The following is a 127,569-nucleotide window of genomic DNA, read 5'->3' as shown; positions in this document are numbered from 1 at the left end:
ATCACCCTTTAATAGTCATAGACCCATCTTTTAGAATACCGATCGACTTAGAATTAAATTCTGAGTCGATTTAGCGATGTCCGTCTGTCCGTCCGTCTGCACGCAGAGAAGAAACATGATTGCCACAATCATATTCGAAGAGCAAAATAATATGATAGCAGCTATTTTTGCGGCGACCATGTAACATTTTAACCTGCAACCATGTTGGCTCAGTGAACATGGTTCTAAGAAAAATACAATTGTCCTCATCTAAAATGTTATTATATTGATAAAAAGAATTTTGTTTCCATTAAAAGACAATGGTCACGATCTAAAATGTTATGTTATTCGTCAAAAATGTTTTCGGTTCAGATTTAGATATAGCTGCCATATATATTTATCACCGATTTGATCATAATTCACGTATTTATGAACCGATCTTCTTCAAATTATGTACATCTGAATGTTTTGTCGGTCACGTAAAACTTGCAAAACATCAGCTAAACCGGTTCAGATTTAGATATAGCTCCCATATATATCTTTCGTCCGATTTGGACTTATATGTCCTCAAAAGCCAGAATTTTACCCTGATTTGCTTCAAATTTAGCACAATGAGTACGTTTAATAATATTGTTAAGTGTACCAAATTTGGTGAAAATCGGTTCAGATTTAGATATAGCTCCCATATATATATTTCGTCCGATTTGCTCTTATATGGCTTCAAAAGCCAGAATTTTGCCCTGATTTGATTCAAAATTTGCACAAAGTGTACGTTTAATAATATGGTTAACTGTGCCAAATTTGGTTGAAATCGGTTCAGATTTAGATATAGCTCCCATATATACCTTTGGTCCGATTTGCACTTATATGCCCTCTAAAGCCAGAATGTTACCCTGATTTGCTTCAAATTTTCCAAAAGGAGTGCGTTTAATAGTATGGTTAACTGTGCCAAATTTGTTTGAACTCGGTTCAGATTTAGATATATTTCGTCCGATTTGCACAAAAGCCAGAGTGAAGCCTGATTTGATTCAAATTTTGTATATATACACGCAGAGAAGAAACATGATTGTCACAATCATATTCGAAGAGCAAAATAATATGATAGCAGCTATTTTTGCGGCGACCATGTAACATTTTAACCTGCAACCATGTTGGCTCAGTGAACATGGTTCTAAGAAAAATACAATTGTCCTCATCTAAAATGTTATTATATTGATAAAAAAAAATTTTGTATCCATTAAAAGACAATGGTCACGATCTAAAATGTTATGTTATTCGTCAAAAATGTTTTTCTTCTAGTTAAAAGAACATGGTCACAACCTAAAATGTTTTGATTTTTATGAAAAAACTTTTTTCGTCGTCGAAAAAATGACGCCACTTGAGAAAAGAAAACACAAAATCAACTTTATTTATTTGTTTTTATTTATTTATAAACTATTTCATTGTTTATTTGTATTTATAATGTCGTGCAAGCAAAAATCACATATTTTTACACACTCTAGTTTGGTTCAATTTCAACAATAAGTAATCATTCCATATTTACTTCGTGACCATCAAATGTACAAACGCAGACATCATGTAACTGCAAATAAAAATAAATTATACCATATATCAAAATGCAGAACAAAAACCAGGTACATTTTTTCAATTACACTTTCCTTTTTTGTATTCACATAAAACCACGTGCCATTTCTGAATAAATAAATTAACACAAAACACAATAATTCCGTATTCTCCGTCCATTCCATGAAACAATCAACACACGACTGACGCGCAAAATGAAAATCGTGTGTACATGCTCAATGTTTTTATAAAATTCTTGTCACTGCAAAAAAATTAAAAAATTAAATGGTCACGAAAACAATGTAAATGGTCTTTATGGCCATGTAATGGTTGTAGACATGTCTATACGTAAACTATAAAAATACTTTTTTCTCTGCAAAAAAGTAAAAAATATTGAATGGTCAGGTACATGATTTTCCTGACCATATAATGGTCTCAAATTCTATCATTTAAATAATAAAACATGTTTGCGGCATTTGAGAACCATTTAAATGCTTATTGCCAACATATATTTTTCTCCGCTCGAAAATTATTTTTACAATGACAAAATACATGGTTTTCGCGACAATTACATACTCCAAATAAGCATTAAATGGATGCGGCAACCATGTCCAAACATGTTTTTTCTGTGCGTGTACGCCAGAGTTGAGTAGAATATTTCATATTTTAGACCCATTTTCAATGGGAGTTTCCTTCAGTTGACTCGATAGTTTCCACAGAGAATATATTTAATATGCTTTTTGATCGAATTGGTTCAGATTTCGTAGTCATATTTTACACTGTAATACCACAATTTCCACAAAACGGTCGAGTTTTAAATAAACTAGGCCGAATAATATATCACAACCCACAATTGACCACATATAATGCCGAGATTTAACCAATATCCTTGGGAAAGCGCCACTGTAGCAAAAATTTTAAATATTACTTAATTTTTCCTTTATCTCGAATACGTATTTCTCGCTCGATATATCGTAAATATTATTTCGTACAATTGCAATAAAATTGCTCTAGCTTTATATTTCCCATATTTTGTAACTAACATTGTGTTTCATCCCAGGGTGTCAGCCGATTTAAATTTTAATTCTAGAGATTTTATAGAAGCACAAAAAATTGTCTCCATATTGTATATAAATAATATAAATATTTCTAATAAAAGCCTTCATAATAAGTCCCAACAAATTTGAACGATTTGAAATGGTTACACACATTTTTGGTCTACATAGTGGTGAAGGGTATAATATAGTCGGACCCGCCCGACTTTGGACTTTACTTACTTGTTTTTTATATATATATCGACTGCCAAAAGCACCGTTGCACGACTGCGAGCTCTATATAGAGTTATTCTGTCCTAAATGTGAACGTTTCTCACACATCAACTCAATTCTAATAGTTATAATAGCGGACATTGAAGAAATAAACATATTCCAAAATGAGGATATTTTAGTTTTTATTACTGGATCTCAATATTTTGGAGAGGAATAGGGTCTATACCACATTCGTCCGCAAATGTGAAATGTGAAACGTGAAATGTGATTTTTTTTCTGCCACACTGAGGAACAGAGTATTATAAGATATATCTGTGTATATGTTTGAAAGCCCAGAAGGAGATTTTGCAATAATTCTTAAAGCTGGCCCCTGAGCCGGTTGCCACAGTTGGTAGAATTCTGCAAAAAATTGTATTTTTTTTTACTATTTTGTATATTGGTTGAATTCTTGATTTCGGACAAAATTTTCTATAGAAATAAAATTTTGACAAAATTTTCTGTAGATATAAATTGTTGACAATTATTTCTATAAAAATAAAATTTTCAAAAATTTTTCTATAGAAATAAGTTGTTGACAAACTTTTCTATGGAAATAACATTTTGACAAAATATTCTATGGAAATAAAATTTTGACAAAATTTCCTATAGAATAACATTTTCAAAAAAAATTCTATAGAAATAAATTGTTGACAACATTTTCTATAGAAATACAATTTTGACAAAATTTCCTATAGAAATACAATTTTGAAAACATTTTCTATAGAAATAAATTTTTGACAAAATTTTCTATAGAAATAAAATTTTACAAAATAAGATTTTTTTACAAAATCTGAAAAAATTGTCCAAATCACTAGAGATTGAAATATACGTATACTTTTACAATAGTCTCTAAAGTTGATATTATGTAGTATTAGCACCTTTTGGCTTCGAAAATTACATTTTTAGTACTTTTTTGTCAACACCATTTATCATCCCTGTGTTGGATACCACATGGATACTATGTTCGGGTTTCTCATCACAAGTTTAAATTAAAAGTAAGTGTCGAAATGCGTCACATTTTGCATTTTCAAATTATTTTATTCAACAAAGTAACCGCACGTATTTTCGGTTGGAAACCGAACATAGCACCCTCCTTTAGATTTTATATCGATAGTGTTTTTTTTAAGAAATTTCATCTTTTTCCAATGCTAGTACGAAATTTCATGTATAAAGTAATCATTATGCAAAATTTTACATTTCAATTTAAAATAATGTTTACAATTTCGAATTACTCATACTCCAAATTTTATTCATACCACCTTTTTTGCAAGAAAAACTATTATACTCCAATAAAATAATGTTTGCACGGAATAACTACGAAATCAAGACATATTAAGGAAGGTAGTTTAAGTATTACAGAAACTCCAATGTCCGCCGCCATATTGCCACTTTCATTGTTAGTGTGGGGTTGAATGAAAGGTCAACGTTCTTCAACACCTGAAGAAGCGGTTGATGCGTTCAGAATCCATGTTTTGGAGAAACCTCAATCAGAGTTGGTGTTGGTTCAAACACTTGCAAAAGTTTATAGATCTTAATGGGGAATATTTTGAAACCTAACAAAACGATTTATGAAGGTTAACCCATTTCCTGCCATTGTTGTTATTTTTTTATACCCTCCATCATAGGATGGGGGCAGGGATCCGGAGCGGAGCGTGGAGCGGAGCGGAGCAAGCCCTTTTTTTGCCGGAGCGGGAGCGGCATTTCTAAAATCCGGAGCGGAGCGGGAGCGGAGCGGTTTCCAAATGAAAAACCGCTCCGCTCCGAATAAAATATTACTTGAATGAAATGTGTAACTTTGAAATTACACTGTGTAGGCAATTTCAAATTTAGCTAGTACTTAGCGTAGTGTGAGTAAACGTTTAAAATGTACGATATGTATTTTTGTACGTACGTACATTGGGGAAAACACAACGTGTTTTTTAGTAATTGTTTTCAAAAACGGCAAATGTCAAAATATATATCTAGTATGTGTTGTAAAAGTAACAACAGTACTTTCGATCAATTTCATCCCGTATTACTACAAAGATGTTTGTAATGAACGTCAAATAAATGCAATTAAACGATCTTATTTATATTTAATTTTTTAGTTTTCTACACTGAAAAAAATATTGTCGTGAAGTCAAAGATTCCATGTCCTTAGAATAAGAATGCAAATTTTGCTTAACATGGAAGACGCATTTCTCTAAAATAAAGTTTTTTATACCCATCACCATAGAATGGTGACGGGGGTATAATAAGTTTGTCATTCCGTTTGTAACACATCGAAATATCGATTTCCGACTATATAAAGTATATATATTCTTGATCAGGGAGAAATTCTAAGACGATATAACGATGTCCGTCTGTCTGTCTGTTGTAATCACGCTACAGTCTTCAATAATGAAGCAATCGTGCTGAAATTTTGCACAACCTCGTCTTTTGTCTGCAGGCAGGTCAAGTTCGAAGATGGGTTATATCGGTCCAGGTTTTGATATAGTCCCCATATAAACCGACCTCCCGATTTGGGGTCTTGGGCTTATAGAAATCGTATTTTTTATCCAATTTGTCTGAAATTTGAAATCTGGAGGTATTTTATGACCATGAAGAGGTGTGCCAAAAATGGTGAGTATCGGTCCATGTTTTGGTATAGCCCCCATATAGACCGATCTCCCGATTTTACTTCTTGGGCTTATAGAAACCGCAGTTTTTATTCAATTTACCTGAAATTGGAAATCTAGAGGTGTTGTAGGACCACAAATACGTGTGCCAAAAATTGTAAGTATCGGTCCATATTTTGGTATAGCCCCCATATAGACCGATCTCCCGATTTTACTTCTTGGGCTTATAGAAACCGCAGTTTTTATTCAATTTACCTGAAATTGGAAATCTAGAGGTATTGTAGGACCACAAATACGTGTGCCAAAAATGGTGAGTATCGGTCTATGTTTTGGTATGGTCCCCATATAAAACGACCTCCCGATTTGGGGTCTTGGGCTTATAGAAAGCGTATTTTTTATCCAATTTGTCTGAAATTGGAAATCTAGGGGTATTTTCGGGTCATAAAGAGGTGTGCCGAAAACGGTGAGTAGCGGTCCATGTTTTAGTATAGCCCCCATTAGAACGATCTCCCGATTTAACTCCTTGGGTTTCTAGAAACCGTAATTTTTATCTGATTTGCCTGAAATTGTAAATATTCTGGTATTTTAGGCTCGGTCCATTTGGTAATGCCTCCATATAGACCGACTTCAATTGAATTGCTTGAAACTCAATGTAAAATTTCCAGATTTTACTTCTACATATTCAAGATTTCAAATCAAGACGTTATTTTATAATTTTCTTGCACACTTACAAGAGATGTTAATGATTCCTCTAAAACTCAAACAAAAATGGTTCTTATAAATCCAGAATTTGATATAGTCCTCATAGGTGAAATCTTTAAATTTATCTTCGGGAAGTGTCCTCAAGTCCTCAAGCCCTCCTAAAATTTCAAAGGAAACCCTAATATTTGGTCCATGGTGGTGGGTATTTAAGGTTCGGCCCGGCCGAACTTACTGCTGTATATACTTGTTTTCTTGTCCAAAAGGCAATAAACTTTTGAATGAAGTTGTAATGTCCTTATAATTAAGTGATTTTACTTAAAAATGTGTATCATAACATGAAAGATAAAATTTTTGACTTTAATAATTAAGAAAAATTCTTTAAAATTAATAAAATTTTCTTTAAATTTGTTTCCTTTTTGCATCTTGCCTACAAAGCAAAAAATCGTTAAAAAATAAGACATGTTTTTCAACACTTTATTTTAAAGACGCTTTTTACTTGAAACAGCATAATTTCTACTGGAAGTCGAGTCTTAATATGGAAAAAAATAACTCGTTAACTCGTTTTTAAAGGATTTTGATAACAACTGACGAAAAAAATCTAAAAAAATGAAAAATTAACATATGCTTCCTAGAATGCTTCCTTTAATGAAGTCAAAATGGATGTAATATTTCTGAAAAAATCTTCAAAATTAATAAAATATTTCAACACATTGTTTTAAAGTCATTATACCCTAAAGAGCGTTGCCAGAATTGATTCACCAAAAACCGCTAAATTTGTCCAAAAAACTAGCCAAAAAAAAATAGCTAGAAAAAAAGCTAAATTTGTTTGTATCAAAAGTCACATTTTTGATTGAAATTTAACTTTTTTATTGCATTTCTTTGATGTAAAAAAAAAATACCACATTCAAAACTTTATTTCCTTAATTATTTCTATGTTCGGTTCCAAAGATTTTGGTATTGATTCAGAGTCAAATTTGAATTTATTCGTTTTTTCAGATTTTTTTGAGCTATCACAGTGCTTTAAAAACGTGCTAACGACAACTTAAATTTCCAAATTCAGACTCGACTTTAAGTAGAAATTATTCTGTGTATACGTTGTTAAAATAAAATGTTGAAAAACCTCTTCTATTTTTGAACGTTATTTTGGTTTGTGGTCAAGATACAAAAACTCCACAAATTTAAAGACTATTTAATTAATTTTAAGAATTTTTTAGAATTGACCATAGCCTTCTTTCATGAAAAGATACGCATTTTTAAGTTGAATCACTTAACTATAAGGACAAAACGATTTTATCGGCTTTTGGACAAGGAAAACAGTTTATAACGTATAAGAGAAATTCACAAATGCTATTATAACCAAAATTCGCGTTCGTATTTTAAAGACATGAAATCTTTGGCCTCATGACAATATTTTTTCAGTGTACAAAGCAATTCACATCTACTATTTTAATTTAGTAATATCATAATAACTTTAGAATACGTATTATGATAACATAAAAAGGATAAATGCTATTATTATTCCTAATAATTTACTAACAGTTTATATAAGGAATTTGTATGGTAATAGTAGATTTAAAGTTTACGATAACTTTTAAGAATACGAGGAAAAAACTTTACAACAAGGTGTATTTGCTGCAAAAATGTCCGCATAATGTCTGGAATCATTATTAAGGCTTCAATTGAGCTTTGAAATATGCGGAACACCTTATTCTGGCAGCAAGACTTCGATAAAAACGAAGTTTTATCCATATTTCAATAGATACATGTCGAAAATAAAAAAGCTAAAAATAGCTAAAAGGGCCATGAAAAAAAGCCAGAAAAAAAGCTAAAAGCTAAATGCATTTTTTCCCGCTAAACGTCTTCAAAAAAAGCCAAATCTAGCGGGAAAAAAGTTAATTGGCAACGTTGACCCTAAACCACATAGTGGTTAGGGTATAACAAGTTTGATCTGCCAAAAAATGTGCCTACAAGAAATATTGATTTAGACCCCATAAAATATATACCGATCGACTCAGAATCACCTCCTGAGTCGATCTAGCGCTTGGCGTCCGTCCAGGATTTCGGTCGCAATTATTAACCGATTTTGATGAAATTTGGTACAGGGAGTTTTTTTGGGCACAAGGACGAACGTTACTGAATTTGGAAGAAATCGGATCAAATTTAGATATAGCTCCCATATATATGTATTGCCCGATTTCGACAAATGGGGTCACGTTGCACTTTTTTTACTAACCGATCGTCGTCAAATTTAGCACAAAATAATCTTCTGTATCACCCTTTAGGTCTGAAAAGTTCATCGAAATCGGTTCAGATTTAGATATAGGTCCCATATATATGTATCGCCCGATTTTGTCAAATTAGGTCATAAAACCCTTATTTATCAACCGATCTTACTCAAAGTTGGCGAAATGTAATCTTCTATAGCACTAACTATATGTGCAAAAAATCATCGAAATCGGTTCAGATGTAGCTATAGCTCCCATATATGTACCGCCCGATTTTTCTAAATAAAATAAAACTCAATTGAACAAATAATACAATGTTTGTACTATAATTTTCTCGAAGAGGAGCGGAGCGGAGCGTGGAGCGGAGCGGAGCGATTTTTTTTTTCTCGGAGCGGAGCGAGGAGCGGAGCGGTTTTTTTTTCTCCGGAGCGGGAGCGGAGCGGAGCGAAAAAAATGGACCGCTCCGGATCCCTGGATGGGGGTATATTAACTTTGTCATTCCGTTTGTAACACATCGAAATATTGCTCTAAGACCCCATAAACTATATATATTCTGGGTCGTGGTGAAATTCTGAGTCGATCTAAGCATGTCCGTCCGTCCGTCCGTCCGTCTGTTGAAATCACGCTAACTTCCGAACGAAACAAGCTATCGACTTGAAACTTGGCACAAGTAGTTGTTATCGATGTAGGTCGGATGGTATTGAAAATGGGCCATATCGGTCCAATTTTACGTATAGCCCCCATATAAAGGGACCCTCAGGTTTGGCTTGTGGAGCCTCTAACAGAAGCATATTTCATCCAATCCGGCTGAAATTTGGTATATAGTGTTGGTATATGGTCTCTAACAACCATGCAAAAATTGGTCCACATCGGTCCATAATTATATATAGCCCCCATATAAACCGATCCCCAGATTTGGCTTGCGGAGCCTAAAAGAGAAGCAAATTTCATCCGATCCGGCTGAAATTTGGTACATGGTGTTGGTATATGGTCTCTAACAACCATGCAAAAATTGGTTCACATCGGTCCATAATTATATATAGCCCCCATATAAACCGATCCCCAGATTTGGCTTGCGGAGCCTCAAAGAGAAGCAAATTTCATCCGATTCGGCTGAAATTTGGTACATGATATTGGTATATGGTATCTAACAACCATGCAAAAATTGGTCCACATCGGTCCATAATTATATATATACCCCATATAAACCGATCTCCAGATTTGACTTGCGAAGCCTCAAAGAGGAGCAAATTGCATCCGATCCGGCTGAAATTTGGTACATGGTATTGGTACATGGTCTCTAACAACCGTGCAAAAATTGGTCCACATCGGTCCATAATTATATATAGCCCTCATAAAGGGTGATTCTTTTGAGGTTAGGATTTTCATGCATTAGTATTTGACAGATCACGTGGGATTTCAGACATGGTGTCAAAGAGAAAGATGCTCAGTATGCTTTGACATTTCATCATGAATAGACTTACGATCTGCCACAACGTCGAATTTTCAGTGAATGGGCCCTAGAAAAGTTGGCAGAAAATCCGCTTTTTTATCGACAAATTTTGTTCAGCGATGAGGGTCATTTCTGGTTGAATGGCTACGTAAATAAGCAAAATTGCCGCATTTGGAGTGAAGAGCAACCAGAAGCCGTTCAAGAACTGCCCATGCATCCCGAAAAATGCACTGTTTGGTGTGGTTTGTACGCTGGTGGAATCATTGGACCGTATTTTTTCAAAGATGCTGTTGGACGCAACGTTACGGTGAATGGCGATCGCTATCGTTCGATGCTAACAAACTTTTTGTTGCCAAAAATGGAAGAACTGAACTTGGTTGACATGTGGTTTCAACAAGATGGCGCTACATGCCACACAGCTCGCGATTCTATGGCCATTTTGAGGGAAAACTTCGGAGAACAATTCATCTCAAGAAATGGACCGGTAAGTTGGCCACCAAGATCATGCGATTTGACGCCTTTAGACTATTTTTTGTGGGGCTACGTCAAGTCTAAAGTCTACAGAAATAAGCCATCAACTATTCCAGCTTTGGAAGACAACATTTCCGAAGAAATTCGGGCTATTCCGGCCGAAATGCTCGAAAAAGTTGCCCAAAATTGGACTTTCCGAATGGACCACCTAAGACGCAGCCGCGGTCAACATTTAAATGAAATTATCTTCAAAAAGTAAATGTCATGGACCAATCTAACGTTTCAAATAAAGAACCGATGAGATTTTGCAAATTTTATGCGTTTTTTTCTTAAAAAAAGTTATCAAGCTCTTAACAAATCACCCTTTATAAACCGATCCCCAGATTTGGCTTGCGAAGTCTCCAAGAGAAGCAAATTTCATCCAATCCGGTTGTAATTTGGAACATGGTGTTAGTATATGATCTTTTACAACCGTGCCAGAATTGGTCCATATCGGTCCATAATTATATATAGCCCCCATATAAAACATTCTCCAGATTTGACCTCCGAAGCCTCTTGGAGGAGCAAAATTCATCCGATCCGGTTCAAATTAGGAACGTGGTGTTAGTATATGGTCGCTAACAACCATACCAAAATTGGTCCATTCACACAAAAATTGGTCCATATCGGTTCATAATCATGGTTGCCACTAGAGCCAAAAATAATCTACCAAAATTTTATTTCTATAGAAAATTTTGTCAAAATTTTATTTCTATAGAACATTTTGTCAAAATTTTATTTCTAGAGAAAATTTTGTTAAAATTTTATTCGGTTCATAATAAAATGTTCATCCTTGTCAAAATTTTATTTCTATAAAAAATTTTTTCAAATTTTTATTTCTATAGAAAATTTTGTTCAAATTTTATTCGGTTCATAATCATGGTTGCCACTCGAGCCAAAAATAATCTACCAAGATTTTATTTCTATAGAAAATTTTGTCAAAAGTTTATTTCTATAGAAAATTTTGTTAAAATTTTATTTCTGTAGAAAATTTTGTCAAAATTTTCTTTCTATAGAAAATTTTGTCAAAATTTTTATTTCTATAGAAAATTTTGTGAAAATTTTATTTCTATAGAAAATTTTGTTAAAATTTTATTTCTGTAGAAAATTTTGTCAAAATTATGTCTACTTTGGCAAACTGAATTATATACGTATTGGATCGATCTTTTTTGATTTAATATATACCACGTATGGACTTACATACAATTTAGAAGATGGTGTTAGGAGGTTTTAAGATACCTTGCCATCGGCAAGCGTTACCGCAGCTTAAGTAATTCGATTGTGGATGGCAGTGTTTAGATAAAGTTTCTACGCAATCCATGATGGAGGGTACATAAGCTTCGGCCTGGCCGAACTTACGGCCGTATATACTTGTTTTTAACTGAAGTTAAGTGTAAATATACAAATGATTTTTTTTTATTTTAAATGGTCTTGGCGTGTAATGGGTTAATATCTGTGTTTGTTCCCAATCCCGAAATTTTAAATTTAAGGCACGTGACGAAGAGAAGAGATTTAGAAGAACTGGTGAATATGGAAACTTCTTTTTAACCTTTCCTACATGAACACATAACAGGGTTCAAAAATTCGATTTTCTTTATAGGTGAGTATTAAGTTCGAGTTTAGCCGCTAAAATCGGCTAAGTGAAAACTAAATCAGTAAGAAAAATGAATCATACATATTTGTTGCAAATTTTATTATAACTTGATGGGGAAAAGCCCAAAGGAAATTTTCACAAAGTTTGTATTCCTTAAAATGGATTAGAGAATTCTAATGGCTTACGTATATTTGGATGACAATCATGGTAAATATACGGCTTGTGTCAAAGAGAAGGGACTTTGGAAGTAGTGGATAAGATCTCACACCTCTTTTTAAACTCACCTTTACTACGTAATCGCATCACATGGTCCGAGATTAAACCACATACATCTGCCAAGTACTGTTGCATGTGACTTATCATTTGTTTGTTTTATCAAAAATTTCTATTGAATCATTAATGAGCAAAAGCGAAATATCGATTATATATATTTTTTTTCGGGAACACAAACATGCATTCATTTCCAATATAATTATTAGCCCAAAGTTCTGTTGCATTTGGCCTACATAGAACAATATATGACAATGTAGCAAAATTGTCGCAATCGGTCAGAAATTAACTTGAATTTTTTTTTACAATACTCTGCCAGTATATATCCAGAATGCTTCTTTGGTAAAATGTTTAAAGAAAAATAGTCATCTAGCCAATCATAAATACGAGATAATAAAGTAATTGTCCCCAGTCCAAAACGATAAAATCTGCGATAATATCGCTGCCATAAATGATAATAAACACTGCGTGGAGACTTCTTTTGTTAAAGGTGGGATGGCAATGCGACCGAGTAAAGAAATCAAGTTCAGGTGCTAAGTCAGATTGCTAGTGATTGCCAGTCAACGATTTTCCATCCAATAGGCAGCATTGCAAGAAGTAAATGCCGCCGTTAAAGGATTAATTTTGAAAAAAAAACCTACCAATAATTCTTTCAATTTTATAACATGTTATGTAAGTTTAAATATTACAAAATTGTTTTCATAAAGCCCTTACAACACCATTTTCGGTTTCTTCGTTATAGTGTTAACAGCCAAAAATGTGGCAATATTTTTTGCCTTGGCTACGACAGCTTTTTGCGTATCCACCATCGTATTGGCTGTAGAGAAAGCTGATTTAGAAGAAGAATTGCAGGATGCTCTGGATAAATTGGATACAATATCGACTGCTGTGACGTCTACAGCTACAACCCCAACTACTCAATCAACATCATCTTCAAGTCCAGGACCTTCAGAGACAACACCAGGTGGTGAAATTACTCCCACGGGAGAGACAACTTCGTCAAGCTCATCATCGTCCTCATCGTCTTCATCCTCTTCAACCTCATCGCCAACGTTACCTTCATGGCCTACAGCGCCTGGAAATGATCCAACATTCCCTACTTTACCAACAGGATTACCAAATCCGGAAGAGGTATGTTTCCTTAGTTTATGATATATTCACAGAAGACTGTGCATGTGTGTTGTTTTACAATTTAAAATTTCGTTGATTTAGTTCATATGTCGGTAAAGTGTTGGTGGTGTTATTGACGTTATTATTCAATGAGATGTAATAAAAAGTTGGGTTAAGCCCAGACAATTTTGTCCTGCAGGGACTCCCGGTTTCTCCATATCGAATCGAAAACTTTTATGCAAACCAGTTGAATTCTCGTTATCTATTCACTCGAACGAAAACGTTCTAGGGACATTGACCATGAATTTCGACAAGTTTTAAAATGGTAATAAATAATACAAAAAGTGCAGGGAGAGTTGATTTTAAATATGTGGACTCATCTCGACTCATAATTAGCCGCCAAATCAGAAAAATGTATCAATGATTATGGTATCTTTTGCCAACATTTTGAACATTCCATTCACAAACAATCAGTATCAAGTTTCTATAATAATTAAAAACAAATTAGCTCAGAAAGTTTGAATGAAATGTAAATTTGATTGTAGGATTCGGTGTACAACTAGTAATTGACAACTAGTTTCATTACCATTCGGATAACATCAAATTGATTTTATTGCGCCGTCCAGACTATAAGTTTATTCGGACGACAGTGCTCGTGCCGAACATATCCCAGATAATCCCTTTTTAATGGACACATTTATCAATATTTTACTTACCTCCGACAATTCTGAACGTTCGGCCATACTGTAAGATCCTTTACAAACACAGATATTCCGACCGGATAACCTTGTAGTCTGGACAGCGCATATAATGGATAACTGTCCACCACCGAAAGGACAAAGTTATTTTGGTTTAGCCATCAAGCCGCCTCTGCCAGAGGCAAACATTTTGCGTCAGCCGCCGCCGACAAAAATGGATGGATGAATGGATGGAATTCAACTTTTTCACGGAGATCATGTTATTATCTAGGAAATTGTGCATCTGAATTCGGAAAGTTTGCGATAAAAATGTCTCATGTTCTCCGTGAAAAGTAACATTATGCTCTTGTTTTGGTTTATAATATTCCTTCTCTGGGTGTTGTGAAACCACAGTAGGGCTGTTTTCTTTTAACACGGGATACCCTAAGCCATGAAGGACTAAAAGAAAACAGAGTTCTCGCTTATCCAGGACATCTCCAAAAATATGCAACACTGTCATCAGCTGTTTAAAAATAATTACAGAAAAGAAGTGACATTTTGCATTTTTTATGTATGAAATGCTCCGTTTAGTAATAAGTATTTACTGTTGCGATTATTTATGACACTGTACCACTTTGAATTTCTTGTTTTTCGATAAATTAGTTACAATAAAGTGCTATTGTGAATCGAAGAAGCGTCACTGCAAATCTGGCAACATTGGCGCGACTTGCACTAATGAGATGTTCTGATTTAGTTCGCAGTTTCCTAAAGAATTCTCGACACATTAGCAGACAATGTGGAAAGCTACATGTCTCCATCTCTCGCCTTTGCTCTGGATAAATGAGGAATGAAGTTTTCATTCCTCATACTGAATGATCACCTTAGATACAATAGGTGGGTCATGGATTGTAGTTTCCTTTTTCGGACGGAGACAAAAATATAAATTTAACAGGTTGGCTGATAAGTCCCCGGTCTGACACATAGATGGCGTCGCTAGTATTAAATGAATATTATTTTTATATAATACCAACCTTCAAATGATTCGTGTCAAAATTTGACGTCTGTAAGTCAATTAGTTTGTGAGATAGAGCGTCTTTTGTGAAGCAACTTTTGTTATTGTGAAAAAAAATTGAAAAAAAAAAGAATTTCGTGTTTTGATAAAATACTGTTTTCTGAAGGGAAAAAATACGGTGGAAGCAAAAACTTGGCTTGATAATGAGTTTCAGGACTCTGCCCCATAGAAATCAACAATAATTGATTGGTATGCAAAATTCAAGCGTGGTAAAATTGAGCACGGAGGACGGTGAACGCAGTGGACGCCCGAAAGAGGTGGTTACCGACGAAAACATCAAAAAAATACACAAAATGATTTTGAATGACCATAAAACGAAGTTGATCGAGATAGCAGAGGCCTTAAAGATATCAAAGGAACGTGTTGGTCATATCATTCATCAATATTTGCATATGCGGAAGCTCTGTGCAAAATGGGTGCCGCGCGAGCTCACAATTGACCAAACAACGGTGTTTGCAGCTGTTAACTCGTAATACCCGAGTTTTTCCGTCTATATGTGACAATGGATGAAACATGGCTCCATCACTACACTCCTGGGTCCAATCGACTGAGTGAACAGCGACCGGTGAACCGTCTCCGAAGCGTGGAAAGACTCAAAAGTCCGCTGGCAAAGTAATGGCCTCTGTTGTTTGGGATGCGCATGGAATAATTTTTATCGATTATCTTGAGAAGGGAAAAACCATCAACAGTGACTTTTATATGGCGTTATTGGAGCGTTTGAAGGTCGAAATCGCGGCAAAACGGCCCCATATGAAGAAGAAAAAAGTGTTGTTCCACCAAGACAACGCACCGTACCACAAGTCATTGATGGCAAAAATGCGTGAATTTGGCTGCAATGAATTAAACTTATTTTTATTACAAAATAATTATTTGTTTGTAGTTAAATTTTATTATATTTTGCGAAATTTTCCACAGCCCAATGAAAATTTCGTTGTCTCAAACATTTTAAGAACTAAACGCGAGTATTAAGTTCAATGACCGTACACATAAGTTCAATATGAACTAAAGCAAATGAAAATTTTCGTACGATTCCCAAAAATAGTAAGAATGAACTACTGTATTGTTAAAATGGTCATGATTTGGCGCCAATGATTTTCTTCTTATATGGCGTTATTGGAGCGTTTTAGTTAATTTCTTCTTCTATGAGAGGGTGTAATTTCGAAAACTGCAGTTAAAAAGTACAACGGGGCATTAAATTTTCCTGGTTTTAACAACGCTTTGTGGAAATCTTAAAATGTGGAGTAAAATGTAGTTCAATTTTCGTACGAGTTAATTTATTCTTCCTATAAAACAGTTCACTTTTTTTCAGTTTATACAGTATATATATTCTTACCTGCACACAGATCAAGTTCGAAGGAGTCTTGAGCATATAGACACTTTTCATCCGAATTGCCTGAAATTGAGTATAAATGCCGCGATTTTTATCAAATTTACCTGAAATTGGCAATCTAGTTTAGTATTTTAGGTATATAAACCAGTGTGCCGAACGTGGTGTTCATCGATCTAGATTTCGTGCCGAATATTGTGTGAATCGGTCGATGTTTTGGTATAGCCCTATCTCCCGATTTGATATCTTTGGCTTCTAAACACCGCGATTTTTATCAAATTTACTTGAAATTGAAAATCTAGAGGTATTTTAGGCATATAAACCAGTGTGCCGAAGGTTGTGCGCATCGGTCTAGGTTTCACTATAGCCCCTATATGGCCCGATCTCCCAATTTGATTTTGGAGACCGCAATTTTTACCCGATTTGCTTGAAATTGGTGCCGAAGATGAGGGTCTATATATCCCAATTTTTATCTGATTTGCCAGAAATTCAAAATCTAGTGGTTTTTGTGTCTGTAAATATGTGTGGCGACTATGGCATAAATCCGACCATGTTTTCGTATAGCCCCTATACTGATCTGAAAAAGTTTACCAGCATTTTTCTGTGGTGGATTATCCCGTATCCATCGCTGAAAAAATTTTTGTTGTTTGTTCGACATTGAGATTGAACCCACGACCCTTTGTGTGCAAGGCTGGCATGTAAACCATTGCACCACGATGGTATCCCTGTATTCATAATGTGACCGTATATGCTGTTCAATCCCATACCAGCCTGGGTTTTGTGTGACCCGTCAGTTTTGACTGCTTTGGTAGCGTTCATTTATGTGATATGTTCTTGATGTTTATTGACAATGTAGTAGAGATTGACAAATTTCATAGAAGGTTACGGTGAAAGGCTAATCGAACTTTTTTTAACTCAAAACAATATTAAAAATTCTCCAATCATTTAATGATACAATTGGACAAAAATACATTAATTTATCACAAAAAAACAACCTCGATATTATATTTATAATTATGCAATAATTAAACATTTACAAACATTTCGATATCGATCCTATCATAAATTCCTCCAAAAAAACAGCATTCAGATTGACCATAAAAATATCCAAATAACAGATTGCATGCCAAAACAATCTGAACACTTAGGAAAAAAATCTAAATCAACACTCAAGTCTCTAATAATTGGACGATAACAAAATTTCAAATTCTCATATAAATTGAGGGGAAATATTAGTTTACGATATGGCCAATAAACTAAACACACTTTGCTCTCAAAACCACCAAAGCTAATTTCATTTGGGAAAATAGAAGAACACTAAAAAGTGGAATGTAGAACCTGAAGCGGCAACAAAGTTTTATTATAGAGGTCTCCCTCCGCTTCTAGCCCAACTTCATAGGCTTATCTCAAGAAAAGTAGGAAATATCGAATATTGGCATTATTATTATTATTTTTTTTTTTTGGCTAAATGAAAAAGTTATCTCGAGATATCAGCGTTGATATCGATTAAGTTAAATGTTCGTTAAGTTTTATTGAGAAGCCATTAAATCGGTTTGATAAACGGACCCATTAATGGCCAGCAACTATAGCGTATGGTGACCATGGCGAATCATAACATTCGAGTTTAGTCGCAATTAGAAGGTGGCCGAATATAAAAATCCACAAAATGTTTGGCTGTACTATAAGTAAACTTAAGGGTAAGTGCAAACGATTAACGTTTGCCAAAAAGGATTTTAAATTAACTTTTAATTTGTTTCTCAACCCCCCTCACCCACTTAGAAAAATGTACCGCCCATCGTATGGCTGTTTTCTTTGGGATTTTGTGTACCATCTTAATTGTGGTAGTGGTTGTTTTGGCTGTCGATAATGCTGATAAGGCCTATGATCTTAAGGAGTCGAGATCAAAGTTGGAGATTTTGGAACTCTACATTCAATCAATGGCATCAAATGAGACCACGTCAACTAAATTTACAATTCCACAGCTGGCAGACAATCATCATCTACTGCAGAAACACCTCCAATAAGTACCGTCCGGCCATAACCTTCAATTTGTTCATACTAATATTTACTCATAGCGACTTCTTTTATTTATCGTTGCAATAAAATTTACAACACAATTGAGTGATAAATATAATGATATAAAAATGGTGGCTGATTTGATAGACATTATTATTATCCAAACTTGCGACGACCTATTTTACAGTCTAAGTGAATTGGCATAATTACAATTGTAAAATGTTCCAAGTCTTCCAGAAATTTGTAATTTTTGAAAAGAAGTGTACTCCCATTTTCATCATAGACTTTGGAGTCGACATAGATGTTAAACGGTGATTAAAATGATTAAAAATAAACAAGGAAACAAAATAATAAATTTTGTTCATAATTTGAATATAATGCATCAGATAATTTATAAATAAATCTACACGAAATATCAGAAAACTAATCTTTTGTAAGTGACACTTTTTTTTGGTGAGAGATACGGATCAACAATTTATTGTGATTAATTTATCGAATAATGTAAAATTAAAAGTGTTTCATAAGTTTCATAAATAATCGCATCACTAAATATTTATCACTTGTTTTCTGTGATTGTTTTTAAACAGCTGATGCCAGTGTTGCACAGTTTTTTGACATGTCCTGGTTAAACGAGTAGTCAGTTTTCTTTTAGTCCGTCACGGCTTGGGTACACGGTTGCCACAGTTGGTAGAATTCTACCAAACATGGTAAATTTTTTTGCTGTTTCGTAGATTGGTAGAATTCTTGATCTTTTGGTACAGGTCGAAAACCTATGTTGTTAGCACCTAGGTTAGGTTAGGTTAGGTTAGGTTAGGTATAGTGGCTGCCCGATATTTCAGGCTCACTTAGACTATTCAGTCTAATGTGATACCACAGTGATGAACTTCTCTCTGTGGTTAGCACCTATCTTATTTGGTTTATGTTCAAAATTTATTATGATTGTAAATTTATAAATAAATAAAATTTATGTTTTGGTGCTAAATATTTCTCTCCAACTAAGGGTACTTACATTTTCTATACAAATGAAGTTATAATAACACTTTGAAGTTTATAATAACATGTTCTATAGAAGTAAAATTTTGATAAAATTTTCTATAGAAATAAAATTTTGGATAATATTTTCTATAGAAGTAAAATTTTGATAAAATTTTCTATAGAAATCAAATTATGTGAAAAACTCTTCTATATCAAATTTTCTTTGGAGATTTTTCATGGAGAAACATTTTTAGGTTGGGGATTTTTTGGGGATATGCTTTAGAAAAGATTGTACGTCTTCTTATATAGATGATGTGGGTAGACATTTGGCGTGCTTATCCGTTAGGAAAAACTATTTGCAACATCGACATTCTTAGTCCAATAATCAGAGCAAATGGTCCATACAAAAATAACCAGCGGACATGGCTGATGTTGGATCACAAATGAACCAATATTAGATATTGGGTTTTAACAGGTCGGCTGATTAGTCCCCGGTCTAACAAAGAAAAACAATTTTTTTGTCAAAATTCGTTTTTATTATTCAACACAGTTCCCTTCAAGAGCGATACAACGATTATAACGACCTTCCAATTTTTTGATACCATTTTGGTATACTCCTCAAAATAGGCCCCGGTTTCGGCGATCACCTCTTCATTGCAGCCAATTTTTTCCCTGCGAGCATCCTTTTGAGGTCTGAGAACAAGAAAAAGTCGCTGGGTGCCAGATCTGGAGAATACGGTGGATGCAGAAGCAATTCAAAGCCCAATTCATGAATTTTTGCCATCGTTCTTAATGACTTGTGGTACGGTGCGTTGTCTTGGTGGAACAACACTTTTTTCTTCTTCATATGGGGCCGTTTTGCCGCGATTTCGACCTTCAAACGTTCCAATGACGCCATATAAAAGTCACTGTTGATGGTTTTTCCCTTCTCAAGATAATCGATAAAAATTATTCCATGCGCATCCCAAAAAAAAACAGAGGCCATTACGTTGCTAGCGGACTTTTGAGTCTTTCCACGCTTCGGAGACGGTTCACCGGTCGCTGTCCACTTAGCCGACTATCGATTGGACTCAGCAGTGTAGTGATGGAGCCATGTTTCATCCATTGTCACATATCGATGGAAAAACTCGGGTGTATTACGAGCTAACAGCTGCAAACACCGCTCAGAATCATCAACACGTTGTTGTTTTTGGTCAATTGTGAGCTCGCGCGGCACCCATTTTGCACAGAGTTTCCGCATATACAAATATTGATGAATGATATGACCAACACATTCCTTTGATATCTTTAAGGCCTCTGCTATCTCGATCAAATTCATTTTACGGTCATTCAAAATCATTTTGTGGATTTTTTTTTATGTTTTCGTCGGTAACCACCTCTTTCGGGCGTCCACTGCGTTCACCGTCCTCCTAGCTCATTTCACCACTCTTGAATTTTGCATTCCAATCAATTATTGTTGATTTCTCTGGGACAGAGTCCGGAAACTTATTATCAAGCCAAGTTTTTGCTTCCACCGTATTTTTTTCCCTTCAGAAAAAAAATATTTTATCAAAACACGAAATTCCTTTTTTTTCCATTTTTTCACAATAACAAAAATTGCTTCACAAAAGACGCTCTATCTCACAAACTAATTGACTTACAGACGTCAAATTTTGACACGATTCATTTGAGGGTTAGTACTATATAAAAATAATATGCATTTAATACAAGCGATGCCATCTATGTGTCAGACCGGGGACTTATCAACCAACCGGTTATAATTCGGGTATATTATTACAAAAATCTTTAAAAATTTAGTTCATTATAAGTTTAACTAATCGATGATTTTTTAAAAATATTTTTATGTAATTTTTAAAATATTTTTATGTATATACTTTTTAAATATTTTTATGAAATTTTTGTAAAAAAAAAAGTATATACAGCAGTAAGTTAGGCCGGGCCGAATCTTAAATACCCACCACCATGAATCAAATATTATAGTTTCCTTTGCAATTTCAGGATGGTTTGATGATAGATATGACAGTTCAACCAGTAGACTTCCCGAAGATAAATTTAAAGATTTTACCTATGAGTTTTACAGGTATCATTAACATCTCTTGTAAGTGTGCAAGAAAATTATGAAATAACGCCTTGATTTGAAATCTAAAATCTGTAGATTTTCAGCCCCATTATTTAAATGATTACGAGAAATAAAATCTGGAGATTTTGGATTCAGTTTCAAGCAATTTTCATAATCAGTGCGCCTTCTATACCCTCAAGAAGTGAAATCAGTTTTTATAGGGGCCTACTAAATGGACCGATAAAAACTACATCCGATACACATTTTTTGAGTCTAGTATATTTACAATTTCATGCAAATCGAAGAAAAACTACCGTTTCTAAAAACCCAAGGAGTTAAATCAGAAGATCGGTCTTATGGGAGCTATACTAAAACATGGGCCAACACTTACCGACAAATTTGATAAAAATTACGGATTCTAGAAGCCCAATAAGTAAAATCGGAGATATTTTTGGCACAACTCTTTATGTTCCTAAATGCCTCTGGATTTCAAATGTCAGGCAAATTGGATAAAAACTACGGTTTCTATAAGCCCAAGACCTCAAATTGGGAGATCGGTTTATATGGGGACTATATCAAAACCTGGACCGATATAGGCCATCTTCCAACTTGACCTGCCTCCAGACAAAAGACGAGTCTGTGCAAAATTTCAGCACGGTTACTTCATTATTGAAGAATGTGGTTTGATTACAACAGACAGACAGGCGGACGGACATGGCTATATCGTCTTAGAATTTCTCCCTGATCAAGAATATACATACTTTATATAGTCGGAAATTGATATTTCGATGTGTTACAAACGGAATGACAAAATTATTATACCCCCGTTACCATTCTATGGTGGTGGGTATAAAAACAGCTCCCTTTTTTCTATACAAATCGTTTTTAACATGCGACTGCTTTATTATTTTCTTTGAATGCAGGTTATTTATCGTCTACCCGAACACATACGTCCCATCAAGTACAAACTCTACATTCATCCCGATCTGAAGGGTACTACCTGTGAGGGTACAGTCTCCATACAAATTGAAGTCGATATACCAACCAATTTGATTGTAATGCATGCCCGTGATTTGAAAATTGATTCCATCACCATCCTAAATATGATGGCCCGTATGCGTATTCGTGTTAAGACCTTCTATTTGGCTCCAGAACGTGAAATGCTTTTCATTGAATTGGAAGAAATGTTGTTCACTGCGACACCCTATGTTGTTACGATTTCCTATGAATGTCAATTGGATGGTTTGGTTGGTCTCTATTCTAGTACTTATTTGGGTGCTAATGGTGAAACAAGGTAAGTCCGATATAAACTACGTAACAATAACTGGGATACATGCATGGCAAAAACTGTTCTAATTAAGTATATAAGTAAAGTTAAATCGTACGGATTTTAGAGATTGATAGAGATAGAATTTAATGGGCAATATTTAGTCACATTGGAAGAACTTGAATTATCAAATAAATCAATGTGCGAATACTTAACATTGCATTGAATAACGAGAACCTGACAGTTTCGATGAATCACCATCAATGGCGTCTGGTGAGAATTTTTTTATCGTCGGCAAGCTCAGTCGACTGCAGGACCTGTGTAAGGACCCACTAAACTTTTCGGTATAAGAACCCATGTATTTAGCTCGATTATGATGTTAATGAACCAGATTTTATTGATAAAAACTATTTTATAATCTACTTGTGTTATATATTACAATTTCATCAAAATGGAGTATCTGAGAGCAGGCTTTCGGGAAATCGTTCATTTTTAAGTGATCCTGATGAAGATGATCGGAAGTTATAAGTCGCAAATGATCGAATTTATTATATCGATCGGATTTTTTATAGATATGATAAGCTCTTTCAGGTTGATGATAACTTGGCTTCATTGATGATAACTCTAGTTGGAAATACGGAATATTGTATATTCGTTTCGGTAGCAGCTTCGGATTTGTTGTGGGGTCGGGTCTGTAGTGGGCTACGATCAGTTTTTAGTATCATTGACAACTACTACAAGCTTGTTAGTCTACCTGCGAAAATGTGGCACAATTATTTTTAAAAAGTGGCACATTCTTTTTATTAACTTATACCAAAAAAAATTTAAAACTTATGAATTTTGTATTATTCCATTTTTTGTTATTATGTCAATTCATAATAAAATTGGACAATTTTAGGGCAAACTTTTAAAATATAAGTTTTTACTGTAGCAGTACCAGTTTCAGGGATGCCTTCTCAAATGATTTATAATTTGGCTTCCTGGCCTATGTATATTTTTGTAATTTCTTTAATATAAAAAGAATCTTTATAGTCGATATCTGCTAAATCACTAACTGCAATATAACTCTTTTTAAAAAAATATGTATATTTCTAATAGAATAGTTTTTGTGAAATATATTTTATCAGAATTATAGTTTTCCGAACTAGAACATTCAGCCTTCAAGAGTGATTGCAAATTTTTTAACTGATATCTCATGGGAGCCATCATCAATTATTCTTTGTGGTCGCACTACAAAGCTTAAACATTTTCATAATTATCATATCATCATAGAAACGAACTCCACAATAAATTTGACATAACTAAATTGAATCATAGCCGCTCACATATATTAAGAATTACGGAAGACATCTGTTTATGGTTGGTACACAATATCAAATTTTCTGGATAACACATCTATTTATTTTATAAAAAAGTGGCATGAATTATTGGCACAAAATCGTAAAAAGTATCACATTTAGTGCCACCGGCCAAAAAAAAGTGGCAAATTTGCCACTAAAGTAGCACAACGGTAACGCTGGACCCGAAAGACTGTGGGTATCCTATGGCTTCAGTGGTGGAAATATAGGCCAGATGGACTCAGCGGGGAAGTTAGGTTGAGTTTAGTAACAGACCGTTTTTAAGCACAAAGGACTATTCAGTCCATTGTAATACCATACGTGGTAAACTGGAATTGAACTTATGACCCATTTTTATGCAAGGTATAGGTGCTAAGCATTACACCATGGTTGCTCCTAAAAAGGTGGGAAATTTTAGGTCCTCAGTGGTAGAAACGCAAAATAGGTAGAATTTTGCTGTTCATTACATCCCAGCAAAAAAAATGGAAGTACTACCAAAGGCACAAATTTAAAATCACTTCCAAAATGATCTTTATATTAACTACTCAGGAAGTTCAATTTTTTATAACTCACTGTTTTCATTTATTTATGTTAAAGAGTAATTAAATTTTTTCTTTTGTTTCAAATAGGGTAAAACCAGAGTAATGACTAATAAAGTGATACAAATTATTAAAATTTTGTCGAAAAAAATGCTAAATTCATTCTAGAAAAATTGTGTAATTTTTAAAATATTTGAGGTAAATGCTTTACCTTTCAGACAAGCATTAGAATGTATTCAAAATGATAAAAAAATTATGTTATTTATTTATCAAAATATCGCAAAATTTTTTAATTCATGTCCAAAACACTGAATTCGGATCCCACCTAAGGAACTGATACACTATGACCAATAATATTTCTATTATTGGTCATAGTGTTTAGAAGGCATTGGAATTGGAATTTCGTTTATTGTCGAGTTGTACTCCTATTTATTTAAGTTCGATCCATATACCAGTGTGAACTTGGTAACAATTGTTGTCAGCTACTTTGTATATCGAATAATGCAAATTAAGTAATTTTTTTTGTTGATTTTCTTTGTTTGTTTGATATTACGACTAACAACAATAAGTGTTTAAGGGGCGTTGTGTATGTTTATGCAATTGATGTATTTATTTATTACGTTCACATTTGGTCCAATCGCATTTTATCTTTCTACAAAATAAGCTTAAAATATATGTGCAGAGTCATGCTTATGGATACAGTGTTTGAAGATACATTCAATTTACTCTGGGAATATTTTAAATAGATTTACCCTCGATTTTATTTCGTTTAAAATTTTCCATTTTTCAGTCAAATCTTATTTTTATATATTATTAATAAATTCAAAATAAACGTTAAGCAGTCAGTTTGTAGTCGAGTGTTTAAGAGGATCCAAAAAACTTGATTAATTCTCATCAATATTTGACATTGTTTTGATCAGCTGGTAATAAACTCTCACAATTTCTCTGTGACCCATGCTCTCTTAAATCGATTCGAAAAAGCCGGTCTCAATTAAATATGCAAAGATGGCACACACAACCACTGAAACAATAACAAAGATATCCGATCAGAAAATAAACAATCCAGCCATCATCGTATAACCAAGCAATGCATAAGCACAAAGCTAAGCTTTAACGCACCGAAACATTACTGCAGCTCACACAATGACTGTTTTCGAAGTATCGGTGAAGAAAGCCTTCATTGTGGAAACATGTCTTCCCCCTCCGCGCCTTTCCCTTCAATGATCAAGCAAATCGTTGTTGTTTGGCATAAACTCAATTGGGCGGTTTATGTCGTTGTTGCGGTTCTCATTGACATTGTTTTTGTTGTTGTTGTTGGGTTTACAGCAAGTATTCACAGTTGAATTGAAACCAAAACTAAAAATCAGTTGAGAGTGAACGTTGGTCAAAGGCAGGCGATTATACCGGAATACCGATTACTGCAAAGAAAAAACAAATTAACGCGAATAACAACAGTGAAATCGATTGCGAATAAAGAATAAAATAATAATCTAACGGGTTATATATATATGCAGTAATAAATATTATCCACAAATATACATAAAAATATAACAAAAATTAAAAAAAGTGAATGTTTGGTTGGAGAAATTAGAAAACAATTTTAATACATTTTGAAAAAAAATATATATATAAAAAATTAGTAAATTTGTGATAGCCTACGGCGATTTAACACATGCAGGCGTAGTATCTAACGTAAGGTTTAATGATGCGCATGGAAAAAAAATCAAAGTACTTTCAAGAAAGTTAACCAGCTTAACCATGAATACAAATACAAATGTGGAGAAGGCAAACTATCAAATAAAAATTATTAATTAGAGGTCATGTAACCACTGGGCAACTACTCTTAATTTGCCCTTTCGTCTATAGGAAATCATCAATCATATAATGGCTTTACAATGAGCATTGAGTGTTAATTTCTAAATTTTTCTTTCTCATTGTGATGAAATGAAAAGTGAAATTTCAATCGGAAGTCCCATTCACAAAGTCATCAAAAGAAACCCAAACATAATGGACATTCATTTTGTATACCATCAACATTATAAAAAAATTAGCAAAACAATCTTAACAAATGTCAATGAAAGCTGGAAAGAAGAAACTACAAAAAGAAGAAATTGTCTTTGAATAGAAGCTACTTCTTTGTGGGATACACTCTACACTCTTTAATATTTGTATACTACTTTGGAGATACTATTGGTGTCGACCCAATATGAGAATTGTGATAATATTCTATGAGCCAAATAATACATTTGAAAACATTACAGGATGGCTGATATGTAATGCAATAAAGTAAAGCGTTACATTTTTTTATTTTATTGTTTAAAAACAATAAAATTCTCGGAGATAACATTAAATTTTAGAATCAGTTTAGATTTTTCAAATTGACTACCTTTGGTACGAATTGTGACCATTTAACGGACGACAAAACCATCACACGCTGCACGAAACTGATCTTTTCGCGGAGTAACGCCGTATGGAGATGATCGACTCTTTGGTATTAATGCCAACCTTACTCTCCAATATGCCCTTGGAGCAAAAGTCCATCGAATTGTGATGCGGATATTTTGGTGACTATTGTGCGGCAAAAAAGAAGCGAGGAACCTCCTTGTTAAGTCATTCTTGGTTAACGCGCGCTGCAGACATTGCTGTTGGTATGTCCATGGCCTGCGGCCGAAATGTTTATCTCGCAAAGGCTTCAATACTGCTAAGTAGTTCAATACTAAGATAAAAGCTCACCAATGTTGTATCACAATTGACTGAATAGTCTAAATGAGCCTGATACATCGGGCTCTCACCTAACCTAACCTTCAATACTGCCTTCAGGTCATTTGCCCGATAATATTCAGGATTTATTTGGACACCACAGTCGATGAATACGAGCGGGGAGCGACTATCGGCCGTTATTGCGGCGCAAATCATTAACATCGGCAGCCATTGAGTTCTGGTTGGCAAATCTATGGTGTACATTTTCAGCTAACTCTTTGGCAAGTAAACCGATTCACAAACTGCTCAATTTCGAATGGTTTCTCATCGGACAAAACCAAATTGTACAGTGGTACAATGGTTAGTATAACCATCTTATATACATAGGGTCGTGGGTCCAACCACAGTTTCGACGGAACACCAAAAAGTTTTTCGGCGGTGGATTATCCCCTCTCAGTAAAGCTGGTGACATTTCTGAGTGTTTCAAAGCTTATCTAAGTGGTTTTACTGCAATGTGAAATGCCGTTCGGACTCGGCTATAAAAACGAGGTCCTGGGTATATTTACATGAAAGAAAGTTTTGTTTGACTGAGGTCAACTTGGGTTTAATAATTCTGAAAATTTCTTTAAATTCGACTTGAAATTTGTTGACTTTTTGTGTGAAACCAAAAAACAATCAAAGAAATTATATGTTTTTCAATCGTTTATTGCAATGACGTTTTCTTACTTGAAAAATAGCATAATTTTTACATAAAGTTGAGCTGGAATTTGGGCATTTAAGTTGTTGTTAACATGTTCTTAACGATCTTTGATGACACATACGAAAAACTGAAGAAATGATTAAATTAAAATTTGTTTCCTAGAGTCAAGTACGCAAAACTCAAATTTAAAAGAGAATTGTGGCTTGGAATCAATACCAAAATTATTAGCGATAAAACAAAATCTTTGGAACCGGACATCCTTGTTTTTTAGTTCACTTGTGGTTTTCCAGCAATAACGCTATCACGCTTGAATTCCATCGCGAATTACTTTATTTCCGAATATAATATATCCTTTTTATAATAATATTATCAGAATATAAATTGGGGAGATCTTGATAAAGTTATAAAAACGTACTTCCCACTAAACTAAACCAACTTCTTGAGGATCTAAAAAATATATTTGATATCCTGTTTTGAAAAAAAAAAAATCGGTATGTAACGTTTCATTAACTTCGCCGACCATGAAATAAACATAGCCTATATTGGTCCCTTTCAGTTTCGATTTATTTTGAACACATTAACCCATATTTTGATGCAAGTCCTGTATATAGCATCTAAAACTCACAACTGTTATACTTGCTTAAAATTAGAAGTTGTTTTGGACCTTTTAACATAAGTACAGAATATCGATTGATTCCCTGATGTTTTTCTTCAGCATTCAGAGGTGGCAATTTGATTTGCCTAAAATTTCGGATCATGAGCTATTTGCACCTCATGAAAAAATATTTTATATCAGTGAATATTTTGATATCGTTCCTATACAGGCCGATCCTTGTTCCTATAAGTGTTAGTTAAATTAGAGTGATGACTCCAAACTAGCCATATTCAGTACCGTTATAGATCCAAATTTCACATTTCAGATTCATCGTACGAATGCAACGTATAGTGTTCTTGCATCTGCCACTATTATCGGCCTTCATTATATAAATTCACAAACACCACCTTGACGATTTGTTTTGGCCTAAATTGTGATGAACAGGTTTTAAATACTCATACATAAATCAAACAAATATCACTGAACATTCTCACTTTACGTTCAATGAAATTTCTAACGTCAAGTTCGTTGACATTGTAATAAAACAAATCGAAATTTTTCACACCAAAATTTAGGTGTTGGTGTTTTTTTTCTATAGTCCATTCAATCATTTTGTTGTGATAACTATTATTTAGGGATTTGTTTTTATTATATACATATTTCTACCACTTCAACATTATTATTCTTCACATCTATTATTACTCATTGTTCTTGATTGTTACAAGTTTCAAATGTTGTTAAATTATTCCGCATTTCATTCAACCGTATCGCATACCATTCAACAAGCCACCCATCTATTGGTTGACCATAAGCTTCGCAATGAAAGTTGTATAGCAAGAGCATTGGAAATAAAAAGAATGTCAATACTATATAAAATATTAGGGGTAAGCAATAATATTTCACTTTTCGATTCTTTTAGAATAATTCTAAATCGGGCTTTTAAGGTCTCTAAATATGCAAATAAAAAGACTTTACTTCATATTTTTATCCGACGTTTCGTTGGTAATTTCCAACTTCTTCTGGGATGAATTTTATTGAAATCTGGCAACGATAGAAATAACAAAAAGGGGGACAAATTACATCTATGTGGAGTACCATAAGTATTTCACATTTATCGATGTTAGGCATTCGTGACTTATGGTCCGTTTAAGCTATAATTTTATTTGGACAATTTCCAAGAAAGGACCTTAGGTCCTTAAAACTGCCTTATTGATTTGTCTTGCGCATCGATCTACTATTGAACATAAATATTTTGCCCAACCCATCCGAACGACATTTGTGCCGGAAAGACATGGGTTCAAATCAGGAGAATTTGGACATACCGAAAGCTTAGGAGTTTTCATATAAGTTTGGGCCCACGGGCTTGACCAGGGGTTTTGTTTTAGCTTCCAAAACTGCAATTATAATCCGTTTTTCAAAATATTTTAGTTGCTGGATAGAACTCGTAAAATCATCCAAAAAAAATTGGAGTGTGTACATCCCTAGTAAGAGCTCTCGTTACCAGATAATCTTGGGGGCAAATTTGGTAACCAATTACTATTAAATAGAAATCTGGTTTACATTCGCCTGGGCATGTCCTCTGAGGAAGGAATTTTTCTGCTGCATTACAAATAGCTAAATTGTAATCGAAATCGTCCTGTGATGGTAAATCATTATTCACAAGCATAGTGTATTGCTGGAGATATGGTACAAATACTCTTGGTAAGAAGTCTAAACTAAAGGGTGATTTGTTAAGAGCTTGATAACTTTTTTTTAAAAAAAAACGCATAAAATTTGCAAAATCTCATCGGTTCTTTATTTGAAACGTTAGATTGGTCCATGACATTTACTTTTTGAAGATAATTTCATTTAAATGTTGACCGCGGCTGCGTCTTAGGTGGTCCATTCGGAAAGTCCAATTTTGGGCAACTTTTTCGAGCATTTCGGCCGGAATAGCCCGAATTTCTTCGGAAATGTTGTCTTCCAAAGCTGGAATAGTTGCTGGCTTATTTCTGTAGACTTTAGACTTGACGTAGCCCCACAAAAAATAGTCTAAAGGCGTCAAATCGCATGATCTTGGTGGCCAACTTACCGGTCCATTTCTTGAGATGAATTGTTCTCCGAAGTTTTCCCTCAAAATGGCCATAGAATCGCGAGCTGTGTGGCATGTAGCGCCATCTTGTTGAAACCACATGTCAACCAAGTTCAGTTCTTCCATTTTTGGCAACAAAAAGTTTGTTAGCATCGAACGATAGCGATCGCCATTCACCGTAACGTTGCGTCCAACAGCATCTTTGAAAAAATACGGTCCAATGATTCCACCAGCGTACAAACCACACCAAACAGTGCATTTTTCGGGATGCATGGGCAGTTCTTGAACGGCTTCTGGTTGCTCTTCACTCCAAATGCGGCAATTTTGCTTATTTACGTAGCCATTCAACCAGAAATGAGCCTCATCGCTGAACAAAATTTGTCGATAAACACATTTCGAACCGAACACTGATTTTGGTAATAAAATTCAATGATTTGCAAGCGTTGCTCGTTAGTAAGTCTATTCATGATGAAATGTCAAAGCATACTGAGCATCTTTCTCTTTGACACCATGTCTGAAATCCCACGTGATCTGTCAAATACTAATGCATGAAAATCCTAACCTCAAAAGAATCACCCTTTACTTACCAAGTTTTACTGAGTTTTTATTAGTTTGCAAAACATATTGGCAACATTTACACAAAGTGGAGTCAGTATTTTTAACATGGAAGGTCCAATTTTTGATGTATTTTTTCTTTTCTTTAATGTATTCCTTAAGAAATGTAAGTACACTCAAAAAAAAAAAAAGAGAACTCTCTATTTCACTAAAGCCAATTTAACTTTATTTTAGTTCATAGAATTATTATGTTTGAAGAAAGTTTTCTTTACTCTAATAATTTTTTATGTACGTTAGTTAAATTAACTAAACCCGAGGAAAAAATATACTCAAATGAAGCATAAAGATTAACTAAATTCGTGTCTTCCACAAAATAGTTCAGAATTTCTTTAAATTTTACCAAAAATGTGTCCATCATGAACTTCATGTGTCACTAAAGACATTCTTGCAATTTTGAACTCGAAGTTTTTTCTTTAAACTACAAAATTTTCTTTAACAAGTGAAAAAACTTAGTTATATCTAATAAATTTTCTTGAATTTGTCGAAAAATAGTTACTTATTTTTATGATGCCAACGTTTGTAATAGCGTTTAGTTAAAATTTTCTACAAATATTCAAAATTTTCTAAAATTAACTGAAAGTTTTCTTACTGGTGGGTTTAATTTTTTTTCAGTGTATGTCGAAGGGCATTATAATAGTATAGGATGAAGTTTCTTCACTTGGTTTAAATATCGAAACCGAATTAAGGTTTCTTTTGTGAAAATTGTTGGATTGCAAATCAATTGTAGTATTTTATAATATAGTTATCATAGCAAGAACAATCTGTTCTATTAAAAACCATCGGGAATAAGGGATCATGGATCTGATGTGACCAACTTCATACCATGGACCCAATTAGAACCCACATACTTCCAAACTTATAGGAGAAATCCTCAGATTTCACACAAAAAATCTATACACGCAAAAAAATAATTCTTTCCTCCCAAACGAAATTTTAGACAAACAAATTTCGTTTCTCATTTGCTTTTCGCTGTAAGGAAGTGTATTTGGAAGAAAAGTATATACTGTTTGTGATAAACGTTTATTCTTTTGCAGGATGTAAAAACAAGTTCATAAAGACAAAAAAAAACATTTTTTCTTGCTAATTGCATTTGCCCTCACATCCTTCTCACATCCACGAGGTTTTTTAGTTCTTAACACCTTTTCCTGTAATACCAACAATGTAGAAGAAATTATACGATTTTATAAATTTTTAAAATTTTTTACCTTCCGCCTGGACGGAGAATCGAACCGCGGACCATGCACTTTGTATGCCAACACACTAACCACTGAGCTATGTACCTGTTATGGTCATCAATAGATAAATATCCATATAAGTTATATTTATATAGCCTATCTTGCGGCGCCCACGAACCGAATAAACAAAGTTTATTTGACAGAAACAAACATTTAGTTTGGCACCGTGGAGCAGTGGTTGCTACGTCCGACTTGCATGCCAAGGGTCGTGGGTTCGATCCCTGCTTCGACCAAAATTTTTTTTTGTTTTTTTTTGTTTACATATATTCCAGATATGTTCGGAAGATTCCGAAAAAATGCTCAACATTACATTGTAGTATATTAAATTTTGAACTGTAAAATGTGTCTTTTTAAAGACCTAAAGTCAGAAAAGAACAGTGGTTGATATAAACGAAATGGACTGTGTTGTTGTTTCAAAAATAACTTTTTTTATTGAAAAAATAAAAATTTTGTAACAAACGAATTTTTTTGGTGATAAAAGTTTAAAATTTTCGAAGCAATTCAAAAAACTCTAACAAAAGAAAAACGTTTTCGGTACACGTTTTCCAAACGTTTTTTTTCTTTGCGTGTATATCTATCAATTCTAAAGTTATAGAATTATTTCCAATAAATATTTAGAATCACTGTGGGCCATTTCGTTCCATTTGACCGTGATGTGGTGTCAAGTAGAGATGTGCACGTGAGTAATATTTTACTCACGCACACTCACGACGGAAACATCTTACTGACGCACGATTTTGTTTGGTAGTTTGAGGGACATGTCTGAAATCATTCGAGAGCGTTATTAACATCGTAGGTGTTACTAAAATTGTAAATGAATTTAACTCTTAAGTGTTCTATGTTGGTGAGAGGGATTATTTTCGTGAGCGTAGTGCATTACTCACGCACACTCACAAAGATATTATTTTCGTAACTCACGCTCACGCACGACATTTGGAACGTGACTCACAACTCACGTGTGAGTCACGAAAATGTTCATGAGTCACGATAATTTCGTGTCACGTGCACACCTCTAGTGCCAAGTCTGCAATATATTTGAGTCGAATCGTCCCAATAAATGGGCATAGAACTGTGATTGTTTTAGTCTTCAAGTCAATAATACCAAAAACTTCCCGACCATTTGTACAGATTTCGCCTTCTTCGTATCCCATCCACTGTTTCGACTGAACCTAAGTGTGCACCAGTACTTATGTTTCGTCGACCTTCACGAAATGCCACTTTTTCCTCGAACTGCGCATAAACAACTTCAATCAACGTTTTGAGATGCTCTTAATGTGGGTCTAGTTGTAAGGATCGAGCATATATGGCATCCATGTTTTATACAGTATATGACCCACAAGATTCTTTAAAATTACCTCAAAAATCGTTGACATAAACATGAGTTACCTCTTTTAATTATCCTTATTGGAAATAATTTATCTTCGTTCATTTACAATGAAGACATTTGAAGGGGCAGTTCGACAAAACGAGCCTAATAACATTTTATTTCGACTATACAGTACTATACCCCTAACGTTATGAGATTAATGTAAAGTTGTTTGTACCATCTAAGCTGCTAACTATCACTTTTATATTCCTTGTTTTAAGGCCTTTTTCACTTGACACTATCAGCTTTGTATTGGCATGATTAATCGCATTAAATGCACATTGGCTTATTCTATTTTCTAAAGTCGATGCGTTTTACAAAGGCTACCCCGCTAAGCCAGTACATTCTTTCCGGGGGATTGTTTAGGATTCAGGTTGCATTCTCTCAAATGCAATTCCATGTGATTGTGACTAAAATTACTAACCCATAGTGGAGTTACATGCATATTTACTAACAAACGCAATCCCACCTCTCCCCTAAACTTTCTCAACGGCATGATATGCTTGTCCGTTGGTGCAAACATTTTCTTTAGTTTTTTTTCATCATAGTCCTCTTCGTTTTTTGTTTCGTTTAAAGACAGGTTATTTATTTGCCCACTCGCTTGCCTTACTTTCTACCCAAGCATTGTAGTTTTTTTGTCTGTCCCCATTAGTCTGTTTGTACTGGGGAGAAAGAAGTCATCAAACATTGTAAAGTTGTCCAGGTAATTGGCTTTGTATTTATTATTATTATTACCGGTTTTCTTGTCATTATTCTTGATGCTGCTTTTTCTATGCTGTCGTATTGTTTATTTTTTATTGGTTACTTCTTCTTTTATTGCAATTTATGAACTTTTTCTAAGTAAGCCAGATTGTGGGCCTGCCACTTCAAGTTTTTTTTGTCAATTTTTTTTTTTTTGGTTGAATGTCAGTCGCGTGGTTTATCCTCATCTTGGGTTGTTAGAATTTTAAGATCAATTGAAACTGATAGTATTTCTGTATATTGTTTTTAAGATTGGAATTTTGAGAATGTTAGAGTCTAATGAAAGTTCGTAAGAACACTGTGGAATAATCCTTACCTATGGACAACTGTTAAGTTTCGACCTACTACACTCGAGAGTGCCTACAGATGGTGGATAGTTCTTCACTGTCTGACCAATTCCCTGAAAAGTAGTGAACAAAACTCTCGTCATGGAGGCAAGTAGGTTAGGTTACGTTAGGTGCCAGCCCGATGTATCAGGCTCACATAGACTATTCAGTCCATTGTGATACCACATTGGTGAACTTCTCTCTTTTCACTGAGTGCTGCCCGATTCCATGTTAAACTCAATAGCCCAGTCCGAACGGCGTTCCACATTGCAGTGAAACAAGCTTTGAAACCCTCAGAAATATCACCAGCATTACTGAGGTGGGATAATCCACCACTGAAAAACTTTTTGGTGTTAGGTCGAAGCAGGAATCGAACCCACGACCTTGTGTATGCAAGGCGGGCATGCTAACCATTGCACCACGGTGGCTCCATATGGAGGCAAGTAGATCGTGCTATTTTTTGGAGCAGTGAACGTGTTTTGGTTACAGCGATAGAAGGTAGATTGCCCTCACGAATCGACAAAGGGGCCCCTCAATTTTCTAGACATAAAATGTTGACAAAAATTTTTATAGAAATACAATTTTGACAAAATATTCTATAGATATAAAATTTTGACAAAATTTTATATAGATATAAAATTTTTACAAATTTTTCTATAGCAATAAAAATTTGATAAAATTTTCAATAGAAATACAATTTTTACAAAATTTTCTATAGAAATAACATTTTATCAAAATTTTCTATAGAAAAAAAAATTGGCACAATTTCTATAGAAATAAAATGTTGACAACATTTTCTGTAGAAATAAAATTTTGATAAAATTTTCTATAGAAATAAAATTTTGACAAAATTTTTTATAAAAATAAAATTTTGACAAAATTTTGTATAGAAATAAAATTTCTATAAATTTTGTATAGAAATAAAATTTCGATGAATTTTTCTACAGAAATAAAATTTTGGACAAGATTTTGTATAGAAATAAAATTTCGACAAATTTTTCTATAGAAATAAAATGTTGACGAAATCGTGTATAGAAATAAAATGTACACAACATTTTCTAATAAGATTTTCTATAGAAATAAATTGTTGACAAAATTTTCTATAGAAATAAAATTTTGATAAAATTTTTTTATAAAAATAAAATTTTGACAACATTTTCTATATAAAAAAATTGGCAATATTTGGTATAGAAATAAAATTTCGATAAATTTTTTATGGAAATAAAATTTCGACGAATTTTTCTATAGAAATAAAAATTTGATACATTTTTTTATAGAAATAAAATTTTTACAATTTTTTCTATAGAAATAAAATGTTGACAAAAACTTCTATAGAAATAAATTTTTGACAAAATTTTCTATAGAAATAAATTTTTGACAAAGTTTTCTATAGAAATAAAATTTTGCCAAAGTTTTCTATAGAAATAAAATGTTGACAACATTTTCTGTAGAAATAAAATTTTGATAAAATTTTCTATAGAAATAAAATTTTGACAAAATTTTTTATAAAAATAAAATTTTGACAAAATTTTGTATACAAATAAAATTTCTGTAAATTTTGCATAAAAATAAAATTTCGATGAATTTTTCTACAGAAATAAAATTTTTGACAAGATTTTGTATAGAAATAAAATTTCGACAAATTTTTCTATAGAAATAAAATGTTGACAAAATCTTGTATAGAAATAAAATTTACACAACATTTTCTAATAAGAGTTTCTATAGAAATAAATTGTTGACAAAATTTTCTATAGAAATAAAATTTTGACAAAATTTTCTATAGAAATAAAATTTTGATAAAAATCTTTTATAAAAATAAAATTTTGACAATATTTTCTATATAAAAAAAAAATTGGCAATATTTGGTATAGAAATAAAATTTCGATAAATTTTTTATGGAAATAAAATTTCGACGAATTTTTCTATAGAAATAAAATTTTGACAAAATTTTGTATAGAAATAAGAATTTGAAACATTTTTTTATAGAAATAAAATTTTTACAAATTTTTCTATAGAAATAAAATGTTGACAAAAACTTCTATAGAAATAAATTTTTGACAAAATTTTCTATAAAAATAAATTTTTGACAAAGTTTTCTATAGAAATAAATTTTTGACAAAATTTTTTATAGAAATAAAATTTTGACAAAATTTTCTATAAAAATGAAATTTTGGAAACATACAATATCATAATATATTGGCAATATAATAATAAACAATAAATAATAACAATAAACTTATTTGGAAAAGGTACCAAATGTGTCGCGGGGTACTACGGTATTAATTCTACTCATATAGTATCAAAAAAAAAGTACAAAAGTGTCAACTTTATCACTCTAATGTATCCATTTTATAAACATCTATTTTATGAAAGATAATGAATGAATTTAAGGGCAGTACTCAACTATTCAACATAAAAATAAAATTTCGATGAATTTTTCTACAGAAATAAAATTTTTGACAAGATTTTGTATAGAAATAAAATTTCGACAAATTTTTCTATAGAAATAAAATGTTGACAAAATCTTGTATAGAAATAAAATTTACACAACATTTTCTAATAAGAGTTTCTATAGAAATAAATTGTTGACAAAATTTTCTATAGAAATAAAATTTTGACAAAATTTTCTATAGAAATAAAATTTTGATAAAAATCTTTTATAAAAATAAAATTTTGACAATATTTTCTATATAAAAAAAAAATTGGCAATATTTGGTATAGAAATAAAATTTCGATAAATTTTTTATGGAAATAAAATTTCGATAAATTTTTTATGGAAATAAAATTTCGACGAATTTTTGTATAGAAATAAAATTTTGACAAAATTTTGTATAGAAATAAGAATTTGATACATTTTTTTATAGAAATAAAATTTTTACAAATTTTTCTATAGAAATAAAATGTTGACAAAAACTTCTATAGAAATAAATTTTTGACAAAATTTTCTATAAAAATAAATTTTTGACAAAGTTTTCTATAGAAATAAATTTTTGACAAAATTTTTTATAGAAATAAAATTTTGACAAAATTTTCTATAAAAATGAAATTTTGGAAACATACAATATCATAATATATTGGTAATATAATAATAAACAATAAATAATAACAATAAACTTATTTGGAAAAGGTACCAAATGTGTCGCGGGGTACTACGGTATTAATTCTACTCATATAGTATCAAAAAAAAAGTACAAAAGTGTCAACTTTATCACTCTAATGTATCCATTTTATAAACATCTATTTTATGAAAGATAATGAATGAATTTAAGGGCAGTACTCAACTATTCAACATAAAAATAAAATTTCGATGAATTTTTCTACAGAAATAAAATTTTTGACAAGATTTTGTATAGAAATAAAATTTGACAAATTTTTCTATAGAAATAAAATGTTGACAAAATCTTGTATAGAAATAAAATTTACACAACATTTTCTAATAAGAGTTTCTATAGAAATAAATTGTTGACAAAATTTTCTATAGAAATAAAATTTTGACAAAATTTTCTATAGAAATAAAATTTTGATAAAAATCTTTTATAAAAATAAAATTTTGACAATATTTTCTATATAAAAAAAAATTGGCAATATTTGGTATAGAAATAAAATTTCGATAAATTTTTTATGGAAATAAAATTTCGACGAATTTTTCTATAGAAATAAAATTTTGACAAAATTTTGTATAGAAATAAGAATTTGATACATTTTTTTTATAGAAATAAAATTTTTACAAATTTTTCTATAGAAATAAAATGTTGACAAAAACTTCTATAGAAATAAATTTTTGACAAAGTTTTCTATAGAAATAAATTTTTGACAAAATTTTTTATAGAAATAAAATTTTGACAAAATTTTCTATAGAAATGAAATTTTGGAAACATACAATATCATAATATATTGGTAATATAATAATAAACAATAAATAATAACAATAAACTTATTTGAAAAAGGTACCAAATGTATCGCGGGGTACTACGGTATTAATTCTACTCATATAGTATCAAAAAAAAGTACAAAAGTGTCAACTTTATCACTCTAATGTATCCATTTTATAAACATCTATTTTATGAAAGATAATGAATGAATTTAAGGGCAGTACTCAACTATTCAACATCAACATTAGAATTTTTTCGTGGCCCAAAATCTTGGATGTGTTGATGACATCGGTAACTTCGGCTGAGGCTATGAATCGCTCTTAAGATGCCCAACAATTAGCCCGTTGGTGAATGACCGTCACTTCGCCAAGTACAGTCTTCCTACTACAAGGATTCCATGGATTCTTAACTTTGCTTCAAATTGCTTGAATTTTTCTTATACACTTCATACACTTGGTAAACAAATTTCCATTTCTTTTGCAACACTTCAAGATATCGGTATCTGAACATATTCATAGTCTCGGTGTACCAGTATGTCTGTCTCTCGAATATTACACTTCATTTCAAAGAAAGTGAAATTAATACCTTCATCGAATTCTTTTCTATTGTATAAAGTAACAAATTTTCCTTTTCACATTTTCTAATTTATTGTTAATAACCATCAGCTAACTTCTCTATTCAAATTGGTTACAACAATATTCAACAAATGATTTAAACTCCTTTAGACATTTTTATTAGTATTGAGGCGAGGTCTATTCCGAAAGTATGAAATTTCCAGTACCAAAAAATTACTCACACCCTTGACAGTTTTATGTCGGCCCATTTTTATTGGATTTTAATAATTTTACTACACCCAAAAAGTTTTAAATTTATGGCCGACGAAACGCGAATGTGAATACATGGCAAAGATTCCCAATGGGACGTTAACGTTGGCATTGACGCTATCACAGTGAATGATGTTTACAAACTTGTATTCTCTGCACGTACCACGTGCGTCTGCGCAACATGAATATTTTAATCGCGACTTAGTTTACTTCGCTTAATGCAAGTGTTATACCTCCAATGCCCTCCAATTCTGATCTATCAAATGAGTCACATTGAGCCGATACAGGTTATAAGAAACAAACGTTGGCCTACATGTTATTTTGGGTAATAATCACCGCTATAGGTGCCAACATTTTGGTAAAGGTGGTAATCCCTCTATTTTGGAATTCGTGGGGAGTCTTTTGCATTCAATTTGTATGGATTCGTGTATACCCTTGTAGTTAGCTTTAATTCTTTACGATTTGTTTTTGATAGTAGAACTTTTAAAAAATGTATATATGTTACTATGTCATGGTGATAGTTTCAATAGATGGGTGGTTGCCTGATTTGTAAAATATTGCCAATATAAATCTTTAACTCTTTTTCTCATAGCCATTTTTTTAATTATTATTCTCATAGCAAGTGGATGTAGTTATTTACCTTTTATGCTGACTTAATATTGTCAGTGTGGGATTTCTCCGTCTAAGAGAGCATACTCAGCGATTTTCTTTCATTTCTCGAAACAATTAACGTCAATTACTTAATACATATTTGTCCTAAGGGCAGTGTACAGAGACAAATAAAGCAACTTAATCCCATCTTTATGTCAAACTAATTAATCTCAATTTTTGAAATGTCAAGAGAGAAATTATGCATCAGTTTTTTTAATTAGTCAACCATTAATTACCATAACATCAGTATATCAGGTTGAATAAACTGTTTTGGAAAACATCGGAATCTGTAATCTTTATACTCTACACAAGAGGATACAAATGCGTTTATCTGCTTGAAAATGAGTTATTTTTTTATAATCACACATAAACATTTCTGTCAGTGCATATGAAGATCATGCGAGTGTCATATGGAAGCCTAATTTACTCAGATCATGCGAAACTTGTAATTAATTAAAGATCACTGACCACATTCTTATTTCTTCAATGACTTCCCTTTCAAAAATCCCAAAAAAGACCCTCGAATTTGCAAAAACATTTATATGAGACAATAAAGTGAATATGACAGTACTGAATCTTTTGAAATACTGGATAAGTGATAATTAAAATAAAACGGCGACAATAAACTCAAGAATTAGGTCTACTTCTTCTTTAGTTAAATTCATAATGCTCGCGTTAGCTTGAGATGTGACACACATTCAATGACTTCTATGAATTTGCACTAAATTTGTTCACTTGGTCTGTTAGACTAAAAAAATAGCTGAAAATGATATGCAAAAATTTGCAAGTACGCTACAGAAGATATTGCAAATAACATAGCCCTCAGCGATGCATTTTAATTAAAAAAAAAAATAAATCAGATCTAAGATTAAACGTAAATTAGATTTAATAGAAGTGATGAAAAGTAATAGTAGTGAGAAGTTGCGAGAGAGAAATGAGCAAAGGGGGAGTACATATATTAGAGATATATACATATATTAAAGACCCAAAGTTATGTCATTCCTATAGATAATACCACAAGTGTTATTGTCAATCAAATAAGTATCTTACATGCTAAAAAATGCAAAAAATTATTTGACAGACAAATACTTCAGTAGTATTAGCTGTAGGAGTCAAGACTTGGGAATAAAAATGGTAGGACAAACAGTAATTTTAGCTCAAATCAGCCTGAGCCAATCATAGAGAGTGTGTATACTCTCAAAAAACAATGAACCCACCAAGAAAAATTTTGGTAAATTTTAGAAAATGTAGATAATTTTGGAACATTTTAAATAAATTGTATTACAAACGCAGATGTCAAGCCGATTTCAATAAGTAAATATTTTTCGACAAATTCAAAAAAAAAAAAAAAAAATTGGAAAAAATGTCTTTAGTGACATACGAAGTTCATGATTAGCATATTATTGGTAAAATTTACAAATGTTACGTAATTGTGAAATATTGCCACACTGCCTTACATTTTTCTCTTTGCTTGACATTGTTGTGAGATCACCCAGAGAAGGAATATGATCACCTCAAACATGTTTTAAGAGCAAAATGTTATTTTTGGGTGGTGACCATGTAACATGGTTTTCTCAACCATGTTATTTCCTCGGAAATCATGTATCTGATTTCGGCAAGCAGGTTATATTTGACGAGAAAATAACATTTTAGTGACAAACATATTACATGGTCACCATACAAAAATAACATGTTGCTCTTGAAACATGTTTGAGGTGATCATATTCCTTCTCTGCGTGATCACTCTCTAATGCTTCTAGGTTTTTCCGACTGGTTTGTTTTTATGTTATGTTTTTATTTTTTTAATTTACCTAGAGAAGATGAAAATACAGTATGTAGAGTATGTCATCATGACAAATACACTCAGAAAAAAAAATAAATTCCCTTGGACATCTAAATCAGTTTAACTTTGAGTTCATATACTTTAAAACGTTTTAGTTAAAATTTCCCCAATATGAAAAAGTTTCCTTCACTTTAATAAGTTTTGTGCACATTACACAGAAAAAAGTAAATTGTAAATTTTATAGGAAGATTGTACTCCACATTTCGGGTTTTCCACAAAGCCCTGGTGTAATTTTTAACTGTAATTCACGAAATTAAATTTTACCACAAATTTACCCATCTTGAACTTCATATGGCAGTAAGGACATTTTTGCAATTTTTCTCTTCTATCAGCCAAATTTTCCTTTTTAATGAAAAAATTAATTATGTGTAATAAATGTTGTTTTTTGTTTAATAGTTTGTAATACAGTAAACTTAAAAATTTAATAAATTAACCTACATTTTGGGAAGGAAAATTTACTCCTACACCCTCATACTTTGTATTATTCCCGACAGCCCTGCAAAAATTTTCTATCGAAAGTGTATCGAAGTAGTTTCGCCGCGGAAGATAAAACTTTCGCAGGCGATATCATCTTCTTATCGAATTAGGGTCCCTGTTCGGGAACAAATGTCCCACTACGCGATAGTGTTCTCGGGGAATCGAACCAGTGACTACTAGTAGTTGGAAAAGAGATAGTTATTTTTTAAAAAATAAAAATGATGATCGGATGCACCGAGCATTGAACTCGGAACCTTTCGTTTTCAAGTCAGAGGCTCTCCCTCTGTGCCACCCACGCTCGTTGGTTGATAGTGGCTTTTTACACACATGTACTCTCAGAGAGGTGCTATTGAAAAATTAGCTATGTCGGTGTATGGAGTCTATATTTAGATTTTTTATCGCTGTTAGAGTCGAATTTGTTTCGAAACGGAAACACCCCACGCGATAGTTGTTTTTATTGTTGTTGTGCTTGAGATTTTACTACCAAAAAATTTCCTGGCGATCCGAAATAGTGACATCTTAGCGAAAGGCGGTAAAACTATCACCCAAATGTTGGCAGGGAGTACTCTCCCTCTCTCTCAATATAGACTATTCTCTCTCTCTCATGTGCTCATAAGAGTCTAGAGCAGGCCTTTATAATATAACCAGTTTTTGCTGGCTCATACACCCAGAGATGGAATATGATCACCTCAACCATGTTTCAAGAGCAAAATGTTATTTTTGAATGGTGACCATGTAACATGTTTGTCGCAACCATGTTATTTTCTCGGAGATTATGTGTCTGATTTCGACAAGCATATTATTTTTGGCGAGAAAATAACATTTTTGCCATAAACATATTACATGGTCACCATCCAAAAATAACATTTTGCTCTTGAAACATGGTTGAGGTGATCATATTCCTTCTCTGCGTGTTGCTATATATTTCAATTTTAAATCTCTCAATTTGTGCAAAATTTTGGTGTCCTAGAAGACCCCGAGTTGAGGTCTAGAGGATCTAACACAGTAATTTTTGATCCGATGTACTTGAAACAGTTATCTTAAAGAATTAAAAACACAAATGTAATTTAATGTTCTCGCCGATATGTCCATACCAGATAGCCCAAAATTCTGTGCATTTAGATATACACAAAATCCTTCGAGTATGAATGCTGACATGCATCCTATTAACATAAAGCATATATTATAGACTGCAATCAGTTCCAAACATTAATTTCTCGGCATTTGCTTTTTGTGGCATCTAGTCCCTTCGCATTTGTTAGTCACAAGGATAATATATATCATTCGCATCTATACACTGCAATCTGTGGTTATTTGATCATACAAAATATTTATGTGATTATATTACATTCACCTTAGATTCTGTGGGTAATAGGTAACTACGACTGAATATAGAGTACACAATATAATCGACCTGACATACCAAAAAACTTTATTACACTATAATGCAATGCATTTATTATTACTCATCTACAACAACGGCAACAGCAGCAACAACAAATTGAGAAAAGGCGTCTTTTGTGAATGGGTCTTGTTTTTTTTTTGCTAATGTGCAATATAGAGTCATTGTTTGATGGCTTCAAACAATTTCCATAATTGAGTGCGATGATATCCACAGTATGAGTTCTGTGGTTATGAATGATGAACTGATACCAGCTTTGGCAAAGTAGTCAACCGACAAAAAGAAAAAAACAAACTGATGGAAGGACGGACATCACCACATGTGCCACATTGGGGCAATTGCATTACAATCACAAAAGAAAAAAAAAACAATATTTTGACTGATTGCCTAGGATGATTCGCAGTTAGTTCACAGCTGTATAAGTGACATGACATGATGCAACCCCTGGTGCTAAATTTAATAATGTCACATCTAACAAAGCCACCGAAAAATTCCAAACATTGTAATAATAAATACAAATTTGCAACAACAATAGTAAATATACGAAATCTCTTAAATAAAATGGACAGATTGTATACACCCACCAGGGCGCATATGTAATAAAATTTACAAATTTTAAGAAATTCTTAACTATATTTGGGGAAATGCGAATCTTTGTGCTTCTTTTTGGTATAATTGTTTCCCTTTTTTAATACATTTAACTAACGTACACGAAAAAATATAGCAGTCAGAAATGTTTATCAAAACGTAATAATTCCATGAATAGAGTTAAATTAACTTTAGTCCCCTGGATGGTTCACTTTGTTTCAGTGTAATATGACACACCTGGGGATTGAGACCCAAATAAAATGCGATAAAAAAATGTGATATAATTGCAGCATGAGTATTTACTCATAGTTGTGGCCATCGAGAAACATTTCAAATTTTCTATAATATGAAAATTTTTTCAGGGTGTTCCCATTAGCGTAGCTAGACAATTTTCCTAGGGGGGGCTATAGCCCCCCCTAGTTAAAAATTTATAGACTGAACTTATAGGTTCAATTATTGTTTTATTTCATAAAAAAGAATAAAAAATAGACATCAAAATAATATATAATAAAGCAACTAAAAGTAGTTCGGCACTTTTCCCAGCAAAAAAAATTGGGATTTGTTTTAAAGACACAACTTTAAAAGCACTTCCAAAAATGTCCTCACAAATAAGTTGATTATATTAACTACACAGGAAGTTTTTTACTTCAGCTTTTTCATATTTTAATGCGTAATTTTTGTTTTCTTTTTTCAAATAGTTTCAAAAAAGAGTAAGAATAAATAAAATGGTAAAAATTATTCAAATTTTGCCACAAAAATTAAATCCATTATAGAAAAATCGATAATTTTTGAAAATATTCAAACAAGCGTTAGAATGCATTAAAAATCATAAAAAAATATAAAAATTACTATAAATTAATGTTTCTTGAAGCTCGAGGTCTTTATAAATATTTATATAATTCTAACAAAAGGTCGACCAAAAATCAAATAAAAAACGAATAAATAAAAATTATTTATTTTGGAAAATATATTAATTCACATTCAAAACTCTGAATTCGGATCACACCTTAAGAAGTGATGCAAATTTATTGCAACGGCTGTTGAAACGGTGGACATTCGTTCTATGACGAGTTCCTATTACACTCGTCGCTTCTCCGCCAATTTTGCACCACTTCCGGACCCAAAAAGAACATTTTCACTTCTTTTTTGGCGACGCTTTTTTGCAGCATTATTAAGATATTAATTTATGAAAGAATAGTTTTAATACCAATTACTATTTTTTAATTAAGATGACTAAACCAGACTAAACAGTATAATAAAGGAGCTTTACAGCCTGTTTCTGTATGTCGAATGAGCTCTGTCGATCGACTAAAATGGAAACAAACAGCTGAATTTATAACCAAAAAACAGCTGTTTCTATGAATTTCAGTCGATCGATTGAACTCGTTCGACATACAGAAACAGGCTGTTAGTTATTTAACTAAACCATAAGTTCAATCACAGTTCTATTTCATAAATATCAGACTTCAAACATTGTCATCGGCAACTGTTACCACAACCCAAGTAATTCGATTGTGCATGAAAGTCTTTAGGGGAACTTTGTGCGGCTGTATATACTTGTTTAATTTTTATAAAAATGTAAAATCGTAAATAGGTTTTCAAATTCTGGGGGGGGGCTAAATTTTTTCTGGGGGGGTCTAAGCCCCCTCCCCAGAGGCCTTCCTACGCTTATGGGTGTTCCAATAAGTATTTAGCCAAAAAAGCGGTGAGGATATCTCAAGAACTCAATTCTCTTTCAATTTTAAGTTTTGCGAACTGAAAAAACAGTGAACCCCTGAAGAAAAATGTTGGTTAATTTTAACTAAACGCTATAACAAATGCTGACATCATGCCGATATCAGAAAAATAAGTAAATGTTAATTTCTTTTCACTTGTTAAAGAAAATTTTGTAGTTTGAATGAAAAAAATGGAGTTTAAAATTGCAAGAATGTCTTCAGTGCCATACGATGGGGGCATTTGCAAAAAAATTTACAAATTTAAAAAAATAATAAACTATTTTTTAAGAATTACGAATTTAGCAAGGCCTTTTGTAAATTCATTTTTGTATAATTTTCCCCCCGTTTTTTAGTTCATTTAACTAACGTACGCAATGAATTATTGGAGTAAAGGAAACTTTCTCCAAATATAATAATTCCATGAACTAAAATAAAGTTAAATTGGCTTTAGTGAAATAGAGGGCTCCCTTTTTTTGAGTTCGTAATTTATTCTAGGAAACAAATTTTAATATATTCGTTTTTTCAGCCTGTTCCTTCATAAGCTCTCAAAGTCCTTTAAAAATGCTCATGCAAAGATAAGCAGTTTTAAGTCGACTATACCATAAGGACAAAACGACTTCATTGAAAAGTTTATCGACTTTTGGACAAGGATTTGCATTCGCATTCTAAGTCGATGTGTTCCATAAATTATTAATCCCATATTGTCTTTCCGACGGAAAAGTTGACTTTTGATTTAGAAAAATTAAGTGCTTTCACCTAATTGCTCTATGTTAAAACTCTATTGTAGTTTAAACAAAGTATTTCCCAACAAGAAACAAACAAAAAAGCCGGATCCAATGAAATTTTCTTTCTTTTTTCATCTATTGAATGGAATTTGATTGCAATAATCGAGTTCATAAGTCCAATGTCCAATATGATTTTGTTCCCACGTAGTTCAAATTGTTATAACCCTTAGGTTATATACATTACATTCATTTTTACTTTCTGGATTATAATTACATTTTACATTGTTATTTCTTTTTTTTCACGAAAACGTAAAAATAATGTAACATATTACGTCTCTTTTGAACAATTTCTTGGCACAGTGACGTTGGTATCGGTAATGATCGTTACCTCTGAAACCACGATGTTCAACAACATTTGATGAATTCAAAACATATATGTACACACATTTGTACAAATCTATTGTATGAGTTTGAGTGTGTGTATGAGCATTTTATCTATGCAATGAATACGGTAAAGTGCAATTTTAATGATGATAATGTTGACACGAATATGCCTTTATTCACTCATTCTTGCATCGATTTCAATCGGATCTGGCACATAACATTGCTACATTGTTTTGTTTGTTGTTCTCGCTATTTGTTGTAGTTGAGATTAGTTTGTTGTTGTAGCTGCAGGTGTGGGACTTGCTGGTATAGTATGTGTGAGTGTATGCTTGTTTTTATCTCATACAAGAGAAACGCAGAAACAACAACAATTTGCGCGAATGGATCTTTTATCCGAAATTGGACAAAGATTTGACACCTTAATTGATATTTGAGGGTATTGTTGTGGCGTTTTTTTATTCATGAGACTTTGTGGGAATATGAATTAAAAGCTGAGTATCGTTGATGTTTAAATACATACATATATCAGGGTGGCGTTCGTGCGCATCCGATTCACACGCTAAATATTTTTATTGTACATTGTTCATACGCCATCAGGAACAACTTGTACACATGAATATTACAATATTTCTGGGATATTCATATAAGATTTTTGTTTTTGTAATTTTAAACATTTATCACCTCTTTGTCAAAGTGTTTATAGAGGAAATACTACATAAAAATAAATTGATTCATAAATAATCCTTAGAAAATTAAGAGAAAGTTTACGTATATGTGAATTTTATTATTTATAACGGATTGGACAAGGAAGAGCTCATCTGTTTTGTTAAACAACTTGAGTATTTATCCAATAAATAGTTTTCTTTTCTTAAAAGGTAAAGTAAAAAAAAAAGAAACTAAGTTCGATTTGCTTTTTAAAATGTTTCTATCGAGATTGATTGATGATATGCTTATCATAACTACACTAAAAAAATGGCACGAAAGTCAATTTAGTTCATAGAATTATTATGTTTTGAAAAAGAACTAAACAAGGAGCAAAAATTAATAAAGATTTATTAAATTCGTGTCTCCCACAAAATATGTTAGTTCAGAATTTCTTAAAATTTCTAAGTTTTAACGATAATGCCTATCCATCATGGTAATAAAGACATTTTTGCAATTTTTAACTCCAATTTTGTCCTTCAAACTTCGAAACTTTCTTTAACAAGGCAAAAAAAAAACAAACAAATAAATATGCCGAATGAATTTTCTTGAATTGGTCGAAAAATATTTACTTATTTTTGTGAAATCGGAGTGACATCTTCATTTTTAATATAGTTTAGTTAAAATTTTCTAGAATTAATTTAAATTTTCTAAAATTAACCAAAGTTTTCCTTTTTGGTGGGTTCACTGTTTTTTGAGTGTATGGATTTGTGGTGCTTAAAGTAAATAACATACTTTAAGTCAAATGTGAATTTTGTTTGGGTTCAACGTAATTTATCTTTATGTCTAGCCTTATCCGAAGTGCGTAAAAGTACGACCAAATCCTTATTTCAATGATTTACATACATCTTGCATAGTTTTTGTAAACCCGTGAACACCAGGAAGGAAAATATTGGTTAATTTTAGAAAATTTAGGTTAATTTTGGAAAATTTTAATTAAACTGCAACGCCGATGTCTCGCCGGTATAACAAACAAGTAAGGAAAGTCTAAAGTCGGGCGGGGCCGACAATATTATACCCTGCACCACTTTGTAGATCTAAATTTTCGATACCATATCACATCCGTCAAATGTGTTGGGTGCTATATATAAAGGTTTGTCCCAAATACATACATTTAAATATCACTCGATTTGGACAGAATTTGATAGACTTTTAAAAAACCTATAGACTCCAAATTTAAGTTGGCTAATGCACTAGGGTGGAACACAATTTTAGTAAAAAAATATGATTTATCGCTCGATATATATGTATTAGAAGTTTAGGAAAATTACAGTCATTTTTACAACTTTTCGACTAAGAAGTGGCGATTTTACAAGGAAAATGTTGGTATTTTGGCCATTTTTGTCGAAATCAGAAAAACATATATATGAGAGCTATATCTAAATCTGAAACGATTTCAAATTTGACACGCATAGCTACAATGTTAATTCTACTCCCTGTGCAAAATTTCAACTAAATCGGAGTAAAAAATTGGCCTCTGTGGTCATATGAGTGTAAATCGGGCGAAAGCTATATATGGGAGTTATATCTAAATCTGAACCGATTTCAATCAAATTTTGCACACTGAACTGCACTACTAATTGTACTCCTAGTGCAAAATTTCAAACAAATTGGGCCAAAACTCTGGCTTCTAGAACCATATTAGTCCATATCGGGCGAAAGATATATATGGGAGCTATATCTAAATCTGAATCGATTTCAACCAAATTTGGCACGCATAGCTACAATGCTAAATCTACTCCCTGTGCAAAATTTCAACCAAATTGGGCCAAAACTCTGGCTTTTAGGACCATATTAGTCCATATCGGGCGAAAGATATATATGGGAGCTATATCTAAATCTGAACCGATTTCAATCAAATTTTGCACACTTGACTATACTACTAATTTTACTCCTAGTGCAAAATTTCAACCAAATTTGGCCAAAAATCTGGCTTCTGGGGCCATATAAGTCCATATCGGGCGAAAGATATATATGGGAGCTATATCTAAATCTGAACAGATTTCAATCAAATTTTGCACACTTTTTCAAGCAAATCGGTATAAAACTCTGGCTGCTGGGTCCATATCGGGCGAAAGATATATATGGGAGTTATATCTAAATCTGATTTCTTCCAAAATCAATAGGGTTCTATTCTGACCAAAATTAGGAACATGTGCCAAATTTGAAGGCGATTGGACTTAAATTGCGACCTAGACTTTGATCACATAAATGTGTTCACAGACAGACGGACGGACAGACGGGCATGGTTATATCGACTCAGGGACCCACCCTGAGCATTATTGCCAAAGACACCATGTGTCTATCTCGTCTCCTTCTGGGTGTTACAAACATATGCACTAACTTATAATAATAATAATAGTTTTTATACCCTGCGCCACACTGTGGAACAGTGTGGCGCAGGGTATGTGTCTTTGTCACATCGAGAAATTGTTCGTGAAATTCAAGGAAATTTATTAGAAATAATTATTTTTTATTTCACTTGATAAAGATTTTTTTTTTAGTTTGAAGGAAAAAATTTAAGTTCAAAATTCCGAGAATGAGAATTTACAAATTTTAAGAAATTCTGAACTATTTTGTGGGAAATACGAATTTAGTAATCTTTATGCTTTATTTGTGTATAAGTTTTACCTCTGTTTTAGTAAATTTTACTAACGTACGTAAAAAATTAGTAAAGTCACGGAAAATGTCTCAAAACATAATCATTCAATTCAATATAATAGAGTTAAATTGGTTTTAGTGTCCCAGAGGCTTCCCTTATTTTTGTGTGTTAAGTACAATAGTTTGTATTAGTTTTTTATGATATTCATATTTAACATTTTTAATTTCATAAAATATACATATTTTTCGTTTTTCCACGAAAACAACTTCTTGACATCATAGTGAGTGGCATACTCAAAAATGTTGCAAAATTTTACAAATTACCCAAAAATCAAACTGTCAATGAATTGCAATAGCAACAAATAAACGTGATTTGCCCAAGAGAAAATCCCACTTATCTTCAATGTAATTGCTTGCCAACTGGAATTGGTTAATTTGTAAAAATTGCAGCAAGAGGCGTGTGGAGTAGTATTTCCCAAACGGGAGGGTTAAAGTCTACGTCATAAGGCAACAACCTTGATTGACTTGAACAACTTCAACCCCCATGTTTACATCGATGGCAAATAGATATACAAAACTAAACCGCCTTAACCACCTTAAACAAATGAAGTTAAATGTGGTTACACTTTACACTCAAAAAAAAAATAATAATAATAATATTGGCAAGCATGATCCTTCCTGTAAGATTATATTCATTTCTACTCTAATAATAATAAAACTTATGTTTTATAAACGCACCAAATGATTTTATTCAGAGTTAGAAAACTCGCTGAATGCCATACTGATTCGGACTAGCAATTATTAGTGATAATATGTACATCGCTTGTCGTCAACTCTGGGTTATTTTCTCTTAGGAATATTTTATAACAAAAAAAAACTTCTTTGGGTGTACCATATAAAATAGTAAGGCCACTCTCATTTCGGACTCAGGTACAAAAAGAGGTCCCTTGCAAGTAGATCATCTCAAACATGATCGTAATTTTATTTTTGGACTGAGATCATGGGAAAATTTTTTCGATTTTTTTTTCACGCCAAACATAACATGCTTGGCGTAATCAGATACACAATGAATGTGGTGTCGAACGGCGAACAGCCTGTGTCTATCTGACAACGATAAAATGATACCATACGTGTTTTCTGCCTTAGGTTAGGTTAGGTTAGGTTATGTGGCAGCCCGATGTATCAGGCTCACTTAGACTATTCAGTCCATTGTGATACCACAGTGGTGAACTTCTCTCTTATCACTGAGTGCTGCCCGATTCCATGTTAAGCTCAATGACAAGGGACCTCCTTTTTATAGCCGAGTCCGAACGGCGTTCCACATTCTAGTGAAACCACTTAGAGAAGCTTTGAAACCCTCAGAAATGTCACCAGCATTACTGAGGTGGGATAATCCACCGCTGAAAAACTTTTTGGTGTTCGGTCGTAGCAGGAATCGAACCCACGACCTTGTGTATGCAAGGCGGGCATGCTAACCATTGCACCACGGTGGCTCCCGTTTTCTGCCTTAGCACATTGCACCACCGGGGTTTGTCATAATAACGTCTAACGATTATTTTAAGACTTTTCATGGCCAAAGAAAAACGAATTACATTCATGAAATCGTGAACGCCGGTTGACGAGATTGTGAACATTCCCTTTTGATTTTTTGTGAACGTTTCCGTTTTATTTTGTCACCGCCCGTTCACGACTATCGAACGTAATTTTTTCTATTAGTGTGTGGTATAACTTTTTAAGTGTGTCTAAAATAGACGGATAACGTAAAATGGAGTCAGAATATTATATTGTAAGACATTGGAAATTTAACGAACTTCCTTCTTGGCGTTACATACCTTTACCAATGTTATAATACCCTGAGCACAAAGTGGTGTAAAACCATGAACTTGCCATGAATATATCCTCATGCCGGGAATATATCATCATCAATGAGTCCTTTTTTTTCCTCCGACTCTAAGCTCCTGTGGAAAAGTTTTGTTTATTTTCTAATAATTCCAATTGTACATTTAAATCCTAAAGTTTTCAACACCCTTAACAATATCTGACATACTTTTTTCGGGTGTACAAATACAAATTTCTTATGTATTGAAGTGTGATTAAATACATTGAGTTGCATATGTATATTTTGTACTTACATATCTACTTGTTGTTTGTTACAATTATCTCTTGTTGCTATTGCTTCTGTTGATTTTAGTTTTTGTCCGTCTCATTTGTTCGCATTAACCCAAGAAAGTGAATTTGATGACAAGCGGTAAAGCAAAGTTGTTGGCCTAAGCAAGAAACTGCAAAGACGACATCATCGTGATTCAAAGACGTGTTACAAATCAGCTTAACTTGGTCATAATTCAAACAAGTTTCAAAGACATCATTATCTTGGCAACAAAACATTGTGCGCTGCTGCAACAACCTCTGCTGCACATGCCCAGACTATTTGGCTTCTCTTCACTTCGGTATTCCATTATAATCTCTTCATGTTATTGGTGATTTTCTCTTGCTTGAGCTTTACTTGGATTGACGACAGTGTGACTGTGTATGAAGAGTTGATCGTGAATGGATGAATAAAGATTAAAATTTTTAATTTTGCAAAGCATATCAAATGGTCTAAAATGCTAATAAGACTTCCCAATAGTCATATTCATATATATCATATTGTCGGTATTAAATTAGATTGGAATTATTGGATTTATATTACATTCATAACGTCGCAATTCCTCAATATTAGTAGCATTTTGCCAGTTTGTTGATAAACAGCAAAATTGTATCTTCTTGTATAAAATTTTATATTATAAAAGAAGTGTTAAGCTCAACTCCCCCTATGTGGCAGGTGGGATATCATTCACCATACCATACGCCAAAAACGTCGTATACCTTCTGAAAATACCTAGTTTTTGACAATATAAGAATTTGTACAGTACACTTGTTTTAGAACACAGAAAAATTTTCACGAACAATTTTCCAATTAAAATTTTAATTGAGTTTTAAAAAATATTCAATTAAAAATTTAATTAAATCAACAATTTTTTTAATTGAAACAAAAATCAATCACAAAACCTAATAGTATCAACTAATTTTTTAATTGGATCAATTAATTTTTTAATTGACCTTCAATTAATCTTTAATTGATACTATCATTTCTGTGATTGAAGACATTTCAATTAAAAAATTAATTGGATCAATTAATTTCGTGATTGAATCAGAAAAAAAAAAATTTGTGTGAAACGTGTATTTCATACGTTTTTTTTTAATTTTTGTATTTCCGAATGTCTTTTCATTATATTCCCTTCCCTTAAATTAAAAATGCTAACCTTAGTAAAATATTTAGTTTTTTGCAATATAAGTATTTTTGTACAGTATACGTTTTTTAGAATCATTTATGTTTTTTTTTATTCGAGAATGAAAGGCATTCTTATAAACAAATAGTAAATATAAGTGTACTACTGTTAGCTGGATTTCACATAGCCGTATTAAAAGGGGAGTTATTAATTAATTTAAATCAACGCGGTTGGCATATCCACAAGTTATTCCTAAATCCTATTTTTACTACAACAATTTTCACAGTTTCAGAAAACGCGTTGCATTCAAACGTGTATGCCTGCAAATTGTGCAAATTGCTTTTGAGTAAAAATTTCAAAATATTATTATACAAAAATTCTAAAATACTTCAATATGACGTTTCCACAACTTAGGATATTAAAAATAGTCTTTGAAATCAAATCTAAGGATCCTGTAGGTGTTTTTGACATTTACTACGTTTTTTACGTTTTATACAGGTATATGGCGTTTTTGACTTACAACTTTTTGGCAGTAGAAATCTCAAAAAATTGCTATTCGGACCATCTCTGTCATTCACACATACACACAGAGAAGTAATGCGATCACCTCAAACATGTTTTATGCGCTTTATGCGCTTTACAGACTATCAGTTATTCCGGACGACAGTGCTCGTGTCGAACATATCCCATATATTATGCACATTATAAGTTAAGTCCGAAGGCATAATCGATACTGCTGCATGTTTATGGGATCGATTACACATTTACCGATTATTTAGTCATCGCCGACAAGTCGCATCGATCCGACACATTGTAAGATTCTTTACAAACACCGACATTCCGTCCGGAATAACTGATAGTCTGTAAAGCGCTTTACAGACTATCAGTTATTCCGGACGACAGTGCTCGTGTCGAACATATCCCATATATTGTGCACATTATAAGTTAAGTCCGAAGGCATAATCGATACTGCTGCATGTTTATGGGATCGATAACACATTTATCGATTATTTAGTCATCGCCGACAAGTCGTATCGATCCGACACACTGTAAGATTCTTTAAAAACACCGACATTCCGTCCGGAATAACGGATAGTCTGTAAAGCGCATTAAGAGCAAAATCTTATTTTTGGATGGTGACCACGAAACATATTTGTTTCATTTCAAATATATTTAATTGAACTCAGTCAAATTTGCATTTTCCACATGTGTTCATGGTTAGATTAAATTGTCTTCGCATTATTATAATTTATTTCCTATCTTTATGAAACAGCAAAACTTTCTCATTAAAAAATTATCAAAAAATATTACAAATGTTTGAAAATAATCGAGTAAATTTCTAAAATAATTACCGGAAATAATAGTGTTTTGTACCGGATTAAAACAAAAGTAAAAGAAGAAAACACACTTCACCTTAAAAATGTACCCGCCACAACAGCAACATCAACCAAAAATACCCATACCAATAAGACCACGTTCATCATTGTCTACGGACGAACATCATCATCGCATGAAGGATTCACATTATCTACATCGTAAGCCAAGTAATGCTGTTTTAACGCTGGCAGGATTTTGCATATTCCTGCTGGTTTTATGCATATTTCTACTGGGCGCTCTTGTCTATGTGGGTAGAAATATTGTTAATGAACGTCATAAAACAGGTTGGTTCGAGTTGAAAGGTACATTTCTGTATACAGTGAAACCTCTCAGATCCACGGTTGCCTATATCTTATCCTCCCTAATTGGGGAGGTAACAACTTATGAGAGGTTATTTTTAATGTGTTGATATAGCAAACGTCTCAGCAGTGTTGCCAACTCCCCAAGGCCAAAAAGCACCAAAAATATATTATAAATTCTAACCTACCACCTTCCACCACAAAATCGAAAATTAAATGCTCTACTAAAAAAAAAAAAAACAAAAAAAAGCTTCCGAAGATGTATTATAGAACTTTTAAGAAGTTAAGGTGGGTATTAAGATCAAGTTATAATAAAATTTGCAGCAAATATGCATAATTTTATGCCTTTTTCACTGATATAGTTTTCACTTTAGCGGCAAAACTCGAACTTAGTACTCACCATTATGAACCGCTATTCAAGTATACACTTTGATCAGTCTTAATGATTTTGTCCATTTCATTTTGATTAGTGATGTTTTTCAACTTTCAAAATATTAATACATGGAAGGAGTCTATTGCTTATTTCAGTTGTGCGTGCTTTTGTGAATTTAATACAAACGTTTTTAATTACATCTTTACCAAATTCAAAAATTCGACACTCATCGCTCGACTTTCCTACAGAATACTCTAAATAACAATATTAATTAAAAAATAATCAATACCAACTTCATAACAATCAAATTATAAATTTGAGTTTCTTCGGCTCTTGAAAGTCTAATCAAATTTTTGTATCAACTAAACTTAATACTGTTCAAAATAAAAAAAGCACCAAAAGCACTAAATGAAAATGCCAGAAAGCACCAAGTTGGTGCTTTTTTTGAAAAGGCACCAAAAAGGCAATTTGGTGCTATTTAGAAATCAAAAAGCACTAAATTTGGTGCTAAAAGCACCAAATTGGCAACACTGCGTCTCAGGCAAGTTAATTCCAAAACATATTAACTTAAAATTTGTCAATATAATTCTATTTACTGAGAAGATCAAATTAGAATCGGTTTTAAGTCCGGGAGCATCTCTATTTCTTTGCTGTAAGAAAAGTAAATTCTTTCGAAATTCGGAACATGGGAGTTAACTTTTGTGCCCGCTATTCATAGTGCTCAAATTTGATAGGTTTCACTGTACGTACTTTTTAAGAAATGTGGTGTAAGAAATGATACAAAAGTTGAATTCGAGTGAGTTCCTCCATTAAATACTTAAGAATAACTATTGTTACTCATTAAAATTTATTTTAAATTCGTTATAAAAATTCGTCTATATATTTAATCATCTTATGGTTAGTGTAGGAAAATTTTGATTGAGGTTTACTAATAGTACACATCATTTTTTTTTTTGTTTTTTGTTAATACCAAACACTTACTGCTGTTTCACAGCAGACAAACAAGTGTTATGTTACATCAAAAATGTATCCAAGAGTTATAATTTTATATTTTTTTACTGATTTATTTTTGATTTTATCAGCTAAGCCTATTTTGAAGCCAAAAGCCAGCTGTTTTGGCGGTTACTTCTTTGAATGAATTGATTTATGAAGACGTATTGACGAAAAGTCAATACTCCAGCTCTTTTCCTTTCATTATTTCAGATTATTTAATAGAAAAATGATTGTCTTCCCATATATTTTTTGGTAAAAATTGCTGTCCGAAAAACAATTAATGTTGCAGTAAGTCCAAACACATTGGATCTCTAAAAACAATTCAAACATAAAAAAAAATAGTTAGTACTAATAAACGGGCCATGCGATTTTTATACCGGAAAGCAATTAAAATGAGGCCAGCATAAATATTTGTACTGGATAAATATCAGGTTTCCTGTAGTCTCTTTTATTGCTGGACTGCAAAAGCTTGATTTTCTTCCACACAAAACATGGCAAAGGACAAACAATTCCTATTAAAAATTGGTAATATCTCTTTTTTGTTACAATCAGGCTTTCTCTATTTGAATGCTTTAAAAAAAAATGCGTAATGCGCTTTACTATCAGTTATTCCGGACGACAGTGCTCGTGTCGAACATATCCCATATATTATGCACATTATAAGTTAAGTCCGAAGGCATAATCGATACAGCTGCATGTTTATGGGATCGATAACAAAGTTACTGATTATTTAGTCATCGCCGAGAAGTCGTATCGATCCGATTGTAAGATTCTTTACAAACACCGACATTCCGTCCGGAATAACTGTTAGTCTGTAAAGCTCATAATACAAACGTTTCTCCAATGCCTATAGGCATTGTTTATTGCGTTGGACCCATTAGCTTTGTATAGTCAACGAAATGGATAGTGCATGGCAACCCTGTTAGCTGAAATACCGGTTACACATATTTGCTGACGCTAATACGAGTACTTGTTTATATTTTTGCAATCGTTGGTTTGCCGGTAACAGCTGATTTCACTGCTTGGTTCGTGAGAGCATACGACCTGAGGCCGTGTGATCGTCGTAGGGGGGTGTTGAGAGGTGGTGCGCGGGGTGATTGTTGAATTTTTGCAACGCTTCGGGAGTGTTTTCGGTTTATTTTAAATTTAATGAATTTTTATTTAAATTATTTTAAATTTAATGAAGCGATTTTGCGTCATTTGTAAAGCCACTATGGGTGGAAGAGCTACATTGTACTCATTTCGTCCACAAAATAAAGCGGAATGGTGCAATGTACTTGGATTGGATCCCAATAAAATTCACAGCAAACATGGTGTTTGTAGCGACCACTTCCTAACTCATACGGAACGACTTGCTTATGGGAACCCATCTGAGATGATGGAAGACTACGTTCCTCTGGAACATTTGGCGATGCCCTCAAGCCAAATAGTGGAACCGTCGCTCTTTGTTCGATCAAATTTTGAAGTTAACGAATATGAAGCCGGTGATGTTGAAAGTAATGTAGCATACGTCGGTCCACTGAAAAAAATCATAGTCCCTTATCCTTACTCAAAGGTCCAAGGCAATGGCACGCTTCTGGCCAGCCTTATTGCTCGTCGGATGGGGTGGGATCTTGCCACCTTCGAACAAGGAGATCGATGCTATAATTTAAAAAAATTGTGTTGCGTGCGGTTGTCGCAGGGAAAATGGAAAAACAACAGACAAGATAGAATCAGGGTTTAGAGCACCTCGAAGTGTTCAGGGTCTGTACTTAGATGTCATTCGTACAAACATATAGCCCGCCCTTCCTGTTTACCCTAAAAATCCGATATCGAACGAAAATAACTGGTAAACCCACACATTGTAACCCTACCCTTTTACCTTCGGCCCCTACAAATCAAAATCGAAAATATTTAGTTCATATTCATAGAATGAAAATCCATATATTTAATCCAAACAAGACCAAAAGTTAATGTCGAAAAGAAAAAAAATTCATTTAACTATACATTCATAACAGTTTTCCTTGATACATGTAAATGGTAGAACATTATAGCCGAGAGCAAATGATATTACAGATTAATTACTATAAAAAGAATTCAAAATTCACAGACTCAAATTATATGCAATAACCAAATTATAAAAAAAAATAAATTATTCGTAAACTTTCCTATATATAAATAGAGCTATTTTTACTAACAACGCGGCAACATTAAAATCGGAAGCGAAAAGAAAAAAACTACCAGTATCTGCGAGATTTTATCACGAATGTTAGACGAAAAAAAATATTTCGATACATTTAACCTAATGCAAACAAAACAACAACCACAATCGTGATCATTAGGTCTTTGACCCACTATGTTATTCTTCACACCGATATAAATGTTAACATGCGGGGCAAATTAAAATCAAATGAATTTTGGTAAATTTATTGTAATTTCTTCGATATTATAGGTCGAAATAGGTTTGCAAGCCAAGTTATATATACAAATTTTGATTCCACGGTAATATTTTTCAATATAGTAATGCTATGCGAACGGATAATCATTTAAAAATCATAATTGCAATTTCGTTACCGAAATCGATGCACATATATAATTAACATCAAGTCCAGTGCTTCCAAAACTGCGCATGACTATTTGTGTAACACCAACATGGGAGATTAACAGATTCAACAGAAGTATGTTATTGTGCATTCGTTAGCATAGCAATACTACAATTTAACTAAAGTGTATATGTATTTAACGGCAGGATTACAAGGACTATTTTAATTAACAGTAAAAACACATTTTCGTATGAAAAACAGGATTCAAAAAGGTATATAAACAATATTATTTAAATTAGTTTATATTTTAATATTTTTCTGAATTTATACGGATCAACTGAGAGACTCAAATAACGGGAGTTATACGAGTTTCTCTCAGCATACAAACTGCCAAAAATACATATCACACAAGTACAAAAAATAACCAAAAGAAAATCTTGATCACTTACTTTGAACATATGCTGCTATCCAACGATGAAAGGCCTTTCAGGGGTGGTGAGCAGGAGGGGGTTTTGTTCACTTTGAATATATTCCTGTGGTATTATTTTTCTTTTGTTTTAATTGTCCATTCACGTATATATTCATATACGAATGTTATGTTCTTAATGTCTTTTTGTTTGTTTTTTTTATGCACTTTAAATATTTTTTCTTTAGTTATATTTATACCGATGGAAGCAAAAAAAATAAAAATTTATTCCAACCGTTATGTTTCAAAAATTATGAAAACCGATTTTTAGCCGGAATCTGTAACTTCGAAGGGAATTACTTAAAAATTGAAAATTAATTGTAGATTGACTTTAAGTTTTCAACGCTTCACTTCCGATTAATTTTATGCAAACTTATTAAACTATATTAACAAATATTTACACCTCAAATTTCAATCACCAAGTTTCAAAATCAAAGGATCAACCGAAAATACGGTGTTGTTATGATGGTTTTTTTTTTTCCTCAAATAGGATATCAGGACGACAGAAAGGCTAAAAATCCAAAATTGTTATTTCACTCCACTTTCTGCACAATTTACACAGCCCAAGAGCCCAACAAGGTATTTATCAGCCTAAGATACCCGACGGACACAATCACCGCGGTATTGAGCCTTACCGACGTCACCAACTCGCAAACCGGCACTAACAGCAACCCACTGATAACTGTGCTCTCCTATCGAATTTGGTTTATTGGCAAAAATAGGAGAGCAATGGTGACAGACGAAAGGGGTCTTCAAAGCGAATCTGTGGAGGAATTGAGAGTCTGTTATATGTATCATTCCTTCGTCCAAGAGAGAAGTGTAAAACAAAATTACCATTTATGTTTAGCCAAGAGACTTTGGAGCGTAAATGATATTGGACAAAGCCCAACAGAAATAACAGGGAGCCAACGATATCCAACCAGCAAAAGGCTAATTCCAAGCAAAATCGCCCAATAACAGATAACCTCCAACTAAAGCTGGAGAAATCTTCGGGTTGCAGCAAAATTTAGTTTCCCTCAAAGGATCTTTGTTGTAGAATTTTCCCACTCGAAGTATCCTTTAAGTCTGAAGCACAAAAAGAAAAGTATATTTTCTCAACAAGCCAAATCCAAGCAAAGAAAAAGATATCAGTTCTCAAACAGTTTAGGGAAACTTACATGGCTGTGATCAACAACGATGAAAAAGAAAAATTCCAACTAAAGAGCAATAGTTTGCCTTCCACGAGAAGTCAATGTGCCGGATACCAAAATTCAAAGGAAACTGTGGAAGATGGCTATCACAGCACCCCCTTTTCTACCCTTTCATAACTCCGAAAAGAACCACATCGGCCATTATCAAACAGCATCATACATTTTCCAAGGACAATATGGCTCCCCATTCCAAGAAATGCTCACTCATACATCCCAAAAATATTAATGTGGTCGTAAAAGCTACACACTTTTGCCATCAACATAGGCAAATTTTCACCACACGGACGAAAAAAAACCATCTCTCAGGACACGACCGAGCGAGGAGTCGAACCCAGGTTTCCTGCGCCGTAGTCCAACACACTTCCTCTGAGCTATGAAAAACAGGCGATCACTGTTAATCCGTTAACAGCAGCTGCCCCATTAACAGTGACTCACTTAACAGCGGACAGAGCATCAACAGCGCTACCTCAAACTAATGATCTGCCCATAAACCCACTCACCCAAGCACACAAAGAAGAAAAATCATTGCAAAATAAAAAAATAAAAATTAAAAATAAATAAAAAGTAAAAAAAAATAAAAAAAATAATTCTATATTTAAAAAGAGGATGACGGGTATCGAACCCGGGCATCCGGAGTGATAGTCTGACATACTCTTCACTGGACCATTGAATTTGCATGCTAAAACAGCAACCACATAATCGATAGCAGAGGGTTCAGGCTAATAGTCGATTCATACGCAAAGCTGAGAAGTAAAATATTAAAATACCAATTGCTAACATTACGGTTCATGCTGCAAAGAAAATATCAGCAGTTTACGCAATTGCCCACTAAAATAGAAATATCTCAGATACTTATGTTAGCGAAAATTTCATTTAGATGCCCAAATCCTTATGTCCAACCTTATGAGTTGAACGGGCCATATAAGGAAACTATTTCAGCTACTTGCGCCACTACATATACCCCCCACCAAGATCAGCCACCAGAGACTACCAGGAAATGACGGCTGATACCGCAAGTAGATGTTAACTACTGTTTAATATCCTTTGCATGATATGTGCCTACTAACTTCCCTTGTAGATCCTCAAGCTCATAATAAGAATTACCAATTTTCCGACGTATGCGGGCCTTTAAAAATGTTGGAGCCAGCTTAGAGTTATAGCCTGTCTCAAACTTACTCTGACTGAAATTCCTTCTAAACACTTCCTGACCAACTTTATACGTAACCTCTCGCGATCTAAGGTTGTATGCCCTCTCGTTTCTCTCAAATTGTCTCCTCATAACCCTAGCCGCTTTACTCCTTACGATATCAAAAGAATCAGAACGATCAAATCGTACCGAACGATCCTCAAGTAAATTGAGCTGTCTTAACAAGCGATAGCTAGATGCATTCGTCACCATATGCTGGCCAAATGCCATAAAATATGGAGATGTTCCAATGGATGAATGAAGTGATGATCTTAGGGCACATGAAATACTACTCAACTTCTCATCCCAATCCTTCTGATCCGGGCGAACGTATGCCTTAATGGCCGAAAGAACAGAGCGGTTTACCCTCTCAGACGCATTCGCCTGAGGGGAATGAACAGCGGTATAAACATGAGATACATTATAGGACTTCAACAAGTCATTAAATTTATTCGCCTTGAACTGAGTACCATTGTCGGATACAACAATCTCAGGAACACCAAAAGTATGAAACAGATACTCCTCCATATAATTCACTATAGCATCAGCGGTAAACTTACGAACGGGATGAATAAAAACAAATTTGGAAAAATGATCCAAAACGATAAAAATACCTATATGTCCTGATCTCGACCTCGGATATGGACCCAAAAAATCGACATACAATTTCTGAAAGAACCGTCTAGTCTCCCCAGTGTCCCCCATTGGCGGTCTCAAAATCTGGTTCGAATGTTTCGTAGCCTTACAAACCTCACACGAGTTGATATAATCACGGACGTCATTCACCATACCTGGCCAGAAGTAAAAACGCCTGATTTGCTCAAGTGTCTTGTTAATGCCTGCATGCGCAGACATGGGATCGTCATGGTGTTTCCTCAAAACGTCAGGTACAAGACCCTTAGGAACCCAAAGCTTCCATGCTAAATCATCAATAGTTTGTTCCCCGACAGCATGATCAGTCCTTCTATATAAATACCCATCGACAATTTTCAAGTCAGGTGTGGAGTCGATATTCTTTTCAACCCTTTTCAGCAAGTCAACATAGTCATCGGATGAAAAATGAGTAGATTTTAAATCTACAAAAACCCCACGGTTATTCCCTGCTTCGGACAAACCAAATATCTCGGACAAGTCATCGGTATTGACACGTGAAAGTGCATCAGGAACTACATTCTGCGACGCCTTTCTATGCTCTATTTTAAACCGATATCCCTGAAGTTTTAAAGCCCATCTGGCCAGCCTTGTACTTAAGTCACTCTGGGACATGAGCCACTTTAATGATGCATGATCAGTGACCACAGTGAACTCATGACCTTCGACATAAGCTCTGAACTTTTTAATGCTCAACATGGCAGCCAAACATTCTTGTTCGGTGACACTATAGTTACGTTGGGCTTGGTTAAGTTTCTTGGACATGAAAGCTATGGGAAACTCTTCACCCTCCGCATTTTTTTGCACCAATACTCCTCCTATCCCTGTTTTGCTAGCATCACAGTGTATATAAAACGGCTGTGAAAAATCTGGGCTGTGTAAAACAGGAGCTGAGCACAGAATGGATTTTAATTCTTCAAAAGATTTTTGGGCATCATTGGTCCAAACAAATTTTCGATTGACTTTGAGAAGATCAGTAAGTGGGGCAGAAATGGCAGCATAGTTCCTAATGAACTTTCTGTACCAACCTGACATACCTAAAAATCGTCTAACTTGTTTAACAGACCTCGGCGTCGGAAATTCTGCGATGGCCGCTACTTTGTCCGGGTCTGTTCGAATTGTCCCGTCCCCAACTACATGGCCTAAATATCGGACTTCAGTCATACAAAATTTACTCTTCTCCACATTAATAGTGAGACCAGAAACTCGTAAACACTTAGCTACTTCCTTTAAAACTTCAACGTGGCGATCAAATGTTGAAGATACCACTAACAGATCGTCCAGATACACCAACACTTCTGTCCTAAGAGACGCTGGTATCACCCTGTCCATGAGCCTGCACATGGTCTGTGGCGCATTGCACAGACCAAAGGGCATTACCTTAAAGTGATAAAGCGGTCTCCCAGGGACAGTAAATGCGGTTTTACCTTTCGACGATTCGTCCAATGGTATCTGCCAAAAGGCATCCTTTAAGTCAAGACTGCTGATATATTCAGCCTTAGGCAGACGGCTCAAAATGCCGTCTATATGAGGAAGTGGATAAGCGTCTCCCTCAGTCACAGCGTTCAGTTTTCGACTGTCGAGGCACAGTCTATTCTTACCAGGTTTCCTATGCAACACGATTGGAGATGACCAAGGACTGGTCGATTCCTCAATCACGCCCATGGATAACATGCGATCTAACTCATCGTAGATTAGTCTCTCAATAGCTGGAGACACAGGAAAATGTCTCTGCTTGATGGGCTTGGCCTCACCCGTATTAATAACATGGCAAATCAGGTTCGTTTTTCCCAACCCCTCTTTCGCGAATGACGGAAACAATTCAATAGCTTTCCTTAATTCAACGATCTGATCAGAAGACAAGTTTTTATCAGTAAAGGTATTATCCACACATGACAAAAAATTCGAGGCACAAACAGTAGGAAATAACGCCGAAGGAAGTAAATCGAACGATCTCCAAAAATCAATGCCTAAAATTAGGTTCTGCGATAAACTCGGAACAATGTAAATTGTCAAGAGCAATGTCCTTCCACGAAAACTTATTTCAGATTGAACAACCCCCGCAACATTCTGAGGCCTACCGTCAGCAGTATTAACAGAAATATTCAACTTTTTATAGGGTACCTCAGAACTAAGAAAATCCAACGCCGCCTGTGCTCCTAAACACGTCACCGAAGCACCCGTATCTAACAAACCCACCATACATTTATCTAGCAAGCGTACCTCAGCATATGGCCGAACGTCACCAGGCTTTTCCAGAAATGACACAGCAAAGTTACGTTTACAAGACTTAACATTCCGCCAAAAATTACGCATACGGCGTTTCGACCTGGCCAATACTGGTCCGTCCTTAAAGATCCGTTCACGAACACGATAATAATTCTCCAAACGCAAGTGTAGTGGTATTAATGGCCGTGGTCCTAACAAACTGGGATTTGTATCTAAATCATTTGAATTGGGTGTAATGGTATTCCTATCCGATTTCAAAATTTTAATTCCATCACAAATTTTATTTCCTTGGTGGTCGCATTCGTTTAAACTTGACTTAATCAGGGTATGGTCAACATATGAATGGCTAGGGTTGATTATTGGGTTTGAGATGACCGTGGACAAGTGTCCTGATTGGAGGCACTTTTCTGTGCCAACGCTTGGAAGTTTTTTGAAGCCCCATTACACTTAAGGCAGTTCGGTTTATACACCTGGGGCGCACCACAACCGTAACAAAATATGGACCTCTCTGCTAAACAGTCCTGGTATCTATGGCCGGATTTCCGGCAATTCCAACAAGTCAGCGCAATCTCAGATACTTCCTCATACACAGGCATTTCCGGTTCCTGAATCTCAATCTCAGAAATTCTCTTATTAAAATTACCTACTCTGGAATTGGAAACTCCATGCTTCCGGTGTATGTCCTGCATAAAAAATTCCCGTCGCCTACAAATCTCACGGAGCTGACCCACTGACGATATGGTCATGTTCAAAATTTCGTGTTGAATTTCAGGTAAAAGATTTCTGCGCAAAATCTCAACCAAAGTCCTGTCATCAAGAGGTTTATCAAGTCTATCAACCAAATCAATAACCGATTCGTAGAAACTATCGAATGATTCATTGACCTTCTGTTTCCTGTCACGGATCAATTCTCTGAAATCCACATCAGTCCTCGAATCCCGATATTGATGTCGCAGAGCCTTACAAAGCTCACACCAATCGATATTACCTACTGTACGATGAAACCTCCAAAACCAATCACTGGCTTTCCCCTCAAAAAGAGCACTCGCACTCCTGCACAAAATCTCAAAATTACCGTCAAGAGTCTGCTTAGTCAAAGCCTCCACCCGATATATGAAACTATCAACAGGTAAACATCCAGCACTACCATTGAACTTCAATCTCCAATTAGCCATTATCTGACTAACCTTATCAGGCCTAAAAGCTAGCTCGGAAACAGTACTCTGGCCATTAGAACGAGACCTGCTCTCCAAAGGAGCTGCTGAGCCATTACCATTAATGAAGCTATGCCTATGTCGATCATTACTGGAAGGAGGCAAACCTAACAACTGCTCAAGGGTTCGCTGCTCAACATCAGGCAAAGTGCGCATAACCGGGTTAGAAACTGCAGCAGGAGATGATGTACAATTCATTTGCGGGGGAGGGTTGGGGCACAAACGAGAAACATTCGCGTCAACACTCTTTTCCACCAACGTAGTAATTTGTGAAGACAATGTCGACAAGAGGTGAGCCTGTTGCTCCTGCATTAAAGCAGATACCAATTCCTTAACCCCCTCAATAGTTAAAGTTGACATAGGCTGGGTAATATCGGACTGTATCCTGGCCGACTGACCAGAATCCTGAGGAGCTGACTCTCCAGTTCTACTAGCATCGAAATTCTTAGCCTTTGCATAGGACCGAGTAATCATTGATGAAGCCTGCTTCTGGCCACTACCAGAGGTCTCTGGCTTGCTACTTTTCGTTATCCTTGCCCCGCAAATCGGACAGTTCGAGCTGCTCTTAATATGATCGAGATACATATTTTATGAAATGCATGATTACAAGGTGATTCTGTCAAAGCGGACGGACTGGTGATGAGAGACTTGCATATCCCACAGGTGGGATTCTCATCAGAAATACCTGCCAAAGAAAGATCCTCCGTACTTCTAGCGAGACTCATACCCACAATAGTAATTTAGAAATTCAAGAGAAAAAAAATAGATAAATAAATATCAAAAAAAAAAATCCGGACAGAAAGTAAACCAACCTAAACAATAAATTATAAAAGAAATGCTTGCACCAACTCCCGAGAAAAATTACCAATTATACAAGCAGAAAAAAATATCCCAATTAATAGAAAACTCTCTAAAAAATATATCAAAAACTATAAACAAAAGCAAATGAAATCACTCTGAATACAACTTTGATTTGTTAAGGTAGCCGATGGTAAGGTAGAGTTATTAAAACAATATAAAAAAAACACTTCGAGGAAATCAAAGCAACAAGAAAAAAAGATATAAAAAGAAGGCAAAAGTAAAGGCAAGAAAAGTTCACATTTGGCTAATCACGTCATCACTAACACAACTATATTCCAAACCATGAAGAGAGAAAGTGTAGAATTGTCCCAAAGACTTCTGTGTCAAGGTTAGAATCCAACCAAAAGCCAAATATCTAACTTCCTAGAGCATAGAAACCATATTGACAAATCAACTAGAATCTGAGGCAAAGTGGGTTGATTTCCGGTTATATTATGTAGCACCTCTGCATTTCCAAAAATATAAGTTCCAATGAAATCACATCACAATGATAAGAAATGAAAAATAATAAGAAAATAGAAAAGCAAAAAGAAATGAAGAAGAAAAATTAGGACCAGAGTGAAAAAGCTTCGATATTTTCTTGAGAAAATACCAAGAGTCAACAAATCAAAATCCATATATATTTCCGATTCACTCGGGCCCCACGTTGGGCGCCATAAAACTGTAGCATACGTCGGTCCACTGAAAAAAATCATAGTCCCTTATCCTTACTCAAAGGTCCAAGGCAATGGCACGCTTCTGGCCAGCCTTATTGCTCGTCGGATGGGGTGGGATCTTGCCACCTTCGAACAAGGAGATCGATGCTATAATTTAAAAAAATTGTGTTGCGTGCGGTTGTCGCAGGGAAAATGGAAAAACAACAGACAAGATAGAATCAGGGTTTAGAGCACCTCGAAGTGTTCAGGGTCTGTACTTAGATGTCATTCGTACAAACATATAGCCCGCCCTTCCTGTTTACCCTAAAAATCCGATATCGAACGAAAATAACTGGTAAACCCACACATTGTAACCCTACCCTTTTACCTTCGGCCCCTACAAATCAAAATCGAAAATATTTAGTTCATATTCATAGAATGAAAATCCATATATTTAATCCAAACAAGACCAAAAGTTAATGTCGAAAAGAAAAAAAATTCATTTAACTATAACATTCATAACAGTTTTCCTTGATACATGTAAATGGTAGAACATTATAGCCGAGAGCAAATGATATTACAGATTAATTACTATAAAAAGAATTCAAAATTCACAGACTCAAATTATATGCAATAACCAAATTATAAAAAAAAATAAATTATTCGTAAACTTTCCTATATATAAATAGAGCTATTTTTACTAACAACGCGGCAACATTAAAATCGGAAGCGAAAAGAAAAAAACTACCAGTATCTGCGAGATTTTATCACGAATGTTAGACGAAAAAAAATATTTCGATACATTTAACCTAATGCAAACAAAACAACAACCACAATCGTGATCATTAGGTCTTTGACCCACTATGTTATTCTTCACACCGATATAAATGTTAACATGCGGGGCAAATTAAAATCAAATGAATTTTGGTAAATTTATTGTAATTTCTTCGATATTATAGGTCGAAATAGGTTTGCAAGCCAAGTTATATATACAAATTTTGATTCCACGGTAATATTTTTCAATATAGTAATGCTATGCGAACGGATAATCATTTAAAAATCATAATTGCAATTTCGTTACCGAAATCGATGCACATATATAATTAACATCAAGTCCAGTGCTTCCAAAACTGCGCATGACTATTTGTGTAACACCAACATGGGAGATTAACAGATTCAACAGAAGTATGTTATTGTGCATTCGTTAGCATAGCAATACTACAATTTAACTAAAGTGTATATGTATTTAACGGCAGGATTACAAGGACTATTTTAATTAACAGTAAAAACACATTTTCGTATGAAAAACAGGATTCAAAAAGGTATATAAACAATATTATTTAAATTAGTTTATATTTTAATATTTTTCTGAATTTATACGGATCAACTGAGAGACTCAAATAACGGGAGTTATACGAGTTTCTCTCAGCATACAAACTGCCAAAAATACATATCACACAAGTACAAAAAATAACCAAAAGAAAATCTTGATCACTTACTTTGAACATATGCTGCTATCCAACGATGAAAGGCCTTTCAGGGGTGGTGAGCAGGAGGGGGTTTTGTTCACTTTGAATATATTCCTGTGGTATTATTTTTCTTTTGTTTTAATTGTCCATTCACGTATATATTCATATACGAATGTTATGTTCTTAATGTCTTTTTGTTTGTTTTTTTTATGCACTTTAAATATTTTTTCTTTAGTTATATTTATACCGATGGAAGCAAAAAAAATAAAAATTTATTCCAACCGTTATGTTTCAAAAATTATGAAAACCGATTTTTAGCCGGAATCTGTAACTTCGAAGGGAATTACTTAAAAATTGAAAATTAATTGTAGATTGACTTTAAGTTTTCAACGCTTCACTTCCGATTAATTTTATGCAAACTTATTAAACTATATTAACAAATATTTACACCTCAAATTTCAATCACCAAGTTTCAAAATCAAAGGATCAACCGAAAATACGGTGTTGTTATGATGGTTTTTTTTTTTTTCCTCAAATAGGATATCAGGACGACAGAAAGGCTAAAAATCCAAAATTGTTATTTCACTCCACTTTCTGCACAATTTACACAGCCCAAGAGCCCAACAAGGTATTTATCAGCCTAAGATACCCGACGGACACAATCACCGCGGTATTGAGCCTTACCGACGTCACCAACTCGCAAACCGGCACTAACAGCAACCCACTGATAACTGTGCTCTCCTATCGAATTTGGTTTATTGGCAAAAATAGGAGAGCAATGGTGACAGACGAAAGGGGTCTTCAAAGCGAATCTGTGGAGGAATTGAGAGTCTGTTATATGTATCATTCCTTCGTCCAAGAGAGAAGTGTAAAACAAAATTACCATTTATGTTTAGCCAAGAGACTTTGGAGCGTAAATGATATTGGACAAAGCCCAACAGAAATAACAGGGAGCCAACGATATCCAACCAGCAAAAGGCTAATTCCAAGCAAAATCGCCCAATAACAGATAACCTCCAACTAAAGCTGGAGAAATCTTCGGGTTGCAGCAAAATTTAGTTTCCCTCAAAGGATCTTTGTTGTAGAATTTTCCCACTCGAAGTATCCTTTAAGTCTGAAGCACAAAAAGAAAAGTATATTTTCTCAACAAGCCAAATCCAAGCAAAGAAAAAGATATCAGTTCTCAAACAGTTTAGGGAAACTTACATGGCTGTGATCAACAACGATGAAAAAGAAAAATTCCAACTAAAGAGCAATAGTTTGCCTTCCACGAGAAGTCAATGTGCCGGATACCAAAATTCAAAGGAAACTGTGGAAGATGGCTATCACAGCACCCCCTTTTCTACCCTTTCATAACTCCGAAAAGAACCACATCGGCCATTATCAAACAGCATCATACATTTTCCAAGGACAATATGGCTCCCCATTCCAAGAAATGCTCACTCATACATCCCAAAAATATTAATGTGGTCGTAAAAGCTACACACTTTTGCCATCAACATAGGCAAATTTTCACCACACGGACGAAAAAAAACCATCTCTCAGGACACGACCGAGCGAGGAGTCGAACCCAGGTTTCCTGCGCCGTAGTCCAACACACTTCCTCTGAGCTATGAAAAACAGGCGATCACTGTTAATCCGTTAACAGCAGCTGCCCCATTAACAGTGACTCACTTAACAGCGGACAGAGCATCAACAGCGCTACCTCAAACTAATGATCTGCCCATAAACCCACTCACCCAAGCACACAAAGAAGAAAAATCATAGCAAAATAAAAAAATAAAAATTAAAAATAAATAAAAAGTAAAAAAAAATAAAAAAAATAATTCTATATTTAAAAAGAGGATGACGGGTATCGAACCCGGGCATCCGGAGTGATAGTCTGACATACTCTTCACTGGACCATTGAATTTGCATGCTAAAACAGCAACCACATAATCGATAGCAGAGGGTTCAGGCTAATAGTCGATTCATACGCAAAGCTGAGAAGTAAAATATTAAAATACCAATTGCTAACATTACGGTTCATGCTGCAAAGAAAATATCAGCAGTTTACGCAATTGCCCACTAAAATAGAAATATCTCAGATACTTATGTTAGCGAAAATTTCATTTAGATGCCCAAATCCTTATGTCCAACCTTATGAGTTGAACGGGCCATATAAGGAAACTATTTCAGCTACTTGCGCCACTACAGTAAGTTTATAAGTATATAGTATACAAGTATACATGCTTATTGACAGCTGCTACTTATTACAGGTCCGGTATTGTATTAGATTGTATTAGAACTTTTGTAAGAAACCTTTAGAAATACATACTTTCTGGGATTCTAAATGAAATCAGCTTTTTGTGTCATTTCAAGTGAAGAATGCGATTTTACCCTTATAAAATCACATTTAAACCTTAATTTTTTTAAATGGAACACAATTAATTAAATTTAATTTTATTACTTTAATAAATGCAAAAAACTGAACTGAAAAGAAGTTTTTTTTTTTAACTGAAATTTAAAATCTGAAGAGTTTAAATCAAAAAACTGAACTGAACAAACAGACTGATTTCAACATCGTAATTTAAACTTAAATGAAACGAATTTCAATCTGAATTTAAATTGATTTGACTGGGTTGGTAAAAACAATTCCTAAATGTGTTAACGGTAGTGATTGAATTAGAACTTTAAACCTTTAGAAATATACGTCTGGGATTCTAAATGAATTCAGCTTTTGTGTCATTTCAAGCGAAGAATCCTTATTTATAAGATATTATATGATATTCATATTTCAACCTTAGATTTCTCGTATAACGAGACGATACTGCAAGCTAGTGAACAACAAGAGTTTTCCACTATCAACGGAGGTATACCATTATCCACAAAACCAATTCTTCGTTTTCGTCCTGTAGCTGAGCCAACAAAACCACCAGCGAACACTTATCGTTTCAACAAAACGACATTGGCTCCCAGCATCATGAATACATCGAAAATATGGCAGCAATTGTCATTCCGTTTGCCACGGGAAATACGACCACACAAATATTTGCTAAGACTACAACCGGATTTGACCAATAAGACATTTTCCGGCAATCTAACAATAAGACTGGAGGTATTGAAACCTATATCATTTATACCACTACATTCAAAACTTCTTAGTGTGGAGACCAAAGATGTACAACGTCTCGACGACGATATGAAACCGTTACGATCTATAGAACCATCATTGACTTTCGAACATCCCCAACTGGAGTATTGGGTAACGGAATTTGCAGAGCCCTTGGAAATAGGAAATTATTCTATGCAATTGGTCTTTAATGGATCACTGATTGATCGGATAGTTGGTTTATATCAAAGTTCATATTTGGATAAGAAACGTAATGAGAAAAGGTATTTAAATTAGCAATGGGGAGAGGGATAGTTTAAGGCCATGCTTGTATTTTAGGAAAACAAAACTCTCACCTAACTGATTTTTCATTGTGATATTAAATTTACTTTGTTTGATTAATTTCTGCAGAAATATAGCAACTTCCAAATTTGAGCCCACCTATGCCCGACAAGCTTTCCCTTGCTTTGATGAACCAGCAATGAAGGCCATGTTCACCATTACTTTGGTCAGACCTACTGGAGATGGTTATCATGCGTTATCTAATATGAATGTAGAGGTAAGTGGTACTCTGCAATACTCTATAGCACATTGAGATTAAATTTTAATCCATCTTGTTTTAGAGCGAGAACGATCTGGGAAATGGATTAACTGAAGTTCATTTCGCCGAAAGTGAACCAATGAGCACATATTTGGCCTGCTTTATTGTCTCAGATTTTGCTTTCAAAGAGAAAACCGTACGTGGTGTTTTGCAAGGAGCTCGAGATTTCCAAATGCGAGTATTCTCCACGGCTGCCCAAGTCGATAAAGTGGACTATGCCTTGAATGTTGGTGTTGGAATCACAGAGTATTATATCGAATACTTCAATATTTCATATCCTTTGCCTAAACTTGATATGGCTGCTATACCAGATTTTGTTTCGGGTGCCATGGAACATTGGGGTTTGGTAACTTATCGTGAAACGGCTTTGTTATATGATAGGTCTATTAGTGCCAGCTCAAATCAACAACGTGTGGCTACTGTCATTGCCCATGAATTGGCCCATATGTGGTTTGGAAATTTGGGTAAGTAAATTCAGCTAGAATTTGGATGATTCAATAATATCTTTTTTTTTACAGTTACCATGAAATGGTGGAATGATTTGTGGTTGAATGAAGGTTTTGCCAGTTACATAGAATATAAGGGCGTTCATCATATTCATCCAGATTGGGATATGGTGAGATTTTATTTTGGTTCAATTGATAAAAGTACACTTAATATATATTGACATTTTTTTATAGCTTTCCCAATTCCTTACTGCCGATTTACATGGTGTCATGAAATTAGATGCTACTCTAGCCTCACATCCTATTGTCCAAACGGTAGAAAGTCCCAGTCAAATTACCGAATTATTCGATAGCATTACTTATTCAAAGGGAGCTTCGGTCATTCGTATGTTGGAAGATTTGGTAGGCCCTGAAAAATTCCGTAATGCCACCACCAACTATTTGAATAATTTCTACATGACCAATGCCGAAACCAATGATTTCCTTACTGAAGTTGAAGCACTGAATTTCGATTTCGATGTCAAGTATGTATTTTTGTTAAATAACTTGCATTTATTCCTGTTGTCAGCGTGGGCGTTAATTTTGGCCAAATGGTCAAAAATGAATTATGGCTCAATGGAAACAATAAAAAGATTATAAATTGAAAAAAAAAATCGTTGTGAAAAGTAAGCAAAACTAAAACGAAAGTGTTTAGTCGAATTTTCCAGTTGATTTAATTGTAAGTCTTTTTGGCCAATAAGTCAATTTGATTTTGAATCTTGATTGTCTATCTGTCTCAACCCCATTGGTGACACCAAGAGGAATAAAATCTTCACTTATTAATTACCTCTCTGCTTCAATTAAAGTTAATTTCATTTGTTTTAGATTGATCATGCAAACATGGACTGAACAAATGGGTTTGCCTGTAGTCGAAGTTAAACGTAATGGAAATACTTATACCCTAACACAAAAGAGATTCTTTGCCAATCCTGAAGATTACAATGGCATTTATAATGATTCTCCATTTAAGTATGTTTGAAGTTTACTATCATTTACATGTTGAATAAAATTCATTTTTTCTTTTCAGCTATCATTGGTCTATTCCAATTACCTATTTCACCAAATCTAATCAAGAAGTCCAACGCAGCATATTTAATTATAATGATAATGAATGTAAGTAAATATATACCTGTATTCTACCGCGTAGTTACTAGATTATTTGGTAATAAGAGTTTTTGCTTGGTTAGCATAGTCATTTCGTTCATGAATGGAAGGTATACAAATATATGGCTTTGAGACCATACAAAGTATACATGTCTTTGGAATCATTCATTAACTAGCTAGGGTGATTCCACTACTGAAGCTAGACAAAGGCTCTAGCAAGGGTGATTTGTACAGATCGATATCCCTTCTATTGTCAGTAGCCAAGGTACTTCTGGCACTACTCCTCCCCAGCCTTTTCCAGCTGCCAACCATCAACATGGAGTCCGTAAGGTGCACAGTATTACGAAAGCTTTACATGTCATTTCAGTATACATAAATAGGGGACTCAACCAGCACAAGCCGTGTCACAGGACAGTACTCATTGGGCTTGATCGAAGTCTTTCGACACGGTCAACCATGTAGAGGACATCAAGAACCGGCAGGAACCAAATATCGGGTATTTATGTGGGCGCCAGACGTATGTGGATTTTGCGGATAAAAATACCAGACCCCGTACAGTGAAACGGGCATAGGCAACCAGGAATGTAGGTTTTGAACTTCAATTTGAAGAACGCCTCTTTATCAGGCAGCATACCAGGCAGGTCTGAATATGATTCTTAAGGATACTGTAGCTAAAGCTGTGAGAAGCTAGAAGGTTCATTCTATTTTTCGCACTCGATCACCGCCCATAGGACCAAAGGAAAGAGACCTTCTGCGGCAGTCCAGTGTAGTTTTGTCCCAACTAAGATCAGACTAGTGCAGCCGCTTCAATTCCTACTTATCAATTATTGATTGAACGAAGCTGACGTGTGTTCCATCTGTAACAAATGGCCACATGACACTCGGCCTCCCGCCCACCCGACTCATCACCAGATCACACTGGACATATCCTGGTTCGATCTAATACCAAACAGTTTTTCAGCGGTGGATTTCCCACTTCAGTAATGCAGGTGACATTTTTGAATGTTTCAAAACTTCTCTAAGTGGTTTCACTGCAACGTGGAACGCCATTCGGACTCGGCTATAAGAACGAGGTGCCTTGTCATTGAGCTTAATATGGAATCGGGCAGCACTCAGTGATAAGAGAGAAGTTCACCACTGTGGTATCACAATGGACTGAATAGTCTAAGAGAGTCTGATACATTGGGCTGCCACCTAACCTAACTTGGACATATCCTTTGTCGCAGAGTTCCTTGATCTGAATACAAGCTGGTGGACCAATAAAAAATCTGTTCAGCTGATAAAAGCTTATAGCTGCGTTTTTGGCAGTCGATAATTGCGATGTCTAGGTCTAATATGTTGTACTCCTGGCTATCCGTCCATTATATAAACTAAAATAATACATCGCTGGATTGTTAAAAATGTGGCCATAGAGCCCAATCTAGAAATAAAGGACTGATATGGCCCCGTTTCTGTATGTTATACTTTTTATCTTTTAGTCTTTCGCTTTAGATTGAACATATAAAAATGTCCGAAAACTATAAAATTTCAAAAATTGATTGAAGAGCATAAACAGAGATGAAAATTGATGGATATTTCCGATATATCCAGAATGTAGTTAAAATGATGCTATGTTGTTTTTGTTTTAGGAATATCTTGTCTTTGAATTTGTAGCTTTATTAAAAAAAAAAAAAAAAAAAAAAAACAATAAACGGTTTCTCGTCTTTATCCATTTCAGTAACTATCACCACTCCAGCTGCTGTTGAATGGATCAAATTCAACAAAGATCAAGTCGGTTACTATCGCGTCAACTATCCCATTGATATGTGGAGGTCTTTAATCACCGCTCTCAAAGAAACTCGAGGAGATTTTAGCTCTTCCGATCGTGCCCATTTAATTAATGATGCCTTTGCTTTAGCCGATGCTGGTCAATTGGATTACAGCATAGCTTTAGATTTGAGTAAATATTTGGAAAGCGAATTGAACTATGTACCCTGGAATGTGGCTGCCTCACGTTTAAGCGGAATTAAAAATTTATTATATTACACTGATATGTATCGTGATTTTGTGGATTATGCCCGTGAGCTTTTGAAAAATGTTTACAAATCTGTAACATGGAATGTTAATGATGATCATTTGCAAAAGTAAGTATAACACAGGGAGGGAAGTGTGGGTATGTCAATGAGATGTTTCCTCCCTTTCCTTTTTTAGCCTATTACGTGTTACCATTTTAAATGCTGCCTGTGGTTATGGTGAACCTGAGGCTTTGGAGGAAGCTGGTCAACGTTTTACTGCTTGGTTGGCCAATCCTTCGGATCGACCCAATCCAGATATTAGATCGACCGTCTACTATTATGGTATGCAAAGTGTGGGCAATGAGAACATCTGGAACCAGGTATGGGAATTGTTTTTGGCCGAAACAGATGCTCAAGAAAAATTGAAATTAATGGAATCATTGGCTGCTATTAATGAACCATGGATTTTACAACGGTAAATAGAATTTGCCAAGTATCCATTGCTACCTATGCAGATGTTTAATTCACCTTCTTCTCGTTTAGTTTTATAAATTTGGCTTGGAATGAAAATAATGTTCGTGGTCAAGATTATTTCACCTGCTTGCAATACATTGCCCAAAATCGTATTGGTCAACCTTTGGTATGGGATTATGTTCGCGAAAATTGGCCACGTTTGGTTGAGCGTTTTGGTATCAATGAACGTTATTTGGGTCGCATGATTCCTTCGATTACCTCCCGCTTTGCCTCTCAAACTAAACTGGATGAAATGGAATCTTTCTTTGCCAAATACCCTGAGGCAGGCGCTGGAACAGCCGCCCGTAAAGAGGCTTTGGAAAATGTTAAGAACAATAAGAAATGGTTGGAACAAAATATGGAAGCTGTTGGCAAATGGTTGGCCGAACAAAAGGAGAATGACGCTGAAACTGAAGTGACCACTGTTAATAGCATTAACTAATTTGCCAAAAAGATATGATCTGCCTTAAGCGGCATTGTTATAAACATTTTGTAAATGTATTTTTATCCATCATTCAAAAGCCCCACACCATTGTTTTTTTTTTTGTATTATACACTTATCTGCTTTCCTTATCCCTAACTTTTGTTTTTATCTTAGTTGTTTGTTTTTACGACAGTTGACAATGTTCACATGCTAACATTGCTGTCTAGTGTTTAATAGTATTTTATTTAATTGTAGCTTTTTAATTTCATATAGAATTTACACAAAACAAATTTTAATGAATTTTATATGCTTAAAGTCTACCAGTAGTGCATTATCAATTGGATTAAACGATTTCGAAATCCTGTTATTTAGAAAAAAAAGAAAAAATAAAGAAAATATTTAAAAAAAAATTATTTTGAATTAGTTAGTTATGAAGGCGCGGTTGATAAACTTACTGGAAAAACTGTCGTCAACAATGGACCGGGATGCCATGATTGTACAATATGATACAATTTCGACGCCGTCAGGTGGAATAGATCATAGGTAGATATTGAACAGTGCCGGAGATGGCACCCCATCTTGGGGATCTCCCTATATCACTCTACGAGGTATTGACTTCTTATCCCTAAATTCCACATACGACAGGCGCCCGCATATACAGAACCTTGGTTCTTGCCGGTAGGGGACGTATATTCAAAGTCCTCGAAGAGCCTGACATGGTTGACCGAGGATCGGCCTATGAAACGGCAGCTGAAAAAATCTCTACAAGGCTGGGGAGGAGTAGTGGCTCAAGTGTTTTGGCAACTGACGATAGAAGGGAAATCGGTCTGTACGATTCACCCTTGCTCAAGCCTTTGCTTGGCTTCAGTAGTGGAATCAGTCTACCCATTTTCCAGACATCGGGTATAATAGGCTTCTTCTTTACCATAGAAATTCTGTCGTGGCCCAGCACATTGGATGGTTTGATGACATTGGTAACTTCGGTTATGGTAATTTGTGGTGTATCATTGACTCGGCTCTCACTGTTGACCCCAACTTACTTGTTCTTGTGCCTAGGAGCTCTAACCATGTGTTCCGCTTGTGTTCGTCGATTATCTTACTAATTTCTTGTTTCAATTACCTGATTCTAGGATCTAAAGGTTAGCACGATGGCGTTATTTACGTTGGGACTCAGATGGGCAATTCTACTAGAGGGTATGAAGCGAGCGATTGCTGCGTTGATGATGCCACTGAACAACCATTGAGCAACATAATCATGGGGGGACGGGAGCTCACTGAAGCGGTGATCTGTGTATTATCTGAAGCAGCCCCAGTTGGTTTTCTTTTGTTTGGTTAACTTCCGCTGTTCTGAGATTATAAATCGGAGGGTTGGTTTGCTCTGCCAAAGCTGTACCTCTCTGGTCACTACCCAGGAGAGAATGCCGAAGTTCATGGAAGGCATTAAAGTCTTCTATCACCAATCGGGTATGCTCATACAACAGCAGGCCCAGGCTTGACTGATACCATCATACACCGTGGTGCAATGGTTGGCATGTCCGCCTTGTATGCAAAGGGTCGACTCCTGCTTCGACCAAACACCAAAAAGTTGTGCAGGGGTGGATTATCCCCTCTCAGTAATGCTGTTGACATTTCTGAGAGTTTCAAAGTTTCTCTAAGTGGTTTCACAGCAATGTGTAATACCGTTCGGACTCGGCTATAAAAAGGAGGTCCCTTGTCATTGAGCTAAACATGGAATCGGGCAGCACACAATGATAAGAGAGAAGTTCAGCAATGTGGTATCACAATGGACTGAATAGTCTAAGTGAACCTGAAATATCGGGCTGGCACCTAGCCTAACCATTAGCGTAGCTAGAAAAATTTTCCTAGAGGGGGCTATAGCCCCCCCTAGCTAAAAATTTATATACTGAACTTATAGGTTCAATTAATGTTTTATTTCATTCAAATTAATAAAAAATTATACATCAAAATAACTCGACAATTAATTTTTAATAAAGCAACTAAAAGTAGTTCCACACTTTTCCCAGCAAAAAAGTGGGAGTTGTTCTAAAGGCACAATTTTAAAAGAACTTCCAAAAATGTCCTCACAATGAAGTTAATTATTTTAACTACACAGGAAGTTTTTTTACTTCAATTTTTTTCATATTTTAATGGGTCTATAAAGGCCGGTATGCACCTCTAGCGAAAAATTTCATTCCCATAAGAAATGCATTGCTATTTATGCTAACGGAATTTTCGGTAGCGTTCAATTTCGTAAGCTGGTACGCACCTCTAATGAAAATAACAGGGTTTTCAAAATCATATTTTGGCAGCAAACATTTAATTTATTACAATCATTGTGTGCGTAAAAGTTTTAAAAGGTCTGTAAATAATAAACAATTTATTTGAGGAATATTTGGAACATATATTAGGTTAGGTTAGGTTATGTGTCAGCCCGATGTATCAGGCTCACTTAGACTATTCAGTCCATTGTGATACCACAGTGGTGAACTTCTCTCTTATCACTGAGTGCTGCCCGATTCCATGTTAAGCTCAATGACAAGGGACCTCCTTTTTATAGTCGAGTCCGAACGGCGTTCCACATTCCAGTGAAACCACTTAGAGAAGCTTTGAAACCCTCAGAAATGTCACCAACATTACTGAGGTGGGATAATCCACCGTTGAAAAACTTTTTGGTGTTCGGTCGTAGCAGGAATCGAACCCACGACCTTGTGTATGCAAGGTGGGCATGCTAACCATTGCACCACGGTGGCTCCCTAACATATATTAACAATTTTTAAAAGCGATTAGCTGGTTTAAAATTTGTGTACACAGCCCTGTTTGTTTGTTGTAGACTTAAATAAATTTTTGCTACCGAAAATTTCGCTAGAGGTGCATACCGGCCTTAAGCCCCCTCCCCAGAGGCCTTCCTACATTGTATATAATATTTGGACGTAAATGCTCCGTAACATCTCAGTCTTGTGGAACTTTAATCAAATTTCGTCAGACTTAACAAAACAATTATAAAGTTTATACCCTTCACCACTACTGTGGTACAGGGTATAATAAGTTTGTGCATTTGTATGTAACGCCAAGAAATATTGGTCATAGACCCGTCTTTTAGTATACCGATCGGCTTAGAATTAAATTCTGAGTCGATTTAGCGATGTCCGTCTGTCCGTCCGTCCGTCTGTCTGTATATGTAATTTTGTGCACAAAGTACAGCTCGCAATTTAAGTCCGATCGTCCTCAAATTTGGCATAGGGTCGTTTTTTGGGACAGAGACAATCGCTATTGGTTTTGGAAAAAATCGGTTCAGATTTAGATATAGCTGCCATATATATTTATCCCCGATGTGGTCATAGTTAACGTGTTTATCAACCGATTTTCTTGAAATACCGTACATCCAAATATTTTATGAATCTCGAAAATCTTGCAAAATATCAGCCAAATCTGTTCAGATTTAGATATAGCTCCCATATATATCTTTCGTTCGATTTAGATTCATATGACCACAGAGGCCAAAGTTTACTACCGATCTTCGTGAAATTTTGCACAGAGGGTAGCATTGACATTCTACCAATGCTTGGTAAATTTGATTGAAATCGGTTCAAATTTAGATATAGCTCCCACATATATCTTTCGTCCGATTTGAACTTATATGGCCACAAAAGCCAGAGTTTTGCCGTGATTTGTGATTTTGCACAAGGGGTACGTTTAATAGTATCGTTAAGCGTGTCAAATTTTGTTAAAATCGGTTCAGATTTAGGTATAGCTCACATATATATCTTTCGCCCGATTTGGACTTATATGGTCTCAAAAGCCAGAGTTTTGCCCTGACTTACTTCAAATTTTGCACAAGCGGTACTTTTAACGATACTATTGTATGTGCCAAATATGGTCAAAATCGATTTATATATAGATAGATTTATATATAGCTCCCATATATATGGAGACGGGAGTCCAACACAATCATGTCAATGCTCTCCAATCGCATCTAAAATATATTTTCCGCGCCTTGTTTGAATATGGAACTGAACGATTACCACACAAATTAGCTAGACAAGTATTGGAATACCAAATTTTTTGGGCAAAGGAAATCAACACTCTGATGATTGAAAACAATTTAATACAAATGAGTACACATTCCACAGTTTCAGAATGGAACGAGAGTATCAATCTCCTTTTACATTCCCTTAATACAAGACACATCACAACTGCAATGGAAAAGGCTACACAATCTGAAAGATTCTGCAAAAATTTAAACACCAGCATTGGATATACGTATCTTACAGATAATTTAACTCAAAGCGAGAAAATGTGGATATTTAAAGCGAGGACTGATACAATTGAGCTAAACGGTAGAACATTCCGAGTTGGTATCAATACAAATTGCTCCATGTGCAATATGAATGAAACTGAAAATATACAGCATTTTCTATGTCGATGTCCCGCATTAAGAGAATTCAGGCAAATGTTTTTTCAAACTATCACATTTCAAGAAAACTTTCTTATTAACATTCTAAATGGATTAGTCGTAAACTGGAAGAAACTAGCAATGTTCATTAAAATTTGTATAGAATACAGAGCACAACTATTAGCTGAATTTAACATATGAAAAAAAAAACAAAATCTAAGCATTCCATAATTAATTTAAAGACTGACGACCTAAGGTCAACGTCACATTAATTTTTTTATTCTTATATTTAAACATTAAATACATATATTGTACAAAATATTTTGTTACAAAAAGATTTTATGAAATGTTGAAATAAAGAATACTACTACTACTACTATATATGTTTCGTCCGATTTGAACTTATATAGCCTCAAAATCCAGGGTTTTACCGCGATTTCCTTAAAATTTCGCACTAGGAGTACGTTTAGTAGTATCGGTAATTGTGGCAAATTTGGTTGAAATCGGTTCAGATTTAGATATGGCTCCAATATATATCTTCCGTCCGATTTGCACTCATATGACCAGGGGGGCCAAAGTTATAGTCCCATTTACGTGAAATTTGAATAGATAGCAGAATTATTATTCTAACTATACATGTCAAATTTAGTCAAAATCGGTTCAGATTATGTATAGCTCCCATATATACGTATACTAGAGTTGGGGAAATATGGTAGACTGTTACACTTACATTTTCAATGGAAGTTTCCTCCAATTAACTAGATAGCGTTAGCCGATTTAAATTTTAATTCTAGAGATTTTGTAGATGTAAAAAAGTTATCTCCTTTATATAGCTTCCAGCAAATTTGGGCCCCGCCCGACTTTAGACTTTACTTACTTGTTTTTTATGTATGTATGTACATATTTATGCATACTTAATCTGTAAATATGTACTCCAATTCCTAAATTATATATTTATCCTAAGTTTATACGAATTAAGTCAATTTGGCTTCGGAAGTTTTTTTTTTTACATATTTATAAAAAAGTTTCGCTGGAAGAAATGTTTTGACTTTCATTAGATTATTCAAAATATTTTCAGTTTCAAATGTCACAAATTGATTAGTTTAATAAATAAACAAAAAAACAAATATTCTACTCAATTTACATAAATGATTGAAAATAATATGTAAACAAAAATTGTTCCAAACACAAGGATATTTTTTTATTTTTCCATTCATAGGAAATATGAACTTCGATAAGTCGTCTTCTATCAGTTTGGCAGTATGTGGGGGAATGATGTTTCCGTTTCCTATTAACAAGTATGATATATTGTCAATTTCCTTTTATTGTTGTTGTTATGTTGTTTTTCGTTTTTTTTTTTGATTGAAAGGAATATACAATAAATTACAGACATTGTTTACTATCAAGTTTTCCTTCCCTTTGCTTTCAATATGGGACATAGCTTCTCTGTTGACTTTAAATTTGGTTAAAACAACTTGAGCCGAAAATAATATAGCCGGAAAGGGAAGCCGGATTTCTATAGAATTCATATACATGTTGCATACATCATAGCTTACAAAAAGAAAAAGTCTGTAATTGTCACTCCACTGCAAAATTTTGGGACAGAAAAGATTTTTGGTTTTCAATTAAGCACCCAGAGAAATTTGTTAGTAGATACTAGCAGACTTTTCTGCTGGAAAGGGAAAACAGTAAAGCAGTCGAACAAATGAATTTTGACAACCGTTGCTACACTGAAAAACAGTGAACCCACCAAGAAGAAAACTTTCGGTTAATTTTAGAAATTTTTAACTAAACAGTATTACAAACGCTGGCATCACGCCTATGTCATTAAAATAAGTAAATATTTTTCGACAAATTCAAGAAAATTTATTAGACATAAATAAGTTTTTATACCCTGCGCCACACTGTGGAACAGGGTATTATAAGTTAGTGCATATGTTTGCAACACCCAGAAGGAGACGAGATAGACACATGGTGTCTTTGGCAATAATGCTCAGGGTGGGTCCCTGAGTCGATCTAGTCATGTCCGTCTGTCCGTTCGTAAGTCTGTCTGTGAACACATTTTTGTGATCAAAGTCTAGGTCGCAGTTTAAGGCCAATCGCCTTCAAATTTGGCACAAGTTCCTGTTTTGAGTCAGAATAGAACTCTATTGATTTTGGAAGAAATCGGTTCAGATTTAAATATAGCTCCCATATATAACTTTCGCCCGATATGCACTTATATGGACCCAGAAGCCAGAGTTTTACCCTGATTTGCTTGAAATTTTGCACAAACATAACACTTGGTCGTATAGTCATGTGTGCACAATTTGAAACTTTATTTGTCTAAAATTTAGTTCCTCAGAAAAGTAAACTTTTCCTTCAGTTCAGAACATATAAAAAATGTTTTGTGGTTCTTAAAAATGTTCTGCGTACTATAAAAAAAAAACAAAACTGATACAAATTGATGTTTGAGGTTTAAAGGGTGATACGGTCAAAATTTGGTCAAGGGAAAACGCGTGTAATCGGTGAAATCGTTTATTTAAAAAATCAAATTAAATTTCTTTTTCAAGTTCAATTAGTATAAAATTCAGGAAAAATATTCAGTTAGGATTTCGCTTTTCCAAATCCGAATTGCCGGGCCTCACGCTTGACACCTGCCATCAGATTTTGTATAGCCACCTTGTCCACCTTCTTCGCCGCAGAAAGCCAGTTTGCCTTGAACTGCTGCTCATCCTTAGCAGATTTTTTGGTCTTCTTTAGGTTCCGCTTGACAATAGCCCAGTATTTCTCAATTGGGCGGAGCTCTGGCGTGTTGGGAGGGTTCTTGTCCTTGGGAACCACCTGCACGTTGTTGGCGACGTACCGCTCCATGGCCTTTTTACCGTAATGGCAAGATGCCAAATCCGGCCAAAACAGTACGGAACAACCGTGTTTCTTGAGGAAAGGCAGCAGACGTTTATTCAAACACTCTTTCACGTAAATTTCTTAGTTGACAGTCCCGGAAGCTATGAAAATGCTGCTTTTCAAACCACAGGTACAGATGGCTTGCCAAACCAGATATTTCTTTGCGAACTTTTATGTGCTTCAAAATATCTGCTACCTTTCCCCTTCCTTTTGCCGTATAAAACTCCTGTCCCGGAAGCTGCTTGTAGTCGGCTTTGACGTCTCAGCGGCTTCCGGTTTTCGATTTCCCCCCGATCCGGACTTCCTGGCTGTCGACAAACGTTCCCCAAACACTTTAATTACATTTGTAACGGTTGATTTGGCAATTTTTAGCTATTTTGCCAGCTTTGCGTGCGAGTAGCTCGGATGCGCGAACAAAATTTTGATACGCTGGTCTTCTTGCTTGGACGGTATTTTGACAACTGAAGAGTGAATTCCAAAATCAAAATAGGAGCAACATTCGACACACACACCTTCAAAATGAAGGGTGTTCAGGTTTTTTAAATGCAAAATTGAAAGAAATACGTCAAGTCTATATTGACCAAATTTTGACCGTATCACCCTTTAGACCCTGAACTACAAAAATATAGCATCAGAAACCACACACAGAGAAGGAATATGATCACCTCAAACATGTTTTAAGAGCAAAATGTTATTTTTGGGTTGTGACCATGTAACATGGTTTTCGCAACCAAGTTATTTTCTCGGAAATCATGTATCTAATTTCGGCAAGCAGCTTATATTTGACGAGAAAATAACATTTTAGTGACAAACATGTTACATGGTCACCAAACAAAAATAACATTTTGCTCTTGAAACATGCTTGAGGTGATCATATTCCTTCTCTGCGTGCAACAGCTGTTTTTAGATGACATTTTTCTATGAGTGAGTAAAACCAAATATTGTGTTTAAATTGGGTCTTTGTTATGTTCTTGTCATACTATGAATTTCTTCAATCTGCAAAAGATTAGAGGTCACACTGAAAAAAATATTGTCGTGAGTGCAAAGATTTATTAACCTTAAATGTTTGAATGCTTACCATAAAAGATGCATATCTCCGATACAAAATGTTTTCCCTTGACCAAAAGTCAATGAAGGCGTTATGTCCTTAGAATCAGCAGATTCTAAAAGGATGAATATCTTTACATAAAAGAAAATTCTAAGGAGTTGAGGTTAATTTAACCTTGAAAATTGCAAATAACTCTTCAATATTATTGAAATCGTCCTTAAATTCTATGATTATACTCTCCACCATAAGACGCATCGAAATATCGGTCTCAGTAGGTACGTGAGTAATATTTTATTCATACACTCAGGAGGAAAAAAATGTTCTCACCCACAATGTTTTTGGTATGACTCACGAAAAGAAAATCCGTACTCACGCACAAAAAAATTTAAAGACTCATACTCACGCATATACACGATCAGAAATGTTATAATCACCCTTATTCCTGAAGTCGCTCTCGCCGTCGCTTTTTGTCGCTTTTCGTCAGTCGCCACTAATTGGTATTCCGTTCGTCGATATATTCTGCTATCGAAGAAAATCGGTATTCCTGGTGTCGCTTTTTGTCGCCAACATCGTCGCTTTTTGTCGCCTTTAAATTTACCAGCGACGAGTTTAGTGTTTAATTTTTGAAGAAGTTTTTTAGACTTTATTAATCGGACAATTGAAAAATAAATGTAAAAAATGGAAATTGGTAGGAGGTAAAGTGACTAATCTTCAACAATTACAAAAAATGGGAAAAAATCATTATATATAGCAGTTATGGTCATCACATTCACATCATAGAAAAGAACACTGTACAATTAAAGTAAACGTGTTGATTTTCAATTCCATTTATTTTTAATAGAAATCCTTCAAGGCCAATGTATTTTATTTAGCACCAAACTTAGGTAACAATTGTGTCGAACTTTGAATGATCCTTGGACACATAATGTCAACGTCGTTCCAATTGTATATGTCGGATGTTGTTATTGTCCTAATGTAGATATCTAAATCATTTCCCGAGTCAAATTTATCATTTATTTTGATTTTCGAAGTCCACATTGGATTACAAACAAACAGCATTTTAAACATAAATAATTAAAATTCAGTTTTGCACATCAGCTGATTGTTTTTTTTTCACGATGATCCTTGTGCCATTGATCTCAGCGTCGTCGCCATTTTTGTAGTTTTGGAAGCTTTAAGTGTCCTCGAATATATATCCACATTTTTTCCGCGTCAAATATTTTTTTTTTTTAATTTTCCGACTTAGAATTGCGTCAGAAATAAAAATATGTTGAACCGAAAATGTTAAAATTCTTTTTTTGCACATCAGCTGATTGTTTTCTAGTGATATCGGCCTTTTATTACCGAGTATTGTAATTGGTACAAAAAGTAATCGTCGTCGTCGCCGTCGCCACTTCGCAGGAATACGAAATGAATGACGAGACGACTTAAAAGCGACAGACGACAAAAATCGACGGCGAGAGCGAGGGCGACTTCTGGAATAAGGGTGCATGTCTCACGAAATCTTTAGTGACTCATGAAAAATCGCCTATTCCAGCAATTTTTTTGACTTTAATTTTGAGACTAACAAAATGTTCACAAAAAATCTAAACGGAATGTTCACAATTTCGTCCACGGGCGTTCACGATTTCATGAACGGCATTCGTTTTTCTTTGGCCATGAAAAGTCTTAAAATAATCGTTTGACGTTATTATGGCAACTCCTCCGGTGGTGCAATGTGCTAAGGCGGCTGTTAACGCATGGTGCAGAAAACACAGGTTCGAGTCACGGTAGCGGAAGTCTTTTTTTTAATTCTGTTTATAAATTCGTAACCATAACGTTTTCAGATCGTAAACGCTGGTTGTTATTTCGACAACGCATGGTGTCATTTTATCGTTGTCTGATTGACACCGCCTGTGCTCCGTTCGATTCACGTTCATGAACGAATCGTTTTGAAATGAGCACGCCGTGCATGATTTTTTCTATGAGTGTAAATGCTAATAAGGGAACCTTCGTCCACCAGAATAATTTGGTAGTCGTTATTAGATATAGGGACAATCCTAGAATTATATGAGTATTTGCCTGGTGACGTGATTGAGAACGTGAGCATGATTAAAATCGAGAGAGTTATTAAACTCTTAACACCGTAGGTTCCCTAAAATTGTAATTGTAAAATTAAAACTGAGATACAAATTGTTAAAAAATATCGTGTATACTTCGAAGTAAATTTAAATTTAGAATCTTTCGAAGGAATCGGGCAGTACTTATCTTTAACCCTCTAATGCCCCAATTTTTTTGCCAGCTGAATAAATGTTCAATGTTAACGACACGAAAGCAAGAAAACTAAACAAGAAAAATGTATACGGTAAAATTCAGTATATGCTGCAAAGCCTCTTGAACAGTTTTAACTAAGTTTTCTTTATATTTTACCCATTTTTGTTGTCTTAAGGTGTGTTTTACTAAAAGCTTCCTTATTAAATGAAGACCACCTAAAGGCGGGCTTGGGCATTAGAGGGTTAAGAGAGAGTTAACTCATGGAAGAGTTTCATATATTGTGTATTTAAAAATTTTTATAAAATTTGGTAAAACGTGAATTCGGAACAGTAAAAGATATACTGTCGGACCATCCTCTACATTTTCTGTTAATTTCAAGAGTGGTTTGTCAAGTCTCCCCAACATACTGGAAAATTAAAGTCGATTCGGCTCGGTGAAAAGGTGTAAAATTTATAGCGTCATCCTAGAAAGGTTGCTAATTAATAATGCTGTCTTTAAATCAAAAGCTACAACAAAGTCGTTTATATTTTGCAAATAATTTTATAAATGTTGTATTTTTTATTACAATCGGAATCGCCAAGTATCCTATTTCAAATGCATAAAACACTACACTCAAAAAAAAGTGAACCCTATATTTCACTAAAGCTGATTTAATTCTATTTTAGTTCATCGAATTATTAGATTTTAAAAAAGTTTCCATGACTTTAATAATTTTTTGTGTAAGTTAGATATATTAACTAAAACAGAGGAAAAAGTTATACATAAATGAAGCATACAGATTAACTAAATTCGTGTCTCCCACAAAATAGTTCAGAGTTTCTTAAAATTTATAATTTTTATCAATAATGCGCCCATCTTGAACTTCGTAAGGCACTAAAGACATTTTTGCAATTTTGAATTCCAATTTTTTCCTTCAAACTTCGAAATTTCCTTTAACAATAAAAAAAATATTAATTACCTTAAAAAAATTTTCTTGAATTTGTCGAAAAATAGTTACTTAGTTTTGTGAAATCTGCATGACATCTGCGTTTCTAATACAGTTTAGTTAAAATTTTCTAAAATTAATTCATTTTTTCTAAAATTAAATAAAATTTTCTTTCCTGGTGGGTTCACTGTTTTTTCAGTGTATGTTTTCTATCAAATAAATCAGAGAAAGCAAATATTCAAAAGTTATTGAAGAATTAAACATAATAAAATTTTTAAAATGACGGACACGGGAAGAAGCCTTTCCCGAACATTTACCGGAAAACTAAGCACCCTCTCTGTTGCCCAACAATTTCATGAAAGTTTAACAGCCTGTTTCTGTATGTCGAATGAGCTCTGTCGATCGACTAAAATGGAAACAAACAGCTGAATTTATAACCAAAAAACAGCTGTTTTTATGCATTTCAGTCGATCGATTGAACTCGTTCGACATACAGAAACAGGCTGTAAGTTATTTAATTAGAAAAAACCTTCTTGTGAGAATGAGTTTCATCTCCACTGCAAATATCACTCTACCTTTCTTCCAAATGTCTATATTCGAAAACCTCCTCAACCAGATATCGAATATTCACGTACCCCATAGTCATGTCATAACCTCCTCTATAAGTTCCTAGTAAATCGCATTTCAACGGTGAGGTCCCTCTTCCCGTCCAAATATCAAAAAATTAGATACCCCATATTGACTTCATAACCTCCCCCCACGTCCTCTGTAAATTTCAAGTAAATCGTTAGTGGTACTAACCGAAATGTTGGAAATAAATATTAAAACAAATCAATAATCGATTGTTTATATGACCTCAAGCAGAACAAAACAAGTAAGGAAAGTCTAAAGTCGGGCGGGGCCGACTATATTATACCCTGCACCACTTTGTAGATCTAAATTTTCGATACCATATCACATCCATCAAATGTGTTGGTTGCTATATATGAAGGGTTGTCCCAAATACATACATTTTAATATCACTCGATGTGGACAGAATTTGTAGACTTCTACAAAATCTATAGATTCAAAATTTAAGTTGGCAAATGCACTAGGGTGGAACACAATGTTAGTAAAAGAAATATGGGAAACATTTAAATCTGAAGTAATTTTAAGGAAACTTCGCAAAAGTTTATTTATTATTTATCGCTCGTTGTATATGTATTAGAAGTTTAGGAAAATTAGAGTCATTTTTACAACTTTTCGACTAAGCAGTCGCGATTTTACAAGGAAAATGTTGGTATTTTGACCATTTTTGTCGAAATCAGAAAAATATATATATGGGAGCTCTAAATCTGAACCGATTTCAACCAAATTTGGCACGCATAGCTACAATGCTAATTCTACTCCCTGTGCAAAATTTCAACTAAATCGGAGTTAAAAATTTGCCTCTGTGGTCATATGAGAGTAAATCGGGCGAAAGCTATATATGGGAGCTATATCTAAATCTGAACCGATTTCAACCAAATTTGGCACGCATAGCAGAAATGCTAATTCTACTCCCTGTGTAAAATTTCAATTAAATCGGAGTAAAAGATTGGCCACTGTGGTCATTTGAGTGTAAATCGGGAGAACGATATATATGGGAGCTATATCTAAATCTGAACCTATTTCAATAAAATTTGGCACACTTGACTACACTACTAATTTTACTCCTAGTGCAAAATTTCAACCAAATTGGGGTAAAATTCTGGCTTCTGGGACCGTATTAGTCCATATCGGGCGAAAGATATATATGGGAGCTATATCTAAATCTGAACCGATTTCAATAAAATTTGCCACACTTGACTATAGTACTAATTGTTCTTCTTGTGCAAAATTTTAAGCAAATTAGGGTAAAACTCTGGCTTCTGGGGCTATATCTAAATCTGAACCGATTTCTTCTTAATAGGGTTCTATTCTGAGCCAAAACACATACTTGTGCCAAATTTGAAGTCGATTGGACTAAAACTGCGACCTAGACTTTGATTACAAAATGTGTTCACGGACAGACGGACATGGCTATAGCGATTCAGGAGCCCACCCTGAGTATTTTTGCCAAATACACCATGTGTCTATCTCGTCTCCTTCTGGGTGTTGCAAACACCTTATTATACCCTGTTCCACAGAGTGGCGCAGAGTATAATTAATAATCGGAATAATCATAAAATAGGTCAACAACACCCAAAAATACGTAAAAAATAAATCGGATAAGTTTAATTTTTTCAATGTACTTAAAAATAGTCAGACTCCACTTTGTCCGCCTCCCCGACAAAATATGGAAAAATAAAGTAATGATCTTTGTCTAGACGTCAATCGTAATCTTCGCTGAAAATTTTATGCAAATTGGAGAACTTTGATCCAATTTTTAAAAACTCAATCAAGCCAGCACAGGCAAACAGATCTATATATGGACCAAAAAATTTATTTTTTTTTTTACATTTTCTAATAAATGAAACACGTTGCTAGAAGTTTCTCCCAAACTGGTTAATGAGGACCTGCCTATGGTTCTACTAAATTATCCCAAGACTTGTCCTTTGGATTGTGTCCAAGTCGTGTCCTAAAATGTTAAAATTGCCGGACCCTTCTATACGACTTGACCAGAAGTGGAATTGGTACATACACACCAAGGACTGGTCCTCTATCCAGGGGTTGATCCATTTCCCGTAGGGTATGTTAAGAGTAAATTTAAAGGCGTGTTGCTTAAATGTATCCTTAGTAAAATCCTGGGATCAATACCAAAATCTTTGGAATAGGGCAAGTTTTTTTCAGTTATATTAAAACGAACTTATACGAGTATATCGAAAAAATAGGTTATAATGGATTATTGAAGATCATGTTTTGTTTTTCAATTATGATGCATTTGGATTTTGATTTATTCCCTTTTATTAAACATATTTAATCTGTCAAATTTTTATAAACATTCGATTTGTTGTGGTTTACCACATTTATTAACTTTTTAGAAGTTTACATGCAAATGCCATTTTCCGAGAGATGTGTGCAGTGGTTATGTTGTTGGGGCATTCCAATACTTATAGCACATTCCTCTAAATGCAATTGTGTGTATGTATTAGGGTGGGTATAGCTTAAATGTGCTCCAATAAGTCTATGTAATAAATGTTAATAAATTAAAGTGTTAAATGTCTTTCCATGAACATGTAATATTTTTGTCGAAACCATAAGTGAGCCCGATTTAGTTTCAGGCTCACTTAGACTATTCAGTCTATTGTGATAGGTTAGGTTAAAGTGGCCATAATGTATATAATTTCGACAACGATTTTATATTTGGTGAGAAAACAACATTTTTGCGGCAAAAATATTCCATATTCCCCATTAAAAAAAAAGAAAACAGAATTTCGCTCTAGAAGGTGATCATATTGCTTCTCTGCATGTAGACTCGAGAGCGTGCTTTAAACCCTGACGGTGGCTAAAATAGTGATCATAATTGAAATCGGTGAGTGTAAATTTCATCGTAAACATAAGTGTGAATTTTTTTGTGAGTACGTATTTTAAGATTAGTGTGAATTATATTTTGAATCAATATCATTTTTTTTTTAAATAATTGAACTACCCATTTTTATGATCTATCCCAATTTTGTTATATTCGTTGTGAATAAAAAATTTCTCATGTGATTGATGTTATGTCGCAATTTACGTAACAAGTGTGTCCTTAATGCTGTTTGCGTGTGGAGGACAATAAAATCTTTCAAATTTACATACATACGAGTATATATGTATGGTCATCTACATATGTATAAATCAGCAAAATATATTCTATACTATACATGTTTATATATGCACATGTGGTTGTGCAAATGTCCGACGTCTGACTTGTATCCTGGGTAATATTAAAATTGTTTTTTTTTTCTTCTTAGAAATCACTTTGGAATTTGTAACCCATGAGTATTACAGGGATTTGTGCTTATCTTTATGGAAATATGTGATAGCTTAAAGAGCTATAAATGTAAATTGAAAACATTTTTAATTAAATCTCAATAAATACATAGCCATAAATAAAAACTTATTTGCGCTTCGTAATTGAAACTGATTAAATGTTTAATTAGTGAAACTACTGTGAATGATTGTTACTATTCAAGATTGAAACAATTTTAATTAAAAAATTAAGTGGTCAACGAATTTCGTGAAAACTTTTCTCGCGTTTTGTTTTGATTAAAAATATTTGAATTTAAATTAATATTTTTTGCAATTGTGACTAATGTGTTTCTTTAAAGTTAAAAGAAAAATAAATTGTGAATTGTCTTATAATTAAAGGTACAAAGGAGAGATATATAAAATATAGTAAGAATTTTCCAAATTTCAGACAATTTTGTAAAAATTAAAAAAATCATAAAAATTAAAATAAAAAGGTCAACAATATCAACAACAAAATTATATTTCTTTAGAAAATTTTGTCAAAATTTTATTTCTATAGAAACTTTTGTCAAAATTTTATTTCTATAGAAACTTTTGTCAAAATTTTATTTTTATAGAAACTTTTGTCAAAATTTTATTTCTATAGAAACTTTTGTCAAAATTTTATTTTTATAGAAAATGTTGGCAAAATTTTATTTCTATAGAACATTTTGGCAAAAATTTATTTCTATAGAAAATTTTGTCAAAATTTTATTACTATAGAACATTTTGCCTAAAATTTATTTCTAAAGAAAATTTTGTCAAAATTTTATTTCTAAAGAAACTGTTGTTAAAATTTTGTCAAAATTTGATTTCTTTAAAAAATTGTTTCAAATTTTATTTCTATAGAAAATTGTTTCAAATTTTATTTCTATAGAAAATTTTGTCAAAACTTTGTTTCTATAGATTTTTTTTAATTTTATTTCTAAAGAAAATTTTGTCAAACTTTTATTTCGGTGGAAAATTTTAGCAAAATTTTACTTCTATAGAAAATTTTGTTAAAAATTTATTTCTATAGAAAATTTTGTCCAAATTTTATTTCTATAGAAATAAAATTTTATTTCTATAGAAAATTTTGGCAAAATTTTATTTCTATAGAACATTTTGTCAAAATTTTATTCATATCACTTTCCTCATCAGCATCCTCTACTTGCAGCAAAACTATTTCTATAGAAAAATAAATTTTTGTCAAAAATTTATTTCTCTAGAAAATTTTGCCAAAATTTTATTTCTATAGAAACTTTTGTCAAAAATTTTGTTCTATAGAAAATTTTGTCAAAATTTTATTTCTATAGAAAATTTTGGCCAAAATTTTATTTCATACCACTTTCCTCATCAGCATCCTCTACTTGCAGCAAAACTATCAACCAATTATCAGAATAAATTCGGGTAGTTCACTAAATCCAAAATTAACTGCTCTTGGACCTCCCGAAAAAAGGTTTTTGATAGTCGGCTATTGCCTAAGCGAATTTGAAAGCATATATCTTTTCCTTTTTCTTTTTATACCCTCCACCATAGGATGGGGGGTATATTAACTTTGTCATTCCGTTTGTAACACATCGAAATATTGCTCTAAGACCCCATAAAGTATATATATTCTGGGTCGTGGTGAAATTCTGAGTCGATCTGAGCATGTCCGTCCGTCCGTTCGTCCGTCTGTTCAAATCACGCTAACTTCCGAACGAAACAAGCTATCGACTTGAAACTTGGCACAAGTAGTTGTTATTGATGTAGGTCGGATGGTATTGCAAATGGGCCATATCGGTCCACTTTTACGTATAGCCCCCATATAAACGGACCCCCAAATTTGGCTTGCGAGGCCTCTAAGTGAAGCAAATTTCATCCGATCCGGCTGAAATTTGGTACATGGTGTTAGTGTATGGTATCTAACAACCATGCAAAAATTGGTCCATATCGGACCATAATTATATATAGCCCCCATATAAACCGATCACCAGATTTGACTTCCGGAGCCTCTTGGAAGGCCAAAATTCATCTTATTCAGTTGAAATTTGGTATGTGATGTTAACATATGGCCTCAAACACCCATGCAAAAATTGGTCGATATCGGTCCATAATTATATATGGGCCCCATATGAACCGATCCCCAGATTTGACCTCCGGAAGAGCAAAATTCTTCCCAATCAGTTGAAATTTGGTACGTGATGTTAGTATATGGTATCCAACAACCATGCAGGAATTGGTTCCTATCAGTCCATAATTATATATAGCTCCCATTTAAAGCGATCGCCAGATTTGAACTCCGGAGCCTTTTGGAGAAGCAAAATTCATCCGATCTGGTTGAAATTTGGTACGTGATGGTAGTATATGATATTTAACCATGCCAAAAGTGGTCCATATCAGTCCATAATCATTTATAGCCCTCAAATAAACCGAACCCGAGATTTGGTTTTGGAGCCTCTTGGAGGAGCAAATTTCATCCGAGTGAGTTGAAATTTGTGGATGACAATCTTTCGTAGAAGTTTCTACGCAACCATGGTGGATTGCGTAGAAACTTAGTCAAAATTTTATTTCTATAGAAAATTTTGCCAAAATTTTATTTCTATAGAAAATTTTGCCAAAATTTTATTTCTATAGAAAATTTTGCCAAAATTTTATTTCTATAGAAAATTTGGTCAAAATTATATTTCTATAGAAAATTTTGTCAAAACTTTACTTCAATAAAAAATTTTGTCAAAATTTTATTTCTATAGAAAATTTTGCCAAATTTTATTTCTATAAAAAATTTTGTCAAACAATTATTTCACACCACTTTTCTCATCAGCATCCTCTACTTGCAGCAAAACTATCAACCAATTATCAGAATAAATTCGGGTAGTTCACTAAACCCAAAATGGATTACTCTCTAACCTCCCGAAAAAAGGTTTTTGATAGTCGGCTATTGCCTAAGCAAATTTACAAGCAAATATCTTTTCCTTTTATTTTCCTTTTATGTATAGAAAATCTTGTCTAAATTTTATTTTGTATAGAAAATCTTGTCTAAATTTTATTTCTATAGAAAATTTTGTCAAAATGTTATATCTATAGAAAATCTTGAATAAAATCCCGAAATTTATGCAAAATTTCCACCAATACCACAACTCGAAAAATTTGCCACCATCTTCGAAAAATTATCCCCAATTTGGGGAAGGTTCCTAATACTGGCAACACTGCCTATCGCTACTAATTGTTAACAAATAAAAAATGCATTTAATGCACGATTTAAATTATATTCCCTAAAGATTTTAAAAGAACCACAGTCATATTATGGCAACATGATTTATTACAAAATATGTATAATGTAAAGCAATTTGAATATAAATGAAAATACCAACTGTACCAAACATATTGTATATTACTACCAATGATTTGTAAATGTTTGAAAATATCCTCTTGCTGATGCTAGGAGCTCCTTCGTATTCCCAATGAAACAGAGAACCACAGATGTTACAAATAAATAACAATACACTTACACAAACACATCCACACACAAGTTATGTTGATGATATGGAAGAAAACATGGTCTCAGCTGCCTATGGAATAGAATTACCAAGGAAATCCCATTTCTTCTCAGGTGGAATATTGGAAATATTTGCATAATTAAAAGCTATCTGAAGATAATAAGGAAATGTAAAGTCTGGTCTTTTGTAGATATAATTTAAATAGCAATATGATGTAAAAGCTTACCTAAAAGCTATTTCATTTAGTTTGTATTAATTAAACAATGAACATGAATTTTGCATTATTTAAATGTATCCAAAAAAGGTCACATAAATTTGACACAAGGAGTAGCACTTTTTCTCAATTTACATAGTTTCTTTTTACTTCACTTTTAACAGATGATTGATAAGTTTGACCTAAAGTTTCCATTGTAAACATTGCATACTTTCAGGCGCTCACATATAATTCTGGGTTAAGGTTAATGGTTCATAAAGTTATAATCGCACCCAAGCAAACGAATATGATGATCCATAATTCATATTTGTCATGTATATAATGGATGTTAGAAATTAGAGAGGCCTGGTGTAAGAATATCATAAACAGTGATTTTTTATTTGGACTCCCGTAAACGGCTACAGCCGATCGGATTCGCATTTTTTATACCCTCCACCATGGGATGGGGGTATATTAACTTTGTCATTCCGTTTGTAACACATCGAAATATTGCTCAAAGACCCCATAAAATATATATGTATTCTGGATCGTGGTGAAATTCTGAGTTGATCTAAGCATGTCCGTCCGTCCGTTCATCTGTTGAAATCAGGGATCCGGAGCGGTCCATTTTTTTCGCTCCGCTCCGCTCCCGCTCCGGAGAAAAAAAAATCGCTCCGCTCCTCGCTCCGCTCCGAGAAAAAAAAAATCGCTCCGCTCCGCTCCACGCTCCGCTCCGCTCCTCTTCGAGAAAAATCGGGCGGTACATATATATGGGAGCTATAGCTAAATCTGGGAAAATCGGGCGATACATATATATGAGAGCTATATCTAAATCTGAACCGATTTGGATGAAATTTTGCAGACTTGAAGGGCGATGAAAAAGATTACCTTTTGCCAAATTTGGCGACGATCTGTTTGAAAAAAAGCACAGCGTGACCCATTTGTCGAAATCGGGCGATACATATATATGGGAGCTATATCTAAATTTGATCCGATTTCTTCCAAATTCAATAGCGTTCGTCGTTGTGCCCAAAAACTCCCTGTACCAAATTTCATCAAAATCGGTTAATAATTGCCACCGGAATCCTGTGAACAACAAATACATGGACAGACGGACGGACGGACGGACACCAAGCGCTAGATCGACTCAGGAGGTGATTCTGAGTCGATCGGTATATATTTTATGGGGTCTAAAATCAATATTTCTGGTAGGCACATTTTTTGGCAGATCAAATTTATTATACCCTAACCACTATGTGGTTTAGGGTATAATGACTTTAAAACAATGTGTTGAAACATTTTATTAATTTTGAAGATTTTTTCAGAAATATTAAATCCATTTTGACTTCATTAAAACGAAATTTTCATTCATGTTACGATACACATTTTATGTCGAATCACTTAGCTATAAGGACAAACTGACTTCATTGAAAAGTTTAGAGACTTTTAGACAAGGAAAAAACTTTATATCAGAGAAATACGTCTTCTATTCTAAGCAAAATTCGTGTTCGTATTTTAAGCATGTGAAATATTTGGCCTCCCGACAATATTCTTTGCGGTGCACCATCTACTATTTAATATGTGATAGAAACCAAATTTATGAAAATGGACCAAAATGGACCAAATTTAAAAATTAGAAATCTTTTGGACCAATTTTGGTCCGATCGGACCAAAACGGCAACGCTGATTGGAATTGAAAGTCTATACACAGAGTAGAAGTAACTACTCTCCGAAAGTTTTTTTTTTGTTTTGCAACTGACGTAGAGAAAAGGTTTTGTAATATTTGATGATTTGACTTAAAAATGGGTATCTTAACATGAAACAAAAAATTTATAGGCTAAGGTCAATTTGACTTTAATAATTCAGAAAAATTCTTTAAATTTAATGAAATTGTCTTTAAATTTGTTGTCTTTTTGCATATTGACTACAAAGCAAAAAATCGTTCAAATATAGGACATGTTTTTCAAAACTTTATTTTAAAGAAGTTTTTACTTCAAACATAGCACAATTTCTACTAGAAGTCGAGTCCTAATTTGAAAAATAAAGTTGCCGTTAACTCGTTTTTAAAGGACTTTGATAGCATATGAAGGAAAAAAGCTGAGAAAGCGAAAAATTAAAATTTGCTTCCTAGAAGCAAGTACACAAAACCTAAATTTAAAAGAGAATTGTGTTTTAAAAGTGTCCTTGCTTGTATTCTCCGCTTCTTTGGCTCGGAATCAATACCAAATTTTTTAAAGTAAAGACAAAATCTTTGGAACCGAGTATGCTTTTTTTCAGTGTATGTTTGTATACCTACGAATATTCTTACTCAGATCTAGTGTTACCTAATTTCGCTTTTTTTCCCTTTATTGTAAAAATACATTTTCGAACAGCGTTTTTAAGAAATGTTCGTTCTCAAAAAAGTAGATAACATGCAATAATAAAATCAAGTCATTAGTTTTCAATGTGAGAAAAAATTAAAATAAATGTATATGCGCACATTTTTCAACCAAAATTGAAACTATCCATAATTTTAATTAAATTTTCGAGAACTAATATCAGAAATAAGAGAATGCTAGGGTATAGTACAATAGTAAAGCAAATATGAATGTCCTTACACTGAAAAAACGCATCCCCGGTTCCAAAGATTTTGTCTTTACTTTAACAGTTTGGGTATTAATTCCGAGCCAAAGAAGCGGAGAATACAAGTAAGGATACTTTAAAGACTCAATTCTCTTTTAAATTTGGGGGTTATGTACTTGCTTCTAGGAAGCAAATGCTAATTTTTAATTTTTTTTAGATTTTTTTCGTCAGTTGTTATCAAAATCCTTTAAAAACGAGTTAACGACAATTTTATTTTCCATATTAAGACTCGACTTCCAGTAGAAATTTTGCTATGTTTCAAGTAACAAGCGTCTTTAATATAAAGTGTTGAAAAACTTGTCTTATTTTTTAACGATTTTTTGCTTTGTAGGCAAGATGCAAAAAGGAAACAAATTTAAATACAATTTTATTAATTTTAAAGAATTTTTCTTAATTATTAAAGTCACGTTGACCTTACCTCAAAAATTTTATCTTTCATGTTATGATACACATTTTTAAGTAAAATCACTTTATTATAAGGACTTTATTATAAGGACATTACAACTTCATTCAAAAGTTTATTGACTTTTGGACAAGGAAAAAACTTTATTTTAGAGAAATGTGTCTTCCATGTTAAGCAAAATTTGTATTCTTATTCTAAGGACATGAAATCTTTGACTTCACGACAATATTTTTTTCAGTGTAGAAAACTAAAATATTAAATATAAATAAGATCGTTTAATTGCATTTATTTGGCGTTCATTACAAACATCTTTGTAGTAATACGGGATGAAATTGATCGAAAGTACTGTTGTTACTTTTACAACACATACTAGAGATATATTTTGACATTTGCCGTTTTTGAAAACAATTACTAAAAAAACACTTTGTGTTTTCCCCAATGTACGTACGTACAAAAATACATATCGTACATTTTAAACGTTTACTCACACTACGCTAAGTACTAAGTAATTTCAAAGTTACACATTTCATTCAAGTAATATTTTATTCGGAGCGGAGCGGTTTTTCATTTGGAAACCGCTCCGCTCCCGCTCCGCTCCGGATTTTAGAAATGCCGCTCCCGCTCCGCTCCCGCTCCGGCAAAAAAAGGGCTTGCTCCGCTCCGCTCCACGCTCCGCTCCGCTCCGCTCCGGATCCCTGGTTGAAATCACGCTAACTTCCGAACGAAACAAGCTGTCGACTTGAAACTTGGCACAAGTAGTTGTTATTGATGTAGGTCGGATGGTATTGAAAATGGGCCATATCTGTCCACTTTTACGTATAGCCCCCATATAAACGGACCCCCAAATGTGGCTTGCGATTGCTCTAAGAGAAGCAAATTTCATCCGATCCGGCTGAAATTTGGTACAAGGTGTTAGTATATGGGCAATCTGGGCAATGACCAAGAGTTAGGCCCAATTAGTCGACCTGTAGACGGGTCGACAGGTGGCGACACTCTGACAAGTCGAACTTTTTCTAAGGTAACGACATCAAAAGGAGGTAATCCCTCACGAAAGAGATTCAAGGAACGCAGAAATGCTTTGTTTATCCTAAAGAAGTTAGGATCAGTCGACCCAAGCACGCTGTCGGCTAAACAAAGCGATTCCTTAAAATGGGCTCAAGGAATTCTTGAGACTGGAAAAAGGGAACGATCGCCGGATGAGCTGCCATCCTCCAAAAGGGATCAAAGATCGTTTGCCTCAGTTGCTAAAGATAGCCTTGTGATGGCTATCATTAATAAAGGAGCATTGGACGGTATGGTTCCAAAACAAAAATGGGGGGAAATTGAGAATGCTCTGTCTGTCGTCTACTCACAGGTGCTGGAAAAGTTTCCCGGCCCAGATCCTCGACACCAAGAGGCTGGTTGGTATCAAGGACGATTTAAGCTAGTCGCATTTGAGGACCAGAGGTCTATAGAATGTTTTAAAGCTGCTCTGATACTAATTGGTGAAGTTTGGGAAGGTGCTGCTCTAGAGTTAGTCGAGAAGAAAGACATACCGGCTAGACCTAGAGCACATGCCTGGATACCTGCAAACCCTTCTGACCCTGAATCTATTTTAAATAGACTGAAACGATGCAATCCAGATCTTCCAACAGCTGATTGGAAGGTTGGCCGTTTGGATGAAGTGGATGGACCAAGACGGCATGCAGTGTTTATATTGAACACTCAGTCTTTGCCACATCTGGCAAAGTCCCAGGGCCGTGTATGTTATGGCTTTCATTATATCCAAATGAAGGTGTATAAAAACGATCAGCTAAAGGATTCAGAAATGGACAAGCCTCTGTCTGAATCAGAAGTAAGCGGATCCTCTTGCGAAGTCGAGGGAGATACCAAAGTTGAAGACATGGATAGATACCGTGTGCGTGAGGAGGCTTCTATTGCCTCAGAACTCACCAAAGTCGAACCTATGGTTATTGCGAGAGTCACCGATATCTCTGAAGAGGACATTCTTGATGACTCGATTGAAGCGGCTGATGTGACGGTTGTTGAAAATCTCGATGGTCCTACGGATCCTCCAGATAAATCTTCATCATTGTAAGGCTGCATGTGCTGCCTTAAAAGTTCTCCTGATGAAAGGGGACATAGACATAGTTCTTATTCAAGAACCATATGTTTATAGAAACAAAATATGTGAATTAAGTACTCCGGGGTTCAAACTATTGCAGTATACTGGTAATGATGTAATTCGAGCCTGTATAATTGCTAAAAACGAGCTTAACTTGTTTCTGCTTCCTTCAATGTGCAATGCAGACACTGTCGTTGCCAATTTAGAAATAGCCAAATGCAAATATTGGGTATCTTCGGTCTATATGGCACATGACAGGGAGATGCCTCCATGTGCCGTTAAGACCTTAGTTGAGGAGTCACTGAAAACAAAGACGAAACTCATTATGGGATGCGATGCGAATGCGCATCATAGTATATGGGGAAGCAGTGATACTAATGCAAGGGGAGAGTCGCTAATAGAGTTTATTTTGCGTACTAATCTGGTAGTTTGGGGAGATGCCCCAACCTTTGTCACTAAAAACAGGCAAGAGGTTTTGGACATCACCTTGGCCTCGCAAGAACTGAATGAAATGATATCTGAGTGGCATGTTTTAAGTGAACACAGCTTCTCAGATCATCGCTACATCAGTTTCAAATTTGATGTTCATATCACCAAGACCATATTTTCGCCAAATGTTAGGAAAGCTGACTGGAATAGGTATAGGGAATCGTTCAATATGATGATACCGGAAATAACAGAGACAAATATGAGAAATGTGCAAGATATCGAACACGCAGTGGAGCGGATTACTAAGGCCTTCAACATCTCACTGAAAGCTGCATGCCCTAGAGGAAAGCCAAGGGGAAAACATCGACCACCATGGTGGTCTACGGAATTAAGTAATATGAGGAAATCCTGCAGGAAGCTCTTTAACAAGGCAAAGTCCACCAGAGCCCCTGAGGACTGGGACGCTTACAAGAGGAATCTGAGAGGATACAAGCGAGAACTGAGAAAGGCTCAGCATAACTCTTGGAATGACTACTGCAGCAGTATTGAGAATACGTCCGAGGCTTCCAGACTACGGAAGGTTCTAGCATCCACCAACTCCGCTCCAGGTTTCATTAAAACATCGGAGGGAAATTGGACAACGTCCAGTGAGGAGACACTGGAGGTACTATTGGACACACATTTTCCTGGAAATCAGACGGTTGAACCATGTACTGGCGGTGCCACAGTTGCTCAGCGGTCGTTTCCTGTCGAGGAAATTGTATCGGAAACTAGAATAAAATGGGCGCTAAATAGCTTTGGACCATTCAAATCCCCCGGACCTGATGGAATTACTCCGGCGGAGTTACAAGCTGTAACTGACAAAATTATCCCCTGGTTGTCAGTGATATATAAAGGATGTATCAACTTATCATATATCCCAGGAAAGTGGAGGGAAACAAAAGTCGTTTTCATACCTAAAGCGGGAAAAGACTCTCACTCGAGGGCGAAGGATTTCCGACCAATCAGCTTATCCTCATTCCTACTTAAGACTCTGGAGAGGATGATAGATATTTATCTTAGAACTAGCATCGATTCAAGGTTGTTCTCGAAAGGACAGCATGCATACTCGAAGGGCAGGTCTACTGAGACCGCACTACATGAACTAGTCAGCTTTATTGAAAGCTCGCTATCTGTCAAAGAATACACAATCGTGGCGTTTCTAGACATCGAAGGGGCGTTCAATAATGTCCATCCGAGCTCGATATTAAATGGACTGACAACTCTGAATGTTGATCCATGTATACTCAGGCTGTTAGACGAACTGCTAATGAAGAGACGTATTTCAGCCACACTAGGACAAGCAAACATACAAAGGTATGTGAACAGAGGCACTCCCCAAGGAGGAGTTCTATCACCTCTTCTTTGGAATGTTGCTATAAATAGCCTTCTGGTTACTCTAGAAAAAGAAAGGATAAAAGTGGTGGCATACGCAGATGATGTGGCTCTGGCAGTCAGGGGAAAATTCCCATCCACAATCAGAGATATTATTCAGAGGGCCCTCCGGATGACTGAGAAATGGGCGAAAGACAATGGTCTTGGGGTAAATCCTGCAAAGACAGAATTAGTCATGTACTGCAACGATCGCAAAACTCCCACGGTTAGGCCTATTTCCTTAGGGGGTATTGAAATTCCCTTTGGTGAATGTGCAAAATACCTTGGCGTTATTTTGGACAGGAAGCTGAACTTTAAGCTTAATATTGAAGAAAGGGCGAGAAAGGCAACTGTAGCTTTGTACTCGTGCAAAAAGGCAATAGGAAAAAAGTGGGGACTGAAACCAAAAATTGTGCATTGGCTATACACGGCAGTGGTTAGACCTATAATGCTACATGGTGTTGTAGTCTGGTGGCCGGCACTTCAGAAACCGACTTGTTTAGATAAAGTTCAGCGTATGGCGTGTTTGTGTATTTCAGGCGCATTCAGCAAGACAGGAACAAATTCCCTTAATGTCGTGCTGCATCTATTGCCTTTAGACATTTTGGCCAAACAGTCAGCTGCAACAACGGCTGTGCGGTTGCGCGAACTATCGCTGTGGTCGGAAAAAGGTTACGGTCACAGTTCTGTCCTCAAAATAATGCCAGATGTGCCTAACGTAGTGGATTACACTTTGGCGAGTCCACTTTTCGACAAAAAGTTTGAGACTCTAATCCCCAACAGTGAGGCGTGGTGCACACAGACCCCGGGGAATAAAGAATATATAGATTTCTACACTGATGGCTCCAAATTGGATGGACAAGTGGGGTTCGGAGTATATTCTAATGATCTGGAACTTCGAATAGCGAAAAGATTACCTAATCACTGTAGTGTTTTTCAGGCTGAAATATTAGCAATAAGAGAGGTGGCGAATTGGCTGAGAAGTAATGTTCCAAAAAATGTGGGCATTAATATATACTCAGACAGTCAACCTGCAATAAAATCCTTGGACTCTGTGTTCCTCAACTCGAAAACGGCCATCGACTGCCGCAAATCTCTCAATGAGATGGCTGAGCAGTACAATATTCACCAAATATGGGTGCCTGGCCATAGGAACATACCGGGGAACTGCGAAGCGGATGAGTTGGCAAGGCTAGGGACTACCTTACATATTCCAGGGGAACTAGAATTTGTTGGTATGCCCCTAGCTACCTGCAAGCTCATGCTGCGTGAGAAGGCTGTTATGATGGCAAATGTTCGATGGGAGAATTGCAAGGGTTGTAACGACACCAAGCAAATATGGCCCCATTTCAACTTAAACCGCACACTAGATATGCTAATGTTCTCGAGACGTCAGATATCACTCCTGATATCTGCTATAACGGGTCGCTGCCTGATAGGCGATTTTGCAAAAACTATTGGCGCGAAGTATAATGACTATTGTATGAGCTGTCATGATGCGGAGGAAAAAGAATCAATTAAACACCTCTTGTGTGAGTGTCCTGCATTTTGTGTAAAGCGCAAGCAACTTTTAGGAGCATATAGCTTCAGATTACTGGCGGATCTGGAAAACGTTAACTTAAGCAGTCTGCTACTGTTTTTGGAACAATCTGGTTGGTTCAACAAAGAAAAATAATCAAGAAGGTTCAGCGGTTAAAACTAGAAGTGCCCATATGTAATAGGTACTTTTAGTTAATGTGGTATCACAATGGACTGAATAGTCTAAGTGAGCCTGAATCTTAATCGGGCTGCCACTTTAACCTAACCTAACCTAACCTAGTATATGGTCTCTAACAACCATGCAAAATTGGTCCATATCGGTCCATAATTATATATAGCCCCCATATAAACCGATCCCCCGATTTGACCTCCGGAGCCTCTTAGAGGAGCAAAAGTCATCCGATCCGATTGAAATGTGGTCCGTGGTGTTAGTATATGGTCTCTAACAACCATGCAAGAATTAGTCCATATCGGTCCATAATTATATATAGCCCCCATATAAATCGATCCCCAGATGTGTCCTCCGGAGCCCCTTGGAGGAGCAAAATTCATCCGATCCGGTTGAAATTTGGAACGGGTGTTAGAATGTGGTCTCCAACAAACACGCAAGAATTGGTCCATATCGGTCCATAATTATATATAGCCCCCATATAAACCGTTACCCAGATTTGATCTCAGGAGCCTCTTAGAGGACCAAACTTCATCCGATCCGGTTGAAATTTGTAACGTGGTGTTAGTATAAGGCCGCTAATAACCATGCCAAAATTGGTCCATATAGGTCTATAGTTATATATAGGCGATCCCCAATCACACAAAAATTGGTCCTTATCGGTTCATAATCATGGTTGCCACTCGAGCCAAAAATAATCTACCAAAATTTTATTTTTATAGAAAACATTGTCAAAATGTTATTTCTATAGAAAATTTTGTCAAAATTTTATTTCTATAGAAAATTTTGTCAAAATTTTATTTCTATAGAACATTTTGTCAAAATTTTATTTCTATAGAATTTTTTTTCCAAATTTTACTTCAATAGAAAATGTTGTCAAAATTTTATTTTTTTTTCAAAATTTTATTTCTATAGAAATTTTAAACTTAATTATATACGTATTTAATCGGTCTTTTTTGGTTTAATATATACCACGTATGGACTATGTGGTATATATTACGGTGTTAGGAAGTTTTAAGATACCTTGCCATCGGCAAGTGTTACCGCGACCCAAGTAATTCGATTGTGGATGACAGTCTTCAGTAGAAGTTTCTACGCAATCCATGGTGGAGGGTAAATAAGCTTCGACCTGGCCGAAGTTACGGCCGTATATACTTGTTTGTATTTACGGACGTAATTAAAAGTTCGTCCGCTTCCACCATGGATTGGCTACAAAGTCCTATTAAAACAGTCATTCATAATTGAATTGCTAGGGTTGTGGCTGCCGATGACAACATATCTTAAAATTTCTTAACATAGTCCCTTATATTTTAAGTCCATATGGAATCTATATTAGATAAAAAAGGGCAATTAAATACCTACATACACAGAAAAAAAGTAAACTGATTTATAACAAGAATTAACTACCTCGTGCGGAATTTGAGGAAATTGAGATGTTTAAGATTTCCACAAAATGTCATGAAAAACCAGGAAACCTGAATGCCTTGTTATACTTTTTAACTGCAATTCACGAAATTACACCCTCTCATAGAAGAAAAAATTAACTAAAGTTACAGACAAAATTATTAACTCCTAATCATGACCAATTTAACAGTAGTTCATCCTTACTATTTTTGGGAATCATGTTGAAAAATTGTTTTGCTTTAGTTCATATTGAACTTATGTGTACGGTCATTGAACTTTATATCCATGTTTAGTTCATAAAATGTGTTAGACATATATGTCTTTTATAATGGGACTTCATATAGATGAAATACATTTAATTCCAACATTAGTTTTGGGATACTTTCCCTGAATCAGGGAGAAAATAAATTCGTCTTGTAGACGAAACTTGATCGTCAATGTGACGAACTATAAAAAAAAGAAATATGGACTTTAATGATTGATTTTGTCACGTGGATTACCGAAATACTCACATGGATGAAACTTTTCATCGTATAGACTAAAACACATTGATGAAACTAAATCGTCAATGTGACGAACTCTTTTTCGTTCGGTGCAATTCAAGATTTGTATACACTGATTCCATAATGGTGATTACCACAATCACACCTAATCTTCAGTATTTCAACTAGTATTTCTAGCATTTCAATGCCAGGAACTAATAAAAAAATGCGTATGAACAATCAAGCATCCTTGATTTCCATTGAAAACAATTACCTGTTGAGGTCAATTGAGCAATGTGCTCTTAGGTATAATTTCCCCAGAAACAATTATGATTAAGTTGTAAACTAGCAATTGCCCTGATATAAGGACCATCAACAACAGATGATGATGATAATGGTACTACTACCATAATGATGCTACTGATGATGTTACTAAAAATCTCCAATAAATTGATATCATTTTGCCATACAAAAGGAAATGAATTGCTAAGTGATGTTCCATGCCCTTTTGGCAGAAGACCATGATGGTATGGTATATGAGATGGGAGTTATGGCTTCCAAAATGAATGAGAGTATGAATGTAAGAAACAAAATGGAAAACAACATTTTATTGCATACATATTATGCATATGTGGGAGTGCCATCACTAGGCAAAACTGTTACGAAGTAAAAGGACATAGTGTAGGTAGATACTATATGGAGCTGTTAAACTAAACATCACAACAGAAAAGAAAAAAATCCAATATGAGGATCTACATTAAAATGCTTTCAGTGAGATGAACGCTATGGTAACTTCTTATCTTCTCTACTCTAGCAATATCTATCAAGCATATTGGTATCCATACCATTCCCGCTGAAATGCTGAAGCAACAACTGTAAATCTTAACGAAAAATAAACATCCTGAAATGTCCTCATACATAGCATAGAGATTGTCTCTCTCGTATATACATATGTATACAGACGTACGAGGGCAGTTCGGAAACTTCTTAGCCTAGCACAAAAAGCGCGGTATAAACAGAAAAAAGTTAAGTGTTTTGGAAACTTCCATCTCTGTTATGAACACATGGATCCACCACTATACTCCAGACACAAAAGAACAATCGAAACAATGGACTGAAGCTGAAGGAAGTGCCCCAAAGAAGGCAAAAACAATTCAATCGGCTTATAAGGTTATGACAACGGTTTTTTGGGACTTCAAAGGTATTTTATTGATTGACTATCTGCAAAAGGGTAAAACAATAAATTCAGAGTACTATGCAACCTTTTGGATCAATTAAATGTACAAATTCGATAAAAACGTCCTGGCTTACAACACAAAAAAATAATTTTTCATCAAGACAACGCACCAACGCACAAGAGTGTTATAACAATGGCTAAAATCAACGAATTAAAGTACGAGTTGCTTGACCATCCACCTTATTCTCTTGATTTAGCTCCCAGTGACTTTTACTTGTTCCCAAATCTAAAAAAAATTCCTTGCTGGCAAGCATTTTACCTCAAATGAAAATGCAATTACAGTTATAAACCACTATTTTGAAGACCTTGAGGAAAACTATTTTAATCAATGGATAGAATGCTAGAAAAGCGTTGGACTAAGTGTATTGACATTTCAGGAGATTATATTGAAAAATAAAAATATTTTTGAAAAACTAACTATTCTCTTTCATTGATAGGCTAAGAAGTTTCCGAACCGCCCTCGTATATACACATCGTTACAGATGGTACGTGAAATAATCTGGGATTTTTGTCATGTACCAAGAGAAAAGCTTTAACACATCATTATCTGGCAGCAAAATTGTGAACAATACCATCTAACATGACAGAATGTATCATTTTTTGGCAACACCATTCGTTTGGAATATCAAAAAGTGTCCGTAATGTTGTTTGCTAGCAAATCGCAATACCTTATTAAGTTTTGCGCCAAAAGCAATAAGGAGCATTGCGAGATACGAATGAACGGTGAAGGTATAGAAAATATGGGCATGCCTCAACAAAGAGAGGGTAAAGCCAAATATCCATGAAAAGAAACTTATATGGCATATGGACCGATATAGACCACTCCACCTGCTTGAAGATAAGAACCGAATATAAGCAAAATTTTAGAACGATATAAGGCTGTGGGTGAATACAACAGACAGACGGATATCGCCATATAATTTATCCATGATCAGTAGTTGGTACTTTATGCGGTCGGTAATCGATATTTCAATATGTGTATCGATTCATGTTTTGCTATAGCCCCCAAATAGACCGATATCTCGATTTGATTTCTTGGACTTCTAAATACACAATTTGTATCCCATACTTCTGAAATTGGAAATCTAGAGGTATTTTAGGTTCAAAATACCTCTAGATTTCCGGTATTCCAATTAATTTTTATGGTATAGAAGGTGGACTAACTATCCATAAAAATATTGACCTGATATGAAAGATTATGTAAATTAAATTTTTGGACACACAATTTACCAATATTAAAGAGAAATTTCTTTAAAATAATGAAATTTTATTTACAAGGAATTTTAAAATCTTAACTTTAATAACTTTTTTCTTTAAATTCAATGTTAGACATTTGCGTCCTTCTGTTACAATCGTATGCTTTTGAACTATGGATCAATTTCCTTAAGGTAAAAAAACATTTTTAATTTAAGTCGCCTATAAGTAAACTGATGCATTGAATATATAGATTTAAGATAAAAAAGCTGCAACTATAGGCTAAGACTTATATTGAAGAACTCGCATCTGTGATTTAAAGTTTTTTTTTTTTGAATTAACAGGTTGGCTGATAAGTCCCCGGTCTAACAAAGAAAAACACATTTTTTTGTCAAAATTCGCCAAACTTTTCCCTGCGAGCATCCTTTTGAGGTCTGAGAACAAGAAAAAGTTGCTGGGGGCCAGATCTGGAGAATACGGTGGGTGGGGAAGCAATTCGAAGCCCAATTCATGAATTTTTGCCATCGTTCTCAATGACTTGTGGCACGGTGCGTTGTCTTCGTGGAACAACACTTTTTCTTCTTCATATGGGCAGTTTTGCCGCGATTTCGACCTTCAAACGCTCCAATAACGCCATATAAATTTGGTCAATATAAACTTGACGTATTTCTTTCAATTTTGCATTTAAAAAACCTGAACACCCCTCATTTTGAAGGTGTGTGTGTAGAATATTGTTCCTATTTTGATTTTGGAATTCACTCTTCAGTTGTCAAAATGCCGCCCAAGCAAGAAGAGCAGCGTATCAAAATTTTGCTCGCGCATCGCGAAAATCCGAGCTATTCGCACGCAAAGCTGGCAAAATCGCTAAAAGTTGCCAAATCAACCGTTACAAATGTAATTAAAGTGTTTGGGGAACGTTTGTCGACAGCCAGGAAGTCTGAATCGGGGGGAAATCGAAAACCAGAAGCCGCTGAGACGACAAAGAGAGTTGCCGGTAGTTTCAAGCGAAACCCTAACCTCTCTCTCCGAGATGCCGCAAATAAGCTGGGTGTATCGTCTACAACCGTGCATCGAGCCAAAAAACGAGCTGGACTATCGACTTACAAGAAGGTAGTGACTCCAAATCGCGATGATAAACAAAATACGACGGCCAAAGCGCGATCCCGGAGGCTGTACACGACGATGCTGACGAAGTTTGACTGCGTGGTAATGGACGACGAAACCTACGTCAAAGCCGACTACAAGTAGCTTCCGGGACAAGAGTTTTATACGGCAAAAGGAAGGGGAAAGGTAGCAGATATTTTCAAGCACATAAAATTGTCCAAGTTCGCAAAGAAATATTTGGTTTGGCAAGCCATCTGTACCTGTGGCTTGAAAAGCAGCATTTTCATAGCTTCCGGGACTGTCAACCAAGAAATTTACGTGAAAGAGTGTTTGAATAAACGTCTGCTGCCTTTCCTGAAGAATCACGGTTGTTCCGTACTGTTTTGGGCGGATTTGGCATCTTGCCATTACGGTAAAAAGGCCATGCAGTGGTACGCCGCCAACAACGTGCAGGTGGTTCCCAAGGACAGGAACCCTCCCAATACGCCAGAGCTCCGCCCAATTGAGAAATACTGGGCTATTGTCAAGCGGAACCTAAAGAAGACCAAAAAAACTGCTAAGGACGAGCAGCAGTTCAAGGCAAACTGGATTTCTGCGGCGAAGAAGGTGGACAAGGTGGCTGTACAAAATCTGATGGCAGGTGTCAAGCGTGAGGCCCGGCAATTCGGATTTGGAAAAGCGAAAGCCTAACAGAATATTTTTCCTGAATTTTATACTAATTGAACTTGAAAAAGAAATTTAATTTGATTTTTTAAATAAACGATTTCACCGATTTACACGCGTTTTCCCTTGACCAAATTTTGACCGTATCACCCTTTAATAGTCACTGTTGATGGTTTTTCCCTTCTCAAGATAATCTATAAAAATTATTCCATGCGCATCCCAAAAAACAGAGGCCATTACTTTACCAGCGGACTTTTGAGTCTTTCCACGCTTCGGAGATGGTTCACCTGTCGCTGTCCACTCAGCCGACTGTCGATTGGACTCAGCAGTGTAGTGATGGAGCCAAGTTTCATCCATTGTCACATATCGACTGAAAAACTCGGGTGTATTACGAGTTAACAGCTGCAAACACCGCTCAGAATCATCAACACGTTGTTGTTTTTGGTCAAATGTGTTCTCGCGCGGCAACCATTTTGCGCAGAGCTTCCGCATATCCAAATATTGATGAATGATATGACCAACACGTTCCTTTGATATCTTTAAGGTCTCTGCTATCTCGATCAACTTCACTTTACGGTCATTCAAAATCATTTTGTGGATTTTTTAGATGTTTTCGTCGGTAACCACCTCTTTCGGGCGTCCACTGCGTTCACCGTCCTCCGTGTGCATTGCACCACGCTTGAATTTTGTATACCAATCAAGTATTGTTGATTTCCCTGGGGCAGAGTCCGGAAACTCATTATCAAGCCAAGTATTTGCTTCCACCGTATTTTTTTCCCTTCAGAAAACAGTATTTTATCAAAACACGAAATTCCTTTTTTCCATTTTTTCTCACAATAACAAAGACGCTCTATCTCGCAAACTAATTGGCTTACAGACGTCAAATTTTGACACGAATCATTTGAAGGTTGGTACTATATAAAAATAATATGCATTTAATACTTGCGACGCCATCTATGTGTCAGACCGGGGACTTATCAGCCAAACTGTTAAGAAAATATGTTTTACTTCGAAGTACCAAAAAAAGGAGAGTATTCGATAAATGTGATCTATTTTCTAATTTTATTTCGATCGTAAATTTAAAGCTATATCCCTTTCCGACCGTGTACGCACAATTGTGCGGGTAAGTTTACGGCTCTATAATTTCTTTAATATATGACGTACTGCGATAAGAGCGGCAGAACAATAATTGTATATGCTCTCTCTTTGCCTAGGAATGTGAAGAACCGTTATAAATATTTGCTTTTCCTATTAATTTTGTAGTTTCAGCAGTGTATTTTGCGCATTTGTAAAAATGAGTGGAAGAAGTAAGTTTGCAAATAAATTAAAATTATTTAAATTGTGGAATATTTCATCAAACAAGTGTTTTCAATAAAAAACATATTAGATATTGTATGCAAACAGTAACTTCGTGATTATTTTGTGTTTTTTGATATTTTTACGTCCGGACTTTTACCGGAATTTAGCGGACTGCAACAATTGTGCGTATCCTGAAAAAACAAGATACAGGATCAAACTGAACAAACTTAATAATTTAAAATGTTCTATGTACACATAAATAACAGAATTCAAAAATTTAGGAAAATCTATCACGTGGATCGGCTATAGGTCGGAAAGGGATATAGGTTCATAAAAACGTCTTTCTGTTAAATAAGCTGCATCTTTGGCTCGGAATCAATACCAAAATCCTTAAGGGAAGGGCAAAATCTATGGATCCATGCAAACTTTTTCTTTGAGTGTAGAAAGAAAATTTCCCGAACTTACTTCTCGAGCTTATTTTAGTAATGTAAGTAAAAATTTAGAGAATTTAGATTTCAAGTCATATGAAAGTCTTTATTTCACCGGATTTTCTTGAACCTTTGGACGAGATGTTTAAGATTCCTCTAAAACTCAAACAAAAATGTGATGTAGTCTCCTTGTAGAAACTTTAAATTCATCTTCGGGGAATATATAATTTCAAGCGACTTCGGAGAATAGCTGACATCAAATCATTCTATAATTCTATACATTTCCAAGTAACGAGAAAGAGTTTTCAAAGGAAACTTTTATACAGTGGAACCTCTCAGAGTTGAGCACTCTGACAAGCGGATACCTCTTAAAAATTGATAACTTTCGTAGGACGTTTGCTATAGTATGACATTAAAATTAACTTCTAATAAGTGGTCACCTCCCAAATGGGGTCAAAATATAGGGGACCATGGGTGCCCACTTTTGATATAATATCTGGGATTTGGTTTCCATCATGATTCACTATTATCGGAGAAGTTTCGAGATTTTTCTCTACTTAATAGCCTTCCATCGTCTATCCGATACTTTTGCAAATTCTAATAAAATATATTTTACACTAACCCCCATTTTCATGAAGCTCCGTTAGTGCTACGTTAGCTAACGAACTTTTAAACCGAACAAGAGACATATCTGTCATCTTGTCTATATATTCCATATGCCAGTTAGAAGCTTAACTGCTGGAAATTTTTCAGTTAAAGTTAACTGAAGAGAAGATATTTGCAATTTACTTTCTGTTAACTGGCAGTTAAAGTCTAACGGAGCTACATGAAAATGGCCGCAAGAGTGATACGCCCATTGTTGGTGTTAATATTTGAAGTGAAACAATCGAATTGTTGATACTCGTATTTACTTAAGACCTTTTGATTGTTGGTCTGTATTTTTTTTTTTGCTTTAGCAATTTTTTTGATTTACCATGGATAGCAATAACGATTAGAATGGGGCATCATCTCTTACAGACGTAATATAGTTGTTGAAATCCACCAAAATGATTATGGATTTGGATAAACGTGATAAAACTTAATTTTATTGGAAAGCGAGGAAGAGTAAGACGACCTCTTCACATAGTCAACGACGGAATATTTATAAATGAAAAATGGATGCAAAACAAAAATGGTACACGTTTCATATGTACGCACAATATTGTGTCTGATCTTTGGATCAAGTAGAAGGGATAAGAGGATATTAAATATTGAATAAATTGATATCAGAAACATAAGACATGTATTCAATACCTGATTATGAATATTAACATACAGTTTGTCAAGAAAGTGTTTTGACAATGGGATCAAAATTATGTTTTGTTCCAACATTAAATATAATGAAATTTTAAAATAATATTTTATTATGTATTTTGCAAAGTATACATACGTACACAGAATTAAAAATTTAATAAAATATTTAATATTTCAATTTTTTTTTGGATTTGAAATAGTTGGTAATGTCAAAAGACTTTCTTGACAGACTGTATATAGATATTTTTGAGGACATGCAATTCAAAAAGGAATGTGCTGTAAATTTATTTTTGTGTGTACATTATATCAAGAAGTTGACTGTTCGAAATGTTGAAAAATTCGAAAAGTCGACTTTTAGATTCATACTACAATTTAACATATAATTTGAACGTGACTAAATTCTACTTATATAGTTAAACCTCGAATTAGAACTTTCTGCATCTGTGCCTTTATTATTGAAGTGTTGCAGATTTATTTTATGTCCGCATTGTAAATAGCCCGATTTCTTGATTTTACTTGTTGAGCACCTAGAAACCACAATTCTCGTCGGATTTGTCTAAACTTTGTATTTTAGTTTCAATTTAAAGCCACAAGTTATTGTACCAGATATTATTTATATCGATCTGTAATTTGTTATACGACCATATTTCGATTTATCTGAAATTTGGAATTTAGATATGGTTCCAGTGGCACATAATAATTTTCAATTGCAAGTAAAAATTTCCATTCAATTTGTCTCAACTTTTTGAAATCTACAAAAAAAAAAAAACACTAAAATATATCCAATTAAAAAAGTTGATAGAGCTGAAAATGTGATCAATTAAAAAATTAATTATCTTTTTTTTATTAAAATAAAAAATAAAGTCAATTTTTAAATGTTTAAATTTAACTATCGCAAACATTTTAATAAAATACAAAATATACTTGCAAATAAAAAAGAATTGGAAATTTTTATTCGGAAAAATTAGGTTGGGTTCAATCAAAGGAAAAATTCAACTGTAATCATAGCCGGAAAGTTTATACAATTACAAGAACATTATTTTATCTAATGAAAAACTAATTATAAGTAAATAAACAAAAATATAAAAATATCCACAATTAAAATTTAATTTAATTTTTCGACCGAAATCAATGAACAAAACAAAAAAAAAAAGTTTTTGAAAGTGCCGAAAAAATGAAATTTATTTTTAATCAAGTATAATTTTTATACCCTGCGCCACACTGTGGAATAGGGTATTATAAGTTAGTGCATATGTTTGCAACACCCAGAAGGAGACGAGATAGACACATGGTGTCTTTGGTAAATATGCTCAGGGTGGGTCCCTGAGTCGATATAACCATGTCCGTCTGTCCGTCCGTCCGTCCGTCTGTCTGTGAACACATTTTTGTGATCAAAGTCTAGGTCGCAATTTAAGTCCAATCGACTTCAAATTTGGCACATGTTCCTAATTTGGGTCAGAATAGAACCCTATTGATTTTGGAAGAAATCGGTTCAGATTTAGATATAGCTCCCATATATATATTTCGCCTGATATGGACTTATATGGCCCCAGAAGCCAGAGTTTTACTCTAATTTGCTTAAAATTTTGCACAAGAAGAACAATTAGTACTATAGTCAAGTGTGCCAAATTTTATTGAAATCGGTTCAGATTTAGATATAGCTCCCATATATATCTTTCGCCCGATATGGACTAATACGGTCCCAGAAGCCAGAGTTTTACCCCAATTTGGTTGAAATTTTGCACTAGGAGTACAATTAGAATTGTAGCTATGCGTGACAAATTTGGTTGAAATCGGTTCAGATTTAGATATAGCTCCAATATATAGCTTTCGCCCGATTTACACTCATATGACCACAGAGGCCAATTTTTTGCTCCGATTTAGTTGAAATTTTGCACAGAGAGTAGAATTAGTATTGTAGCTATGCGTGCCAAATTTGGTTGAAATCGGTTCAGATTTAGATATATCTCCCATATATAGCTTTCGCCCGATTTACACTCATATGACCACAGAGGCCAATTTTTAACTCCGATTTAGTTTAAATTTTGCACATGGAGTAGAATTAGCATTGTTGCTATGCGTGCCAAATTTGGTTGAAATCGGTTCAGATTTAGATATAGCTCCCATATATATGTTTTCTGATTTCGACAAAAATGGTCAAAATACCAACATTTTCCTTGTAAAATCTCCACTGCTAAGTCGAAAAATTGTAAAAATTACTCTAATTTTCCTAAACTTCTAATACATATATATCGAGCGATAAATCATAAATAAACTTTTGCGAAGTTTCCTTAAAATTGCTTCAGATTTAAATGTTTCACATATTTTTTTACTAACATTGTGTTCCACCCTAGTGCATTAGCCGACTTAAATTTTGAATATATAGATTTTGTAGAAGTGTATCAAATTCTGTCCAGATCGAGTGATATTTAAATGTATGTATTTGGGACAAACCTTTATATATAGCCCCCAACACATTTGACGGATGTGATATGGTATCGAAAATTTAGATCTATAAAGTGGTGCAGGGTATAATATAGTCGGCCCCGCCCGACTTTAGACTTTCCTTACTTGTTTATTTCTAATTAATTCTTGAATATGAATTTGAATTAAAAAATTAATTGGATCAACTAATTTCGTGATTGAATCAGAAAAAAATAAACTTTTTAATCAAAATGCTTCAAAATTTTTACATTTTTATGTAAAATATTAATTATCTCAAACATTTTAATAAAATAAAAAATATATTTGCAATTAAAGAAATAACTGAAAATTTTATTCAGAAAAAATTAGCTTGGGCTCAATCAAAAGAGAAATCCAACTGTAATTAAACTACAAGAAAATTATTTAATTTAATTGAAAAATAATTATAAATAAATAAACAAAAATTCAATGAAGAATGTATATCATCAATTTAAAAATTGAAAAAAAATATCGTAAGTATTTCAAAAATAGCATAATTTTATATTTTAAACTTAAAATAAACAACAAATATAAAAGAAAATCGAGTTTTAAATTTATTAAATAATGAGTTCTTTTTTATTACAAGTCCTTAAAGTGCCACTAAAAAGAACAAAAATTTTACCAATTAAGAAATTTTTGGAAAATTTATTTAGTTTTTTTAAGTTCGTACATATTTGTTCTTATTGAGAGTTAACAATGAACATACACTAAAATCGAAGACGAGACTCATCAAAATTAGCACGATGCAATATATGACTCAAAGATTTATTGTAAAAAAGTTCCGGTCAAATAAGGCAAAATTTTAAAATAAAATATAGCAGAATTATAATATGTAATATAATAATATTAAAAAAATATATATAATAAAATCGGAGCACATATTTTTGGCCGTTTTCGAAGCACTGTGCGGTGTCTGAAACTTCGATATTTTTTGTTGTGTGTTCTGATGAAACTGTACATAAATATGCTGCAGATTGTTGGTATAAGTCCATATTTTGGAATATTGGACACCTTTTAAACCCATAACTAACTAATGCAATTAAGATAATTTGTATCGGTCAGTTGTTGGTATCCTCCACCATAGCATTGTAAACAGGGTGTTATTAAAATGAGATTTAATTATATTATTCGGAGTCGTTGAGAAATGCTGGAGTCCGCGTTGAACAAATTTGGCTCGACCGCACAGCCCCAATTAATAGACCCCTAATTATTATTGATGAGCAGATGTTTTGCCCCTTTGGGTATAGTGCTAATTTCAGTTGGGCTTAAAGTTAAAAATAAAAATTTAAAAAGCATATCATAATGCACAAACATTTAAGCAGAACCCTTATTGAAAAGTAACACCCAAAAATGTTCAAATTCATGTTTTTGTTCCACAGAAATTGGCGATAAAAGAAATCTGCCACATACACGTTAAGCTTAAAAGCAGTTAACAACAAACCGGATACAGGACATAAGACTTCAAGGATTCTCCCCCTCAACAACAACAGAAAAACAAGACTCACACCCAACAACACCATAAACAACATTCTTGTTAACGTAAAAGTTTTGCTAGTAGGAAGGACACCACCACGACCACTGAAAGGAGTATACGCCTATCATATTGTAAGCCGACCAAGCAAACTTTTCCCAGGCTTTGTGGTTGCGATGGGAAGCCATTGGAATTCAAGTATGCCTTGGTTGAGACCAGGGATCCGGAGCGGTCCATTTTTTTCGCTCCGCTCCGCTCCCGCTCCGGAGAAAAAAAAACCGCTCCGCTCCTCGCTCCGCTCCGAGAAAAAAAAATTCGCTCCGCTCCGCTCCACGCTCCGCTCCGCTCCTCTTCGAGAAAATTATAGTACAAACATTGTATTATTTGTTCAATTGAGTTTTATTTTATTTAGAAAAATCGGGCGGTACATATATGGGAGCTATAGCTAAATCTGAACCGATTTCGATGATGTTTTGCACATATAGTTAGTGCTATAGAAGATTACATTTCGCCAACTTTGAGTAAGATCGGTTGATAAATAAGGATTTTATGACCTAATTTGACAAAATCGGGCGATACATATATATGGGACCTATATCTAAATCTGAACCGATTTCGATGAAATTTTCAGACTTAAAGGGTGATACAGAAGATTATTTTGTGCTAAATTTGACGACGATCGGTTAGTAAAAAAAGTGCAACGTGACCCCATTCGTCGAAATCGGGCAATACATATATATGGGAGCTATATCTAAATTTGATCCGATTTCTTCCAAATTCAATAACGTTCGTCCTTGTGCCCATAAAAACTCCCTGTACCAAATTTCATCAAAATTGGTTAATAATTGCGACCGAAATCCTGTGAACAACAAATACATGGACAGACGGACGGACGGACGCCAAGCGCTAGATCGACTCAGGAGGTGGTTCTGAGTCGATCGGTATATATTTTATGGGGTCTAAAATCAATATTTCTTGTAGGCACATTTTTTGGCAGATCAAACTTATTATACCCTATGTGGTTTAGGGTATAATGACTTTAAAACAATGTGTTGAAATATTTTATTAATTTTGAAGATTTTTTCAGAAATATTAAATCCATTTTGACTTCATTAAAATGAAATTTGCATTCATGTTAGGATACACATTTTTATGTCGAATCACTTAGCTATAAGGACAAACAGACTTCATTGAAAAGTTTAGAGACTTTTAGACAAGGAAAAACTTTTTTCAGAGAAATACGTCTTCTATTCTAAGCAAAATTCGTATTCGTATTTTAAGCATGTGAAATATTTGGCCTCCCGACAATATTCTTTGCGGTGCACCATCTACTATTTAATATGTGATAGAAACCAAAATTATGAAAATGGACCAAATTCTGTTTGGTCTGAACATCGGACCCAATTAAAAAATTAGAAATCTTTTGGACCAATTTTGGTCCGATCGGACCAAAACGGCAACGCTGATTGGAATTGAAAGTCTATACACAGAGTAGAAGTAACTACTCTCCGAAAGTTTTTTTATACCCTCCATCATAGGATGGGGGTATATTAACTTTGTCATTCCGTTTGTAACACATCGAAATATTGCTCTAAGACCCTATAAAGTATATATATTCTGGGTCGTGGTGAAATTCTGAGTCGATCTAAGCATGTCCGTCCGTCCGTCTGTTGAAATCACGCTAACTTCCGAACGAAACAAGCTATCGACTTGAAACTTGGCACAAGTAGTTGTTATCGATGTAGGTCGGATGGTATTGAAAATGGGCAATATCGGTCCACTTTTACGTATAGCCCCCATATAAAGGGACCCTCAGATTTGGCTTGTGGAGCCTCTAACAGAAGCATATTTCATCCGATCCTGCTGAAATTTGGTACATGGTGTTGGTATATGGTCTCTAACAACCATGCAAAAATGGGTCCACATCGGTCCATAATTATATATAGCCCCCATATAAACCGATCCCCAGATTTGGCTTGCGGAGCCTCAAAGAGAAGCAAATTTCATCCGATCCGGCTGAAATTCGGTACATGATGTTGGTATATGGTCTCTAACAACCATGCAAAAATTGGTCCACATCAGTCCATAATTATATATAGACCCCATATAAACCGATCTCCAGATTTGGCTTGCGAAGCCTCAAAGAGAAGCAAATTGTATCCGATCCGGCTGAAATTTGGTACATGGTGTTAGTATATGGTCTTTAACTACCGTGCAAAAATTGGTCCACATCGGTCCATAATTATATATAGCGCCCATATAAACCGATCCACAGATTTGGGTTCCGGAGCCTCAAAGAGAAGCAAATTTCATCCGATCCGCCTGAAATTTGGTACATGATATTGGTATATGGTCTCTAACAACCATGCAAAAATTGGTCCACATCGGTTCATAATTATATATAGCCCCCATATAAACCGATCCCCAGATTTGGCTTGCGAAGTCTCCAAGAGAAGCAAATTTCATCCAATCCGGTTGTAATTTGGAACATGGTGTTAGTATATGATCTTTAACAAGCGTGCCAGAATTGGTCAATATCGGTCCATAATTATATATAGCCCCCATATAAAACGTTCTCCAGATTTGACCTCCGGAGCCTCTTGGAGGAGCAAAATTCATCCGATCCGGTTCAAATTAGGAACGTGGTATATGGTATATGGTCGCTAACAACCATACCAAAATTGGTCCAATCACACAATCGGTTCATAATCATGGTTGCCACTAGAGCCAAAAATAATCCTCCTAAATTTTATTTCTATAGAAAATTTTGTCAAAATTTTATTTCTATAGACAATTTTGTCAAAATTTTATTTGTAGAGAAAATTTTGTTAACATTTTATTCGGTTCATAATCAAATTTTCATCATTTTCAAAACTTTATTTCTATAGAAAATTTTGTCAAAAGTTTATTTATATAGAAAATTTTGTTAAAATTTTATTTCTGTAGAAATTTTTGTCAAAATTTTCTTTCTACAGAATATTTTGTCAAAATTTTTATTTCTATAGAAAATTTTGTGAAAATTTTATTTCTATAGAAAATTTTGTTAAAATTTTATTTCTGTAGAAAATTTTGTCAAAATTGTATGTCTACTATGTCAAACTAAATTATATACGTATTGGATCGCTCTTTTTTGATTTAATATATACCACGTATGGACTTACATACAATTTAGAAGATGGTGTTAGGAGGTTTTAAGATACCTTGCCATCGGCAAGCGTTACCGCAACTTAAGTAATTCGATTGTGGATGGCAGTGTTTAGAAGAAGTTTCTACGCAGTCCATGATGGAGGGTACATAAGCTTCGGCCTGGCCGAACTTACGGCCGTATATACTTGTTTGGTTTTGCAACAGACGTAGAGAAGAGGTTTTGTTATATTTGTAATGTGTGTGTGTATGTTTATGTTTGCAACAACCTCCATCGACATCAGTCCGTGGTAATTTCGCTTTTTTCCCCTTCATTGTATAATAAATGTATATGCGCACATTTTTCAACTAAAATTGAAACTATCCATAATTTTAATTAAATTTTCGAGAACTAATATCAGAAATAAGAGAATGCTAGGATATAGTACAATAGTAAAGCAAATGTGAATGAAAAAAAGCATGCCCGGTTCCAAAGATTTTGTCTTTACTTTAACAGTTTGGGTATTAATTCCGAGCCAAAGAAGCGGAGAATACAAGTAAGGATACTTTACAGACGTAATTCTCTTTTAAATTTGGGGGTTATGTACTTTCTTCTAGGAAGCAAATGTTAATTTTTCATTTTTTTAGATTTTTTTCGTCAGATGTTATCAAAATCCTTTAAAAACGAGTTAACGAGTTATTTTTTTCCCATATTAAGACTCGACTTCCAGTAGAAATTATGCTATGTTTTAAGTAAAAGGCGTCTTTAAAATAAAGTGTTGAAAAACATGTCTTATTTTTTAACGATTTGTTGCTTTGTAGGCAAGATGCAAAAAGGAAACAAATTTAAAGACAATTTTATTAATTTTAAAGAATGTTTCTTATTTATTAAAGTCACGTTGACATTACCTCAAAAATTTTATCTTTCATGTTATGATACACATTTTTAAGTAAAATCACTTAATTATAAGGACATTACAACTTCATTCAAAAGTTTATTGCCTTTTGGACAAGAAAAAAAAAACTTTATTTTAGAGAAATGCGTCTTCCATGTTAAGCAAATTTGCATTCTTATTCTAAGGACATGGAATCTTTGACTTCACGACAATATTTTTTTCAGTGTAGAAAACTAAAAAATTAAGTATAAATAAGATCGTTTAATTGCATTTATTTGACGTTCATTACAAACATCTTTGTAGTAATACGGGATGAAATTGATCGAAAGTACTGTTGTTACTTTTACAACACATACTAGATATATATTTTGACATTTGCCGTTTTTGAAAACAATTACTAAAAAACACGTTGTGTTTTCCCCAATGTACGTACGTACAAAAATACATATCGTACATTTTAAACGTTTACTCACACTACGCTAAGTACTAGCTAAATTTGAAATTACCTACACAGTGTAATTTCAAAGTTACACATTTCATTCAAGTAATATTTTATTCGGAGCGGAGCGGTTTTTCATTTGGAAACCGCTCCGCTCCCGCTCCGCTCCGGATTTTAGAAATGCCGCTCCCGCTCCGCTCCCGCTCCGGCAAAAAAAGGGCTTGCTCCGCTCCGCTCCACGCTCCGCTCCGCTCCGCTCCGGATCCCTGGTTGAGACCCAATAAAAAAAATATGAAAATATAAAAACTTTCCCCTTACGCATTTTAAGGTTTTTGAGAGGTTGAAGAGGAGGTGGCAATCCTCTGTATCGTTCTCTCCTTTCCATAATATAAACGATTGAAATCGATGAAGTGTCTTTCGGAAACATGCCTTTGGAAAAATATCCGATCATGGGTCTTCATGTATGCTAGGAAAAATGAAAGTTAATTTACAATTTTATGGAAAAAGGTCAACTTAAATGGAATGCGAATATTGTGTGTTCGTTGTAATGATTGAGAGACTGTTTTCAATAATTTTTCATAAGTTAATAAAGTTTTGGAAATTTAAAAAGTAGTATATTTTAAAATTTTTTCTTTTTGAAATTTAGAGGTTTCATTATCCTTAGTTCATTAATTTTATACAAAAGCTAATTAAACATGTAGTGCAAATAAATGTTTTAAATTCTGGATTGTATGAGATTTTAAATTTGTTTACAGAGTGGCTGCTATTAAGTGTTGCCAATTCAAATGATCTTATTTTTGTATGTGAAAATTACTTTCACAAAATGCTTTAAAATGAAAAAGTTAAAGAAATCAATAAAAATGTACGAAATAACTGATTTAAGTAACCTTACGTCCGTCTTTAATTCTGTTGTACGTCCGACTTTAATTCAGGGTATTACATGTTAGTGTATATGTTTGCAACACCCAGAAGGAGACGAGATAGACATATGGTGTTTTTGGCAATATTGCTAAGGGCCGGTCCCTGAGTCGATTTAGCCATGTCCGTCCGTCTGTCTATGAACACATTTTTGTAATTAATTTGGTAGATTGGTAGAATTCTTGATGTTTTGGTACATTTTTCAAAACTAAGAGGTACTTCAATTTTCGATAGATATAAAATTTTGATAAAATTCCTTTAAAAAATAAATTTTTGACAAAATTTTCTGTAGAAATAAAATTTTAAGAAAATATTCTATTGAATTAAAACTGACAAAAATTTCTATAGAAACCCTGAGTCGATTTAGCCATGTCCGTCTGTCTGTCTATGAACACATTTTTATACCCTCCATCATAGGATGGGATGTGTATTTCGATGTGTTCCGTTTGTAACACATCGAAATATTGCTCTAAGACCCCATAAAGTATATATATTCTGGGTCGTGGTGAAATTCTGAGTCGATCTAAGCATGTCCGTCCGTCCGTCTGTTGAAATCACTCTAACTTCCAAACGAAACAAGCTATCGACTTGAAACTTGGCACAAGTAGTTGTTATCGATGTAGGTCGGATAGTATTGAAAATGGGCCATATCGGTCCACTTTTACGTATGGCCCCTTATAAAGGGACCCTCAGATTTGGTTTGTGGAGCCTCTAACAGAAGCATATTTCATCCGATCCGGCTGAAATTTGGTATATGGTGTTTGTATATGGTCTCTAACAACCATGCAAAAATTGGTCCATATCGGTCTTTAATTATATATAGCCCCCATATAAACCGATCTCCAGATTTGGCTTGCGGAGCCTAAAAGAGAAGCAAATTTCATCCGATCCGGCTGAAATTTGGTACATGGTATTGGTATATGGTCTCTAACAACCATGCAAAAATTGGTTCACATCGGTCCATAATTATATATAGCCCCCATATAAACCGATCCTCAGATTTGGCTTGCGGAGCCTCAAAGAGAAGAAAATTTCATCCGATCCGGCTGAAATTTGGTACATGATGTTCGTATATGGTCTCTAACAACCATGCAAAAATTGGTCCATATCGGTCTTTAATTATATATAGCCCCCATATAAACCGATCTCCAGATTTGGCTTGTGGAGCCTCTAAGAGAAGCATATTTCATCCGATCCGGCTGAAATTTGGTACATGGTGTTAGTATATAGTCTCTAACAATCATGCAAAAATTGGTCCACATCGGTCCATTATTATATATAGCCCCCATATAAACCGATCCCCAGATTTGGCTTGCGGAGCCTCAAAGAGAAGCAAATTTCATCCGATCCGGCTGAAATTTGAAACATGATGTTGGTATATGGTCTCTAACAACCATGCAAAAATTGGTCCACATCGGTTCATAATTATATATAGCCTCCATATAAACCGATCACCAGATTTGACTTCCGGAACCTCTGGGAAGACTAAAATTCATCTGATTCAGTTGAAATGTGGTACGTGGTGTTAATATATGGCCTCAAACTCCCATGCAAAAATTGGTCGATATCGGTCCATAATTATATATAGCCCCATATAAACCGATCCCCAGATTTGACCTCCAGAGCCCCTTGGAAGAGCAAAATTCTTACCATTCGGTTGAAATTTGGTACGTGATGTTAATATATGGTATCCAACAACCATGCAGGAATTGGTTCCTATCAGTCCATAATTATATATAGCTCCCATATAAACCGATGCCCAGATTTGACCTCCGGTGCCTTTTGGAGAAGCAAAATTTATCCGATCTGCTTGAAATTTGGTACGTGGTGGTAGTATATGATATTTAACAACCATGCCAAAAGTGGTCCATATCAGTCCATAATCGTACATAGCCCCATATAAAGCGATCCCTAGATTTGGTTTTGGAACCTCTTGGAGGAGCAAATTTCATCCGAGTGAGTTGAAATTTGGTACATTGTACTAGTATATGGTCGTTAACAACCATGCCTAACTAGGTCCATATCGGTCTATAGTTATATATGGCCCTCAGATAAATCGATCCCCAATCACACAAAAATTGGTCCATATCAAGTTCATAATTGTATATAGCCCCCATATAAGCGACCCCCATATTTCAATTCTGGCTCTCTACGTACAAAAAGTCCATATCGATTCGTAATTATTTGTAGACTTAACTATACATACCTTTTTTGTCTAATATATACCATGTATGGACTAAATCACAATTTAGAAAACGATGTTAAGAAGTTTTAAGAAATTTTCTATAGAAACACAATTTTGACAAAATTTTCTATAGAAATAAAATTTTGACAACATTTTCTATAGAAATACAACTTTGACAAACTTTTCTATAGAATTTTTTTTTGACAAAATGTTCTATATAAATAAAATTTTGACAAAATTTTCTATATAAATAAAATTTTGACAAAATTTTCTATAGAAATAAAATATTGATAAAATTTTCTATAGACAAGAGCTTTCTGTAGAAATACAATTTTGAGAAAATATTCTATGGAAATAAAACTTTGACAAAATTTTCTATAGAAACACAATTTTGACAAAATTTTCTATAGAAATAAAATTTTGACAACATTTTCTATAGAAATACAACTTTGACAAACTCTTCTATAGAACTAAAATTTTGACAAAATTTTCTATAGAAATAAAATATTGATAAAATTTTCTATAGAAATATAATTGTGAAAAAAATTTTCTATAGAAATAAAAATTTTACACAATTTTCTATAGAAATAAAATTTTGACAAAATTTTCTATCGAAATAAAAATTTGACACAATCTTCTATAGAAATTACAAGTTAGTGTATATGTTTGCAACACCCAGAAGGAGACAAGATAGACATATGGTGTCTTTGGCAATATTGCTCAGGGCCGGCCGCTGAGTCAATTTAGCCATGTCCGTCTGTCCGCCCGTCTGCCTATGAACACATTTTTGTAATTAATGTCTAGGTCGCAATTTTAGTCCAATCGACTTAAAATTTGGCACAAGTATGTATTTTGGGTCAGAATAGAACCCTATTGACATTGGAAGAAATCGGTTCAGCATTATATATAGCTCCCATATATATCTTTCGCCCGATACCTACTAATATGGCCCCAGATGTCAGAATTTCAGCCTGACTTACTTTAAATTTTGCAAAAAGAGTGCACTTGATAGTGTCGTAAAGTGTGCCAAAATTGGTTGAAATCCGTTCAGATTTAAATACAGCTCCCATATATATCTTTCGCCCGATATGCACTTATATGGATTTTTGCCCTAGTTTGCTTTAAATTTTTCACAAGGAGTAGAATTAATATTGTAGCTATGCATGCCAAATTTGGTTGAAATCGGTTCAGTTTTAGATATAGCTCCCATATATATCTTTCGCCCGATATCTAAAAATATGGCCCCAGAAGTCAGAATTTTGCCCTAGTTTGATAGTGTCGTAAAGTGTACCAAATTTGGTTGAAATCGGTTCAGATTTATATAAAGCTTCCATATATATTTCCCCCCGATTTTCACTCAAAGTTGTAATCGGATTTACGTGAAATTTTGCACAGGAAGTAGAAATAACATTGTAACTACACTGAAAGAAAAGCATGCCCGGCTCCAAAGATTTTGTCTTTTAAAAATTTTGGTATTGATTCCGAGCCAAAGAAGCGGAGAATACAAGTAAGGATACTGTTAAGACACAATTCTCTTTTAAAAG

General features: G+C 34.4%; 2 protein-coding genes across 4 annotated transcripts; both read left to right on the top strand.

The window, feature by feature from the left end:
• Positions 1-12,733: 12,733 nt before the first annotated feature.
• On the top strand, positions 12,734-78,068 carry LOC142223961 (glutamyl aminopeptidase-like). Of its 3 annotated transcripts, none has more exons than XM_075293780.1 (12): positions 12,734-12,872; positions 12,943-13,331; positions 22,360-22,730; positions 72,949-73,096; positions 73,161-73,602; positions 73,657-73,754; positions 73,819-74,108; positions 74,449-74,592; positions 74,651-74,736; positions 76,445-76,850; positions 76,918-77,196; positions 77,265-78,068. In XM_075293780.1, the coding sequence occupies exons 1-12, from the start codon at positions 12,866-12,868 to the stop codon at positions 77,674-77,676; spliced, it is 3,072 nt and encodes a 1,023-aa protein (XP_075149895.1). In that variant the 5' UTR covers positions 12,734-12,865; the 3' UTR covers positions 77,677-78,068. The 3 variants fall into 3 exon arrangements, with proteins under 3 accessions (XP_075149895.1, XP_075149879.1, XP_075149886.1); XM_075293764.1 differs by lacking the exons at positions 12,734-12,872; positions 12,943-13,331; positions 22,360-22,730 and adding exons at positions 25,951-26,271; positions 55,255-55,642; positions 72,233-72,821; XM_075293771.1 differs by lacking the exons at positions 12,734-12,872; positions 12,943-13,331; positions 22,360-22,730 and adding exons at positions 25,956-26,092; positions 55,255-55,642; positions 72,233-72,821.
• LOC142224140 (uncharacterized) lies at positions 17,945-18,829 on the top strand. Its single transcript, XM_075293928.1, has 2 exons — positions 17,945-18,083; positions 18,166-18,829. Exons 1-2 carry the CDS (start codon positions 18,053-18,055, stop codon positions 18,408-18,410), a joined length of 276 nt encoding a protein of 91 aa, XP_075150043.1. The 5' UTR covers positions 17,945-18,052; the 3' UTR covers positions 18,411-18,829.
• Positions 78,069-127,569: the final 49,501 nt, after the last annotated feature.

The sequence above is a fragment of the Haematobia irritans genome, chromosome 1, assembly GCF_050003625.1.
Source record: "Haematobia irritans isolate KBUSLIRL chromosome 1, ASM5000362v1, whole genome shotgun sequence".
Lineage (NCBI taxonomy): Eukaryota > Metazoa > Arthropoda > Insecta > Diptera > Muscidae > Haematobia > Haematobia irritans.
Note: the sequence above shows the minus strand (reverse complement) of the source record. Positions and strands in the feature narration are given on the sequence as shown.

What these genes read in the sequence shown, in the direction of transcription:
- LOC142223961 (XM_075293764.1), top strand. Translation starts at nt 55,402, where the DNA reads ATGTACCCGCCACAACAGCAACATCAACCAAAAATACCCATACCAATA. An exon ending in AATTTCGATTTCGATGTCAA is followed by an intron (nt 74,109 to 74,448) that starts GTATGTATTTTT and finishes CATTTGTTTTAG; the next exon opens with ATTGATCATGCAAACATGGA. An exon ending in GAACCATGGATTTTACAACG is followed by an intron (nt 77,197 to 77,264) that starts GTAAATAGAATT and finishes CTTCTCGTTTAG; the next exon opens with TTTTATAAATTTGGCTTGGA.
- LOC142224140 (XM_075293928.1), top strand. Translation starts at nt 18,053, where the DNA reads ATGTTTGGCTGTACTATAAGTAAACTTAAGG. An exon ending in TACTATAAGTAAACTTAAGG is followed by an intron (nt 18,084 to 18,165) that starts GTAAGTGCAAAC and finishes TCACCCACTTAG; the next exon opens with AAAAATGTACCGCCCATCGT.